This window comes from Dendropsophus ebraccatus, chromosome 7, assembly GCF_027789765.1.
Source record: "Dendropsophus ebraccatus isolate aDenEbr1 chromosome 7, aDenEbr1.pat, whole genome shotgun sequence".
NCBI lineage: Eukaryota > Metazoa > Chordata > Amphibia > Anura > Hylidae > Dendropsophus > Dendropsophus ebraccatus.
In genome coordinates this window covers 128,202,257-128,346,435 of record NC_091460.1, presented here as the reverse complement: position 1 = coordinate 128,346,435, position 144,179 = coordinate 128,202,257, and the positions used below count along the sequence as shown (strand labels likewise).

The 144,179-nt window shown below is 42.2% G+C and overlaps 1 protein-coding gene across 1 annotated transcript; it reads left to right on the top strand.

Moving 5' to 3' along the window:
* Window positions 1-60,393: 60,393 nt before the first annotated feature.
* On the top strand, window positions 60,394-141,307 carry DKK2 (dickkopf WNT signaling pathway inhibitor 2). Its single transcript, XM_069978442.1, has 4 exons — window positions 60,394-61,189; window positions 132,226-132,376; window positions 137,614-137,760; window positions 139,823-141,307. The coding sequence occupies exons 1-4, from the start codon at window positions 60,971-60,973 to the stop codon at window positions 140,071-140,073; spliced, it is 768 nt and encodes a 255-aa protein (XP_069834543.1). The 5' UTR covers window positions 60,394-60,970; the 3' UTR covers window positions 140,074-141,307.
* Window positions 141,308-144,179: the final 2,872 nt, after the last annotated feature.

Here is a 144,179-nt window from a genome sequence, read left to right as displayed (position 1 = left end):
AATGAATACTGCTCAACCTGTAGTAACCCAAGACCTCACTGCAGAAATACATACTGCTCCACCCGTCAGAAATTAAAGCCCCAGTGCATAAATACATATCTGTATTTATCTGTAGTAAATATTAAGCTGTATTAAACTAACACCACAATGCAGAAATACATACTGTACCCAACACCACACTGTGTTACTGCAGTGAAAATAACAAGGGGAAAATATTGTCTTGTATCCTCTTCTCCACCTCCAAACCAACAACACAGTGCAGAAATACATACTGCTCCACTTGTAAACCAGCAACACAGTGTAGCAGCCCTTCCCTGGTATTTTCAAATCTTTCTACCCCTCCCCCCCTCGTAATAGTACTAACCACCTTCTTCAGATCCACTACCAATGACAGCTACCTTCCTACCCTCCCCAATTTCTCCCCCAAACCACTTTCCAAATTCACAGATATTTTGTATAGAACAGAAGAACTTTAGGAGTTCTTAGCTCTGTTTCTCATCTCTTCTGTTCCAGCTCCTCTGACTGCCCCTTGTGTACTTGGGAGATCATGGTAACCTACTGTAAGTATGGAAATGCAGGGCTGTCATTATCACTATTGTCTCTGTTTTGGAGTTCCTGCTGTCTGGCACAGCAGGGACCCTGCACCTCACCACACTTTTAGCCAGTTTGAGAACCTGTAAATAGTGGCAATGCAGACTATAGATTGGGGTCTATATATACTCTCTTCTAGGTTGATGTCTGCAAGGAGAATCTGCCCCTTCTCAGAGACTAGGACTCTGTACCCACAATGTGACCCCCCCAAACCGCTTGTACCGTCATATAGCTGCTTTTAATCCAAGATCTGTCCTGGGGTCCGTTCGGCAGGGGATGCAGTTATTATTCTAAAAAGCAACTTTTAAACTTGCAGCCCTGTGTCAAACTGGCGTGGCCTAGAATGTCTGTGCATTAGGCTGGCACAACCTCTCTGTCCCTCCTCCCCACCGTCTTCATCATTAGGAATGCTCCAGGCAGGTATTTTCCTATTCATCAGCTGTGTGAACAGGGCACATGGGCTGGATTGTTAAGGCATGCCAGTGCCAGTGGCATTCCTAATGATAAAGAAGGTGGGGAGGAGGGACGGAGAGACGGTGCAAGGTTAGGGCACAGATACTCTAGGCCACAGCAGTTTGACACAGGGCTGCAAGTTTAAAAGTTGTTTTTTAAGACAATAACTGCTAGGACAGATCTTGGATTAAAAGCAGCTATCGGAAGGTACAAGTCATTTGGGGAGGACAGATTGTGGGTACAGAGTAAAGTTATTTGAGGATGAATACTAAGCAATACAGATATTATTTTCTGTAATTTTTTTTTTATTTTATTTTATTTTTTTTATGCCAAGCACCTGTGTCAAACTGAACAAGCCTAAGGGTGCGAGATGATTTCATATTTTTGCATTATATTTTTCTTGTAGAATATATGTTAATGCTATGTCACATGCACATGTCTCTTTTGCAGATGTGCTGTTATGTTATCTGTTCAGCATCTACACCTAAGTGCGCACATTGGATTACTAGCACAGCTGCCACTATGAAGCCTGAATCATTTTCTATTAACTTGTATATTTAACATTTTTTTCTGATTTCCTAAATGTCTAACCTTTCGTTCTGTATCTATATTAAATCTGATTCTAGAAGTCAGCTGTCCAAACGCATAGTATCTCCGAGCTCATCTAAACTCATTTTCTATTGATGTCATCCACTAACATGGAGAATGTCGTCAAATCTTAATAAACTGGTCCATGTGGAAATGCATCAATAAAGAAAATTACAGCAATTCTTTGTAACAGGCACTACATCTGACATTATCTTTACAAAACAGATGTTTGTACTGTTGTTTTATAACGTACTTTGTATTAGAGGCACAGTAGAAGATGATCCGAAATATTGAAGATGTATTATTTATGCTGAAAGATCAATTCTGTTAGTTTAACCAGCGAATCACATATGATAAAAAGAAAAAAAAGTTTACATTGTATAGTGTGTGAGATGAGCAAAGCGAATCTGGCGAATCAGAATTTGCTGCGAATCGTGACGTCAATTCACTTTGTCGCGAAGCAAATTCTCGTCCATTCGTTAAGGAAATTCTCAAAAATACCTCCCCCTTCTATATGAGGAGGTTCGGTAAAAGAGGTGGCCAGTTGGCTGTGTGTGGAGGAGAGAGCAGGATGGCAGCAGGCAGATAGAGCAGAGGAGGGAGAGACTAAGGGCCCTATTTCACGGAGCGATAATCGGCCGAATCGGCCCGATTCGGCCAAATATCGCTCCGTGGACTAGAGACAACGATCAGCCGATGATCGTTGTCATCGGCTGATCGTTGATATAGGTCCGGACCTATATTTGTCGGGCGCCGACAGCGTAACGCTACATGGAATAGCGGTGTGCGGCCGGCGACTGACGATATACATTACCTATTCATGGTGCAGGGCTCCTCTTCTCCTGCTTCTTCCCGAGTCCCGCGCGCTCCTCCAGCGTCAGGGCGACCTGTGTCAGCTGACAGGCCGCGGCGGTCCCGGACAGTGATTGGCTGAGCGGCTTGTCAGCTGACACAGGCCGCCCTGAAGCTGGAGGAGTGCGCGGGACCCGGGAAGAAGCAGGAGAAGAGGAGCCCTGCACCATGAATAGGTATGTATACTAGTTAAGCAAGAGCTGTAAGGACATCGTAACGATGTCCTTGCAGCCCTTGTTTAATGATAATCGGGGCAGTGGAATAGGCCCAGTAAACGAGGGTTGATCTAGCAGATCGTTGCTCGTTTATCGGGCCCCATCGGCCCGTGGAATACCACCCTAATACAGTGGTACCTCGGTTCTCGAACTTAATTGGTTCTGGAAGGCAGTTTGAGAACCAAGCAGTTTGAAAACCGAGCAGTGTCTTTCCATAGGAAATAATGTAAATGTGATTAATTGGTTCCAGCAGCCACCAATAATTACCTACAATACCCATATATTACACTGATAAGTGCCCAGTATAATCACTACAGTACAGTACAGTATAGCACTATACTGTACAGGACATTAAACATAAGAAATGTTCATCAGAACCAGCAATTATAGTACAGTAGTCACCAACTCCTCACCCATCCTTTACTGTATAGTGTCCCCCCCATCCAAGCACTGTAATGTATGGGAGATGGTGGTGCACTGCCTGTACTACTACTGCACTGTATATGCACTCCAGCAGTCTTATACAGCACTGTACTGTATGTGAAGCCTCACCACTGCTTAACTCGCCAGGTACAACCCACCATCCACTCTCGCAAAAACGTTCGAAAAACGTTTGAAAACCGAGCAAGGTTCGAATTCCAAACACTACTTCTGGGTAAATTTTCGTTCGAATACCAAGCAGTTCGAGTTCCAAAACGTTCGAAAACCGAGGTATTACTGTAGGGGCAGATAGGGACAGGGACAGATAGGATAGGAGGGCTAATTGTGGGTGATTGTTTGTTGTAGCTACTAACCAAGTGTCCAGTTTACCAAGTAACTGGGTGCCTATAGGAATTTACTGGGACCAGACACAGTCCATATTATTCACTCACTGGGCACTGTACACTCCTACTGAGTTATACCAAGTTACTGGGATCAGTGAATGGAGCATGCAACTTACATAATCAGTGCTCACACTCCACTCCTACTGTGTTATACAGTTTTGATTTCATTGCTGAACAAGGTGTGCACTTTACATAATCAGTGGTCCCACTCCATTTCTACTGTGTACAAGTTGGGTTTCATTAGATTGGATGATTGACTGGCTGATTTACTTTTTTTTTTTATTGTGATTTTCCAATTTTTTTTTTACACTTTTACAAAAACATTTACAGCCCACTGTTCTTATAGTGTCTGTACGTGGCCTAAAGGAAATCAGTCAGCCGCTTTAAACCAATTCCATATAGAGAATGGGTTTAAGGAGTTAAAACATACCTAAAGTTCTAGTCATTCCAGTTACATAATGAAAAAAATATCTTGTAGTGTCATGGGCAAGGCCACTGTAGTGCCCAATAGGAACATCAACTGTGCTAATTGTTTAGAGCTTTCACTTCAGTATTTTGTGCCTTTTTGTATATAATATTATGGCCTATCTGCCTATTCTCTGTATCCTACAACAGTCCTATGAGTGTGCAGGTATAACACTAAGCAGCCGCCTCCTTCATGATTATTAGACTTTTCAATGGAGGTTCATCAGTTTTTTGAACCTGTGCAATCTTTTCCATACAGCATTGTGGCTTATTTGCATCTTGATGAATAATTCTTATATCAGTAAAGAATCAAGGGACATATGATCCCATTTTTCTTATTTAATTGCATGTATAAGTCACTTGGTGCTGGTTATTTATTTGCTTGTACTAAATACTATTAATCAATATATGACAGATTTTTATTATTTTTGCCTAGCCAACAATAAGTAGTTTCTCAACTGCATTCTGTACTCTAGCACTAAAGAAGTGCAGTATTTTTGCTCAGTATTTTGCAACCAAAACCAGGAGTGGATTAATAGCACAAAAAGGCTATGTTCTCACACTCTTGAAATTAAATGGATGGCCGTCATTAAATGGCCAATAATGACCATTATTTCAAAACTATTTTTTTTAACCCCTTCCCGTCAGTAACATGTATATATACATTTCTACTGCACATACATTTCTACTTCCCCTTGCAGTAAGAATGTACACTATATATACGTTCCTGCACTGATGGGATTACTGATGTGTGCGGGACCGCTGCAGGGAGGGCAGTCCAGCAAACATCAGTGTGTCCTGGGACGGAGGTAATGAGAGGCAGCTGCGATCCCGCAGCTACGTCTCATTAACCCCTAAATGCCGTGATGTATAGCGATCATGGCGTTTAAGGAACTCAGTGACAGAGCAAGCATCTGTCACTAAGTGATCGGGATCTCCGCAGCTATGTGCCAACAGATGGGGGTAAGTTACTTACTTCTGTCCTGTCGGTTCGGCGATCTATGCATAGAGTCTACTCTCAGGCAGGCTCTATATATAGATCGCCAAAAACACTGATCTATGCTATGCTATGGCATAACATAGATCAGTATATGCAATCTATTGATTGCATGTTTTACAGTAATAAGAAGTATTTAAAAAAAAAAACTGTAATAAAAAAAGTTTTTAAAAGTATTAAAAAACCCTTATAAACCCCCCTCCCAATAAAAGTTTAAAATACTCCCTTGTCCATTATAAAAAATATATAAAAATATTAAAAAATAAATAAACATATTACATCATTATTTATATTATTAAAATATAACATTATTGCTCCCACACGGTGAACGGCGTAACCGGAAAAAAAAAACAAAACACCAGGATTGCTGATTTTAATAAATTATAAATCAGAAAAAAATATTAAAAAGCGATTAAAATTTTTCTGTTACACCAATAGGAAATTAATTAAAACTAGAGATCACGGCGCAAAAAATGGTTTTGGGAGCAAAAATATTGCGTGGGAACATAGCCTTAAAATTATATGACTCTATAGAATCAAACGTTTTAGATATATATATATTTCATTGGGAAGTTCAATAACATTTTTGCTCCATTATTAAGCTTTTACTTTGCAATGACCCGGATACCTCAATAGTTTTTTACCTGCAGTTCTATGTAACAAACACATAACACATTATTATCACTATGATTTGTGCCAAATGACGACTCTACATCTGTGCCTAGGTATTTATGTAATGTTAAAGTCAAGGTTTTTCCACTTCTTTGGAGAACTCTTTTTTTTCTTCTTGAACACATGTCGGACAGATGCATTCTCCAAACTGCATGAGTCACCGTAATGTCTTGATTAATCAGATTTGCCATTGTTACTTCCCATCACCTCATCTTGTCTTATCTTTGGAAAATCTGAAGATGGATTAGCTGTGTTGTCTTCCAAGGCATCATCAGTTATATTTGGATAGTTGTAGCTTAATTCTTTGGATAGGTCCATAAAACCATTAATGATTCAACGAGAATTGAACAATTTGCAGAAATCATGAGTATATAAACCAAATCATTTCAGGAACTACATGCTTGATAACATGAGCTTAATCCAATTGTGGTAAGTGGATATTCCAAACATTTCAAATATCCAGTATAATGTTCATCTTTGAAAGAATTCACATTCTTGAAAGACAGTAAAACTATGCAGCTGTAGTGAAAATCCATCAGCCACTAACCACGTGTAATGTCCTATCTATTCCATGTGTTTATTTTCCAAGGAAAAGTTACCACCAAATAACTATTAGGCACATTCATGGGAACTCACTACAGTTACCAGGAAAATCGAATCACTTCAAGTTACTGGTATAAATACTTAGTGTGGTGCAGGAGGTTTTAGAGATGGTTCTACTTAAGATCACTTTTAAATGAAGTGTTTTATACTGGTGAGAATGTAATGTAGGATTTCAGGTATTGATATATCTCTCCACCCATTTGAACTACTGTTAGCAATCATTAACATGGGCCATGATAGCTGTCCAAGGTGCTGATATTCAGAGATCTAAATTGGAAACGAATGGTGGCAGGTTTATAGACCTACAGCCCACCTTTACTCCGAATTTGACTATATCTTGAAAAGAGCGCTGTATGTATGTAGCTATGTACAACAGCCAAGAAAACTCATACTTTAGCCTATAGGTTGTACCTCTATTGCTGATACATACAACAAAGCTGATTAGATCTGGCCCCTTATTTTATAGACTCTGTATTGCTATGATGTTAACATTATCTCTTTATTAAAGCCTCATTCTCTATAAACCAAAGGCATAGAATATGTGTTCAGTATATGCCTGCTATTTGTTGTTTAACTGCAGAAGTGTAACAGTGCAACCCTCTTCCTATTCTGAACATTAAAGCGAATGAACCACTATGCAAAAAAGAGGTCTGTGGAACCTCAATTGGGAGTCTCAAAACACAGGAATAGCCAAATATCCCGCAAAGGGAAGGAAAAGCTGTTGCCAAGTGGTGCCTCTCAGTGGGGAGATCAATGAACCACCCTGATACAAAGCCCCACTCGGTTGTAAATATTGGATAATAAATAGGGAAATACCAGGGTTGCATCAAAGCCTAACTCTGTTGCGAGTGTTGCAACATGACAAGGTTTACCAAAGCCAGGCATCCAGCCACAGACAGCGGTTTTGGGGTATTTGCCCCTCATCCGTGTGGATCAGGATTCTGGCTAGTGGGGGCAATGAAAAGTAGACCAACAAAAGACAGCAATCACTAAGCTCAGGGAGATCAGTGAAAAAACATCCAATGAAGTACTCACTCAAGAGTTTCCATTGATACATTGCCCCCTACAAATTTAAATATGCCAAAAAGGGGTCCATGGAGCCTCAGTTGCGAGTCTCAAAACACGGGAATAGCTAGATATTCCTCCAGGGAAGAATCCTACTCCACACTGATCCAGCTGTCTCTGGATGGATGCCTGGCTTTGGTAAACCCATGTCATGTTGCAATACTCACAACAGAGTTAGACTTTGGTGCAAAAGAAGCCACCCTGGTATTTACCTATTTATGTTCCAATACTCACAACCGAGAGGGACTTAAGGGGCTACGTATCAGGGTGGTTTCATTATCTGCCCACTGGAAGGCACCCCTTGGCAACAGATTTTTCTTCCCTGGAGGGATATCTGGGTAGTCCTTTTTACATGAACAGACTGAGGCCGGCGCGGGGATTCCAGTGCTGTGGTCCTTTTTTTGAACCATTGCCCTATTCCTATGCATGGCGCCAGTCTATTACCGAGCACTGGCTGGGCATGAAGCACTAGTGGTGCGCCGCCAGCCCCCAGTGTGACAGAACAACCTCATGATCTCCACTCCCCTCTTTGACCCCGCTCCATCGATTCTAATGGAGCTGCGTCACAGAGGGAAAGGGGTTTTGTCCCACTGGGGGGGCTGCGGGCCAGCCCCTAGTGCTTCATGCCTGGCTGGTGCTCGGTATTAGACCGGCGCTGTGCATGGGTACTAGGGGGCGGTTCAAAAAAGGGCTGCAGCACTGGCATCCCCGTGCCGGCTCTGGTGTGTTCATGTAAAAGAAAAAAAAGCCATGTACCTAATAGTACATCCACTTTAAAGTATATCCTAATGTCTCGTGGTTCTTTTGATAATCTGTGAGTTACATATTTGTAATACGCTGCTCCTTGCCTATTAGAGTCTCATACTGAACCTTTATTCTTACCTCCATCCTCGGCGCTGTTTCCATGAAATTAAGATTTGTAATCCATATGCAAATATGTTGTTTTAGTGCACGTGGGACAGGACTACCACCCCAATGCACAGATGCACCCAGCTGGCCCGCCACTCCTAATGAATATCAGCAGAGTGGGTCGGTCTGGGGGTGGTGTGGTTGGGGTGGAATGGGACAGTAGCCATGTTATTCTCACCCCCAGTGCACCAAAACAACATATTTGCATATGGAATAAACCCTTAATATTGTACAAATGACACAGAGGATTGAATTAAGAAACTGACCTTCATCCTCAGCACTCTATACCCTATAGGGAGCTATTAGCAATTTAGATACTTCTTATTGCAGATTGAAGCATCAGCACAAAGACAATTGTGGAAGTTTATTCCTTGTGTTCTTTACAGACATACAGCAATATTATATCCTCTATGTTGTAAGGACGCATGCTAAGCATATAATGGTTGCTGTGTGTCTCTAGTAAAGAACACAATGAATATACTTCTCCAAATGCCTGCATGCTAAAGCTTCTACTTCAGGTAGATTCAATCTGCAACACTTCTAAAGCGCTTATAGTTTTCCTTTAAAATCTAAATTGTACCAGATATTGTACCAGAATTGTACCAGAGAGATATTTCAGGGGCAACTATGGACGTGGGTCAAAAGTAGGGATTTTCCCTCCAAAAGGGACACTTGGTATGTATATTACTATATGGGAGATGAAGGTTTTGGGCATGATCCACTGTAAGGCCAGGTTCTCACTATGTATGACTGTGTCCGTTCTGTGACACTGCAGTACCGGCCGGCTGAACTTAATCTCTTTTGAACCGGAATGTGGGCACATACTGCTGTGTCTGCGTTCCAATTCACCATAGCCGACAATGTAAAGTGCAGCCAGAGCTACACTTTACTCACAGTGAAGACAATGAATAGCGGCTGCACAAAACTGATATGTCAGTTCTGAGTGCGGAAGCAAGGAATCCCGGCCGGAGTGTACACAGAGTGTATACACTCCGGTCGGGATTCCATTGAAATCAATGCAATTATTAAATGAAAAAATACATTGTGTGAACTTGAAATAGGACTTAGAATATTTTTCGGAAAAGTTGATGTTGCTTGTGTCATTATTGCAACTTCCAAAATCTCTCCAATTACTGTTAATCACAATGATTTTTTTTTATTTTTTTATATTAAATAGTTCTTATTTTCCATGCAATTACAGATTTTTTTTACAACACTAAAAATTACAAATTACCTAAACTAAATCAAGTATTTATTATGTTTATTTTATTAAAAAAGTATCTGGGTGGCCCGACTTTAATTCTCACAGCGAAGCCAAGAAAACCAAAGCGCTAATGTCAAATGACTAACAATGACGGGCTAATATCAGTCGAATGGCGTGTCCTAGTTCACTGCATAATGCCCTGGGATTTTAAGACATTCAGCAGATTCCAGGAACTCGTGTGGTCTGAAATGAGAGAAATTAGTATATAAATAGAAGTCAAGTTAGATTGGAATAAGAAGTGTGCAAAACGCCTCACCCAATTTTATAAGAGAAGACTCAAAGCAGCTGAAGCTGAGACTGCTGAATTTAATTATCAAATATTACTGTTTTGTCTCCAAACATGTCCTAGTTTCTCTCAGTTTATTTTACTCGTGTTATTGCAAGACCTTGAAACATTCCACATGAAAGGAAGTATTGAATCCATGAAGCTTGTTTTTTCTATTCTTAAGCAGAAAAAAAAAATTTGGCTATAAAGATTTTACTCTTATAAGGGATTAGACATAGCAAAAGTCATCTATTTGGATGCATATTGAAAACATGAGGGCTTAGCAGAAGAAAGTTTATGGATTTAAATACTGCTATTACACTCCTATGTGGTCGGGATTTCCTTTCTGGGAAACGTCAAGGATTTTGAGCAGGGTTCTAGCGCAATGTTTGATGGAGATAGGAATGATCGTTGCTCTATGTCCTTATATCTATTAGCTGCTCTATGTTTAAGGAAAAATTTTAGAAAATATTAAGAAATGAATATATTGGCTTTCAACATGAATAAAATTATAGTACACAAATGTTATATAGGCGATTCCCGGAATTTTTGCTACATATTTTATTCAGCATAATTTAACTAAGTTCTGTAAAACTGCTTCAATGAAGTAAGGCATTGGAGCAGTGTCAGACTGGGGTATCTGGGGCCCACCAGAGGAAATGATCCTGGGGGCCCACCGATGAAGAACCAGTGAGAAACAATATGTCACTCAGTGTTTGTGCAGGTTCTAAAGCTGGTGGCCCACCGGAGGATACTCCGGTCCACTGGTGCGCCAGTCTGACACTGCATTGGAGGCATTTATATAAAGAATTCTGTTAAAGCAGGGATGGGAAACCTGCAGTCCCTAGTTGTTGCAAAACTACATTTACGGGCATGCTTGACCAGCCAAAGCCATATCTTCAGCTGGTCAGGCATGACAGGAATCGTAGTTTTGCAATAGCTGGAAGGTTGAAGGTTCCTCATCTTTTTGTTAAAGAGATCCTCGGGAGGCAGATATATACATCTCTTATTTATTTTCTTCCCAACCCTGTGCACATTTACTATTCAAACATTTTTTTTTTCAAACATCAAGAGAACCCCTTTAACCCTTTAAGGACATGGCCCATTTTCGTTTTTACGTTTTCGGTTTTTCCTCCTTGTGTTTAAAAGGTCATAGCACTTGCATTTTTCCACCTAGAAACCCACATGACCCCTTATTTTTTGCGTCACTAATTGTACTTTGCAATTACAGGCTGAATTTTTGCATAAAGTACACTGCGAAACCAGAAAAAAATTCGAAGTGTGGTGAAATTGAAAAAAAAAACGCATTTCTTTTATTTGGGGGAAATGTCTTTTTACGCCATTCACCCTGGGGTAAAACTGACTTGTTATGCATGTTCCTCAAGTCGTTACGATTAAAACGATATATAACATGTATAACTTATATTGTATCTGATGGCCTGTAAAAAATTCAAACCGTTGTTAACCAATATACGTTCCTTAAAATCGCTCCATTCCCAGGCTTATAGCGCTTTTATCCTTTGGTCTATGGGGCTGTGCGAGGTGTCATTTTTTGCGCCATGATTTGATCTTTCTATCGGTACCTTGATTGCCCATATACGTCTTTTTGATCGCTTTTTATTAAATTTTTTCTGGATTTGATGCGACCAAAAATGCGCAATTTTGCACTTTGGGATTTTTTTGCGCTGACGCCGTTTACCGTACGAGATCAGGAATGTGATTAATTAATAGTTCGGGCGATTACGCACGCGGCGATAGCAAACATGTTTATTTATTTATTTATTTGTTTACTTTTATTTATAACCTGGGAAAAGGGGGGTGATTCTGACTTTTATTAGGGGAGGGAGCTTTTTACCATTAACAACACTTTTTTTTTTTTTTTTTTACACATATACTAGAAGCCCCCCTAGGGGACTTCTAGTATATACACTGTGATCTCTCATTGAGATCTCTGCAGCATAGATATGCTGCAGAGATCCATGAGATCGGCACTCGTTTGCTTTCGGCTGCTGCAGCCGAAAACGAACGAGTGCCGAGCCGAGGACGGCGCCATCTTGGACGCGTCCCCGGCCGGCATCAGTAACGGAGATCGCTCCTCCGGGACAAGGTCCCGGAGGAGCGATCTCCCCCACTAGACACCAGGGAAACGTTGCCTCCGGTAATCGGAGGCAGCTGTCAACTTTGACAGCTGCCTCCGATTAGCTAATTAGCGGGTACGGCGATCAGACCGTGCCCGCTAATAGCGGCGGTCCCGGGCTACACGCGGCACCCGGGATCGCGGCACTTCAAAGCGGGGCCGCCGCGCGGCCCCGCTTTGAAGTGCAAGTGAGGACATAGGACGTACCGGTACGTCCTATGTCCTTAAGAGGTTAAAGAGTACCTGTCAGAGACCCCCACTACTCAGAATAATGAGACGTGTGTGGCAGGGAATTTCACTCCCTGGCTTGGAGCAATCTCCATTTGGATAGCTCCATTATAACTTCAGGGGGCTTTGATGACAGGTACTCTTTAAAGGGGTTATTCAGCGTTCAAATTCTTTAAATATATTGCTTTTAGAGATGAGTGAACCTGGAGCATGCTCAAGTGGATCCGAACCCGAACTTTCGGCATTTGATTAGCGGTGGCTGCTGAAGTTGGATAAAGCCCTAAGGCTATGTGGAAAACATGGATATAGTCATTGGCTGTATCCATGTTATCCAAGTTGTACATGGTGCAATGGTACAATGGTACAATGATGACGGCTCAGGGGGCCCAGTGTATTGCAGGAGCAGGCCATGGAGCCCCCTGATGTGGCGGGCCCCATAGCAGACGCTATGGCTGCTATAATGGTAGTTACGCCCCTGTGTACATTGGAACCACAGTATATCATTTCTTCTATAGACTTGCCTTAAGAGGTAGTAATGAGAAATTAGTTTAAAATAATAAGGCCACTCATTCGATATACATTGGCGATATAGTCTTACAAATCTTTGTAAAATCTTGGTATTGCAGTGTTTCCACTTATTGTCTATTACCCCTGCAGGCTATCTCTGATTTTCAATTTTTTTATGATAGATTTATTTTAATTCTAATTTTGACTTGAAAGAGTAGCCAGAAAACTTTGGCACAAGTGCATATGAAGGCATGATGTCCATTAATACACAGCATTTGCTTTGTGTATCCATATGCTAATTTACTGTATATAGCTACAGGGGATATCATTAGTAGTTTATGCCAGGAAAAAAAAAAGCCTGTTCGATGCTAAATACCAGTACGGTAATAATTAGAGAGACCTAATAATAGAGCTACAAACAGCATTTAGTTAACAGTATATAGCATTAGAATTTCTTCTACAATGCACATAATAAAAGCCAACAGAAATAAGTTAAAAGAACATATTTGATGATTTTACATGCTAACTGACTATATGACCTGTTGTTTTTTTTTTAATTATTATTTTTTTTTTTTAAGTGGAACTTGCAGGTAGTGATGAGCAAACATCCCAATGTTCGGATGACACAAACATAAAAAAAATTGTCGTGATTGGTTTGGTTCATGCTCGCCGAACATTCACAAACAAAAAATGCAAAGTGTAAAATATGTAATATCAGAGCAATTACGAAGTGCGTAGCATTGGAGTATCTTTTATTCACCCGTGCGTATATACGCAATTACGTACATCAATGTATCACGCAGTACGTGCGAGGAATGCTAGCCCGCAGCGTACAGTCAGCTCAGCAAGTCAAGATGTCCCAGCGAGCCTCCCTTTTTGGCCACGGAGAACTCAAACACATTGTGAAGATAATAGACAGGATAGACTGTGTTGGACGCCAGGGCAATACAGGCTTAAAGTGTCACTGTCGTTTTTTTTTTTTTTTTGCAGAAATCAATAGTCCAGGCGATTTTAAGAAACTTTGTAATTGGGTTTATTAGCCAAATATGCCATTATCTGCATTTGAAAAGCCTTTCCCCACGTCCCCCCCTCTCTCCTCTTTTCCATCCACTGCAAAAAAATCAGGAAATTGTGACTTGTTGCATCAGACGTACCCAGTCTGTTCTATAGAGAGGGGAGGGGGGGAGGAAGGAGGGAGTTAGCTGACAGCAGAAAGCTGAGAACAAAGGATTACAGGCAATATAGTGAACACTATATTCAGAGCTCAGAGAGGTCAGTGCTGACTGTCAGAGGAGATAAAGGGTGAGGTATTTGTAGATTAACTCTTTGTTGTCCTGTTTTGGTGTTTTATTTAGCTCTCTCCATAGGAGAACAATGAAGACAGGGGGGAGAACATCAAACTGCTTTTTCATGATAAAAATTCATTTTTCGGCTAATAAACCCAATTACAAAGTTTCATAAAATCGCCCGGACTATTGATTTCTGCAAAAAAGTTTTTATTACGACAGAGACACTTAAAGAATTGAATCCTTATAGTGCTAAAACGCTGGATTCTGTCACCCTCCCTACAGTGACAATTTCACAACGTTCTAAGCCCTACTCGGTCAGCTCTCCTTCCCTACACTGACAATTTCACTACGTTCCAAGCCCTACTCGGTCAGCTCTCCCTCCCTACACTGACTATCTACCACTTTGAATATTGCTGCCTTACTAAATTCAAATGCTGTCCCTGCTCATGTCACTCTCCCTACTGAACGGCACAGGTGACTGAGCAGAGCATTACCCTCAGCTAAGGTCAAGTGAGGCAGCAAGGACACTGCAGTTCTATATAAGGACAATACAGAGGGAAGTAGATCTTCTTGAGAAAGAGGAACAGATCCCTCAAAATGCACTGAAGAACCTTCTAACCTTCACAATGATCTGTAGGATCTTTCTTGTCGTTACACTGTGCCCAAACAACTGAGACTTATAACTTGGCAAGTGCACACACGCCAGTGGCTGGGGTGCGAGCATTGCCGGAAAAACTCTTTGCCTTAACACCATATTGAAACTGATAGACTGTATATGGATTGAGGACCATAGAGATACTGAAAAGGAAAAGGAACTGATTTAGCACTTTAAATCTAGCAGTAAGCAAAATAGGTGCATGTATAACCAGAGTAAAAAGAGTCTTTAGACAGCACTTCTGTGTCTGTGGGTGATGCACGTAGAAGGAAAAATTCCAGAAATACTGTAGAAATTCAGTCTCGGCACTCATCATAAATGCTTCATAATTTTATTGTAGAAAATTCATATCCATCACCTGCTAAGGAAAGGTGTCACTTACAATACAAATGCAAAATGTCACTGAAGTTTGAGACTTTCAGTACTCTTTCGTCAGTAATTTTGCCCTGAACAGGGTTCTAGTATATATTAAAGTAGATTATCCAGCAAAAATCTATTTCTTTCAAACCAACTGGTTTCAGAAAGTTATATAGATTTGTAATTTACTTCTATTTAGAAATCTCAAGTCTTCCTATACTTCTCAGCTTCTGTATGTCCTGCAGGAAGTGGTAGATTCTTTTCAGTCTGGCACAGTGCTCTCTGCTGCAACCTCTTTCCGAGACAGGAATTGTCCAGAGCAGTAGATGTTTTCTATGAGGATTTGCTCCTGCTCTGGACAGTTCCTGTCTCGGACAGAGGTGGCACCAGAGAGCACTGTGTTAGACTAAAAAGAATACACCATTTCCTGCAGGACATACAGCAGCTGATAAGTATGGGAAAACTTGACATTTTTAAATAGAAGTAAATTACAAATCTATATAATTTTCTGACATCAGTTGATTTGAAAGAAAAAGATTTCCGCTTTAATGTTTAGAACTCAAAGTTAGAGGAAGATATTGAGACGTCCATCTTCAGGCCTCAGACACCACCCACCGTGACAATGCAAATATTAGTTTTTGAACCTACTACTTAGTTGAAATATCCCAGATCATTGAGCTGCATGTGGCTGCCAGCATAACGTAACATGGAGCATGTGGGAACTGGCTTTAATAAGGAAGCACATTGCTTCTCCACCCAGTATTGGATCTTCACTGTTCTGCTTTCAAACCTGCTTTTTTTTTGTCAGCAATTTAATTTTACATGATTCTAAATTACGCCTGAGCCAGAGAAACTTGAGTCATATTGAGTTGGCATGATAGAAATAATAAGAGGCATTTCCAGGTAGACATTGCCAGCCGTGTGATACATTTACTAGACTTTCGGCAGTGTATGCTATAAAGAAAACTTAATATTAGATTTATAATAGGCTGTAAAGATTGTTTGTTTTTGGCATAACTGAATATCTTTGGAGATTGAATTTTTTTCGCTATAACTATAGTTATGCTGTTATGTTATATGGACATGTGATGGAAGTGATCATATAAATACATTTGCATTTGTCAGACGCTTTCTTTGACTGGTATGATGTATGTTAACTAACAGATTATGTCACTTGGATTTGCAACATATTTAATTAAAGGGGTACTCCAGGAGTAGGAGACCAGGGGGGTCCAACCTCTGTACCCCATGCAGATCTAGCCCTAGCTTCTGTATTATGAATTATTGGCTCCAGAAGAATGAATAGAGCCGCGGATCACGGGTCGTACCCCTGGCTCTATTCAAAGTACAGAAGCTGGGGCCTAATATGGAGATTGGCGGGAGGTACAGAGGTCAGACCCCCTGCTGAACTCTCCTACTTTTCCCCTCTCCTGAAGTTATTATTATTTATTATTATTATTTTTTTTGTATAGAGCGCACTTAATTCCAGAGCGCTATACAGGCTACAGGGTAACAAACAAGAACATTACAAGATCAAACACATTACATGAAGGCAGATGGCAGACTGGTACATAGGGAAGAGGACCCTGCCCGCGAGGGCTTACAATCTATAAGTTGATTTTTCCTGGACAACCCCTTAAGTCTGGTTTACATCTTGATTGTGCCCTATGCTTTAGTAATAGATACATAACTTGTCAAAATGGGATGCCAACATATACATATGCTAATGTCACTCCTGTCACTTTACTAGCTCAAAGTTTGGGCCATTTCTCGCATAAATACCTGTATTTTCTGAGACTTAAAAGTGATGAGGCCAAAGATGGACTAACATCCCTTCTCCGAAACGGTAGAAAAGACTAACCTGGTGATTAGAGATGATCGAACAGGGCCGAGGTTCAGGTTCGTACGAACCCCAACCATCGGCTTTTGATTCCCGATGCCTTCCCGTTCCGTGGGGAAGATGGGGACAGCCCAAGTACCGCCTGGAAAACAGGGATACAGACTATTACCTAGGCTGTATCCCTGTTTTCCAGGTGGTACTCGGGCTGTCTCCACCTTCCCCACGGAGCGGGAAGGCAGCAGGAGTCAAATGCTGATGGTTCGGATTCGTACGAACCTGAACCTCACAGTGAACTAACAGTGAATTATTGTTCATGGCAATAAAAAACTATGCCACATATATCATGATGCCACAATAATCAATATACACGCAAAAAACTAAAACAAACATATCGAAGAAGAATGCAGACTATGTTTCTTTTTATTCTAGCTTGATTGTATTTTTATTAAATTTATTTATAGGCAATTGAGTATATATTATTTTCTAAAATAACTGTTTATTTTACCCACTTAACAAAATGTAATAAGCCAAGTGGGAATTATGATTGATGATGTGTGTATGTTATTTGAACTGTACATGAAGTATGCTTCTAACATGTTATCCAAGTAATTTGACATTGTTTATACTTTGAAGCTGTGCAAAATGAATAAAATCATGCTATTTTGAGTGTCTTGCTGCCTTGAATTTAAAGAGTGCAATTCAAGGTAGATGACTTTTTAGCACCAAATTAACATAGATTTATTAAAAAAAAGAAAGAAAAGAAAAGAAATTTCCAGGTTCATATGTATGAAGAATTCTCAAAATGTACCAACTTATACTCAAGATCAATGCACCTATGTCCATACACCTTAATGCCGCTATTATATTATTATTATTGTATACAACCTTTCTATTATTCTTGAAAGAAATAATGCTGCTGCACCTTGCTCTGCTGCTGAAAATAGAATGGGATGTTAGGTGCATATTGAAGAGGCTGCCACGCACACATGACATTACCTGTTCAAAGCCAAACTGACTGTCAGGTATGGCACTAAAGGACAAGACAGACGAGGCCTGCCCTGCTGACCCTGTTAGATTACCGCAACTGCTCTAAGTGGCAGCAAATAACTGGGTGATAGTCCCTAGCCTGAGCAGGTGAGAACACAAAACATGGACAAGACGGACAAACACAATAAATCAAGGTCAGCTAGTAGGGTCGCTATCAGTCAGTCTTTGCGGTGCAAAATAGGGAGTTGGGGGGAAGTCGGGAAGCCAAAACCAGAATCAGGAAACCTAGGAATACAATTAGGATTAACGCTAGTTTAGTCACTCTCACAAGGTAGCTCTATCGCAGGCAAGGAAGATGATGAGGGGAGTCGTTTTATAAAGGCTAGAGTCCCAGCCCCAGGACATAATTGGGGACTGAGACTTCAGCCCTCCAGCACACTGTAAAGCTGACTGGTGGTGCAAGCCGCCAGTCAGCACATAATCATGGAAGGCAGCTGCGCCAGCCAGCCGGGGGCGGAAAAGTCCCAGCCAGGGCGCATGGTAACTACTGATGCTGCCATCGCCAGGAGCTGTGCGCGCAGCCTGGTACATTGGCAAAACCGGATAATCTCTTTATTTTTTATTGTTGTCCACTTTTAATGCCTCTTAAAAAACAAAAATCATGACAAGGGATGTAGACAGGAAGAATGTTTTGGCTTATAATAAGTTTTACGTAAGGCATAACAATTTGCTCAAGGTTTATTTGTGCTACTTTTGAGCAGTTTGCCCCAGCTGTGCCTTTTTTTTCCCCCCCCAAAACATTGTAATAGAAAATTGTGAAGTAATAGAGGAGGAACCCTTTTTAGGACCATTGTCCATTACCTAAAAGAAACCACTGTTACAAGGTTCTCTCTCTATAGAGGACCAGGCATGACAATGCATTACACAGAGAGACCATCAATTTCAATGTTAACTGTATAATGCGTAATGTCACCTGTGATGGTGCAGTGTCCCACTGGGATCGCTGTGGGGCCTGTTGGTATGGGTTGATTAGTTGTGCCTTCCCTTAAACATAAGAATATCCAGAATGAAAAAATGACCATATGCATATGGAAGTTTTTATTCAAATTCAATTCATTACTAACGCGTTTTAAGACTACTGGATTCTCTTCCTCAGACCTCAAGAAACATCCCTTAAACATGGTTAATATTATGAAAAAGAAAAATATATAAAGATAATATAGAGAGAGGAAATAGAATTACACAGCCTGTGGGGTGTACATGTGCCCAATAACTGCAACCTAGGACCTTCAAGGGCTTCATGTCAGAACTAGGAACCCAATCGCTGCCAAGATACAATTCATCATGGAACATGGAACCTGAGGTGGGAAACTCAGCTATAAGGCCGGGTTCACACTACGTGAAACACCAGCCGTTCTGTGACTGGGTGGGGTCACAGTATGGCCAATGTTAGTGAAGATCATCCTGGCCGGTACTGTGGTACTGATGATTTTCATTTGTGCTGAATTGGGATGCCTGCGCATCTGTGTGGGCCCACATTCCAAATTAACATTGAACACAATGGGGAGTGCATCCGGAGCCGCACTCTCCATTGTGTGACCTGTCAGGGTTGTGCGGCCACTATTCAATGAATATCGTCCACACAAAACTGACATGTCAGTTTTTTGTGCGGTCGATAGCGATCCCAGATGGAGTGTATACTATATGGTCGGGATTCCATAGATGGCAACACAATATAAGTTTTCTATTAATCACGGCCATTGTTGCAAATCAGCGCCAACGGCGGTGATTAATAGGAAACTTGCGTTGTGTGAACATAGCCTAAAAGTGTATAAAGTTTGGACAAACTGGGAACCAATCGAATTAAATCAACCCCAGGAGAAAGCAAGGAATGCAGGTTCCAGGAACCCCGTTATGGGTTACCCTAGATCCAGCCAAAGCCTTTTCATCTAGCTGTGAAAAAGACTATGGCCCAGATTTATTAAACTGTGTAAAACTGAAACTGGTGTAAACTGTGAAGAGCAACCAACCAATCATTTTATAGAATACTTTTTAGGCCTACAATGAGACTTTATCACGTTGAAGTGTCTGGCCTTTTTCCATCACCATACACCATCAAGAGCACACCAGACACCATCATCAACACCTACAAAATCACATGTGGGATGTTACATTTAAAAAGCTAAATTCTGATTGGTTACTTAGAGCTACATGGCCAATTTTATACGAGATAGATTACTTTGATGTTATCACAATATAGTTATCGTTTGCAGAAAGTCTCAGGTTAAAATAAAGTCTAGAGTAAAAAAAAAAAAAAAAGGAAAAGTCTCATAAATAAGAAAGTGCTGAGTGTTTATTGCAACATAATCTTCTAGACATAATTCACTCAGATCATATTGTCTGAACTAAATATTTTCAAGTGTCCAATTCAGCCATGGCATCTATTCATGTCCAAATCCTCAAGAGTGTGCTTTCTTTTGCCAGGTATCTTGATGGAATATTGGCTTGATCTACAGCATATGCAATCCTACTTGGAAGATTTTACAGTTTTTGCAGTCAGCTAAGGTAAGAATGTCCATTTAATTTGCTCTCCCATCTCCAATGTTCCTTGTTCTATTACTGGGAATAATTCCATCAACACTATTCCAGTGTGTAATATTCACAAATCCTATAATTTTCCAAATATCTGTTTTGTTTTCATTGTTTTTCATAGTTACATTTACATATTATTACTGTTCTGTTGATGAATCTTGTGTTTGCTTTTTCCTCAATGAATGAACCCTGTGGACATAGGTGGATCACTGGATTACAATGACTTATTGTGCGTCAGTGATCCATCGCTGTTCACAGCTCTCCTGGGTGAAATTAAACCTGTGAAGCACCTGCCAGGTTATGTCAGGTGGCTTGTCCTAAAACTGTGTCTGGCAGCAGAATGAGTGTCATTGTCGTTTTACAACAACCCACCTGACGTAATCTTGCAGGTTCTTCAAAGGGTTAACATCACCTAGGAGAGCTGTGGATAGCGGTGGATCACTGAGTTATTGTACGCCAGTGATCCACCTACATCCAAAGCTCCTGGGTGAAATTAACCCTAATATTAAGGAGAAAGTATGTTGAAGCAATAACAAAGTCTTGTCACGGGCCGTTTCCTATAACTCTCTTCTGAGATCTGCCACAGAGGTTGAAGGCTGTCCTAGGTGTTGGGGATTTTGATGAATCTTGTAGTTTCCCTTGGGACCAACTCCCTAATACTGTTTTCTGCTGTGATTACAGGAACAACCTTAGTGTTGGTGAGGTACAGTAGAAATCAGCGAGATGCGGTATTATGGTTCAATAGTGACTTTACGTGAACCTCAGGTACAACAGGCTACCATATTTTATCTGTGCAATACCGTCAAAATGGCCACCAACCACAGATGTGTCACTTAAGATGACCCATCTTTTTTTGTATACAATGAATTAAACATAAATCAACATACACATAAATATGTACAGTAACACAAGTTCCATGCTAGGCCCAACCTTAGGAGCTTACCTTCAGTATACTGCAAGTTCCCCCTCCTGAAATAAGCCATCCTTGGTGATTAGCTGGGATGAGGATGGATACTGGACTAAGTACCAAATTTTCTCTCAAATACAACACTTATACCTCATATGCAATATAATAGCATTATAGGTGAATATTACTTTGAATAAGAGGTCCCTTTGTGTAGATAGAGTTCTTCAAGCACATAGTAAGAAGCATCATCATAAAATAATCACCAAACATCACCCTGTACAAAGACTGCAGTGGCAATCACAGTATTAGTCCATTTTTAACACACTAAACCCCAAGAAAAATCCCGCCCCCATAACAATAGGCGGTTTAATTGCCACATATGTCATCTTATGACCAGACACATTTCTTAAATGTTACATGTTGCCAACATGACTCAACTTAAAAACTTTGTCCAATTGGGCCTACATAACATAAAACAGAACTTCCCAAATAGTGCATACAACTGAGGCTCTATAACAAGCAAGATACTGATGCATGGACAGGATATAGGCTCTGGCCATCTGGACATCCTCTCACCCCTGATGGCACAGACAGTTGGGCACTTGTGGAAGTGACAGTCATAATGGTGGAAGATACCCCCCTCTAAATCCAGGGGAACAACTGCCATTATGGGAGAAGGTGATAACGTGTCGGCTGCTTGAGGGACTCCATGTCTTGTAGGAGAAGCTGGTGAGGTGGAACTTCGGGGAAGGTTCCTGCTCCTGGGAGTTGGCTTCCTTGTAGTGGTCTCAGGGGCAAGCCCTCAGGCGTGTCAACCAGGACTTGAAATGGGTGCTTGGGATCTTCTTCCCACTTCTCCGACTCCATAGAGAAAGAGGAAGGCCTGGTGGAAACATACTCAGCCAGGTGATTGCAGCAGCCCACCATCCATGCAGGCCTTGGCATAGGCATGTACTCTACCTCCTTACCAGGTTATAGGTTATGCATGAACAGTGGGAGGAAGTCTGGGAGCTCTTGCCAACAAATTGTTTACAGCCATGATGGAGATTCCTTAGAAAACCATACCCCTTGTAGTTGTTAAACTCCTGGAAAGTGGCTAGCTTACGCTCATGACACACTTCACCCAGGTCCTACTCCTGCTGCCTTCCTAGCCCAACTGAGAATCTGCATCTAAGTTCTTGGAGGGGGGGGGGAGCCTCAGTGGGACTGCTGTAAGCTCAGAGCATGACGGCCTAAGTGGGAAAGCTGCACGCTTCCCACCCTGGTTGCATGGAGCATCACTTATATTAGTGTCCGTGCTCCACGTTGCCTCCCACTTTGATCATTTGCAACTGGCTCCTCACTACAGCTGGACTCTATAGCCACCCTGTAGCTAAGTGGTGTTGACGAGGATGCCACTTGCCATGACTTTCTCTTCTCCTCAGGCCCTGCCAGAGGCATCAGTGGAAGGCTGGACTCTGGTTAAGCAGCTTACAAAGGAACACCTGCACCACACCTCACATTGCTTACCATTGCTTAGGGGCAGAAACACAGGGACAGAGATGCACCTCCCTATTTTCTGATGGAAATTAACCTATAGTCTCACTATAACAGCTGCAATCCTGTAGCTACTTTAGTGCGGTTCCTTTAAGGTTAGGTTAAAATGCACCCAAGCTTTTCCTCAAAGTTCAGCAAACCTGTTGAGCCAAACTTATGAAAAGTAAGCTCATCTCTAAAAATGAGTGATGTAGTGTCTAAGTAGGTTACTGGGGTTTGTTTGCCAGAACTTCATTTTAGTCTCCATCTGCCCTAGTTTGCAATCTATTAATTGGAAACCAACATCTAATAGAATATTACACAGTTTTATTTGAAGCTTGTATGGAGCGAAGTCTCGGTTCACATGGTATTTTTGTTTCAGTTTAATGTATAGGTTAAAAAGTAAAAAAAAAAACAGATGTAATAATGGATGGTAGAAAAGTTTCTTTTAGTACAAGAATACACTAAAGTACTATACAATAAATGGCAGTAAGGTAGGTGCTTAAATCTACAGTATGTCATCGCTAGGTACATCACTTTTTTTTACATGAATAGACCGGCGCCGGGATGCCAGTACAGTGTTTTGTTTTTTTAACTGCCTCCCGGTTCCCGTGCACCACACTGGTCTTTTACCGAGCACCGGCTGGGCATAAGGCACAGGGGGCGGGCCCGCAGCTTCAGGTATGACAAAACCCCCTCCCCTCTGTGACATATATGTCACAGAGGGGAGATCATCATACAGGGGGCCTGGCGGACCTGACCCTAGTGCTTCATGCTCGGCTGCTGCTCAGCACTAGACCGATGCAGGGCACGGGAATCAGGCGGCGGTTCAAAAAAAGGACTGCCACCCGCGCTGTTCATGTAAAAAAAGAAAATGATGTACAGTACTTAGTGGTAAATTTGCTTTCAATTGTATCATAGATCATATAAGTATACTTCTTACCTATAGTAACCAAACAAATGTTATATTTTCAGTGCTAATATATAAAAGAAAAAAGCAATAAGCGCTGCATGTGCAGGAGAATTAACTCTGAGGGAGCCACAAAAGTACACAGTATGCACGCTCACCCGGTGTGGTCGTACTGAATTAGGCACGACACTATTCAGAGCTTGAAATTGCCGTGGGATTGCAGCCCGCCACCTCCCGGTAACTGAGCCAGGAGTTCCGTCAGCAAAATTAGCACAAAGAAAAAGGGATAAAAGCGGTGGCTTCCTTGGCGCAATCCGTCTGGACCAGGGGTCTGATGTCTGGATCACTGGGTCTCCTCAATGTTACCGGACACTGACTCCATGTTCTGGTGAAAGAAGTTCTTTATTTACATTCAGCTACACGTTTCGGGGAGGCCACCCTCCTCTTCATCAGGCATCGTTGTGCTAATATTTTCAGTACTGTGTTTTCTATAAACAGCTAAACCTCTTTTTTCTGTATGAAAGTTTTGATACATGAGGCCTCACTTTTTTTTACATTTTTTTTACTGTAAATTATTTTCCAGTTACGTAGATACTGTAAGAGAAATGGATGTGAAAACATTTATCATTATTTCTCATCGGGATGTCTAGATACTTTTTAAGCTAAACATCTTGGTTTATGATATCAGCACAACCTTTTGTTTGATTTACTGCTTGTGTTTTGTGCATAGGGAAAAAACACATCGAGTATCTAACGTTTACGTTCGGCACAAAGGCTTTGATTGGCTGATCATGATGTCATATTCACATTTGCTTGTCACAATCCTTAGGAAATGCCAGATTAGGCCACTTTTGTCTATTTGCTTTATGGCTTACATTTCATTATTGTCATAAGACTCACCAGGAAATGTATTTCTAGGGGATTATTGAGGTTCTCCTGAGATTGGAATCACCTGGCCTTGGTCTCAATCCCTGACAATATGTCTCAGGCATGCAAACCAATTTAAATGATCTTCCCATATTGTGTTGTTACGGAATATGACTGATAGTAACTTCTGCTATACAATTTGATGTGAATTATTTCTATTTCCAGCAGAGCGATGCTTTACAGGAATGGTAAGAATTAAGAGGACAGATTTTATTCTTACATATGCCTCGTTCTGGATATCTGCCTGGGGGCAAATCATTAAGGAAAGATTTAAGACAATGAATTATATTCAAGGCAGTATGTCCATAATGCTGTGTAATGGATACAATGGATGTAAGGATTTTGTATTACACTGAACAAATAGAGGGTTTTTGCTCAATGCTATATTGCTCATATTATATGCCTTGCTACCTGGCATAATTTGGCATAGGCAAACTGGAGGACGTTTGTAATGGTCTCTATTCCTCAGCATACAGGCTGCTGGTATAATCTTTAAGTATATGGGCCCTTGCACACTACGGAAATCACATGGATAACTTGCTGCGGATTCCGTGAGCGTTCCTGCTTGACTTTCTGCCAGTCTCATAGACTCCATTCTATGCTCCAGTGGTTTCAGCCATCCGCTCAAAGAATTGACATGTCAATGGAATCCGCCTGACCATAGAATGGAGCCTATGGGAATGGTGGAACTTCAAGTGGGAGCACGGGACAGGGTGAGGTGGGCGAGCGAGCGACGGAATCCACGGCAAGTTATCCACGTGATTTCCTTAGTGTGCGAGGGCCCTTTATCTCAGATTTGCTTTAAAGCACATGCCTTACCTCCATATTAGACAGCCCAATCACTATAGTAATAAGCGTTTACTATTACACGGTTTGATTATTGTGCAGCAAGGCTATATATATTGTTAGCGATGTCTGTACAGCCCTTGCTTTAAAAGTGAAGTTCATACATTACCTCTCCACACTCCCCAGTGTTCTCTTCACTCCTGCCCCCAGTTTCCAGCCTCCGGTGGAACTTTAGAGCCGGTTCTTTGAAGTGACAGGCTACTCAGTCAATCACATCCCGTCCCGGCCAGTGATTGACTGAGCAGACTGTCACTTCAGAGACCAGCTTTGAAGTTGCACTGGTGACGGTGGGGATCAGGGAGAAGCCAGGAAGACACCAGGGAGAGAGGGAGACAACGTAGAGAGGTAATGTATGAACTTTATTATTTTATTTACAGATTAATCAGCTGCCGATCCTGCATACACGTAGCAATGCGCGGTCAGAGGCCGATGATTTTAGGTCAGGACCAAAAGACACGATCAGCCAATCATCATTGTGATCGGTTGATTGTTTTTATTACACGGAGCGATAATCTGCCCAATCGGCCTGATTCTGCAGATTATTGCTCTGTGTAATAAGGCCCTTAAAGGGGTTAGAAATTGTTTTATATAGTGCTGCCCTGTTGGAAACATCTTATGCTGACCTCTCCATGCTCCCCTTGTGTCCTATTGTGGTATCCCCAGTGTCCCTGCCACTTTCAAGGTGAACTTGACTCAGGAGCAACAACCTGATCAATCAATCACTGGCCCCGGCACTGTCTGATCAGTGGTTGGCTGATCAGGCTGTCACTTCCGAGACGCATGGTGGCTGTAGTCAGCAGGGACACCGGAGATGCTTCAACAGGACCCTGGGGGAGTGCAGAGAGGTAAGCATATGGGGGAGATTTATCAAACTGGTGTAAAGTAGAACTGGCTCAGTTGCCCCTAGCAACCAATCAGTTTCCACCTTTCACTTTCTGTGTCTGTGAGTCTGTGAAGAATGAAAGGTGGAATCTGATTGGTTGCTAGGGGCAACTGAGCCAGTTTTACTTTATACCATGTTTGATAAATCTCCCCCATGATGTTTATTATGTTTTTGAGCAGGGCAACATTACATAAAATCAAAATCTAAGGCCCTATTAGAATTGAATATGGTGTAAAACCTTGTTTACACTGTTGCGCAATATTTAAACAATATATTGAAGATTTTTTACTTTCTACAACATCTTTGCCGCGACTGTATAAAGGGCAGAGCAAGCTGCTTGTGTCCAGGGTATGGAAAAAGAGATCCGGTAGAGCGACACACCTCTTTAACCCGTCTGGCCTGCTCTTACCCCTACCAATATTACTGTACCTTCCGCTCTGCCTCCCAGATCCCGCACATGTGTGCCTGCGCCGCTTCCCTGCAGTCCTCAGTTGTGAGGGAGGTACAGTAATACCGGGAGGATACAAGGGCAGGACAGACAGGTGAAAGAGGTGTATTTTACTGGGCACAGTGCCACTCTACCATATCTCGCCTGCAGCTTGCTCTGCTGTAATACGGTCGCTGCATATAGCAGGGATGCGGTCGCATTTGTGCTCCCTCCCACCGTATGTGGTGACTGCAGATTCTCCAGTCCAGTTCCGAAGTTTTTCAGCACTCGACCTATAAGACCCCCTTATTTTTTAGACGATTTTCCTGGGTAGAAGTCATATATGCCGGAAAATACAATAGTTATATTTTCTATAGAGAAAGGAGTGCTTACTCACCAAGGGGCTGTGGGTACCCTCTATGGGTCACTGCCGCTATGCTTGAGAAGTTTGGAACAGGTTCTCTAATTCAAGACAAGGGACTAGAGATGAGCGAACTGGGTTCGGATTCGAGTCAATCTGAACCCGAACGTTCGGCATTTGATTAGCTGGGGCTGCTGAACTTGGATAAAGCTCTAAGGTTGTCTGGAAAACATGGATACAGCCAATGACTATATCCATGTTTTCCACATAGCCTTAGGGCTTTATCCAAGTTCAGCAGCCACCGCTAATCAAATGCCGAAAGTTCGGGTTCGGATCGACTCGAGCATGCTCCAGGTTCGCTCATCTCTACAAGGGACACCTATGTAAGTTCATTCTAAATGTTTAAAGACTGATACTTTTCCTGCCAAAGACTTATGTAAATGATACTACTGATACATGACCCCGCTATGTATGATTTCGTTGTTTGCATGCTTCAGCAGTAATGCCACCTCTATTTTTGTAACAGTGTCATTTCTGAGCTGACTTTGCTTACACGTTTATTCTTGCTCTGCCACTTCCAATCAAAACTTTTTCTTTTGTTTAAACCCTCTGTCTAATTAATCTCAGCCTCGAGACCGTCCAAATAAACATCCCGATAATGAGAGACGTTAAACCTGCTGTCCGTATTGTTACTTTCCGCCCCTAACGTGTTTAAATCTCAGTTGACGTAATTATACAAAAACATAAAATACACATCTGAGCGATGTGTAAAGTAAATAAAATACAATTAGCATTAACAGTGTAGCTAATATTCTACTTTTGTGGCAGTTATCAAAGGTACTAAAGTTGACCTCAACTGAGTTGAACCCGTACCAGACACTTGTTGCTCCTCGGGGAGGAAGTGTGAGACACTAAGGGATATGTAGGTTAATTATACAGTGCACTGATAATAAACACTATGGTGTTGTAATTAATAAAATATGGGCAATTCTACAAACCATTTCCATGCCACTTTTGACTGTTATTTTAGGGCATGTTAACTTTTTTTTTTTTAACAAAACGTAATTGTTAAAGGGGATCAGAGCCTTGACATGTGTTAGCGTATTCAAATTATTTGGTCTTTAAACAATATCACGTCAATTTACTTTTGAAGAAGAGCATAGTGTTTCTAGAAAAATAAACACGTGTGTTATAGAGGTCAACTAATACAAACATACAACAACAACATGCTGACTTTAAAAGAAATACTATGGAGGGGTTATAAATCATTGTATTTTCCGTAAATGGCTTTTTAATTCATTACAACGAACAAAGCAAATTTTCAACAGTTGTAATCCAAATATTACCCCTATACCATGGTGAAAACAATTAAAAAAAGAAATATTTTGAAGCAATTTTAATGTGTCTATGTTTTAATAAATATATTGAAACAAGATCTCACATTCAGATCTTAACCCTTTAACGACGCATGCCGGGTACACCTGTCATGCAGCCATTAAGGGTAAGCCCTCTCTGCAACCTGCGGTTGCTATGTGCAGCTGGGGACCACGGGTATTAGCCTGCGCGGCGAATCACCGCTGCCAGCTAATTAACTATTTAAATGCAGCTGTCAAAGCTGACAGCTGCATTTAAATAGTATCTGTGCCACTCTCCCTGGTATTTAGTGGGGGGAATCTCTCCCCCCACGCATGGCACCGGTCTATTACCTAGCACAGGGCTGAAGCACTGGAGCAGCGTCATAGAGGGGCGGGGTTTCCTCCCATTTGGAGTGGGCCGGCCCCCTCCAGTGCTTAAAGGGGTTATCCAGTGTGGGGGCACTTTTTTGGGGGGGGATCGGGGAGGAGGTGGCTGAAATAAAAGACGTCCACTCACCTCTCCGTTTCCAGCGGCGGGTCACTCATCACGGCGCTCCGGTGCCCGTTTCCCGGCCGCTTCCTGGTGTCTGACGACGCCCAAGAAGCTACGTCTCAGGGCCGCTCAGTGAAGGAGACGGGATCCGTTTGAAGTCCTCTCGGATCCCGCCTCCTTCACTGAGTGGCTGAGCGGCCCTGAGACGTAGCGTCTCGGGTGGCGTCATACACCAGGAAGCGGCCAGGAACCAGGTACTGGAGCGCCGCGATGCGGGACCCGCCGCTGGAACCGTGGAGGTAAGTGGACATCTTTTATTTCAGCCACCTCCTCCCTGGTCCCCCCCAGAAAGTGTCCCCATGCTGGAGCACCCCTTTAAACCAGAACAGCACCATGCCTGGGAACTGGGCTGCAGGTAAAAAAAAGGACTGCGCCATCGGCTTCCCCGCGCCGGCGTTGTTCTATTCATGTGCAACACTCAAAGAGCCTAATGGTACATTCCCTTTAACTAGAGTTCAACAAACCCCAAGCACACTTGGGTTTATTTTTTCCAAACTTGAATGTGCAGCATTTGATTACCTGTGGTTGAAGAAGTTGGATGCAGTCCTAAGGCTGCCTAGAAAACATGGATACAGCCATAGGCTGTATCCATGTTTTCCAGGACTCCCTAAGGCTACATCCAACTTCTTTAAATGCTGCACCCTAGGTTTGTATGCTCTCTCTATGTTTCTGTGGGTTTCTTTTGGGTACTCCTCCAAAGCATAAAAATAAGTGATGGGGGCAGGGACTGATTTGGGCAACGATCAATGCTGATCAATACGAATCAATGTAAATGTTGTAGAATAAGTTGTTGCTATATATACAGTATATATATATATATATTTATATATATATATATATATATATATATATATATATATATATATACATATATATATATATATATAAAACAAATTATTACTAAGTTATGTTAATATTTTTAATGTTTAATGTGCATCTATTGCAGGAAAGCTACAGTACATATGTAGTTGACAACTTATTCTTTATTCATAACTTATACAATTCTAAACCAAATTGTGAGCATAAGCAGTTCTAAAATGCTGAGCTACTCATCCCTTGGTCTGAAAATTCCACTTTTCAAGCCAGTTACTCTAAAGCAAATATTAACTGATGTCAAACGGTACATAAATGATGATGTCTCCCTACCTGCTGACTAGCAAAAAATAAAAGATACTTAATGGTTGGCACCAATGCCCTTGGATATATTGGTCCTTACATTCCAGTATAGACAGCTTATGTGAATAGAGTAAAAATTCTATATGTATATATTATTTTTTTTTATTACAGTTGAATTGAGTTTTTTGGTTAAAATCCAAAAGGCCAAATCTTGAGAAATCTATAACACCGCTGCAGTGTTTGCTGCTTAAGCTTTTTCAGTAGAGCATAATGTTACAGTTGGAGCCACTTGACAGAGTTGTTCCGATATGTTGGGTAACATTGAACCAAAACAAACAGGACAGAGAGCTTTGTTCCCGGTTGTGTCCATTCTGTGCCCATTAAATCATCATGTTCCTTTACAGTCTTGGTGGGCGTACAGAGCATCAAGCTCCCAGGATTACTACATTGTGGCACTTAACTAAGCAGCTGCTAGGATGGAAACATAATATACTCATAATATACTGCAATATGTTTGTTTGTTTTCTTTTAAAGGATTGCGTTGCCAATAAACACCCTATTGTTTAAATTAACTATGTTAAATTTATTTTTTTCTTAGATCTTTTTTTTTTTTTAATTTCTATTAATTACTATCTATATTATAAAATAATCCTGAAATCTTGCACTTTTTATTCTGCCCACTATGCTTAAAGGAGAAGTCCGGTGACATTTTTTATTAAAGTATTGTATTGCCCCCCAAAAGTTATACAAATCCCCAATATACACTTATTACAGGAAATGCTTATAAAGTGCTTTTTTCCCTGCACTTACTACTGCATCAAGGCTTCACTTCCTGGATAACATGGTGATGTCACTTCCTGGATAACACGGTGATGTCACTTCCTGGATAACATGGTGATGTCACAACCCGACTCCCAGAGCTGTGCGGGCTGTGGCTGCTGGAGAGGATGATGGCAGGAGGATTCTTTGGGACACAGGGCACTGGAGGGACACTGAGCATTCCTCTGCCATCATCCTCTCCAGCAGCCACAGTCGCACAGCTCTGAGAGTCGGGTCGTGACATCACCATTTTATCCAGGAAGTGACATCACCATGTTATCCAGGAAGTGACATCACCATGTTATTCAGGAAGTGAAGCCTTGATGCAGTAGTAAGTGCAGGGAAAAAAGCACTTCATAAGCATTTCCTGTAATAAGTGTTTATTGATGATATGTATAACTTTTGGGGGGTAATACTATAATTTAATAAAAATTGTCGCCGGACTTCTCCTTTAATAATAAGCTTCCTGTCCCATCAGCATTCTCCTCACTACCATCACAGTCAGGATCACAATGAAAGGGGACACCGTATTATAGAGAACACAGATGTGAAATAAAGCGTTTGTAATATACATAAAAGTTTTTTTTTAATCATGCTGTAAAACAAAGCTATACTTACTTATATCCAGGTCCAGTCTCCTGAAGGCAGCCTTTTTAGTCTTGTGCTGGTTGAAATAAAGAGACTAAACATATGACTCAATGTGTCCATCAGTCACATTACTGCCTTCACTGTGAGAGGAGATGACCTGGGAAACCACAGGACTTCCTGTGTTTAGACTCTTAAAAAAAAAAAAAAATCTAAACATAGGAAGTGTTGTGTTTTCTATGATAACTAAAGAAAACAAAAAAAACATTATGAATGTAAATTGCAAACTTGCCTTCTACTGCTGATTTAGGTTTTAAAAGTTATAACGACGGGTATACTTTAAGCTGCATGCAAGATCTACTCCTCTGAGCGTGCAGACACCACAGACATCACACCAGCTTCCGGAACACAGATGTGAAATGCCTGTAACAGAAGGGGGAACAGAAGGGGGAACAGCAGCAGATAGCTTATTAACATTCACTACAAAATTATATAACTTTGTAATGTGTGTTAAATAGAGATGAGCGAACCTTGAGCATGCTCGAGTCGATCCGAACCCGAACTTTCGGCATTTGATTAGCGGTGGCTGCTGAAGTTGGATAAAGCCCTAAGTGGAAAACATGGATATAGTCATTGGCTGTATCCATGTTTTCCAGACAACTTTAGAGCTTTATCCAAATTCAGCAGCCACCGCTAATCAAATGCCGAACGATCGGGTTCGGATGGACTCGAACCCGAACCCGGTTCGCTCATCTCTAGTGTTAAATAAGCTAAAAACACAAATCGCCGGAGTTGTCTTTTAACAAAAGTTTTTTAAATTTATTATACGTGCCTAAAAATAGTACTAAAAAACATTGAACTTATTCAACAAAAGAAAGCCGTCATATGTCTATAAAAATTTTTTAAAGTTATGGGGGATGAAAATGCGAAAAAATGTCAGGGTCCAGAAGGACCAAAATACATCATTGAATCGGGCCAGTGAATGATCATTTTAGCGTAATGTTTGCCGAAGCATACACTCTGAAAAAGTGCATTTACATAGACAAATTCCTAATATAATTTTTTTAAAATAGAGGGTTATATTCATAGGGTGTATGTCTCCAGTGGCACAAGCTGCGCACAGAATATTGGGCACTGAAATAAGAGGGATGAGTATATTTACAGTAGGAACAAAGTGCAGCACTTTGTTCCTATCTGTATTCTGCTTATCGGGCTGCGGGGGTTTGAAGGATACTCTATGCCGCTCCTCCCCAGGTGCTGAAAAAAAAGATGGATCCAGTCCTGGGAAACTGGGAGAAGTTTCCCAGGATGGGTTCCATCTTTTCCCAGGCAGGAGAGGAGCGGCACGGAGCGGACCACACTTCAGAGCACCGCAGACTGATGAGCATAATGCCGGTAGGAACAAAGCGAAGCACCTCATTCCTACTGTAGATTTGTTCATCCCCAGTCAAAATGCTTACATTTCAGTAGTTTCCGAAATGGGTAAGTTCCCACTGTAAAAATACCACATGGGTTATCCAAACACGACATGGTGCACAGAAACCATTCCAACAAAATCTGTGCTGAAATGCAAAATGGTGTTTCTTCTCTTCTAAACCCCATTGTGTGCCTAAAAAGTAGTTTACAACCACATATGAAGTATTGCTGTACTTGAGAACTCCATGTGAAAAAGAACATTTATGACTGAAAATTTCATATAATTGGGGGAAAAAAACAATCTTAGCATTTTTTCTGCTAATGATAAAAGCATCATTGAAGCATTTGTTAAACTTCTCACTACAGCACTAGATAAATGATTCAAGGAGAGTGGTTTCCAAACTGCAAAAATTCCAATGAAGTACTCAATCAAGAGTCTACATTGATGCCCCCTAAAAATTTTAATATGCCAAAAAGGAGTCTGTGGAGCATCCAAATTCACTGTAATTTTTTCACTGATCTCACTGAGCTCAGTGATTGCTGTGTTTTGTTGGTCGATTTGTCATTGCCCCCGCTAGCCAGAATCCTGCTCCACACTGACGAGGGGCAAATACCCAGAAACAGGTGTCTGTGGATGGATGCCTGCCTTGGCAAGCCCTTGTCATGTCGCAATACTTGCAACCGAGTGTTTTCCTATTTATGTTTCAATAATCACAACCAAGTGGGACTTAAGGGGCTACCTATCAGGCTGGTTTGGTGCTCTCCCCATCTGGAGGCCCTCCTTGGCAACAGGCTAAGCATATCTGGCTATTCTCTATGTTTTAAGACTCGCAACCAAGGCTTCACGGACTCCTTTTTTGCATATTTAAATTTTTAGGGGGCATCAATGGACACTCTTGAGTGAGTACTTCATTGGAATTTTTTCACTGATCTCCCTGAGCTCAGTGATTGCTGTGTTTTGGTAATAAAATAACTAATTCTTTGATGATACATTCCCTTTATTATACTGTATATTCTAAGGGACACTATGAAAGGGGAAGCCCTGTAGTGGAGTCTTTGCCCACCTGGCATGATGTATCAATATGATGCCGGGAGCGGGGAAAGTTTTTGAATTTTCGTGGCACTGTAATGACACATGATGACGTGGTGAGAAGCAGCAACCCGCACCACACCAGTATACACCACTATGCCGGGAACTCTAGAGGTACAGCTAACAAATCCTTGCCGTGGGTCTGAGAGCACTGTGCAGGGGTGCAGACAAAAGAGCAAAGAACTATTGTTCTTTGTACAAAAAGTAGCAGTCATCCGTAATCTTTGGCTGAACGTCTTTATTACAACCACGGATAGCATCTGCACCTAGCTCCTTCCCCTCCCCGCTATCCATGGTTGTAATAAAGATGTTCACCTGAAGATTACGGGTGACTGCTACTTTTTGTATCTCACACTACACAACTGTAATGACACAGCTGCTGCTTCATTACAGTGTCGTGAAGAGTCAAACACTTACCCCATTCCCGGCATCATATTAAAGCATCATGGCAGGGAAAGACCCCACTACAGGGCTTCCCCTTTTGTAGTGTCTGTAAAATAAGGGACATGGGAATAAGCTCTTACTCCTTTTTTTCTTTTCTTTATATATTTATATGAGAGATTTTCTACCAATTTGTGCTATAAGTACCTGAAGATCTCTAAGAAAATGTCATTGTATCATAAGTTATGAATTCTTTACTTAGGGAGAAAAAGCCAGAAAACTGACCACAGTGAACTCCATGAATCTTTTATCCTGAGTAGGGAACCAATATAACCATCATGAAGAGCTAAATAACATCAATAGCATTTCTCGCAGTATATGTAATGTGGTAGAGTTTCCATGAAATTAAAGGTGGTATTGATATGTGTAAGTCTACCTTGGCACCCAAAAGCAATACATATTTCATGAATCTTATGATTTACGGCTTCACATTCTAGAAATAAGTCTAGCGCCAGGAGATAACTTTCTATAATTTGCGAGATTCTGAAATATAAGCACTATGTTAGTATTTGAATGAAGTTAAGCAGAACAGCCAATCCAATTAAGAAAAAAAAACTAGAATAATTGGTAAATCCAAACAATATCAGTTTTAAGTGTACACATCACGGAATTCATTCCTCAGAAATGATCTAAAAGCCTTTCTCTCCTGTGTGTAGCACTGATCTCTGGAGGGAGGGGATCCAATGAGAACAGCAGGGTAAGAGTGATGCTTTCACCTGCGGGATGGCTGGGCCTCATGGGGCACCACAGCCTTAGGGTCCTATTACACGTAGAGATGATCGAACATCGGGAAATGTTAGGTTCAATCGAACACGAACCTTCCGCATTTGATTCCCGATGCCTTCCCGTTACGTGGGGAAGGTGGAGACTGCCCGATTACCACCTGGAAAACAGGGATACAGCTGGATTTCGCAGCTTGCAGCCGTGCACATTTCTGCCCATGCCATAGACTCCATTCTATGGTCGATCAGATTCCGCCATCTGTTCAAAGAATGAACATGTTTAAATCCACCCTGCCCTAGAATGGAGTCTATGGCATGAGCGGAAATGCGCGTTGCCGCGAGCTGCGAAATCCACCGCGGGTGATCCGCGTGGATTCCGAAGTGTGCACATACCCTTAGCTAGAAAAATCTATGTGGTGGTAACAAAAAAATGTTAGAATTGTGAGCATTTCGCTTCAATCCACATGGATTTTTCAGGCTAACAGGGTAATATACAATTTTTTTCAAACGAATAGGGAAATATAAAATACAATACCTACAATATGTTTTAGGATCCCCCCCCCCCCTCATTTTTGGTATTTTTTGGTCAGTGGCAGGTTTATAAAAATAAGCATGTAGGTGCCGTTTTTTCAACCATTTTTTGGTATTTTTCTTCTACAGACCTCTATAGTTTTTCCCTGCTTAAAAAAAAAAAGTTTCTTGTAAAGTCGGCTGAAGAAGGGATCTTTTTAATCCCAAAAACTCACAATTATAAAGATTTTTTGTTTGCCAGTCAAGGTATCACTTCTACTTTGGTCAAAAGTATTTGCCACCACATATATTTCCCTTTTAAGGCTATGTTCACACTACGTATCTTTTCGGCCGAAGTGCGAACCGCGAATATACGCACGTAGTTTTGAGGTTGATGCGTTCGCTTGAAAGTATACGATATACGGCCGCACAGTGCACACTACGTATGAGCTTACAGCCGGATCGTATGCGGCGCCGTGAAAAATGAACAAGACCATTGTTTTAAGACGGAAATGTTTCAACTCACGGCCGTGGATTTCCATGCGGTCCCTTACGGAGTACTTATTTCAGCCAAATTGAACTAGATTTTTAGATCCCAAAGGTTCTGTGTGTTTTATTGGGCTGGGCGAAGATTTCCAAGTAAATGACCTGTTTTAGATTGCTTCGAATCAAGCTAGGGAAGCATAACTGTATTACGGGCGTATGTTCGTGGTTCGCCCGCATGTTCGCAATCCGGCCGCATGTCTATTTTTCGTATTTTTCGTACGGCATGTCTATTTTTCGTATTTTTAGTACGGCGCGTACGAACTACGGCCGGACTCATACGTAGTATGAGCATAGCCTAAAATTGTGTATGGCATGTTGTTTTGTATCATGTGTGAAATCACCCTAAAAGCAACCGGCAGGAAATCTGTCACTTACTTCAGGCTGCCCCCTTTTAGGTAGGTGTGGAGTTTGACCGGCTGCACCCCGCCGACCAGTTTATTGACAGCATTTTCTCTATGCACAGTATTTTTTTCTGCTGCATGCGAATGCAGTTTTTTCTGTTCTTCATACATATTAGTCTCATTATCCCCAATAGTAGCTATAATACAATATATAAAATGGGACGTAACAGCGCCACCAAGTGGTGGTTGTCAACAAAAAATTTAGCCATCCTATGTTTGCAGTAACCTGACAAAGAATTCACTACAGTCTCTTTCAATTACTGATTACTCTGGTTTTTGTTTTTCTTTGTTTGTGTATAAAACAGTAAACTTTTTTGATAAGCATGCATGCATGCATGTAGTCACAGACAGCTGGTCAGAGCCTTATTATATGGGATGATTACCTTGTGAAAAATTGTTATACAGGTCAAATTTAAACAATAATCATTCTGCTTTGTTTCTGAAAAATCCTTAGTGTGTCATTGACTGCATCTTTTAAAATGAGCATAAAATAATCTTTAATTGTTCGCTAAACGTTCACTAATTTTTTGTTTTTTTGTTCCCAAAAGTGCTCATTTGCAAGCATTTGATTTGTGAATTCCCACAGACCATTCAGATTTATAGTGCAGAGCAGTAATGCAGCATTTCCCTGGCCATGGTCATTGGGCACTTACAGGCTTTGGAGGAATCCCAGGGACCAGTCTAAGCAATCTCATACTGGGTCCACTCAAACTATTCCTCCAATTGCTGTGACCGCCTGGAGCTTTTGGCAGAAGACGCCAATTGCAATATTTGTGCAATTTGTGTTGGAAATTTTCAGCATTTACTGAACTGGCAAATAGTGAATGTGTGAGTGGCCTTGCATTGGTTTTAACTTCGGTCCATTTGCTGGCCGAGTGCTCTCCCACTTGGCCCAGGGAATGTGTAAGGGGTAGTATTTTTTCTCCTTTACTTCTTGTGAAAATGTGTCCATGTGTTTGCCAATATATGATAACTGTCCATATATAGACAATGACATCATCAGAGCTTCTCCGGGGAGTCCGGCTGTGTGGTAAGTCTTCTTCCCCTCTTTCTGAGTTCCCTGCAGAGATATGGCTGACAGCCAACTGACACAAATTTCCGACATGTTTTTCTTTGGAAATCACAGCATGCTCAAGGTTTGCTGTTTTTTTTCCAGGCAGTTTGATGTTTTTCTTACATGTGTAAATGTGTGTTGTGTGGTTTTTTTTGTGGTGTTTTTTTTTCTTTAAAGATAAATCCTTGATTTACATGATCATTACATTACTTGAATTATGATGAGCAAATGCCACACACAAAAACACAACCAATCACTTATACTATACAAAACTGATACAAAAATGGCATAAAAAACACATGAAAGCATAAAAAAAGCATAAAAAAAACATGAGTTCACAAAAGGGAGCATTTTCTAAGCTACGAAAACTGTAAAAAGTATGGTTGAAGGAGGCCTTAATGTATTATGTCTCTACATTTATATGTACTCAGTAAACTGTTTTTATTTTAGTTCTTGATCAAAAATTACCTCCTCTGAATCTCCCATCTTGAAAGGGGAATATCTGCGGTAAAACATTTTTTTTTTAGGCTGACATGTGATACTGTTCACTCTGCCAATGAGTGGGGGAGGTGAGACACCACAGACACGGCTAAAGTGGCTCCCTCGCCAGAACCTGTGAGGGAGTGAGAAAGGTATTTATACCACCTCTCTGAACACCACTTTCATAAAGTTACTTACCCTTTAAGCAATGAAACAGAAAGATTTGCTGAAAATTTGCATTCTTGTGTCTGCGCATTAGGTGTCTGTATGTCTACCTATGTCCTACATATACATAAAACCCTGTCACATCCCCAGCTCTGCTGCACGTGTGCATACTCAGCTGTACCTACCTACAGACAAAGCTCTGCTGCACATACAGTATACATATACACCGTTCTGCGCACGTATACACATAGCTGAGCTGTTCCTATGTACCTACCTACATGCACAGCTCTCCTGCACATACAGTATGCATACACAGTACATGGCTCTGCTGCCAATATACAGTACACATAGCTCAGCAGTATATACCTACCTACATACACAGCTCTACTGCACATACCCACACAACCTTGCATGCCATACACACAGCTACTGTATTTTCAGGAGTATAAGATAACTTTTTAACCCTGAAAAATCTTCTTAGAAGTCGGGGGTCGTTTTATACGCTGGGTATGGTCGCCCCATACGGTGGGGGAGCTAAAAAATGGCCGCATCCCTACCTAATGCGGCGACCACTCCAAAAAAAACGTTAACTCATTTGGGGCCCGTTCCTGGCCTCCAGGTTGGGAGAGCTTCGGAGGAATGACAGAGGCTCCGGAAGTACCCGAAGCCTCTGTCATTCTTCCGAAGCTCTCCCAGTAGCCGATCGTCTCTGAGCTTCTCCGATGAGACGCTCGGCTGTTCGGGAGGGCATCAAGGACAGGGATCCCCGGTGCAGTAAGTGTACATCACACTGCCTGCACCAGGAACGGGACAGGAGGCGCGCGGAGGCCAGGAACGCGCCCCAGGTGAGTTAACTGTTTGTTTTTAAATCTAGCTGCAGTTAACCCAGGGATGGGCAGGGCTGTGGTCAGGCAGAGGTTAACAATTTTCAGCGTATAAGGCGAACCCCTGACAATGTTCTTGAAAGTAAGGGGTCGTCTTATACGCCCAGTAGCCTTATACGCCGGAAAATACGGTATTCTTTAGTCCTGTTTTCCCTGGCTTCTCCAAGGCACTGATTACATGCTTGTGACATCAAGGGTCCTGCAGATGTCTAAGGGCCCTATTCCATGAGCCTGATCAACAGTGTAAACGAGCGCCGATCTGCTAGATCGGCACTCGTTTACTGGGCCTATTCCACGGCCCAATGATCGTTAAGCGAGGGCTGCAGGAACATGGTTACCGATGTCCTTGCAGCCCTTACAACATATATTACCTAGCAGGGCTTCTCCTCCGCTCCATCTTCCTCCCTGGTTACCACAACGCAGCATCAGCTGATGCTGCACCGCGGGATCCAGACAGAAAGACAGAGCGGAGGAGAAGCCCTGCTAGGTAATGTATGCTGCTTCTTTAATCGTCGGTCGCCCGCCGCGCACCGCTATTCCACGAATCGATGCGCAATGGATGACTGATGATTTTAGGTCTGAGCCTAAATAAACGATCAGCCAATGACACGATCATCGGCTGATCGTTTTCTCTATTCCACCGAGCGACAATTGGCCGAATCAGGCCGATTCAGCCAATTATCGCTCCGTGGAATAGGCCCCTTAGACCTACACTCCTGTGCTGGTAAGTAGGGATGGTCCGAACCTGCTTCGTTTCGGGTTCATACGAACCTGAACTCTCGGAAATGATTCCCGCTGTCTGCCCTCTCTGTGGAGAGGGTGGATACGGCGGGAGGACCGCCTGGAAAATTGGGATACAGCCATAACCATAGGCTGTATCCCAGTTTTCCAGGCGGTCCTCCCGCTGTATCCACCCGCTGCACGGAGCGAGCAGACAGCGGGAATCTGATGCCGAGCGTTCGGGTTCATACAAACCCAAACCTCAGCAGGTTCGGACCATCCCTACTGGTATGCAATTTTTCTTGTAGTAGGAAGCTGAATGTGATGCTCACACAACATCCAGCTTCCTTCACTGCCCTTTCCCTATGAAACAGATCAGTGCCAAGCAGAAAGAGGGAGAGAGTGATGATGACTGTGCTAGCACTTTGTACAATCATCTGGCACTGTTGGATCACCCTGAATGCGAACTATAGGTTGCAGTATATATTTGTTGCACTAGAAGACACAGCAACGTACAGTAGATATGTAAAAAAATGTGGTAGTTTGCTTTGTATGTGATCCATAATCCATAATAACGGAAGGTAGCAAATATGAAATACATTGTTTAAATAACCACACGCACCCCTGTCCACTGATTGTCACACAGCGCAGAGTCTCTATTACAGCTTTGTCGTCATTTATTGTGACTTTTTTAGACAAAAGTTGTGTCTGTCGGAAACCTAAAGCCATCATCCAAGAAAGTGAATTAACAGAGAATTCTCCGCGCAAATATTAAACTAGCAAGGGATACTAGGATATTTGAGCTATGAAGCCTATAAAATAGAATTTAAAGGTGAACCTGTGCCTTAAGGCATTGTAAATGTGCACGTTCATGGCTGATCCTGGGTTTACGACTCCACAGAGGGGCTAAATTGAAGCAATCAGAGAAAAAATTGTAAACTAATGTATGCCTTTTTTCTTCTGCATTTCTTAACGCTATCAAAAAGGAATATGTATGCCAGTTGGCTATATAAATTGCTCCTAATGCCACCCATTTACTTTTAGGAAGAATGTTCTGAGCTGTAGGTACTGCCATTGGTTCCCCTGGTGGGGCACTATTCTACAGAGTCTCTTATTGAAGCAATACCTCTGTAATATGTTGTCTATTAGAGTATGCCACATGCATGCACAAAGCCTTTTCTTACACTCAATATATTTTTTTATTGCATTCTTTTTACCAATTTTTAAAATTCTATAGTTCTGCCTAAGGCCAGTTTCACACAAGGTATGACAGCGACCGTTTATGTGCCATGTCACATAACGGCCGCTGTCTGCGAAGTTCATCCCAGCCAACACTGCCGTAGCGGCCAGATGAACTTCATTTCTTTTTAATTGGAATGCAGGCGTATTCGAATTTTCCCGCATTCCAATTACCCATAGCAGACAATGTAAAGTGCGGCCAGAGCTGTACTTTATTTTGTCTGTACTGTAAGTTTTGTTTTTTCATCCATTTTTTTTTTGCAAAAACTGATTATAAAAACGTAGTGTGAACCCAGCCTACCACAACAGTACTGTTTCAATTTTTGTAGGTAGCACCAAGCTTTGCAGTACAGTCTATGGTAGATGCTACAAGCTGACTTAGACACACTGAGTGTTTGGGCGTCCACTTGGCAAATGAGGTTCAATGTGGATAAATGTAAAGTTATACACCTGGGCACAAATAACCCATATGCATCATGTGTTCTTGGGGCAGTTACTCTGGGAGAGTCGCTGATAGAGAAGGATCTGGGTGGTCTTCTGGAATATAGACTACAGAAGAGCATACAACTTCACCAAGCTCTTTAAACTTAGTAGATGTCTTTTTTTCAACCTCACTTTATCTGAATGCCCTTTTCATTTCTTTAATCACACATTCCCATAGAAAGATGCTGGATAGGTTATTCTACAATATGAAGCTCTGCTGCCCTTAGACAGAAGAGCATTTCTGATGTTGACCGTCAATTGCCTGACTGACATCATTAGAGGACAAGACTCCAGCGCTCTATCATCTCAGCCATTGGCACCATAATGTACCTCTTAAAGATTATTACTTGGACAATATTATTCCAAAAGACTGAATTACATCCATTGTTTTATATCCTTATCTTAGTGATTTGGGCATGAGCTTTGGCAAATATCTCCCCTTTTGATTCATATAACAGCCACCCTGGCCAGAATTAGTCACTAAGGAGAATAAAAACAAGTCCATTTTATGGAAGGCTTCAGTTGTCTGTGTACACAGGAACCGATCACAAATTTCCATGCAGCTTTTCTTATTTATTTAATATCAGTAAAAATAAAATCTCTTCTACTAAAGTTAAACCACATAGAAAATTTGTTGATCGTCACATTTTGCCAAAGAACTACAAGATCAAAAATACTTGTGTTGGAAAACCAATATCACTGAGTTGATCAACTTTCCTGGCTAAAAGTATAATCCATCATAAAAATATCACCAATGCTTCAGATAAACAGCTGGAGTAAAGAAAACTCTGGCAGTAAATCTTAATTTTGCTCAGATTTTTTGGAACAATCTATCACAGAGTATCTATATAGAACTATATACTGTATCTGACTGTATATGCTATATGTGTGATGCTTTCACTCTGTGGGTTGTCTAGATGGTGGGTTACAATATGTTCTGCGGTAGCTAGCTAAAGGAATGATAGTCTTCTTGGCAGAATGACCAGAGCCAGACCCCAAGCCAATGAGTAGGGGGGTAAACAGGGCCCCTTAGATGATGGAAGGCATAATAAGTGGTTCCCATAGGGACTAAACATACCCAGACTTGGGTCTGGCAGAAGTTGTGCCTCACCTGCAGTCCCTCCCCTGGATCCTGTTTGGGTGTCCCTCTGTCCCTCTGCCCTGCCCTGGGACAGGGTGACCAGTGTGAAACGAGGACACCCCCAGGGGGTTGGGTCATAGGGGGAGCTGGGCTGACGGTATCCATCCTGACTGAAAAGGAGACGATAGGTGACCAAGTTAGGTTGAAGAAGAGGGTAAAAGTTGAAGTTTACATCTTTTTTGGGGGGCCATTGGGGGCACACCTGAAGCAGGAGGTGAAAAAGAGAATGTAGCAGGATGAATATGTTAAAAGGTTTACTCTTCCCCCTCTTGAGAACTTTAATTTGGACAAAGAGAAGAAGGAGGATGGGATAAAAGGAGGAGGATTAAAAAGAATGTTGGTGGCTCCAGACATTTACTATTTTGCGAGCATCATCAGGGGAAAAGCACCTGAGCATTGCACAGACGCCATTGGGGAGGTAAATGCAATTGGGGAGGTTTATTGGGGGGCAAATGTGGTTGTGCTATGCTTTAGACAGTGTAAGGTGGTTTGCCTAACTTTGGGACCACAAAGATATAGGATTGTGTCTTTGGGTTATGGTGCATGTTGCCTTTTCAGGGGAGGAGGGGTGGCTACACCAGTAATCCCATTAGCCAGGGCTCTTTCACCTCCAGAGCCTCAGGCGTTGATCTGTGATCTCCTATCCCAGGGAACAGGTATGAAGATGTGACATAGTTTCGACAGGAGGACCAGTTCAAGTACCAGGCAAAAAGCTATGGGTCCTTGTGAAGCCTGACCTTAAAGGGAATCAGTCACTAGGTTTAGGCTGCCTTATGATGGCAGCATAAACTAGAGACAGAAATGTTGAACAAATCAGTGTATTACTTACATCATTCTGTTCAGCTGTTCTCCTAATATGCAGGAGAATAGGATTCTTACCACACCCCTCCCCCATCCTCCAGCTGCTGATTGACAGTTGACTGCCAATACACAGCATGGTTAGTTAAAATGCCAATCAGCAGCTGGTGGGTGGAGTTTTCTGCTTCTCATGAATATCCAGGACTACTGGGCTCATGCACATAATGGAGATGACTTCTTATTATACATGTTTTTCCAGAGGATATCTCCGAATCAGCAGCACAGAACAATGTAAGGGATATACCATTGTGTTCAGCTTCTCTGTCACTAGTTTGTGCTACCCTTATATAGGGCAGCTTAAACCTACTGACCGATTCTCTTTAAAGTTTGAGATTTGGTTGTAGAATGGATCCTTCAGACAGGGGTAAGGTGGCAACTTGGATTTCTTACTTCATAAGAACCTTAACTGCAAGTTACAAACTGTCTAACTGTCTAAGCCATGAGGTAGGAAAAAAAGATGGCTTTTTATAGGCTAATGTTACTCCTAACTCCTCCTTTTCACTAGAAACTTCTATAGACTTCTACAATGTTCTGGAACACGTTACCCATCATGACCACTAGATGGCAGCAAAGTGTACTTTAAGCAAAATGCTGTGTGTACGCTTGTGATGCGAATGGGATTAAAGTCTCAGCACGTGCCAAGCACATGGCGCAAGGTTACAGTACAATTCAAATATTATTAGAAACAGCTCCTTTTTACATTTTGTAGCATGGCAGTACAGTAGTTTGGCTCGGGCTGTACTGTACCTAGTCAAAATGAAAAGGTCTGTGAACAGGTTATACAAGTGTTATTGTTACAATACTTTGAACAATGTTTAAGCATCAGTGCTATCTCATATAACTCATGTAAGAGCTTAGACTCTGGGATAACCATTCTGTTTCTTGAAATGCATGTTTTAATGCTGGCCTATTAGCAGCTAAAGTGGGGGTACAGGTAAGTCTATGAGGAGAGTGCTGCCCCTACCAGCCATCTCAGCCTCCCTCGGGGCAATGACTGGCCTTGTATTGGTATAATTGTATTCTATTGGTATGGCTACCTTCATGATTATTCCTAAGGGTGTCTGTGCCAAAAATAGCCCAGAAAAATATAGGACATATAGGATTCTGTCTGGAATTCCAGATGCATTGCATGGTGGCATGGGCAAGCACCGGCACCTGGGCAAGTGCCGCCAGGTGCTGATGCTGCCCCTTTAACTGTACACACTCCTAATTAGGAGCACATACAATCAAATGCAGCACTGTGATTGACCGGGCCGGGAGCCATTGGCTCCCCACCCTGTTTTTCAATCTTGTGGCTGGAGGCAGCATTATACCTCCAGCCACAAGAGGCCGCTAAAAACCCCCCCAGAGCCAGAAGAGCAAAATAAAAACTGGAGGAGGACACCACTGCAGTCTGCAGCAGGTGAGTATGATTTCTTTCTTTTTTTTTTTTTTTTTTTTGAGAATTAAATTCTGCAAAGTAAGAATAGTTTCATGAATAGCATTAATATTAACTATTAAAATGCAAAGTAGATAAATATTTGGTGCCATTTGAACAGCATCAGATACTTACACACAGTTTGTAAAGGAACTCGGTAAGTAGGTTGTTCCGAACATCTTGGGGAACTAACCACAGATTTTTGTCACGGCCGCGGCGGCTTCCCGCATCCCGGGTTGCCGCCGCGACCGCCTCCTGTCCCGTGCAGCCGCCGGGGTCCTTGTGTTGGGACCCGGCGCTGCTGCTGCTTCGGCCCCTAGGGCGCCTCACCTCTCCTCCGTGCATGTCGCGGTCTGTGCCGGCCGGCGCGCGCGTCCCCGCCTCCTAGGGCGCGCGCGCGCCGGCTGTCTCAGATTTAAAGGGGCAGTGCGCTCCCAATTGGTTAGTGGCACCAATCACTCCCCTATAAATCCCAGCATGCCCTGTCCTTAGGGTTGGAGCCACTACATGCTTCCCATAGCGTTGGCCCAGCCCCCTGTTGTTCCTGTGTCCTATTCCGCTACCTGGTCCTAGTCCCTGTTCCTGAGTCCTATCCGTTACCTGGTCCCTAGTCCCTGTTCCTGGTTCCTGTTCCCCTGTCACTCCATCTGTTCCCGTGTTCAGCCTGTCACATGCGCTCTCACCTGCAGACCATTGCCTGTGCCATCTCCTGCCACGCCTCGCCTGCCGACACCAGCAACCAAGCCAGGGGTAGCGACCTGGGGGTCGCCTGCCGCAGCTAGTCCATCCCGCCTTGCGGCGGGCTCTGGTGAAAACCAGCGGCCCCTTAGACTCTGCCCCCTGGTGAGGTTAGTGCCATCGCTGGTGTCGGTCCAGTGGATCCACTACTCCAGGCGTTACAGTAGGCTCCAACCATGGATCCCGGCGAGGTGCCTGATCTCCGTGATGTCGCCAGAGTGGTCACTCAGCAGGCGCAACAAATCCAGAGACAGTCGCAGCAGATCCAGCAACTCACTACCGCCTTACAGCAGCAGACTACTGCCCAGCACACACCACCTCCTGACGCTTCTTCTTCACTCCGACTGGCTCTCCCAAGCAAGTACTCTGGGGACTCTAAGTTGTGCAGAGGATTCTTGACTCAGTGCACCATGCACATTGAACTTTTGAGTAGTCAGTTTTCCACCGAGCGCTCTAAAGTGGCTTTCATCATCAGCCTATTGGAAGGTAGAGCTCTGGCCTGGGCCACGCCACTGTGGGACCGTGATGATCCTGTTGCTGCCAATCTCCGGGCCTTCCTATTCGAGTTTCGCTCCGTCTTTGAGGAACCTGCCCGTGCTTCTTCAGCCGAGACTGCTCTCCTCAACCTCTCTCAAGGCAGCTCCTCTGTTGGTGACTACGCCATCCAGTTCCGCACCCTGGCAGCTGAATTGGACTGGAACGAGGCCGCCCTATTGGCCACCTTCAAGAAGGGTCTGTCTAGTCGAGTGAGAGACGTGCTCGCTGCCCGAGACCTGCCTACCTCCCTGAATGAACTCATTCTACTGGCCACCCGAGTTGATACTCGTTTTTCGGAGAGGGAGGAGGAGGTTCGGCATGAACATTTACTAAGCCGTTCCCGTCGCCATCCCCAGCTGGCGCCGGTTTTCCAGAATCCTGACCTTTCGATGTCCCAGCCCTCTCCTGAGATTCCTATGCAGGTGGAACGGGCTCACCTGACGCCTGATGAAAGAATCCGGCGCCTGGAGCGGAATCTCTGTCTCTATTGCGGTGGTTCCGATCACTTCCGGCTGGGATGTCCCCTACGTCCCCAAACATCCGGAAAATGCTCGCACCTAGGTCCGGTGGGACAGGTGTCCCTAGGTGTGAATGCCACCTTTCCAAGTCTATCTATGCCAGTTTCCATCCGGACTCCCTCAGGACAAAATCATCAGACTACTGCCTTCCTCGATTCTGGGTCAGCAGGCAGTTTTATTGCGGCAACATTGGTCCAAAGATGGCGGCTACCCGTGACCCGACTAGCCAGGCCCCTGACTATCTCCTCGGTCATGGGCGAAATTCTTACCGACCGTGTGTACTACCAGACCGCACCTTTAGTCCTCCAGGTGGGTCCTTTACATCAAGAAGAGATATCCTTCTACGTCCTGCCCCATTCTTCCCCCGCGGTCCTCCTGGGACTCTAGTGGCTGCAAGAACATGCCCCTCAGCTGGACTGGAGAACCGGGGAGATTCTCAGTTGGGGTCAGGACTGTTCCAACCAGTGTCTCAAGTCACCTCAGACGAAGTGTACTATGTCGTTTCCTGTCCCTGCCAAGCCTCTATCCGGCCTACCGGCAGAAGACCAAGACTCGGCGGATGCCTTCTCTGCCGAGGTGTACCCTCTCTCCGTACCCAAGACTGAGGTCATGTCCTCTCACCACCGGGAGAACTTACAGAAGGACCTCGTCCACAGACCCACATTCCCTTGCCACGTTTTACCGCCTGATCGCCTAGTACCAGTCGTCACCTCCACTCTTCGGAGAGTACCCCCCGGAAAGACTCATGTTCACCCTGCGCTTCGAAGAGGTATTTTGAAGTGGGGACATTCCTCGTTGGAGGCCGGGCACCCTGGAGTCCGTAAGACCGGCCAACGGATCTCTCGCCACTACTGGTGGCCCAGTCTATCCCAAGATGTCAAAGACTTTGTGGCTTCCTGTGCCATTTGCAGGCAAGAAAGAGGGGGAGGCCAAAGGGGGGGGGGTACTGTCACGGCCGCGGCGGCTTCCCGCGTCCCGGGTTGCCGCCGCGACCGCCTCCTGTCCCGTGCAGCCGCCGGGGTCCTTGTGTTGGGACCCGGCGCTGCTGCTGCTTCGGCCCCTGGGGCGCCTCACCTCTCCTCCGTGCATGTCGCGGTCTGTGCCGGCCGGCGCGCGCGTCCCCGCCTCCTAGGGCGCGCGCGCGCCGGCTGTCTCAGATTTAAAGGGGCAGTGCGCTCCCAATTGGTTAGTGGCACCAATCACTCCCCTATAAATCCCAGCATGCCCTGTCCTTAGGGTTGGAGCCACTACATGCTTCCCATAGCGTTGGCCCAGCCCCCTGTTGTTCCTGTGTCCTATTCCGCTACCTGGTCCTAGTCCCTGTTCCTGAGTCCTATCCGTTACCTGGTCCCTAGTCCCTGTTCCTGGTTCCTGTTCCCCTGTCACTTCATCTGTTCCCGTGTTCAGCCTGTCACGTGCGCTCTCACCTGCAGACCATTGCCTGTGCCATCTCCTGCCACGCCTCGCCTGCCGACACCAGCAACCAAGCCAGGGGTAGCGACCTGGGGGTCGCCTGCCGCAGCAAGTCCATCCCGCCTTGCGGCGAGCTCTGATGAAAACCAGCGGCCCCTTAGACTCCGCCCCCTGGTGAGGTTAGTGCCATCGCTGGTGTCGGTCCAGTGGATCCACTACTCCAGGCGTTACAATTTTTTGTGAATGTCGGCTTCTCATCATGTAATCCCAGACTTACTAAATGATGTTAAGATCAGGACTTTGTGGGGGCCATAATATCACTTCCAGGACTCCATTGATCCATTGTAACAATCTAGGATCAGGATCAAAGCCTAGTAACATTAAAAACACTGGATACAGGCAGTGTACAGGAAATAAGCCATAGCGGGTTCTCATCAGAGGCAGTATACAGATATCAACATTACAGTGGAGACAACTGTGGTCACTAGTCAGCCAGGGGTCAGTACACAGGTACCAGCAATATGAATTAATGGTAAACCAGTAAAGGTGTGTTTACACGAAACGATAATTGGTCCGATCGTACGATTAACGATGTCAGAGTAACGATTTTTTTTTTCATAACAATCAGCCTTTAGACAGTACATTATATCGTATGGAAAATCATTTTGCGATCGTTTTGCGATCGCTTAAGCCTATCTCACACATTGGTTAAATCGACGAACGACTGTTTACACGGAACGATCTGCAAATTTTTTGTGAACGACGATTTAAGAACATGTTGAAAGATCAAAATGAACGATTTCTCGTTCGTCGTTTGATCATTCGCTGCGTTTACACGTACGATTATCGTTCGAATTCGATCGTTATCGCCCAAATTCGCACGATAATCGTTATGTGTAAACGCACCTTAAGCCAGCACAATTATCTGACAAAGAAGAAATGGAAAGCAAGCCTAGAAAGAAAGAGACAAGGACCTAGTTAAAGGGGTTGTCCAGCGAAAATCTTTTTCTTTCAATTCAACTGATATCAGAAAGTTATATAGATTTGTAATTTACTTCTATTAAAAAATCTCAAGTCTTCCCATACTTTTCAGCTGCTGTATGTCCTGCAGGAAGTGTTTTATTTTCAGTCTGACACTCTGCTGTGATCTCTGGCCGAGACAGGAACTCTGTCTTGGTTTTCTATGAGTCTCCATAGAAAACCTCTCTTGCTCTGCACAGTTCCTGTCTCGGCCAGAGATGTCAGCAGAGAGCACTGTGTCTGAATGTAAATAAAACAACACTTCCTGCAGGATATACAGCAGCTGATAAGTATAGGAAGACTTGAGATTTTTTAATAGAAGTAAATTACAAATCTATATAACTTTCCGACACCAGTTGATTTGAAAGAAAAAGATTTTCACTGGACAACCCCTTGATGAATTCAGAACTGGAACTATCCAGCAACCTCAGTTGATAATTGAGAAAAGCTACTGTCTAAGGCCTCATTCACACGTTCAGTAAATTTTCTGGACCACAAAACCTCCCACTATTTTTACTCCATGGTCCGTATAAATTAATTCATATTCGCATCCGTAATTGCATCCGTATTCGTTTCCGTAAAATTTGTATAGTATTAGTTTTCATAGATTTGATCTGTGTTTTTTGACATCTGTGACATCCGTAAAAAATACAGATCCCATAGACTCCTATTACCAATCCGTAACGCAATCACAATCCGCACTAGGACATTTCCTGTTTTTTTTACGGAACGGATCAAAATTATAACGGACCAATATAAATCAATGTGCTCTAAGTTGAACCGTGATTATGGATCCGCAATTACAGACAACTTTACTGAATGTGTCAATAAGGCTTAGAATAGTATTTGGGTTTGTATCCTGACACCCATGTCAATGTCAATGTTAAGCCATTATTCTGTTGTTTGTGTCTACTTTTTTAGATTCAAATGTAAGGCTATGTTCACACTACAAAAGTACGGCCATTGTTGCGCCGCATGTTGCGCCGCATGTTCTTTTATGGAATCCCGACTGGAGCGTATACAAATCATATACGCTCCGGACAGGATGCCTCGGGGTGCCGAGCGTATACGGCGCATTAAGTACCGGCCGGGATGATCTTTGCAGTCACGGAACGGCGGGTCTAGTGTGAACATAGCCTAAATCTGAAAGTTTTTTTAAAGGAAAAAACTAAAACCTAAAACCATGCCGCCACAGTAGAAGTGGCTGATTTTTAGAATAGAAAACCCACTAAAAAATTGACGGTTTGCATAACCCCTTAAGGACAGAGCCCGAAATATCACCTTAAGGACTGCGCCAATTTTCAATTTTGCATTTTTGTTTTTTCCTCCTCGCCTTCTAAGACCCATAACTCTTTTATTGTTCCATCTACAGGGTTATGTGAGGGCTTGTTTTTTTCAGGAATAGGTGTAAATTGTAAAGGTGTCTTTCATTCCCATAACATGTACGATGGAACCCCCAAAATATCATATATGGGGTGAAATTGGGAAAAAAACACAATTCTGCACATTTTTGTGGGGTTCCGTGTTTACGTAATGCACTCTAAATTAAAACTGACATATCTTTATTTCATAGGTCAGTCTGGGTTACATAGTGCGTGGTATAATTAATTGAAATAAGAGATGTGATTATATATTTTTCCGCATTATTGGAACAATTTTTTGTATTAATAAATACAGCGATATGCAGTTTACAAGGCTTTTTTTAATGTTTTACTATTTTTATTAACAGTAAAACTTATTTTTTGTGCAAATAGGTGTGATTACAATGGCCCTATTGTGACTCTTATAGCGCTTTTGTTTTTTCATGTATGGGGCGTCATTTTTTGCTCCATGATCTCTCGTTTTTATTAGTACCATATTTGTGTAGATGAGACCTATTGATCAATTTTTATATATTTTAAAAAAAAAATAAAATGTAATAAAAAGCATGAATCTTGGCTTTTTTTTTTACGTTGTTCACCGTGCGGGACAAAAATTACGGGTTTGTCGGGTTTTTGGAAAAATTGTGTCACATACCTTTGGTAAATATGTCAGAACACCTAACCGACAGGTTAAATGGACAAAAAGCCATCAATTTTCTGGCGGGAACACTTTAGTAAATTATCCCCAATGTGTCACGAGAAAACAGTCTCAGAATCATGAGCATACGTTAAAGCATTGCAGAGTTGTAATGAAAGAGAAACAGATCAGTGAGACTATAGGCAGTGTCGGACTGGGGTACAGTATATGGGGCCCACCAGAGGAAATGATCCTGGGGGCCCACCAACATAGAACCAGTGAGAAACAACATGTCAGTCAGTGAAAGTGCAGGTTCTATAGCTGGGGGCCCACAGGAGGATCCTCCAGTCCTCTGGTGGGCCAGTCCGACACTTGCTTTAAGGCCCTATTCCATGGAACTTTTTCAAACGATTATCATTCATAAACTCGTTCAAACGACCGCTCGTTAACAATAATCGTTCTGTGGAATAGCTATAAACGAGCGTACGACAACAGCGAAATCGTTGTTGAGTCGTTCACTATTTTTTTTCAACATTTTTAAAAAAAATCGTTGGTCTTTCAACAATAATTCGCTAATCTTTTAGTTGAATAAAAAATCTTTCAGTCGTTCTTGAAATGTCTACCTACATTTCCCCACATTTTAAATGACCATGTAACGATGTAACGACCGCAAAAAAATCGTTACACTACAGATATCATTCACGTTCCCACACGTATTATGTGTTATCGTTCGCTTAAAAAAATCGTTAAGTGCTCGTTAACGAGTGGTCGTTGGAGCTAGTCTATGAGCAATAATCGTTCCGTGAAATAGGGCTATTAGACCACTTCTGCAGCTATAGGCCTTCAATTATCTCTTTGTGGCTGCCGAAGTGTCTCTGCTAATATCCAGACTATGCTAACAGTGCATCAATCTAACTAATCCATGCAATGATATATAGCGCTGCATGAAACAGTTTTAGTAATCTAATTTTTGCTTATAAAAGTTCCCCAGGGAGACCTAAAAAGTGTACAAATAAATAAATAAATATAATTTTTTTAGAAGTTCAACTTAACTCTCCCTTTTTCCATTTTTCACCCCAAAAAAGTAAACAGAAAAAAGTAAACACATTTTGTATCCACACGTACAGAATGTCTAAAAATAAATTTAAATATATTAATCCCGCATTGTGAATATCGTAAACAGCAACAATTTTTTATTTTTTATTTGTCATATCACATCTCAGCAAAAAACGAATGCAAAAGAGCATCATGGCGCAAAAAAACAAACAAACCTCCAGTCAACTGTGTAGACAAAAAAAAAAATATAAATGTTATAGAGCATCAGAATATGGCAAATTAAAGCAATATATTTTATTGTAAAAAGTTTTTCATTTTTTAAATGTAGTAAAAAATAATAAAAGCTATACAAAATTGGCTTTTTATGCAATTGTTTTGACCTGAGAAATACTTATAACACGTCAGTCTTACCACTCCGAGAACGGCGTAAAAAACAACAAACACAACATTGCCACGTCCATTCAGTCTTTATGCCGAACCCTATACATTTTTTTTTTCTGGTAATGATATCACACCTCCCGACGACACGTTAAATCATCTTAATTGCTAGTTACAAAGATGAACTTATTAACAGACATCCATAGCCGAGGGAACTCAGACTCATTGATGTAAAACAAACCAAATAAACAGACATCAGACTTTCTCTACAGGCAACAGAACAATAAATACAATATGTTGTCATAGAAGAAACTTTTTTTTATTCCCTAATGCTGTGGTTTTGGTAATAGAAAGCATTCTTAAACCAGAGCTATTGTGTGTGTGCTCCACATCTGCAGATTTTCTCCGACAGATCTGGTTATAACATTAGTTCTGGTTATAAGTTTGAGAGCATGGAAATGATGCATGCATATTTTTGTGAAACAAATGAATCCTATGGTGAGCTTTACAATTCTTCAGGAATCTGATCCAATCTAATGAAATCCAACTTGTATAACACAATAGGAGTGGAGTGCGAGTACTGATAATGTAAGGCACACGCTCCATTCACTGATCCCAGTAAATTGGTATAACCCAATAGGAGTGTACAGTGCCCAGGGAGTGAATAATATGGACTGTGTCTTGACTGGTCCCAGTGAATTCCTATAGGCACCCAGTTACTAGGTAAAAAGGACACTTGGTTGGCAGATTCAAGAAAAAATCCCCCACATTCAGCCCTCCTATTCTATCCTCTCCTCTCCAGTCCCTATATCACCCTGTTAGTTTCTCCCTGCTCTGCTCTTAACGAACCTCCTTATATAGAGGGAGAGGAGCTGATTGGACCAGTGCTAAGGATTATGGTTAATCCTTTTCTCTCACCCAGTGACACTCCAGACAGGAGGTGCGGCCGCCATTTTTATTCTTTTTCCGAATTTTCTTAACAAATCGGCTGGAATTCGCTTCGCAGAACGCAGCAAATTGACAGCCCAATTCGCAACAAATTTTGATTCTAGTATGTATATTTCCAATGCAATCCTGGCTTCTGATGCTAAGCATTATATTCTGTGCCTTATATGTATTGCACAGAGCAAGTAGGGGTATGTCCCGCTTTGTTACAATATTCTATCCCCAATGCATAAAGTATTTTTTTTTAAATAGTCTCTAATAGTCTCTAATGTACATGACTACAATATGTGTCGCCATGACTGCAGACAAACACTGTGCAATCAAATATTCCTCTTCCATCTGACCCATCTGTATGTAGGTTATCAGGTGGCAGAGGTTTAGCTGCATTTGACATCTATTATGTAAGATAGCTGGGGGATCTTCTCATAGTGGTTATATGTTATTAGGAAAATCCAGTTAGTGCCCCATGGCGTATATGTATGTCTTGGAATGTGTATAGTTCTATGCTGTACATGTATGTCAAAGTGATTGCATGGGCCCAGAAGCTGACTGGGATTCCAATGTAATAGCTGCAATCAGAGAGACCTCTCATCCTGGCTTTTAACCTATTGGATGAAACTGTTGACAAAGGAAAGTAAAAAGTAAAATGAAAGAGAAACGGCAAAAAACAAAACAAAACAATAATATGGTTCCCTGAACCACTGTATACAGCTCCTGCAGCACGTACCGGGCGTGGCTGCAGCAGTAGCTGTACACCTGAAAAAAGCCCCCGGGCACGTGACAGGCAGCGGCGGGGAGGGAGTCATCTGGGTGGCTCCCTGCCTGTATCTAGTCACCACTCGGAGGGGATGATTGACAGGCAGAGAGGTCCCTTACTGACTAGATAGGGGCGTGGAGCCGCCCAGATGACTAACTCCCCGCCGCTGCCTGTCACGCGCCTGGGGGATTAAACTGCTTTTTTCGGGTTATACAGCTCCTGCTGCAGCCGTGCCGCGGCTGCTGCAGGAGCTGTATACAGCGTTTCAGGGAACCATATCAGCCTGATTGGGCTGATTGGATACCGGTAAGGAACTACTTAGAAGGGGTAAACCAACCAAAAACATGCTGAAGCCAGTACAATTTATAATATCGCTATAATAGAAAGTATGTATGTTGGAACATGACAATAAAAGAAAGGATTAAGTCTCAAAAAAGGCCAATTCTTTAGAGATGAAAGTAATTCTGTCACCCCCCCCCCCCCTTGCCCTATGTGTGGTTCTCAGCATCATCTGTAAGCTTAATTACTGCACATTTGATACACATACTTGTATAAACCTTGTCTGTGTCTTCTTTATGTTCTAAAATCGCTTCATCGGTGGACAGTGTCACCTAGGCGGGGCTTCAAGGCAGTTGGGCCGCCTCTCCCCTGGGGAAAGGGGGCCCAACCGGCATGAAGTCCCGCCTAGGTGACACTATTCACTGATGAAATGAAGTTTTCCTAAACATCTTTGGTATAAAACTTTGCAGTTATTGTACGTCCTCTTGTTGGTGACAGTTGAGTTGTGTAGCTAGGCTAGAAGCTATGGAAATCCTCGAATGTAAATTTGTCTGTCATCAACTCCCTTAAACACTGCAAAGCATAGCGATCACAGCGTTTAAAGAAGTCAGTGACAGAACAAGCACTTGGCTTCGGGGTTCCCCATCACTTGTACAGGCAGGCGGGGGTAAGCTACTTACCTCAGTCCTGTCAGATCGGCGATCTGTAGACAGAGTCTGCTCTCAGGCAGACTCTATGTACAGATCGCCGATAATACTGATGAATGATATGCTATGGCATCAGAGCAGAGCAGACCTCTAAGGGACTTATATATGCAATAGCAAATGTGTAACAAAAAAAAGTTTTAAAGCATATATTAAAAAAAACACAATAAAAATGCCCCAAAAATTATTTATATTACCCCCTTTCCCATTATACAAATACAAATATTAAAAACAACTAAAACATAAAAATATTACATTTCGTAATGTGTGGAATTGTCCGATCTATTAAAATATAACAATATTATTCTCACACGGTGAACAGCGTACATGAAAAGCAAATCAAACCCAACAAGATTGTAGATTTTTTTTAATTTATATATTGGAAAAAAACAATAAAAAACCATTATAATTTTTCTCTTACACATATATAAAAAGTAGAGATCACGGCGCAAAAAACTACACTCCAACCAGCCTTGTAGGTGGTAAAATAAAAGCGCTATGGCTCTTAGAAGGCAGGGAGGGACTTTGCTTCAGGGTGCCTTCACACCTACCGGATCCGGTGTGGATCTCACGCTGCGGATTGGCAGCGAGAACCGCTGCGGATCCAGTATCATTAACCCCAATGATAGCACATACTCGCAGCGGGATTGACATCCCACTGTATGTGCTTTAACCCCCTGCCGCCCGCAACCCCGTCTCCCGCATCTCCCATCGTCGCCCTCATCAGCCCCGGGGAGGAGGTAGCTGAAATAAAAGACGTCCACTTACCTCCCCGGTTCCAGCGGCGGGTCCCGCATCACGGCGCCCCGGTCCCCGGTTCCAGGCCGCTTCTGGGTGTCTGACGTGGGCCCGAGACGTGACGTCTCAGGTCCGCTTAGCCACTCAGTGAAGGAGGCGGGATCCGTTTGAAGTCCACTCGGATCCCGCCTCCTTCACTGTGTGGCTGAGCGGCCCTGAGACGTAGCGTCTCGGGTGGCGTCAGACACCCGGAAGCGGCCGGGAACCGGGGACCGGAGCGCCGCGATGAGTGACCCGCCGCTGGAACCGGGGAGGTAAGTGGACGTCTTTTATTTCAGCCACCTCCTCCCCGGTCCCCCCAAAAAAGTGCCCCCACGCTAGAGCACCCCTTTAATGAAAGAAAAGTTTCTTAATGTTAGAAAAATTTAAAATTCTAATCCAAGTGCCCTTCGAGTTAAACTTCATTAGTTGAGATAAGAATACCCCTTTAATTCAAGTCTTCTAAGGTACACAATTTATAAATAGCAAGAAATGAAGAACTGTTAAGTTTAACATAATTTATGTTACGGTATTAAAAAAGTCAACTTTTACTGTAAAGTTACCCTGGAAAAAGTAATGCTGATGATGAAGATTCGAGAACATATGTTAGAGAACATGTGCTTCTTGTTCCCACGCGTAAAGTTGAGTGAATCCAAACAATTATTATAAACTGCTTCCCACATATGATTATAAATTGATTTATATCTTGAATTTCGGTGATACCAAGGGGGAGATTTATCAAACATGGTGTAAAGTAAAACTGGCTCAGTTGCCCCTAGCAACCAATCAGATTCCACCTTTCAATTTCCAAAGAGTCTGTGAGGAATGAAAGGTGGAATCTGATTGGTTGCTAGGGGCAACTGAGCCAGTTTCACTTTACACCATGTTTGATAAATCTCCCCTCAAGTGTTTAGTCATAAGTAATAGAACTATTGTTAAAAAAAACCAACACATCATATCATATGGTATATTCTTAGGCTGTAGCCTTATGATGTTGTTTAGTATGTGCATATAATGTGGCAAACGTACGGCACAATCATTGACTTACTAGAAGTGTAGTCCGTCACTGAATTGAAGATACAGGAACTGGCCCCAAGTATTTAAAGGAGAAGTCCAGGCAAGGCCATTTTTTTTCACAACTACTAAAGAGGAGATGGGTGAACAAAACAACATGCACCTACCTTCCCTGCTCCAGCCCTGGGGTCCAGTGTCCTCAGCTCCAGTCCCAGGCCACTTCTAAAAGTGGGATCGGGGACATGACGAGTCGGGACCAAGCTATGACCACTGTCTTGCTGATGAGGCTTGGTACATTATTTCCCAAATCCCCCCTCTAGACCAGGAAGCAACCGGACAACCAAAGCAGAGGACAGCAGGGAGCCGGGGAGGTAAGTGCATGTTGTTTTGTTCTCCCACCTCCTCCCCAGCAGTTTTAAAAAGAAAAATTCCATGCCCGGACTTTTCCTTTAAAGAGAAGGAAAACGCAATATGAGGTGCATCACGGGCCAATTTATGAACCCTATCTATAAGAAAAACTGTCTTTGTTGCTGATAGTAACCAATCAAAGCTCAGATTTACCTGTCTTACTCCCTGCACCCTGCTACCTACCTGTCTCACTCCCTGCATCCTGCTCCTTACCTGTCTCACTCCCTGCACCCTGCTACTTACCTGTCTCACTCCCTGCATCCTGCTCCTTACCTATCTAGTTTGCAGGTACAACTGGTGGGCGGCTCCGGTTGCATGTTGCTCCTTCTGACATGCCTCCCCACCAGCCAATTGTTGGTGCCCACTCACCTTCCTCATCCTAGGGGCGCATTCTCATGGTGCTGGGCCCTTAAAGGGCCAGCATGTGTATGTCAAAAGCCATCCCTGGCCAATTATTGCCAAAGCCACCTATAGGAGGATGTCGCTTTCTCCTCTGCTATTCCTAAACATTGTTGTGTTTCCCTCCATTGTGAAGGTATGATGAATTGTTTCTGATATCCATGTATTGACCACACCTGTCTTCTGGATTCTGTCTCTGCTTGAGTCCTCCTGTATCATTCTAATTTTACTGTTACCGACCCAGACTGTTTACCTAGAACCTGTGGCACCGGCCTCAACCATCTTACTTGTTACTAGCTTTGCCTTCTGGGCTGCACTCAGACTGCTTACTAAGGACCTCAAATAACTCGTCCAAAATGTGTGTTTTTTCCTGAATACCAACCGACATAGGACCCTATTCCCAACAATACCTGTATGTGCTTTCACAAGATGACTGCTTGAGATCCTTTTACTCAGTGGTGTAGCTACCATAGAGGCAGGGTAGGCAGTTGCTATGGGGTCCATGCAGGAGGATGGCCCAGGGGAGAAGGTAAAAGCGAGTGTCCTTCTGCTTAAACCCTTATGTACTGCAGTGTGTAAGTGACTCAATGTTTACTTACATGCTGCAACACATAAAAAAGGTTTAACAAGCAGAAGACAGAGATCTTTGCTTCACTGCACTGATAACCTCTGACCTCTGTTCTCCACCTGCACAATCAAGGACTAAAGGAAAATGTGCAGAGCTCCTTGCAGAGGTCAGGGGTTATCAGAGCACCAGCAGTAAACATATATATATATATATATATATATATATATATATATATATATATATTTACATATGTATTGCTTTGTGTTGTGCAAAGGGGAGGGGGGGCCCTTACAAATTTCTGCAATGGGGCCCCGTGAATACTAGCTACGCCCCTGCTTTTACTGCTGACTATGCTTCCTTGCCTAATTCCCCCGGATGCCATGCACAAGTACCATGTAGTCTACTGTGCCAGCCAATACCCACTCCACAACCACTTTTGTGAAGCAACCTGGTACAGTCTAGTGGCAATAGTCCAATGGCTGCATAATGGAGTGGGATAAAGGGTGAGCAATTACACGGGCCAACTATCGGACAGCAAGGGATACACGGATATCATTAACGATATCCGTGCAACCCTTGCATTTAGTGTAATTTACAGCAATAAGGTTTTTTATTTTTATTTTTTAAATGTTAAGAAATAAAAACACAAAGTACATTAGAAAGTCATATAAACTTTTTTTCCCTAACATAAACCAGAGAAAGTTATATAGATTTGTAATTTACTTCTGTCTAAAAATCTCAAGTCTTCCCATACTTATCAGCTGCTGTATGTCCTGCATGAAATGTTGTTTTCTTTTCAGTCTGACACACTGCTCTCTGCTGCCACCTCTGTCCGTGTCAGGAACTGTCCTGGGCAGGAGAGGTTTTCTATAGGGATTTGCTATTACTCTGGACAGTTCCTGTCTCGGACAAAGATATCAGCAGAGAGCACTGTGTCAGACTGAAAAGAAAACAACATTTCCTGCAGAACATATAGTAGCTGATAAGTATGGGAAGACTCGAAATTTTTAAATAGAAGTAAATTACAAATCTATAAAACTTTCTGACACCAGTTGATTTGAAATAAAAAGATTTTCTTTGGAGTTTCCCTTTAAGATCCCCAGCCGTACAGCTCAGAGGAAGCTGATGTGATTTTTAACACTCATGTAAAACAGACCTGCATTACATAGCAAGAATTCAGAAAGGAGAGCGCTCACATAAATGTCTGTATATACCTGTACCCAACTACCAATCTACGCCAGCTGGGTCCTGCCCGTATGTTTAGCGCAGCCTGGTAACTATATGGTAAAATATATTAACCATACCACTATTAGGGTACGTTCACACTTACCGGATCTGCAGCAGATTTCATTTAAATAACTGAACACAGCATCAAATCTGCACCATCAAATCTGCTGCGGATCCTGTAGGTGTGAACGCACCCTTAGACATCATTCTATATTGGAAACAGCATACAGCGTCAAGATCTGGGCATGGCACATGCTTGTCTATGAGGGATGTCTGACATTTAGGGAAAAAAAGGAAATATTTCCTGTGGAACAGCTGCACAGTAATTGTTTGTCGGGCAGGAAAGACGGAACAATAGGACGTGTCTGAGCGTAATGTGGATCTGCTAATGTCTGCAAGGACTGAGAGGTGTCCATGTAACCTCAGAGCAGATACACTTCTCAGGAGGGCATCTCTCCCTCTCTCTTCCTTCTTCCAAATGTTAGAAGTAGCTGGAGGGGGGGATCAGTTTCATGCTTTGTCACTCCTGGATGTGGGCGGGGGGAAAGAGAAATCCATTGTGGAAACCTATAAAAGAAAGGAGCTGAGGTCATTAAAGACCAAAGAGAAAGGGGAAGCCAGAAAGAGTCGGAAACCCATGGAATGTTTATATGTGTCTTATTACACAGGGATCGGGTGGTGTGCATGACTGCTAACTCTGCTGACTGTGTGAATGGGACTGGAGAAGTGTTCCTGCAGCATCCTAGCTGCACAGCTGCTCACCTGGATCTAAGGATGCTGCTGGACCCAACATTCATGATCTAAATTGGAGCATTATAAGCGAATACAAGCGAAGGCATAACCAGTGTATAACCGACTATAAATCCTGATTCTAGGGAATCTTACGGGAGGTTATTCCATGCTAATGACTTTCAGTGCATGCGTTGCATTTTCCACTCCCATGTATTCCAACGACCAGATGTGCAGTTCCTCCAGTAACTGTTTAAAGTTATTGGGTGTGATTGTAAACTAGAGAAGAACAGATCCTGTAGTGCCTTCTGTTTCAGACATTTGGAGAATTGTGTCATACATAGCTCTTTACTCCTTCACTTCCACTCAGTGCTGAAGGATGAACATGGTTTTCCTGGGGTGGAATGGAGAGTGCTGCTGTCTTCTACCTCTACTGGCTGTAGTGCTGATGGTGGAGAGTACCCAACTAGATGCTTCCAGATCCAAGGTCAACTCCATCAAGTCCATTGTAGTGGTACAGACTCCCACTCTGGCCACCAACAGGTCTATAAGCTTCCAGCATGGGGTTTCCCACAAGAAAGGGAAGAACCTCGGCCAGGTAACATTTCATGTATTTTATGATAGGACTGCAGTATACTGGACCTTGTATTGTATTGCATATGGTCACTTATATTTCAAAGTATGAACCATGTAGAATCTATCTGATATATATATATATATATATATATATATATATATATATATATATATATATATAGTGTTTTGCAGAATTGACTTGATATATGTTTCATTGAAAACAGTATTAAAGATGAATAGTGGAGGAGAAATAAACTTTCATGGTAATGAATATCCTTACAGAGGCTGAAGACAATCTATGCTTGTAAATTATATATATATATATATATATATATATATATATATATATATATATATTTCAGAAACGTTGCACTGGCTGAAATTGTTACTATGAAATAGAGACCATAAGTTTTTTTCACTATATGGAAGTGCTGCGACTTCTTGGGTATATATATATATATATATATATATATATATTTATTCCAGTTCTAATTATACACGTCATTTTCCATCCCTAAAGACTAGTATAGGTTACACTAGGGACTCTGACTGTATCATAACATTGAGGCTAGGTTCACACTATGTAAAAACAACGGCCATTGTTATGAAATACGGCCGTTTTTTTTTTACATAGTGCGAACCTAGCCTAAAAACGTGTAAAGTTATATCTCACTAGAGTTATAATCTTAGCAATGTTACTGCCCATGTACAAGATGACATAAGAAATTCTCATAATCCTAGCATAGATAATCAGTATAGGCAAGAACAGAAGGTATTTTACTTAAGTGAAGATGATGGATGCTTTTGCTGAAGTTACGTTTTCTCCTATCCTGTCCTATCCCATATTATCGGCTGTTGAGTATCATTGTGATATATACAGGTTCTCCAGAGCTGTGTGGTACTAAGGTGCTACATAGACATGCACGTTCTAGACAGGGATTACTGTGTGTTTTTGGTTTAAGGGATGCTGGTATTACAGTATTAGAAGTCAAGGACAATGTCTTCTAGTGTTTATGGTGTAAAATGTTCGTCTTGTCCTATCCCGAATAACAGTCTTGTTGAATCGACCCCATAAAGACTATATGGATGTGATTTATTTAAAGGGCAACTCCAGCGAAAAAAAAGGTTCTCTTTCAAATCAACCGGTGTCGGAAAGTGCCGGAGATTTGTAATTTACTTCTATTAAAAAATCTCCAGTCTTCTACTACTTATCAGCTTCTGTGTGTCATAGACAGATATGCAGGACATACAGCAGATGATAAGTACTGGAGAAAGGGAGATTTTTTAATAGAAGGAAATTACAAATCTCTGGCACTTGATTTGAAAGAGAAAAAAAAATCACTGGAGTTGCCCTTTAAGGGTTATAATTCTGGTATATAATGTAGTGGATGCATTTATAATGTGTGATATTGATTTATACAGATTGATACATCACAGATGGTTATGACTTTTACTATGCAGATAACCTGCAGTCCTATGTAAAACGCAGGCACTAGACAATCTATCCTATAATTTAAAAAAAAAATACTTATCAGATTGGCAGTCACCAATTACCGATCATGATGTCATTGATACCCAGAATGTTATAGACTGACGTGAGTTTACTGAGCTAGTCTACTAAGGTATGTTCAGGTTATTACTGTGTTTTAATACCCGACATTAAAGCAAGTCTTAAAAAATCCCATCTGGTGAGCAGGTCCAGGATTTCCATAAAAGATCGATTTCTTCTTTATGTTCTTTTTATTGTTCATGTATTTTCAATATTATTGCCATGTGATCTACCCACAAAAAGTTAAAAAAAATGTAATTACCAGTACAGATGTAGCAGAGCTGAATTTGTCATTCGTAACTGATTCTCTTTTAGGCTATATTCACACAACGTTTTTTCAGCTCCGTTTAAAATGACGTCCGTTAGTTGGAGTCCAAAATAACGGACGTTATTTAGCTGTCTGGCAATGACTGGTGTTTGCACGTTATTTTAGTTTGGGATTACTAATTGGCCTTTGGATGCTGCTTAATTGAAAAGTCCATTGAATTCAATAGTAAAAACGGAGAATGAACGGTGACAAAAGAAAAACTGCGCGTGAACAACTAATAAAAAACGGCCGCTGTTTTCAAAAGACGTCCGGAAATAATGATCATGGTCATTATTTTGACGTCCGCAGTAAAAACGTCCGTTATTCAATGCAGTGGATATCCGTCTTCCCATTGATTTCAATGCATTGTCATTGCAGTCAGTTAAATTGCAGCAAAAACGGAAGTTTTTTTCAATATCAAAATCGGACGCCTTTTCTCTATTTTTGACATTGTGTGAACATAGCCTTACAGGATGGTAAAGCAAAAGAAAAAAAAATGACATCATTATGAGTTGTACTACATTACAAACTTAGCTCTGCTACATGTTTAAATCCTTGCTACACTGACTCCATTGCTGAATCCATGCTGCACAGCTGTGCCGTGGCTGTTGTCATACTCACCCTCACTTGTGTGGTTGCCTTCGCAGTCTCATTGCCTGTCCTCATTGCTGTCCTCTGTTCTTCTATAAGAAGTGTAGACAGGGAATTCATCCCTTCAGGTCTGGCCATTCTAGACAGATATTCCCAGCACCCCATCTTATCACAGCGGCCATCTGGCTTCTATTAACATGCCTCTTACACGTTTTTTTTTTTTTTTCTCCCCCCCCCCCCCCCTTCAAAATGAGCTAACATGAACTACACATCATAAGATAAGTGACATATAATATGTCACAGAAAAGAGAACATTATAATTTCAACTGAAATAACATGTTGGACAGGTTACCTGATATGGCAGTTCCAGATAAACATATGTTATTTATCCAAATAAATCAACACTAATTCCATGCATGTGTCTGCGAATGGGGAAAAAATATCTATCGCATGGCCAGAGTCTTCACTTATTGTATATAGGCGTGTTACTGGAACACATGGATGTGTACGATTTGTTCTGTGCATCATTAAAGGCTAATTTGTAACTTTTACTACCTCTACTATAAGCAATAGCTTTACAGGAACTTTCCCTTCTTCATCCCTAAGGCAAAGACTTTCACATGCACTGATACTTGACTCCTAATGGCTGCGACAAAGATTTAGAATTTTTTTCTTCTTGTGAATATACAAGATAAAAAAATGATCATATAAAAAAAACATCATCCTAATGTTTCAAAATCTTGCTAAAATTGTATTAAAGAAGCGTAGATAGGAGAGAGATAGATAGATAGATAGATAGATGATAGATAGATAGATAGATAGATAGATAGATAGATAGATAGATAGATGATAGATAGATAGGAGATAGATAGATAGAAGATAGATAGATAGAAGATAGATAGATAGATAGATAGATAGATAGATAGGAGATAGATAGATAGGAGATAGATAGATAGATAGATAGATAGATAGATAGATAGGAGATAGATAGATAGATAGATAGATAGATAGATAGATAGATAGGAGATAGATAGATAGATAGATAGATAGGGAGATAGATAGATAGATAGATAGATAGATAGAGATATTTGAGATGGGTAGATAGATCAATGGATGATGTAAGATAGATAGATATATATATATTAAAAGATAGATAGATAGATAGATAGATAGATAGATAGATAGATAGATAGATAGATAGAAGATAGATAGATAAATAGATAGATAGATAGGAGATAGATAGATAGATAGATAGATAGGAGATAAATAGACAGGAGATAGATAGATAGATAGATAGATAGATAGATAGATAGATAGATAGATAGATAGGAGATAGATAGATAGATAGATAGATAGATAGATAGATAGGAGATAGATAGATAGATAGATAGATAGATAGATAATAGATAGATAGATAGATAGATAGATAGGTAGATAGGTAGATAGGTAGATAGATAGATAGATAGGAGATAGATAGATAGATAGATAGATAGATAGATAGATAGATAGATAGAAAGATATGAAATAGTTATAGACAACAGATAGACAGTTATGCAATTGATAAATGTTTGATAGATCCATAGATATGCAATAGATAGATCTGAAGATTTGTGATAGATGGACAGGAAGATCAGATATGGATAGATAGATAGATAGATAGATAGAGATATTTGAGATGGGTAGATAGATCAATGGATGATGTAAGATATATATATATATATTAATTAAAAGATAGATAGATAGATAGATAGATAGATAGATAGATAGATAGTAGAGATGAGCAAACCGGGTTCGGGTTTGAGTCGATCAGAACCCGAAAGCTCGGCATTTGATTAGCTGGGGCTGCTGAACTTGGATAAAGCTCTAAGGTTGTCTGGAAAACATGGATACAGCCAATGACTATATCCATGATTTCCACATAGCCTTAGGGCTTTATCCAACTTCAGCAGCCAACGCTAATCAAATGGCGAAAGTTCAGGTTCGGAAGGACTCGAGCATGCTCTAGGTTCGCTCATCTCTAATAGATAGATAGATAGATAGATAGACAACAGACACATAAAGAACCAATATGCAATGGATATACAAATAAAACCCAGAACAAATATGTAATATTCTAATAGTAAATTAGAAAGAACATACAAATAGGAGCCTTTTAAGTTGCCATTTAGAGCTTGTTGTGTTATTGTTCCTGTTTGTTTATTATTCCTAATTTGGTGATTTGTTTAATGGACGGCATCAGCCTTAATTGCATAAAACAAATATAAAAAATCTGCAACAAGAACTTTAATCCAGAAAATCCAAACAGATGGGGATAGTTACAATGTATGAAAAGCTAAAACATCCTGCGTTAATCAGGATTCTGTAAGATGTGAAATTCTGAATTATGATTTATTCATGGTAAATATGCACCTCCTGGATTTTCATTTTACAGTCAGAATAAGTATTTTCTAGAAATCTGTTCCTTTTTATATCGTGGGTCTGTCCTTTATAAGATTACGTATGAATTGTATGGAGTTCCTGGAGTCATGCATGAGCTATGATTAAACCTTCACTGTTAATTCATCTAGAGGGTGACTGGTGCTATGTTGTAATGCTTGTAATTTTAAGGATTTTTTTTTTTTTTTTACTTGTGCGTATGTCATATTACATATAATGTCTGCTGGAAGGCTACTTTGGATTGGAGCCAAAATTATGGTACTTCAACTCATTATTGTAAGACTTTAAAAGGAATCTGACAGCAGAATTGTGAGACTGTGTATTTGAACCTTCTGCAGCTCAGCTACATATGTTAGTATTCATTGTGCAGAAGGTAGAGATATTCATTTACAAACATACATCTACAGATGGAGCAGGACTCGTGTCTTTTGTCGAATGTAATGACTTAATATGGAATATTTATCTGCAATCCTATGGAAAACCATAAATAACATTTACATATTGTACATTTTGTGAACTTTGTCAAATTCCGCAATTGGGAGCTGAGCAACTCATCTCTACTGCGTCTATATCTGCGAAATCGTTGCGTTTTGGCAGACTGGTAAACTGATGATTTTCATGATAGACTATATATATATATATATATATATATATATATATATATATATATATGAGAAATCATGATTGAAAGGGGTTCAGTGTTGTGCAGATTAGATTTGTTTAACCCACTAAAATAAGGATTTATTCCCATGTTAATTTTTTTTTTTTATGCAGTTTGCGATCATACCTGGAGAATGTTTATTAAGACTGAGAGTTCTGCGCTTTTCAAATCAGTGTCTTAGAACCTGAACATGTGAACATGGACAAGTGATAAATATATGCACAATATTTTTTGGCGTAGAAAACGACTGGGCGTATAAGACGACCCCAAACTTTTCCAGTTAAAATATAGAGTTTCGGATATATTCGCCCTATAGGACTACCCCTCTTCCAACGCACAGCAAATAAAAATTTATTAAAAATAATCAGCAGTGAGATCTGAGAGGCAGAGAAGGAGGTACAGTAATACCGGTAGGATGGGTGAAAGAGGTGTGTTTTTTTGGGCACAGCGCCACTCTACCATTTCACTTTTTTCCATACACCGGATGCCTGCAGCTTGCTCTGCCCTTCATACGGTTGCAGCACATGGCGGAGATGCAGACGTTTTTTAGCTCCCCCCACCGTAAGCGGCGACCGCAGATTCTCCAGTCCGGTTTCGAAGTTTTTCAGCACCCGCCCTATAAGACGACACCCAACGTATAAGACTACCCCTGACTTTTGAGAAGATTTTCCTGGGTTAAAAAGTAGCGTTATACGCAGGAAAATACTGTTTCTGCATTGTTTACTGACAGACTAACCCAAAATATACAAACTCAAGGCAAATATTTCTGTACTTCAACAAGTCATTTGGTGCATGGTCGCTGTAAGGGAGCACCTCCCCTCCCCTCCAGTTCATATTACGGACCTGTGGGCACTCTATCTCTTAACTTTGAATCGTTGCTTTGGTTTTTTATATCACTAATACTAATTGGCGAGTGACATTTAAGAAAACATTTACTTTACTCCCTCTATAAATGTACAACGTGGGTTTAGATTGGACCAAAATTTATACTGATTGTTCGGTCCGCACTTTACATTGTTGCCCCTAGCAACCAATCAGATTCCACCTTTCATTTTCCACAGAGTCTGTGAGGAATGAAAGGTGGAATCTGATTGGTTGCTAGAGGCAACTGAGCCAGTTTTACTTTACACCATGTTTGATAAATCTCCACCCTGTCCCCATTAGGACTCACAATCTGTATGTTTTGGGAGAAAACCCATGCAAACACGTAGAGAACATAAAAACTCTTTGCAGATGTTGCCCTTGGGATATATACCCAGGACCCCAGCCCGGCAAAGGGTACAGTGCTAACCACTGAGCCGCCATGCTAACAGAATTTTCTATAATATCATATATTAGAAGCTCCTTCAGTCCAAATGTTGTAAAATATTATGGATTTACAAAGAAGAATGTTGGCTCTATAGCAAAAATCACAACAGGGCTTCTTTTCTTTTCAAACTCATTTTATGGAATAGTGCATAGAGTATGATAGAGGCAATGTAAAGTTATAAGGTTACAAGTCATTTAAGTAGGCAAGCAATAGCAGGTACATTAAGTAGAGGATATAAAACATAAAATCCAATGCTAATGCGCGCCTTTGTTGTTTAGGTGTTGTAGAGATGTCAATGTCAAGTTATGTTTTAACTGTTAAACTAGAAAATAGGGGTGTGGGGTGGGTCCAGGATACAGCCTATTACCTAGGTTGAATCCTGGAATTCCAGGTGGTACCCTGGCAGTCTCCTCCTTCCCCACGTACCGGGAAGGCATCGGGAATCAAATCTGGAAGGTTCAACAAGGTTTGAGTTCTATAGAACCTAAGACAGCAATATACAGTATTTAAATGGCTGCTCGAATGATACAGACTAAAAAGGACGTATCAATCCTGCCTTAAAGCCGGGATAAAACCTGAATTGGAGGTTTAGTTGGGTTGAGGGTTCCATCCAAAATACGGGATAAAATAGTAAAACATGCTGTGCTAGTTTGTCTGGTAAAATGCTGTATACCAAGACAGAAACCCAAAGGACTCAATTAACAGTAGTTGGGGAGGTGGTGGGGGGGGGGGGGGGGGGGGGTTCAGGGCAGGGAGTGGGAGGATTTTTTTTTTAAAAATGCTCACCTGTCCTCATGCCCTCATTGTTCCGCATCACCGGGCTCCCATACTCTGCCAGGTGTCCGCATCTCCATCACGATCTGGGTTGAACATCACAAGTGGGTGGGATTTAGCATGCCCAACCAATCAGTGACTGCTGCGGTGTCCGGCACCAATAACTGGTTGGCTGAGCAGGAGAGATACCCAACTTGATCATGATGTAGCCGGAGGGGAGCTAAGAAGACAGCCGTGGGGGCAAGAGCTGGATGTGGTATTGAGCGGGCACTAGGACAGATTTTTTATGTTGCCCCACCCCCAGCCCGGAATAATTTTTTTGCCCAGCGCTGGACTTTCCCTTTTAAGTCAATGGAGTCAAATTAGAGGTGTTAGTGTCTGTCGTGGAACAGACCTGCTACCATAACTGCACTTAACAACACCATTACTACTATAAGAACCCCCAACTTGTGTAGACAGAAAGGCAACAAGATCCTTAGATTAGAGTCAGGAAGTCAATACAAGACCCCCCCCCCCGCCCCCAACATTAGCCAGACCTTGTTGGGGGGCAGCTTACTTTTAGTAAACAGCCTGCTTAACAATAATTACAAAAAGAAATTAAAAAATCTAGACTCTAACACCACCGACCGACTCTCTATTTATTCACTGAAATATTGTCGGAGTAGGATTACGTATTTCATTGACGAAGGGAAAACTTCCATTATGAGGAAGAGAATAAATAGAATGACAAAGTCAGATTACAAGTTTTGTCTCTTTGTCTGGGTTAGAGCTACTGCCTATTATTAGGCGAAAAAAAAAGAAATACTATATTAACCATTTTCCTTCTCGAACCATCTCAGACGCATTCCCAGGAGACACTCCTCCAGTAAACAGTACACCGTCATTCTCCTTGATAGAAATATATCAGTGAGAACCAAGTGGAGACGTGACATTTAAAACTATCAGGATCAGGTATTTTGCTTCAGGGCTAATAGGAAGAAAAGAGGGTTTGGGGGAAAAAAAGAGGAAATCTAAGAGGTGTTCAGGTCTAAAACATGATTTTGCCAATGATGAATAGGCAAACGGATAGATTACGTCCAGGCAGACATTATTAGCACCTTCAATGCATTCTTCTCCTGAGAACTATAAACACTGGGACACATTGCATCTGTTTCAATAGGAGACCTTGATTGGCACTCAGCAGGCACTGGGAAGCTGCCTGGACCAGGCGTCTTAAGGTGCACACCTATTAGAACACAATGCATTGTCAGATGTGACAAAGAGAACAATACCCAGGCAGATCTCTTTACAAATCAATTAAATAAATATACTTATTAGAAAATGATTCATTTGTAACGCACCAATTTACGCAAGAATCTGCATATTTAAAGGGATTCTTCTATCCTATAAAGTGATATCATGTATGCAGTTACTTCATCATAGGCTGAAAATTGAGTGGTATAAAATAAAACAGCACGGGGCCCTACTATAGATTGACCACCCATATTAGCAAGTAACATTAAAGGGGTACTCCGGCGAAAACCTTTTTCTTTCAAATCAGCTGGTTTAAGAAAGTTATACAGATTTGTAATTTACTTCTATTTAAAAATCTCAAGTCTTCCCATACTTATCAGCTGCTGTATTCCATGCAGGAAGTGGTGTTTTCTTTTCAGTCTGACACAGTGCTCTTTGCTCCCATCTCTGTCCAGAGCAGGAGAGGTTTTCTATGGGGCAGCAGAGAGCACTGTGTCAGACTGAAAAGAAAATACCATTTCCTGTGTGACATACAGCAGCTGATAAGTACTGAAAGACTTGAGATGTTTAAATAGAAGTAAATTACAAATCTATATAACTTTCTGAAACCAGTTGATTTAAAAGAAAAAGATTTTCGCCAGAGTACCCCTTTAACAACATGATTATTTGCTTATACATCTTTGCCTACTCCCATAGTCTTCCTGGGATCTGCATCCACCACTAGAGCTGACTGTAGCTGCTGGGCCCCCTAAACTGTGCTACTCGTGAGTTACGTCTATGCCTTGCAAACAGGCCATGAATCAAACATCCTGGGGGAGATTTATCAAACATGGTGTAAAGTGAAACTGGCTCAGTTTCCCCTAGCAGTGGCGGATTATAATGTGGGCGGTTTGGGCAGCCGCCCGGGGCCCGAGGCTCCGGGGGGCCCATGCCACGCCGCCCACATTATAATGCTGCTGCCGCCCGGCCCCCCCTCGCCACTGCAGGCTCTTGTGACCCCAAGCATTGTTTTGCTTGCGGTCACAAGAGTCCTGCTCTTACTGTCCCCGGCTGATGTTTGGCTGCCGGAGGTGTCCCGTCCTATCCCTGGCAGCGCGCGCATCAGACAGCTCCCCGTGCGCTTGCTGCTGTGACTTATGGCGCACAGGGAGCTCTGTGATGCGCGCGCTGCCGGGGGATAGGACGGAGCCTGCAGGACAGGAGAGGATCGACGGGGGAACGGGTTGTAAGGTGAGTTTTCTTTGTTTTGTTTGTTTTTTTAAATCTGCCTCACGGAGGGAGGAGGGGGGGGGGACCATCTATAAGAGGGGGGGAGGGGGACCATCTATGGGAGGGGGACCATCTATAAGAGGGGGGAGGGGGACCATCTATAAGAGGGGGGGACGGGGACCATCTATGAGGGGGGGGAGGGGGACCATCTATAAGAGGGGGGGAGGGGGACCATCTATAAGAGGGGGGGAGGGGGACCATCTATAAGAGGAGGAAGACCATCTATAAGAGTGGGGGGGGAGGGGACCATCTATAAGAGGGGGGGGAGAGGGGGACCATATATAAGGGGGGAAAAGAGAGGGACCATCTATAAGAGGGGGGGAGAGGGGAACCATCTATAAGGGGGAAGAGGGGGACCATCTATAAGGGTATAAGGGGGGGAAGAGGGGGACCATCTATACGGGGGAAGAGGGGGACCATCTATAAGGGGGGAAAGGGGGACCATCTATAAGGGGGGGAAGAGGGGTACCATCTATAAGGGGGGGAAGAGGGGGACCATCTAGAAGGGGGGGGGAAGGGGTACCATCTATAAGTTGGGGTGGAGAGGGATACCATCTATAAGGGGGGGGAGAGGGGTACCATCTATAAGGGGGGAAGAGGGGGACCATCTATAAGGAGGGAAGAGGGTGACCATCTATAAGGGGGGAAGAGGGTGACCATCTATAAGGGGGGAAGAGGGGGACCATCTCCTATAGGATTAGCACCCTCCTCTCCTGACATCCTCTGTGCTGCTGTGACCTCCCCTATAAGATCAGCACCCTCCTCTCCTGACATCCTCTGTGCTGCTGGGACCTCTCCTATAGGATTAGCACCCTCCTCTCCTGACATCCTCTGTGTTGCTGGGACCTCTCCTATAGGATTAGCACCCTCCTCTCCTGACATCCTCTGTGCTGCTGTGACCTCCCCTATAAGATCAGCACCCTCCTCTCCTGACATCCTCTGTGCTGCTGTGACCTCCCCTATAAGATCAGCACCCTCCTCTCCTGATATCCTCTGTGCTGCTGTGACCTCCCCTATAAAATCAGCACCCTCCACTCATGACATCCTTTGTGCTGCTGTGACCCTGCGACCTCCCCTATAAGATCAGCTCCCTCCTCCCCTGAAACCAGGTGGCAGTATGTTTATTGGGGGCAGTGGAGGTGGGGTGGACAATGCTTACTGGGAGCAGCAAGGGACCAAACATTATGTTTATTGGGGCCAGCAGGGAGGGGAGGCAGGCAGTGTTTATTGGGGACAGCGTGGGGGCAGGGGCGCCGCAATCATGAGGCGACCTGAATCGTCTGCCTCAGGCGGCGCCACTAGCTGTCACCATGGGGGCGGCATTCAGTGGCAGATTATAATATGAGCGGTTCGGCGGCCGCCCACATTATAATCCGCCACTGACTGTACCATGTACTGGAGCCCCCCCGCCCCCGGGCAGTATCTGTAATGAGATGCTGTGAGCGGGGGGGACTGTATTCATAAGCGCCGCGCTGTACTAAATCAGCCGCGCCGTGCTGATACTACAGCGCGGCGCTTATGAATACAGTCCCCCCCCGCTCACAGCATCTCATTACAGATACTGCCCGGGGGCGGGGGGGCTCCAGTACATGCATTCCACGTCCGTGATCCGTCAGGATCACGGAACGTGGGAATGCAGCCTTTAGTCCCCCGGGTGATGCGCGGCTGCCGGAGGTGTCCCGTCCTGTCCCCGGCAGCGCGCGCATCAGAGAGCTCCCCGTGCGCCGGAAGTCACAGCCGCAGGCGCATGGGGAGATCTGTGATGCGCGCGCTGCCGGGGACAGGACGGGACACCTCCGGCAGCCGCGCATCACCCGGGACCAGACCAGAGAGGCTCGACGGGGGAACGGAGGGCAGGTGAGTTGTGTGCTGTTTTTTGTTTTATCTGCTGTGCAGGGGGGGGGGGGGGGAGAGGGGGACCATCTATAAGGGAGGGGGGAAAGAGGGGGACGATCTATAAGGGAGGGGGGAAAGAGGGGGACGATCTATAAGGGAGGGGGGGAAGAGGGGGACGATCTATAAGGGGAAACCATCTATAAGGGAGGGGGAGAGGGAAGAGGGGGACTATCTATAGGGGGGAGAAGGGGACCATCTATAAGGGAGGGGGGAAAGAGGGGGACCATCTATAAGGGGGGGGACGATCTATAAGGGAGGGGGAGAGGGAAGAGGGGGACTATCTATAGGGGGGGGGAAGGGGACCATCTATAAGGGAGGGGGGAAAGAGGGGGACCATCTATAAGGGAGGGGGACGATCTATAAGGGGGGGGACCATCTATAAGGGAGAGGGAAGAGGGGGACCATCTATAAGGGAGGGGGGAAAGAGGGGGACCATCTATAAGGGGGGGGCCATCTATAAGTGAGGGGGGAAAGAGGGGGACCATCTATAAGGGGGGGCCATCTATAAGGGGGGGGGGCATCTATAAGGGAGGGGGAGAGGGAAGAGGGGGACTATCTATAGGGGGGGAAGGGGACCATCTATAAGGGAGGGGGGAAAGAGGGGGACCATCTATAAGGGAGGGGGACGATCTATAAGGGGGGGGACCATCTATAAGGGAGGGGGAGAGGGAAGAGGGGGACCATCTATAGGGGGGGGGGAAGGGGACCATCTATAAGGGAGGGGGGAAAGAGGGGGACCATCTATAAGGGGGGGCCATCTATAAGGGAGGGGGGAAAGAGGGGGACCATCTATAAGGGGGGACCATCTATAAGGGAGGGGGACCGTCTATAAGGGGGGGGAAGAGGGGGACTATCTATAGGGGGGAGGGTGACCATCTATAAGGGAGGGGGAGAGGGAAGAGGGGGACCATCTATAAGGGAGGGGGGAGAGGGGGACCATGTATAAGGGGGGGAGGGGGACCATCTATAAGGGGGGGAAGAGGGGGACCATCTATAAGGGGGGAAGAGGGGGACCATCTCCTAAAAGATCAGCACCCTCCTCTCCTGACATCCTCTGTGCTGCTGGGACTTCTCCTATAGGATTAGCACCCTCCTCTCCTGACATCCTCTGTGCTGCTGGGACCTCTCCTATAGGATTAGCACCCTCATCTCCTGACATCCTCTGTGCTGCTGGGACCTCTCCTATAGGATTAGCCCCCTCCTCTCCTGACATCCTCTGTGCTGCTGGGACCTCTCCTATAAAGTCAGCCCCCTCCTCTCCTGACATCCTCTGTGCAGCAAGGGACCAAACATTATGTTTATTGGGGACAGCAGTGGGGGAGGCAGTAGTGGATTATAATGTGGGCGGATTGACGGGGGGGGGGGGGGGCGTCATTCTATAGTTCGCCTCGGGCAGCAGAGAGGCTAGAATCACCCCTGCGTGGGGGGCAGTAGCGGAGTATAATGTGGGCGGATTGACGGGGGGGGCCCAGGTTGGGTGGACAGCCCGGGGACCAGGGTACATTTAATCCGCCACTGGCCCCTAGCAACCAATCAGATTCCACCTTTCATTCCTCGCAGACTCTTTGGAAAATGAAAGGTGAAATCTGATTGGTTGCTAGGGGCAACTGAGCCAGTTTCACTGTACACCATGTTTGATAAATCTCCCCCACAGTTTTGAGATTATGGAGGAGATTTATCAAACATGGTGTAAAGTAAAACTGTCTCAGTTGCCCCTAGCAACCAATCAGATTTCACCTTTCATTTACCAAAGGATCTGTGAGGAATTAAAAGTGGAATCTGATTGGTTGCTAGGGGCAACAGAGCCAGTTTCCCTTTACACCAAGTTTGATAAATCTCCCCCTATCTCTTTAAATGTACATGATGTGGTATAGACTGGAAAAAGTCACAGAATTCTTGGCAGCTGAGGACGCTACTGGGGTGTCTGGTCCATATGCAGCTGTATACTTCCTATTAACCTACATAGGAACTGTATACAGCTGTATATGGGTTGGACCCCCTAGTGATGCCAAGATTTTACACATGATGTATAAAATCTTGGCACCACAAAAGGTCCGACCCATGTAAACTATGTACAGCGACTTTTCAGGTGACATAATAATATTGCAAGGGAAGGGAGGATGAGTTCTCTGTACTAAAGAAAAGGAGCACCGACTACTGATTTTCAGAAAACCTCTTCATTAATAAAACTTTATTTGCAAATCGACCATAAGTCCTTGAAAAGGCTTCATTTTTGGCTTTATATTTCTATTAGCTCTATTAGCCGCCTGTGAGAGTCCGCCATTGAAATACGCTGTGTTCTAACAACTGTAGAAGTCTGCTATTGTTGACATACAGAATTTGGGGAAACCATGAACACCTGTTTGACGTGTGCAGCTGAACTTATGGAAGATTTATTATCCCCTCAATTGCTCATAAGATCATAAAACAAAAATTGTGTAACAATCACACATCTGTTAGGAAGCAAAGGAGGGGACGCAGCAGAAGGGATTTCAGATACTAGACTATAGTCAGAGTTGATTCATTGCTTTTCAGGCCTGTGGATAAGGACAGTCGGTAGGAAAAACTGAGTTTTCAATACCTGTAGATGAGCCCTAATTAAATAACCAGTGATATATACAACCCCACCAACACGGGGGATGCATTCTGCTTGTATACAACTGAAGGAGACCAGCACTTTATACATTACCATGAGAGATGAGCAAAGCGAAGATGGCGAATCAAGATTTGCTGCGAATCTTGCTGTCAATTTATTTACTTGTGCCAAGCGAATTCCCGTCAATTTGTTAAGGAAGTTCACAAAAACAAAATGGCGGTTGCATCTGCTGTCTGGGGCGTCACTGGGCAGGAGAAAGGGATTAAAGGGAACCTGTCGCCCCAGCTGCTGGGGTGAAGCCCGCCCGACCCCCCGGTGGAGCCCCTTATATTTACACCTTCCTCAAAGTCCCGGACGCCGTCCCGTCGCAGAGAAATCCCCATCTGAAGCCACGTGGGCTCATCAGAGCTGAGTCCAGCGCCCATAGAGAATGACTGGAGCAGAATGACTGGGCATCGGACTCGTCTCTGGTGAGCCGCCCGCGCCTTCTGCTGGACCTTTCACATAGGCTGATCATTGTTCTCTGCAAAATGGTCTTCGGAGGTACAACAGGGAATGAAATGCCTCCTAGTAAATGTTTTATTACTTATAGAGCCATTATAAGCCTTTTATTTTTATGCCCCCAAAGACAAAAAATTCTTTGCCTTAGTCTTAGTCTTGTCTTAGTCTTATACATTCACTTAGGGTCCTATTAGATGACTGATGGCAGCCTGATCAATAATGTAAACGAGTGCGATCTGCTAGATCAACGTTCATTTACTGAGCCTATTACACAGCTTGATGATCGTTTGGCAAGGGCTGCGCAGACATCATTAGCGATGTCCGTGCAGCCCTTGCTCTAAACTGTTATACATTACCTCTCTACAGTTCCCGGTCTTCTCCTGCCCTCTGCTGGTTTCCTGGAGCCATCGTTCTGTAGCTTAAAAGCAGAGACCACTTTAAAGCTATAGGGCGATGGCTCCGGGAAGCGATGCGTGGTCGACGGCTGATGATTTTAGGTCTGAACCCAAATAATAACCAATAATGTTTGTCATCGGCTGATCGTTGTCTCTATTAAACAGAACGATAATCAGCCCAATATCTCCACACAGGAGATGCTGGAGAAGAGAAGAATCAGGACTGTTGTATTCCAACTACCTGAGCCTTTTGACATTAGAGAGGTAAGCCGCCACCAGAGGACAACAGCACCGGCATCCCTGCAGCGTTGTTGCCAGTCTATTCATGTAAAAAATAAAACAGCAATTTGCTGGTGGTACATTCCGATAAGTTCCATAAAACCCTACATAAGACTTTCTATTGTATAGACATTAGAGATGAGCGAAACGGGTTTGGGTTCGAGTCCATCCGAACCTGAACGTTCGGTATTTGATTAGTTGGGGCTGCTGAAGTTGGATAAAGCTCTAAGGTTTTCTGGAAAACATGGATACAGCCATTGACTATATCCATGTTTTCCACATAGCCTTAGGGCTTTATCCAAGTTCAGCAGCCACCGCTAATCAAATGCCGAAAGTTCAGGTTCGGATGGACTCCAGCATGCTCGAGGTTCGCTCTCCTCTCTAATAGACATATATTGTGCTTCTGTGCGCTTCTTATTTTGCCTAGTAGCACACAAAGTCCTCCCCCCTCCTTTTCAGCTCTGACAGAGGTGCAAATGGTGATCACTCCTATACCCTCTGCAAGAGCGGCAAAGAAAGAAAGGTAGGTGAGTATGGTAAGGGGGAACCTGGCTACTAGGTATACTACCTACAAGGAGGGACCTAGATACCAAGGAGACTACCTACAGGCAGGGCTGTATTAACAGCTGCTGCTGCCCTAGGCACTAAACCTGAAGACGCCCCATCTACACGCACCTATTGGCGATACCAGACCTGACCAATACCACCATACCCCCCACCCCCCTGGAAAAGACACCAGATTTACTGGCAAGTCTGAACGGGAGGAGGGAAACTAAAAAAAATAAAAACAAAAAAATTAGTTTTTTCTGTCCCCCTGCTCCCTGGTGCTGCCCCTCTGCAAGGTGCTGCCTTAGGCACCGGACCACGGGTGCCTAGTGGTAAATACGGCCCTGCCTACAGGAAGAACCTGGCAACTCGAGAGATCAACGACAGGGGGAACTAGCTACTGGGGATACTGCTTACAGGAGGGGACCTGGCTACTGGGGAGACTATCTACAGGGGGACCTGACTACTGGAGATACAACCTATGGGAGAAGGTGACTACTGGAGATGCTATTTACAAGGGGGCTTACTACTGGGAATACCATCTACAAGGGGGACCTGGCTAGTTGGGAGACTGCCTACAAGGGGTACTTGGCTAATAAAGGAAATGTCCTACAGAGAGTACCTGGCTACTGGGGAAAATTACATATCGGGGAGACCTGGCTAATAGAGGAAATTATATACAGGAGACCTACTTCATTAAGGAAACTACCTACAGGAGGCGTCTACCAAATTGGAAAACTAACTGCTACCTACCTAATGGGGATAGGGGCTACCACAGTGGGAGAGGGGCTACTTCTCCTCTCAACTCACTTACCTATCCACTTTACTGTGCGAGACATCAAAGCAGGCTTTATTACCATTTGGCACAATATATGTGCGGAAAGGTAGGGAGTGAGCTGAAGAAAGGGAAATTAAGATGTTTGTCTGAGAGGTTCTGCAGATGTGTCATTGCTGGAAAACATTGTCTGGTCAAAATGGAGCAGAAAAGGGAAAGTGAATGACTCCAACCAGGGAAGACGCCCTCAATGAGTCACTGGATGTAACTGTACTGTAATCTTTTTTAGGGTCTATATGATCTGTGGTGGTAAAGATAATGACAATGGTTTGGTAGTATAATTTAGGCATCTTTAGTAATATTATTCTGTGTATAGGGAGTTTTGTTCAATAGCTGTATGGAGGCAATACCTCCCCACTGTGAGTGCTCAGGTGAGTAGTGCACCCTCTTCATTATTTATGTAGGGTTTTATCCTGTCTTGTATTTGCACACACTTTTCTTTTCACAGCAGCTGTGCTTAAATACTGCAGCATTATCCCATTGGGGAACAGATGGAGAACATTCACTATCACTGCAAAAAGTAAAGTGTGTGTTATAATGAAAAACAAGGGGCCCAGCCTATACTATGATACATTTCAAGCGGCCCAATCTATATTATGTTTCAGTGTGTGGTTTATAATATAATTAGTTTAAAGTGTTGGTAGGTATTATAAAGAATTCCAGGGTGTATGGTGTGTATAATTATGAATTTTAGGGTGTTTGGGGTGTATTATAATGCATTTTTGGGTGTACAGTGTGTATTATAATGAATTTCTGGGTGTACAGTGTGTATTATAATACATTTTAGGGAAACTTTGTGTATTATAAAGAATTTTAGGGTGTGGGTGTGTAATATAATGGATTTATGGGGGTAGCGTATAATATAAAATTCAGGAGGTAGTGCGTGTATTATATTGAATTTCAGGTGATACGGTGTGTAATATAACAAAATTTTGGATGACATTCACTGTTTAAATAATTCAGCCAGACGGTAAAGTGATACCAAACTTACTTATGTATTTTTGCATAATTTTTGTTTACTACTTGGATTTTGTGTTGCCGTATTCTAAAAGCTAATCACAGTAATTTTTTCTGTCAATGAAACTGTGTAAGGCTATGTTCACACTGCGTATGTTTCCGTCCATAGTGCGAACCGCGAATATACGCACGTAGTTTTGAGGTCGATGCGTTCGCTGGAAAGTATACGATATACGCCCGCACAGTGCACACTACGTATGAGCTTACGGCTGGATCACATACGGCGCCGTGAAAAATGAACAAGACCATTGTTTGAGGACGGAAATGTTGAAACTCACGGCCGTAGATTTCCATGCAGTCCCGTACAAAGTACTTATTCCAGCCAAATTAACACTTGATTTTTCGATCCAAAAGGTCCTGTGAGTTTTATTGGGCTGGGCGAAGATTTCCAAGTAAATGACCTGTTTCAGATCGCTACGAAAAAAGCTAGGGAAGCATAACTGTACTACGGGCGTATGTTCGCGGTTCGTACCCATCCGGCTGCATGTCGCTTATTCCCACGCCAGTAGTTTCAGCCGCACATGTACGGCGGCGTACGAACTACGGCCGGACTCATACGCAGTGTGAACATAGCCTAAAGGCGTGTTTTTACAATATGAGCTGTTATTGTTATAACATAAATTCTACTTTTTATTCCTTTTTTTCCCAGGGTTTGGGGATGATGAATAAAAATGGCAATTGTGGCATTGTTTTTACACTATTGTTCTGATGTTTGCTTTACATAGATGGAGAATATAAATAAAAAAAAAAATTAACTTGCCTCTTTAAGAAGCATAAAGACCAGGTGCGGGCTGCAATTATTGGGAAATCTCGAGCGCTCGCTAACCACTAGCATTTTAGATTCCCAGATATTTGCAGCTGGCACCTGGACTTCATGCTTCTTAAAGTAGCGACTCTAGGTGCTGGTTGCAATGACCATCCCATGTGGCAGCCATAGCCTATTACCAACACGTGTGACCTATGAATGACTTGATTCTAAGTGCTTTAAAAGGGCAAATAAAACTGCCTTTGCTGTACATAATTTATGTCATATAACAAATAACCATTTTTACATTTCATTACAGAGGAGCCAGGTTACATTTACAGGAAGTTATTACATGCTGTTCCTACCTTTTATTATTCTAGGTGCTCGATATTAGAAGTTTTGTTCGTCTGGTAGTGATATTTTTCATAATCCCCACTAGAGGGCGCACAATAAGTGACATAGAACATGTGGACCATAATGTGCGTATGTCTGGATTCTTCTGTTATCAGGTTTCTAAAGAAGAAAGGAGCTGTACTGTGATTCGGGAATAATTGGCATGTAATCCAGAATCAGGCTCTTGTAGCTTTCTTTTTGGTGTTTGATATTACATGAACCACCTCACAGACGATTCAATTCCATCTCCTAAGTAAAGACCATATATTGGTGTCTGAGGAGAGACTGAAAAGAGACAACATTTGTCTGAAGTCTGAAGTATTCTGCTATAAGGAGCCCACTTTAGCTGGGCTCTCATGTAGGATGCACAATTTGACACGTAGGACATCGGGCTTTTCAAACTGACCTTAGATACAAGCAGCAGTGATGAGCGAATAGTGAAATATTCGAATATTCGATATTCGTACGAATATCTCCCAAATATAGGAATATTCGATCGAATATTCGATCCCATTAAAGTCTATGGGAACAAGTATTCGGTTATTGAAAAATATCTATTCGATCTATTCGAGGTAAGAACCGGAAGCTGGGGAATATTCTGCGAACTATTTGACAATATTCGATCGAATACCTTACTATTCGATCGAACATCTATTCGATAGAACAGTATTCGCTCATCACTAACAAACAGCTTATTGTTCAAGGCCATCCTGTAACATGCTGTTTGAAATTGGGGTGTATATATATATATATATATATATATATATATATATATATATATATACACACACACTCATATATATAAGGCAGTTTTGTTAGGTATTTGGTGAGTTTTGTTGTTTCTTTCTTTCTTTCTTTTTTTTTTTTAGCCAAAACCAGAAGTAGAACCAACACAGAGAAAAACTTTTTTTTCCTGTTTTCTGGACTCACTTCTGGTTTTTGTCTAAAAATACTGACCAAATAAAAAGTTTGAATGCCCCCACAATCATCTGCGACTATGCTACCGGATGTGCTTATGTATGCCGCAATGGTTAGCTAATGGTTCTTGCCACATCTGCTACTGCTAAGTGTTGTTTTTCTGGGGGGAAAAAAAAAGAATTAAGGGCAATTCCTTAAATTCTTAGAACTGAGAACTATACTATGGCCGTCATAGATTCTTCAATCCTTAAAGTAACCTTTTGCCCTAATAACAGATTGGCACAGGTGACCACCAGGGATGCTGTTTCAAGAGTCTTCAAAGATTTTCCATGTACACTTAGCACTATCCAGATGCTTCTCAGAGACAACTCATCCAGAGACAGCTCTAATGTGTTTAGGTCAAAGAAGCTTGAAGGCCAGGGCATAAGTACTTTATCACTCTGCTTTTTTTTTTTAATCACATAGCTTGGTGTTTTTTGGGCCACTTTGCTATGGTAAGACAAATAATACCTACTAGTGCATGCCAGAAGCCTGAATGATGTCTTGCTGCAGAATGCTATGGTAGCCTTGTTAGTTGGTAAGTTGCTTCACTGTGGAAACCTCATGTCCAGACATCATCTATTCATAATGGTTTGTTTCTCTGTCTACCAAAGACACAACAAATGTATTTTAAAAAAAATCTCAAATTTGGACCACCATAGTTTCCACTGGTGTCATGTCCACTACCTATTTTCCTTGGCATAGACATTTGGCAGTGGTTTGGTTGAAGCATTCAATTGAACTCTAATATGAGGAATTGTAAATTTCTGGGGCTTCTGACTGTAATGTAGTTCTCATGTGCAAAAGAGCTAGTTGTCGGTCTGTCTGTCCTGTGGTGACCCTCAGGACCTGTTTTATCATAGCGTGTTATGGGTTTTCCACTGCACTTTTGTCATATTGACTGATCTACATTTCATTGATTGTAATTTTTCTCTATTTCTTGGCTTAGTTTAACTGTTCTAGCCATAATATGGATTTCCACAGGTAGATCCAAGACCCAAGCTGGGTTTGACCTGAAAATATTTATAGTTCCCACAACAAGATTTTGTTTCATTACAATATACTGCCATATTAATGTATGGCAGTATATTGTGGGCATGCATAGAAGTGTGCCTGCCCTTTAACTGGTCAAAGCAGTCTCGTTGGTGGAGCTACATCAGTATGGAGAATGAGTTAGTAGTAGAGATGAGCGAACCTGGAGCATGCTGGAGTCCATCCGAACCCGAACTTTCGGCATTTGATTAGCGGTGGCTGCTGAAGTTGGATAAAGCCCTAAGGCTATGTGGAAATCATGGATATAGTCATTGGCTGTATCCATGTTTTCCAGACAACCTTTATTCAAGTTCAGCAGCCCTAGCTAATCAAATGCCGAACGTTCGGGTTCGGATCGACTCAAACCCGATTCGCTCATCTCTAGTTAGTAGCCAACACATTACTTATGTGTTAGTGTCTCTTTTACTTACTTAATACAGTTAGGAAAACATCGATTAAAGGTGGCCAAACCCTTTAAGACACCGGTCTTTAGTACAGATGAACGCAAGTCAAGCATGCTCAAGACCAATTGTTTGGCCTTTGACTCCCCTCGGCTGCAAAAGTTTCGTGCAGCTCTAGGGAGTACTGGAAAACATGGAAATAGCCTACAGCTCTATGCATGTTTTCTTGGACCCCATAGGGCTGCATTCACTGATATTCAAATGACGAACAATTGGAATCGACCATACTTATGTTGTGGTCATCTCTAGTCTTTAGCACAAAATGTCTTGAGAATCCAACATTCTGTCAGACATGGTCAAACTTTTTACACGTACTATATATACTACAAAAATCACGGAATAAGCCATAAAAAAAATCCTTAGTATTTTCAAGATCTAATGACAGTGGTAAGAATATGAACAGCTTCTTCACTATGGAGCCATATAGAGCAGTGCAGTCTCCATGCATTACTGTGTCGGCTCTGTCAGACTCCCTCCGTACAGAGAGATTTCACTCCAGAAGCATTTATATGACCACAGAAGCATTTATTTGACCACAATACAAAACGATGATCATAAAAGAGCAAATGTTTAGGGGTAAATAAAGGAGAGGAACAGTTCTATTAATGATCTACTACACCCAAGTAATAGTTTCTATCATATGTCATGTTTGGCTTCAGGCCAAAGTAAAAGTTTGATTGAAAAAAAAAAAGGAAGGTTGATGAATCCAACACCTGCTCGATCCTAAATTCCACCCTGAAAATATCAACTTCTCACATAACTGTAATCAAAGTCAGCTGGAAGCCTATAATGTTCTTGGGATACCATCTCTCATGTCCACCTGCTAAAATTTGACAGCATACACATTGAAGGAAGCTTTTTATTAACGGGATATGGGAATTTCCTACAAGACTTGGGAATGGTGTTGTACTCATATGGCCAATTTATTTTTTTTCTGTGATGTTTTCTAAGTCTCTTGCAGTCCATAGGACAGTTATGACACTACAATTTGTTATATTTTTTATTTTTACATCTTTATTGTCTACCAACCTCGTAAAGAAAAAAAAAAATCGACAGCCCACTAGGAAATTAGAATTGTGTGACATGTGACCATTTCATGAAAGAATCCCTATACCATTAATGAAACGGGTGGTTTCACGCCAAATTTAGTTGTTATTCTGATCCACTTTCAAGTGTGAAAACAAAATGTAAAGTGACAGTTGTGTTTCTGGCCTGTGAACAGGGAACAGGGGAAAGGGTGAACAAGGAAGTCAACAAACAGTTCGACAGCACTTTGAGCACTTGTTGTGACCACCTGGGGCAGCAAAGCTGGTGTAGTGCAGAGCTGGCTGGGTGCAGTAAAGTGCATGTTTTCCATTAAGGTCAATAAGACTAGCAGGTTAACTGAAGAATATGGCTTCAAGGCACTTTACATAGTTATATAGTGTGGTTGAAAAAAGACACATGTTCATCAAGTTCAACCATGGAGGGGATGGATAGAGGGAAGGGGGATGGATAAATTCTACATTCTATAAATATGCATTTATGTTATTTTGGTCTAAGAACTTGTCTAGGCCTGTTTTGAAGCCCTTCACTGTTTTTTTGCTGTGACCAGATCCTGGGGTAGCCTGTTCCACAGATTCATCATTCTCATGGTAAAGAAGGCTTGTCGCCTCCGGAGTATTGAACCTCTTTTTCTCCAGGCGCAGGTAGTTCCCCCTTGTCTTTTGACTTGAGTAGGGATATATAGCTTAGTTGCTATCAGTTATGGATTTACAAAGGAGTTCTCAGTCCAACTAGACTAGACTCTGCTTACAAGAATCTTCACAATTTGGTTGGCTGTGGTATAGAAGATGCATTGAAATGTCTATCTGGAGCACGTAATCACTTATCCATATATCATAGCAGAAACCAGAGATTGACACACAGTTCTGTTGTCTTCATATTTAGTTTATTGATCATGCACTCAGTACATCGGGATGACTAATAGGGCTTTCATGGTGTGCGTTCACCAGAGCTGGAGTTTCTCCCCTCTGCCGCGCAGTGTTTTGGGGACGGGACCTCCCCTACACATGCATGCTGACGGGGTGGACGCTGCTCCTTTTTGTCCATGCTGGCCCAGCCCTACAGGTTGACATCCAAAATCACATGATGACCTTTACATGCATTATTCAGCTTAAGTTTTCACATTATTTTGTTGTATTATAGTGCTGGGGAGGATAAAAGAAATAAAGTGTTCTTACCCCCCCTGTTCCAACACTGGTGGCTACATACCGCTGCTCTGGTCCCTGGACACTTCCTAGTCTGAGCGGGGACCCGGGATGTGACGTGTGAGACCCGCTTAGCCAGTCAGCGTCCGTAGTGGGGTCCCAACTCAGCCGCTGACTGACTGAGCGGACCTCACAAGTCACGACCCACGTCCCTAATCAGACCAGGAAATGACCAGGGACCCGAGGACCTGAACAGCGGTATGCAGACACCAATGCTGGAGGGGGGGAAGGTAAGAGCAGGTTATTTATCCTCCTCCGCACTTGCTAAAAAAATGAATCTTCCCCCCCCAGACTTCCCCTTTAAGTACCCCCTAGTATTTGGCGTCACAGATTAAAGAATAATTATACAAAAGATATAGTTTTTCATTGCATCAACTTTTTGACAACTTTAAGCTACACTCTGACTCCATCTCTTGTAAAAATGTTTGATTTGCTGTTCCAACTTCAGTTCAAATTTTAGGCTTCACTTTTTCTTAGCAAGTCATAAAAAACAATATTAAATGGTGCTAATACAGACAAAATGCCAACAGTAGAAGCCAATTTTAACATTTGATGTTGTGGTTTCAAGCTCTAAAGATTGCATATAAAGCAGTCATTGGGCAGGACATCAGATAGCATGGTCAACAGATATTAGAAGGCGTCATTGAGGGCAATTTCAATTGTTATGCACTAATGCTAGAATTTGATAAAGATCCCGTCCACTAAATCCTTCATCCTAGCCATCATCTTTTCCATGACGAAATGCATATTATGTTCATTTGCCAACATTTCCGTACAATGAAGGCGTAGTAAGGAAATTAAAAGTAGTTATTTCCTTTAGAAGTCACGAGCTATACAATTCATATGGGAGCGGCAGGAACACACACATTCAATAAGTATGCTTCATGGGGACATATTCGTGAACGTATTATTGTCTTTTTCATAGATATGTCTAAATTAAGATATTAGTTCATTCTAGTATATTGTGAAGTCACACTACCACACCCTCAGAGCCTTTGGGAAATGCTTGGGGAGAGGGTAAGAAAAAGAACTTATATAATTTCCAACTAAATTTGTAGAGGTGGCCGGCATTGCCCACATTCGAAAAGAAGAAATATTCTGATAAAGCAACAAATTTATAAGTTGCTCCAGACATAATTTCTACTTGTTGGTTTCTTACAAGCACCTGCCATTCTTAAACTCTACTTCACTTCAGTGATTCATATCCAGCTCTGAATTTCTATAGACAGTGGAGCAATCTGATAACACCTATGTCCTTAGCTTAAAGGGGTTGTCCGGCGAAAAAAAATTATTCACAGAATAACACACATTACAAAGTTATACAACTTTGTAATGTATGTTATGTCTGTGAATGGCCCCCTTCCCCGTGTTTCCCCCCACCCACGCTAGACCCGGAAGTGTGGTGCATTATACTCACCGCATCGCGGCTGAGCGGCTGATGACGCGGCCACGTCATCAGCTGCTCAGCCGCGATTGGCTGAGCACAGTTATGCTCAGCCAATCGCGGCTGAGCTTCGGATGACGCTGCAGAGGGCGGCCGGCACTCGGGAAGATCCGCCAAGCTCCCGAAGAAGACGTCACTGCTGACGATCGGAGACCGTGGTCGGCACGCGACAGGTAATGTATAGCGCACCACACTTCCGGGTACACGGGTGGGGGTGGTGGGACACGGGGAAGGGGGCCATTCACAGACATAACATACATTACAAAGTTGTATAACTTTGTAATGTGTGTTATTCTGTGAATAATTTTTTTTCGCCGGACAACCCCTTTAAATTATATGGCGGTAGATTAACCCTTTCACGACCTGGGTCATTGATGCCTCAATGCCCAGGTCGTGATTGGACATCAGCTTATGGGATCATAATGATCCCATAAGCTGATGTCCATATGTCTGCCCCCTCTCCTCTGTCCCCTGCCGCTGTTAAAATCTTTTATCAGTGACAGGGGCGAGAGGGGAGGGGATAGAGCCCAGCCTTCCCTCCTGACCCCCGCTGGCCTGGGGCTTCCGGTTTCCATTGCTACCATCGGGGCTCTGCGAACTGATCGCAAAGCCCCGATGGTAGCAATGGAAACCGGAAGCCCCAGGCCAGCGGGGGTCAGGAGGGAAGGCTGGGCTCTATCCCCTCCCCTCTCGCCCCTGTCACTGATAAAAGATTTTAACAGCGGCAGGGGACACCGGAGAGAGAATTATCCCTCTGTGGAGGGAGAATTCTCTCTCTGGAGCCCTATATATGCTGTAGTCTTGCTGACAGCAGTATCTATAGGGTTAATCTATAGAGTTGCGGCCGGTCCCCGGCTATCACTGATAGCTGGAACCTGCCGGGGATGACACAGGCGCAGCTTCTACGCCTGTGTCATCCTAGAGCGTTAATTAACGTTGCTGCAGCATCGGGCATAGGCTGCAGTGACGTTAATTAACAGTGGGGCGGCGGGAGGGCGTTAAACAATCTTTAGTACTTAGTATCATTTACCGGTACATTTGTTAGTGTTCTTTTGTAAAAATAAATAGATATTATTATTTTTTTATTATTTATTTATCTGTCTACAGGGTGGTCCAAAAGTAGGTGGACAGTATGTGTAATCTGGGGAGATTTACCTAACATGGTGTATAGTGAAGCTGGCTCAGCTGCCCCTAGCAACCAATCAGATTCTTCCTTTCATTCCTCACAGACTCTTTGGAAAATGAAAGGTGGAATCTGGTTGGTTGTTAGGGGCTACTATAGGGCATATAAAATATAACTTTTAATAATTTATTAAAAACACGGTCCATATACAACATAAACAGACATAGACACCCTATCGTGTGCTATATATACAGTGTACTTTCCTCATGGGCACCAATAGATGGGGGAAACATATAGCCAAATGGCATACAACCAGAGATGCTGGTATAATGCAATGTGGAGGTAAGGAGAAGGGGGGGAGGGGTGATGGTGCACCCTACTCTAGACCCAGATACCCTCTTTCCCTGCCTTTTGGGGTGCCCACCTCCTTAACAGGGTGGCCGCAACCACGATGACGGTCCCTCTCCTGTTGCAGGTGCCCAGGAGAAAATAACAAATGAAGAGACAGAAGACAGAAAAGTGTGCAAAAAAGTGACAACTCAAACCACCTACAACACAATAAAATGCAGCAGTAGGATATACGCATGTGACTATTAGGAGTACGTATTGGGTAAACCGCACTTGTTCCATGGAACAATGTAAGTTATACACCGCATTTCTCTCATTAGATGCTGCACTGATTTAAGGTGGAATAAACCTAGTGAGAGATCCCCTTAAAAAAAGAGGGAAATTCCTTAGACTCCATGTCCCAGTCAGCCAAACCATTTGTGGCTTAGAGAATCCACATGACTGGTGAGAAACATAAGAACTTGATGTATTTAATGGTAATGGAAGGCAAATATAGAAATAGCAAGAGGTCTGTCTGTCTAATAACTGAATTGAATATGTAATTAGCCCTATGTAATATGGTGCTCAGCATGTGGGGGATTCATTGTACTTTCATGGTAACATTTAGAAACATGAATGGCAGCCAGTTAATTTGGATGTCTTAGTGACAATGGATTACTCAGCTCTGACTAACAGAACAGTGGGCTTCCCGCTGTCTACTAAGACTTTTAAAATGGAGAATTAACCAGAAATATCTATGTGGTATATTCCTTGTAGGGGAGATCTCTTTTGAGGAACCTAAGACATTATTTTTTGTCATATAAAGTCTATCTTAGGATCTTAAAACTGTAGTCTGGCGTATATTTGGAGTTCAGGCTGCTCTAGGCACACTGAGTGTTGACACCAGGAGGACACCGGGGAACCTAAAGAGTTAAGTATACATCTTTATTATCACCTATATACTTTCATTAGCCATCAGCCGCACATCACGGAGTGATTCGCGGTCCACCAGTGCCTAGTGGAAAATGCGGCACTGACTGTAGTTACAGAATTTATGCAAAACATACGCTGTATTTAAATAAATTAAATCCCAGCCATAGCGTATACACATAGTATACGCTCCGGCCAGGATTTCATTTATTCAGATTGCAAATTCCAACCGGCAACTTTTCATTGAATAGCGGCCACACAGACATGTCAGTTCACACAATGGAGAGGATGGCTCCGGCCGCACTCTCCATTGTGTGCAATGTGAATTGGGATGCGGGCGCACACAAAACGCATCCGAATTCAAAAGAAATGAAGATCATCCGGCCATCCGAACTAGCACCAACCGTTCTGTGACCCTGTCGGGTCCCTTGTAAGCCGTGGGTGCCGCAGGTGAGCCGACGGGGGGCATGCAGGTGGCCGTGGGTAACCGGGGGGGGAGATGTTGAGCCGAGGGTGCCGCAGGTGAGCCGCCGGGGGGGTTGTGCGGGTGCAGGCTGCAGATCATCTCCCCTAACAAACATTACTCTGACCTCTGGCATCCCCCCTGCACTCTGCATGGGGGGGGGGGTGCGGGTGCAGGCTGCAGATCATCTTCCCTAACCATCATCACTCCGGGGGATTGGGTGCCGACAGCCGGGGTGAGGATGCTTAGGGGAGATGCTCTGCAGCCTGTCAGTTGTGTCCTGATGCTGGTGGAGGGAGTTGGGGCAAGATGGTACTCCAGTGACTCTAGTGGCTGTAGAACATCTCCCTAATGATCCCTATCCCGACCGTTGGCAGCCCCACCCCCAGACATATGTCACAGGTGACAGGCTGCAAAGCATCTTCCCTACCACTTGTGTCCAAGGGGGAGGGGGGGCAGGTTGCCGAAGCTCGGGGTGAGGATCGGTAGGCAGATGCTCTGCAGCCTGTCAGTTGTATCCTGATGCTGGTGCTGGTGGGGGGAGTCAGTGCAAGATGGTACTCAAGTGACAGGCTGCAGAGCATCTCCCTAACCATCCTCATCCCGACGGTTGGCAGCCCCCCCTTCGGACACAAGTGACAGGAGAGATGCTCTGCAGCCTGTCACCTGTCATATATGTTGTGTGTGGGGGGGGCTGCCGACCATCGGGATAAGGATGGTTAGGGAGATGCTCTGCAGTCTATCAGTGGTTCCCAGAGGGGTCGGGGGCTGCCGACGGTCAGGGTGAGGATGGTTAGGGGAGATGGACCAGGACAGAAGCTGATTTCATCATCTGAGAGGAAGACTCTGCTTGGCAAGCTGAGGAACGGTGCAAGAACAAAAACAGAAGTATATTACAGAATGTAGGTAAGTATACTTGTACATTTTACTAACTAATAAAAGTTTTGCGGGTTCTACCCCTTTAAGAGGTTAAACAGATTATTTTTAAAAAGTTTAAAGTGAGAGATCAGCTGACAGACAAGCATTTTCCCGTCCATCAGCTGATCGCAAGTTATATTACATGGGGGGTAGCTACCCGATTTGGCAGATAATATCTTTGTGAAATAGAGACTTTACTTTTTCAATTCAGTGTATGCAATGACTGCAGTGTAATTACGACAGTTTCACTAGTAAACTTACAGTGCCCCATACAGGTCAGATAGTAGCTGGAATACAAGTACATAGACACTACATATGCAATTTCCAGTTTGTGAACAGGGCTTTTTAAAAATCTAATTCACTGCAATGGAACATCTGGCAAGCCAATGAAATAATAACGGAAAAAAAACAAAAAAAAAAACACAATTTCCACGCAAGTCTCGGGATTCACACACTCAGGTCCAGATGAATAATTGTAAATAAACAGAAATTTTATAAAAACATAAAACAGACATGACACGTTTCGAAGCTGGAGAAAGAAGCTGGTTCGGTTTCAAAATATGCTGTACCTCTTCTATGTAATCTTTTAAAATTTTGCTTTTTAAATTCGATTTGTTCTGCTAATTAAATTCCTAGCGATTTGTTAAGGAAATTTGCAGAAAAACAAAATGGCGGCTGCACATGCTGTCTAGAGCATCACTTGGTGGGAGAAAGGGATTAACCATAATCCCTAGCACCCGTACAATCAGCTGCAGGCCCCTCTGTGATGTCAGCACCTCCATCTATATAAGGCGGTTCGGTAGTGGAGGTGGCCAGTCGGCTGTGTGTGGAGGAGAGAGCAGGATGGCAGCAGGCAGTTACAGCAGAGCAGGGAGAGACTAACAGAGCGATATAGGGACAGAGAGGAGAGGAATGGCAGAAATTGGATGACTTACTGGCTGATTTAAAAAAAATTTTAATTAAGATTTTCAGATTTTTGACACTTTAACAACAACATGCTTTAACAAATTCTCCCTTCTGTAATAGTCCCAGTATTGTAGCTACTATAGTTTTGGCTGTTTTAATGGAATTCTTAAGACTCGAATCGAAAACCTTAACGAGTTTGACCGAAAACTCGCAAAGCTCGCTAAACAAATTTCCAGCTGCTTTGCTCATCTCTACTTATGAGCGCTATCTCCTTCTCTTTGATGAAATAATTACGTTCTATCTGGTTCATAAACAGAATACTACAACTTTAACGACGATTGGCTATCATTACCACTAACCTATTTTTCTTTCACTCTTTTATCATTTCTCTGCATTCTTTCAAAGAATGTATATTTTCTTTCTGTTCACTTGCTGAGAGTATGGGCTCTTGCTAGCAGTGAGCTACTGCTGTTCCCAGAAGTCAGAGCCAACCAGACACCATTCCCCTGCTGCTTCGTTCCACACCCATGCTGTTTCATTGAAAGATTGGTTTCACTGAAACACAGTGAAAAGCTGGAAACTCCAGCTGCATGTCCTTTCTCCTCCTCACTTCCTGTTTTCTTTAGGCTAGAGGTACATGACCACTTATGGCTCCATGTTATAAAATCACAATATTCTGCTGCAAACACCTCAAGTAATCATAGAGAATTTGGTTTGGAGGTTTGGACGTTCAATGACTATTGTGTAGCGGATTACACACATACACTATTAATAGTACAATGTAGCAGTGGATCATTGCAATATTTGACCCTGTGGCTACAAGTGCCATGTAGTTCTAGCCTTACTGTTGATAACATTTTAGGAATGCGAACATTTTCACTAACCTTGAAAATAACAAAAGGGGAACTGGGGGACTTCTTGAACAAAGTTTTAACGTATTCACTACTGATAGCAAGAACTACCAATAATTTTGAAATAATAAAGAAAAGAACAGCGCTCCATAGCATAGGTGTCAGTGTTAGGGAACTGGACGACAATAGACAGGTGCTGCCCTGGCACTTGCACCTGCACTGCTGTCCATGCCCAATTGCCTCAACTGCCCTAGCCCGCAGCGAACAACTGGTTGACAGTCCCTAGCCTGTATAAGTGAACACCAAATACAAGACAGACAAAAACAGAAAAGCTCAAAGTCAGAGGTCTGGGTCAGTAACTAGCGGTCTGCGCAGTACAAAAACGAAGTACAAGGGCATAGTCTCAAGCCAGAAAGTCTGTTTACCAGAATAACAATCAGAAACAAGTGCTAGGTCAAGAGGGTACTCAGGGTATGAGGCTCTATCGCAGGCAATTGCGGAGTCCAAGCCCCAGGCGGTGATTGGGGGCTGAGATTTAATCCCCAAACAGTTTAATCAGCTGACTGGAGATGTATGCTGCCAGTCAGTAAAAACACACAGGCAGCACCTGAGCCGATCAGCTCGGGGTGGTGAAGCTGCGGCAAGATTAATAAATGAGCCAATGTGCCCCTTAGCAACCCGGTTGGCCTGTAGATAAGGGCAGCGTAGGCGTGCTCCCTGAACCCAGCTAGGCTGGTTTCCATGGACGCCATCAGCATTTACAGGGAACCGGCCACGCGATCCTGCAGCACAGGGGGCGGTGCGCGCCGGCAGGCCCCTGACAACAGGTCAGACTGTACAAAAATAAGGTGAGAATAGCGGTTGAGAACTCTTACCTGATCATGTTGTACGATTAGGAGGCACAACACTCAAACAAGCATACAATGTAGACTACAGCCACTTCCCAGACAACTCCACAAAGGGATCCACAATTGACAAAGCTCCTCCACTCCACACTGGGATACTTGGGCATAGGTCTAGGCAATATCAACGTGAATTTTAAAAACTTTTATTAAAAATAGACACAACACTTTACAAGGCCAGTCTCTTCCTCAAGTGTCATCTGATTACACATGACAAAGAAACCGGCACGGTCTCGAAATTTGTCTATTTTAAAAGAAAGTCTTTAAAATTCCCGTTGATATTGCCTATACCTGGCCCTGCGCCCCAGTATCCCAGTGTGGAATGGAGGAGCTTCGTCAATAATTTTGAAAAGGCAGTAACTGTAAATTGATGTAATTGACTAAATATACAGCGGATCAATTCTGGACATGGCTTTCAGCAATGTGAAGAAGTTATATCTAACATCGGCTCATTAATCAAAGTAACACTAGGCTGAAGAGTCTTCTCCAATCGATAGGCTTGACATACCGTACGTAGATAAGTGCAGAGAAATGCAAAGAAAGTCGGGGAAAGGAAACATTGCGTGCGTTTGGGACCGGCATAAATGAATTCAATTATAAAGACATTTATCTCCCCTTTGTAAGCTGTCAGTAATGTCTTCATCCAAGACACGTTGCAAATGCATTACTCTCTGTGGGTGTTAATATTTTCTTGAACAAGTTTTCATCGCTGATAATGAACCTCAGAGATGAACCTCATGACTTGTAAACATGTGTATTCCAGGTGCTACGTGATGAGCGCCATATCTCCGACACTAATTCCTTGGCCTAGTGAATTGGGAGCTGAAAAGTCGTTGTAATACCATTAACGATAGCTCTCCTGCCTCAAATTCCAATCATTCTATCGGAAACTAAACTTTTCCCAGACCAGTTCACCAGCCATTATTTCATTTCACTTAACGTTCTATAAAATAATATTACGTAAAGTAAGGTCTGTAGAATAAGTGGGAAATAAAAGAGTCCTTTAAAGTCAGACATCTGGTTCTGGTCTAGTTTTCATTCTGTAGCTGTTTCTAATTGAGATTAACAAAAAAATGCTCATTGCCATAAATTACCCATGAGCAGGAAGCATACTGTCATTAAGATAGGAAATGTTCCTTTCTTCTGTGTATTCTCATATCATATCTGCAAGAAAATTAGTGTTATTATGGAATATATGTTATGCAAGATTACATTAGCGTCATAGTGATTGCCCATGTAGGCCTGAAGCTGAGCTATAGAAAGGAAGCATAGTGAACTCCACAAAGTACTATTAACCCCCTCCCGCTGCTGCACAGTAAATTAACGTTGCTGCAGCCTATGCCTGATGCTGCAGCGACATTAATTAACGCTGCAGGATGACACAGGCATAGAAGCTGCGCCTGTGTCATCCGCAATGGGTCCCGGCTATTAGTGATAGCTGGGGACCCGCCGCAACTCTCCTATGCCTGAGGCTGCAGCTAAGTTCATTTATGATCCCCCATGGCACAGGCACAGAAGATGTGCCTGTGTCATCCGGTGCTGAGAGTAAACCCTATAGATACTGCGGTCAGCATTACCGCAGCATCTATAGGGCTCCTGAGGGAGAATCCTCCTTCTACAGAGGGAGAATTCTTTGTCCAGTGTCCATCGGGGCTCTGCGAAGTGATCGCAAAGCCCCGATAGTAGCCATGAAAAACGAAATCCCATAAGCTAATGTCCAAAAACCACCTGGGCATTGAGGAATCAATGACCCATGGTCGTGAAAGGGTTAAACTCATTTTAGTAACATTCCTGGATTTATAGTGTAAAGATTAATGGGGTTGTCCAGGATTAGAAAAGCATGGCTGAATATATCTAAAAACCAATCCATACCTGTCTATAAGATGTGCATACACAAAACGTGGGAAATCAAATTGGATTTTATTTAAACTTTAAATGTCAGATACAAAAAACTCTTGCACTGTCTAAGGCATCACCACTGCTTAAAGGGGTTGGTGCTACTGGAGATGGGGACAATCTCTGGTGGTCCTATTCCTTTTGCTGCTGGTAGGAAACTGTGAAGGTCTTTTAGGGTCGTGGGAACCAATGAGAAATATGGAGTCCCCTTTCTTTTATATATGTCAATGCAGCTGCCCCTTGTGTTCTTACTATTGTATGTACACAGAGCTGCCTCCTGAATGTAATAAATCTTTTTCTTCCTTTGGTTTGTTATCATTAAAGGGGTAGTCCCCCCAAGAGCTAAAAAAAACCCTCTCCCCTTTGTGACACTGCTCCATTAGAATCAATGAAGCCACATTACAGAGGGGCGGGGAGATTGTCACACTGGGGGCAGGCAGGCTCGGCTCCAGTGCTTCAGGCTGGGCTGGTGCCTGGGAATAGACTGGCGCTGTGTGCGGGAATCGGGGCGCAGTATACAGCACTGTCATACCCGTGTCGGCGCTGGTCTATTGACGTTAAAATCTTGTGGTACATTCAATTTAAAGATTTTAGCAGTTTAAGGCTGGGTTCACACTACGTATATTTCAGTCAGTATTGTGGTCCTCATATTGCAACCAAAACCAGGAGTGGATTGAAAACACAGAAAGGCTCTGTTCACACAATGTTGAAATTGAGTGGATGGCCGCCATATAACAGTAAATAACTGCCATTATTTCAATATAACAGCCATTGTTTTAAAATAACAGCAAATATTTGCCATTATATGGCGGCCATCCACTCAATTTCAACATTGTGTGAACAGAGCCTTTCTGTGTTTTTAATCCACTCCTGGTTTTGGTTGCAATATGAGGACCACAATAATGACTGAAATATACGTAGTGTGAACCCAGCCTTAAAGTGTTCAAGTACTTTGCCTTTAACATCCTGAACTGTTTCTATTATATAAATATTTATTGCTTGACATTCTTTTTTTTAGTAATTCAATACAGAGTAAGGCCATGTTTACACGGTGTATGAGACCGGTTGTCACAGAACAGGCGGTGTCAGTAAGGATCATCCTGGCCGGTACTGCAGATCTTCATGTCTGTTGAATTGGGATGTGGCCGCATCCCAATTAGCCGTTACACACAATGGAGTGTGCGGCCAGAGCCACACATTCCATTGTGTGAACTGACATGTCTGTGCGGCCGCTATTCAATGTCAGATTCTAGTGCGGCCAGTTAGAATCCCAGCTGGAGCGTATACTATGTGTATAAGCTCTGTCTGGGATTCCATTCATTCACACAAATGAATTGCAAATTGCAATTTGCAACAACGGCCGTGATTTATGCAAAAGATACGTTGTGTGAACATGGCCTAATGTCCTATTCCTTTTGCTGCTGGTAGGAAACTGTGAAGGACTTTTAGGGTCGTGGGAACCAATGAGAAATATGGAGTCCCCTTTCTTTTATATATGTCAATGCAGCTGCCCCTTGTGTTCTTACTATTGTATGTACACAGAGCTGCCTCCTGAATGTAATCAATCTTCCTCTTCCTTTGGTTTGTTATCATTAAAGGGGTATTCCCCCCAAGAGCTAAAAAACCCTTTTACCTTAATGTTTTTACTTTATTGCTGTGTTACTGGCAGGTGGCACATTACTTTTACTCAGCATCCCCTAGTATCTGTATTCTATTGCATTTCTACAATCTTTCTATGTTGTTTTACTTCCACAAATATGGATTTAAAAAAAAAAAGTTAAAATACATTTTCTTTTACGGAACATGGGAAAGTCATTACAGTGAGTGAAAAATAAATTGTAAATGTAACTATCTGAAATCAGACGTGAAATTTCCGAAATCTATAAAACCACTGGAGCAACCTCACACTGTGTTAGGTCTGGCTGGTAAGCTTCAGCGTGAATTATTCATTCCTAATTTTTGTCAGAATTTCCAGAAAGATGAAAATTTCTTGGTTTTATACTGTTACTATTACTTCTTTTCTTGAGTATAGGGAATCTTCCAATGATCTACCCAATAGCTATACAGGACATTAACCTTTAGGCTATGTTCACACATTGCATTAAATGCGTGTTTTATTAGCATCAATTTGTGCTATTTTGCCACAAATCCGCAATTTCGCTGAAAAATTTACATTTTTTGCGGCGAATTACATAATTGCAGCAAAATTTTTTTTATTGCGAATTCCGCAATTTACAGCAAAATGGCACTAGTTAACACTAATTAAGCACACATGAAATGCTATATGTGTCAACGTAGCCTTACTCTTGACACAGCCAATGTTTGCATTGTCAAACCACGGCTGCTTTTTAACATGTTTCTTCGGCCCGTAACTGCCATATCGGTCGCAGGAACATCATTTTATTTTGTTTGGATTGCGGTCCCATTTGGGTGTGCCTGCAATGCAAATAATCGTAGAACTCTATGCAATGTATGGCCATCAGAACGGCCATATATTGTGTGAACAAAGTGTAAACAATGGCTGGTGTTTACATTCTAACGTCCGGATATAATTGATATGTTTATTTTATTCCACAGCCGTACTGAACAATAGTGGTTATATATATATATAGTGTGTGAATATAGTGTGCGTCCTAGGTGTACATCAGGGAGAAGGTGCAGAATCGCCCCTTCTCCTTGACGTATGTCTGTCATATTCCCCATTCCCCTGATGAGTTGGCAGGGGGGATTGTTCTGCCAGGTGGGAAGGCAAAAGGCTGGAAGCAGGTCTAGATTTATTGCGCAGGCTCGTCCGGGTGTACAAAGAGACGTGCAACTCTGAGAAAATCCGGACGGGAAAAATGGGGTGAGGATTTATTTAAGATTGGCGTCTTCATAAATGCACCCCAGTTTCTGAGTTTACATTTCTACCTTAATAGATTTATTTAAAAACAATATCTTTTGACTATATTCACACATAACACGGAATTTGCAATTTTTCTGTAAATTAACAATATTTTTTCCACAATTTTGACAAAAATTGCAGCAAGAATATCGAGATTTTATCCAGAAATTGTGCAAAATCTTAACTACTAATACTAGTACTCGGGGATCTAAGTTTATGATTGGTTGTACCCATGGGAACCAAGCCTGTTAGGGACTATAGGAGGTCGTCCTTTTCTCGATAGCAAGTTCTTCCATTCTTTTATTCAAATTCACTTCATGGACCCATTCTACTATTGTGGGGGTTTTAGTCTCCCTCCAATGTCTTGGGATAACTGTCCTTGCAGCAGCTAAAAGGTGTCGCAAAAGGCCTTTCTTACCAGAGAAAATAGATCCTGGTATAATAGACAATAAAGCAATTTAAAAAATAGAAGTTCTTTCAAAACATTTGGAGAACCAGACACTGTATATGATGTTGTTTATAGGCTTTTTATATTGTCTATATAGGTGAGGATAGGTTATGTGTCGAGGTTAGCGAACCTTGAGCATGCTCGAGTCCATCCGAATCCGATCGTTTGGCATTTGATTAGCGGTGGCTGCTAAAGTTGGATAAAGCCCTAAGGCTATGTGGAAAACATGGATATAGTCATTGGCTGTATCCATGTTTTCCAGACAACCTTAGAGCTTTATCCAAGTTCAGCAGCCCCAGCTAATCAAATACCGAACGTTCGGGTTCGGATCGACTAGAACCCGAACCCGGTTCGCTCATCTCTAGTTATGTGCTTTTTTCTTTCTTTCTTTTTTTTTTGTTGAACCTCATCGTGGAATGTATACGATGTAATGTTATATAGTGTAAAACCGCGGCAAAACCGCGGCCAAATATCTCTCATTAACACTGATGTGTGAACATAGACTTTCAGAGAAATGTTTAGTTCCAAGCTAAGTCCCATCAAGCTGGAAAAGTCTTTATTGTGTTAATAGATTTGCAGAATATTTTGATTCATCCCGAAAGTGGAAAGACAAATGGAAGCTTCTTGTACAAGTGATAAGAACAATAATTTAACAGAGGCCCCTTGTTTGCTTTGGAAGAACGAGAGTATATTCGTTTTCTGAGGGCTATCCAACTAGGGTGCTTTGAAGTGGTTTGATAGCTGCCGTCTTTTGTGACGATGGGTTAAAGGGCATTCAGATCTTCGGCAGACTATTTCCTGTAAGACGTTTTGCACAATCGTGGATCCAAGTTTGCTTCAGTGGAAAGGCTTATGTGATATTTATTAGGAAATATCATCCAGCTTGGTCCGAGCCATTAATATCACCTTCTCATATGTTAGAGTGTTTTATGTGATAGGTCTATAATGGATTTTGAATGTTGTGGATCACACCTTCGCTTTCACACTTCTAACACTGTCAAGAATTCTCATTGTTAGTTTTCTTCCCCCCCCCCCAGATGACTATTAAGCAGTAGATAGATAGCATGTATTACGCCCGTCCCTTTTATCTGAATCATTTTAGGAGATTTCCAATAGTGCAGACACGTTGTGGTATATAAGGGGTAAAAAGGTTGCAGCCATCTAACAGGGTTATCTGGTGAAAACCTTTTTCTTTCCAAACAACTGTTTTCAAAACGCTATATAAATTTATAATTTACTTGTATTTAAAATTCTCTAATTTTCGTATACTTATCAGGTGCTGCATGTCCTGTAGGAAGTGGTGCTTTTTTTTCAGTCTGACACAGTGCTCTCTGCTGCCACCTCTGTCCCAGACAGGAACTGTCCAGAGCAGGAGAGGTTTTCTACAGGGATTTGCTACTGCTCTGGACAGTTCCTGTCTCGGACAGAGATGTCAGCAGAGAGCACTGTGTCAAACTTAAAAGAAAACATTTCCTGCAGGACATACAGCAGCTGGTAAGTACTGGAAGAATTGAGATTTTTAAATAGAAGTAAATTAGAAATCTATATAACATTCTGAAACCAGTTGATTTGAAAGAAAAAGATTGGAGTTCCCCTTTAAATATTTTCTAAGATCAAAGATCACACACGGCGACCCCGCTCTGAACCGACGCAATCCTGGGTGCTATCTGCAGCCTGGGACCGCGGCAAATAGTGGACACGGTCCGATCGCTGTGCCCGCTAATTACCTATTTAAATGCAGCTGTCAAAGTTGACAGCTGCATTTAATTGGCCTCTTTCCCCCATCGGTGGTAATCTAGTGGGAGGATTGCCCCCCCCCCCCCCCCCCCCCTGCAATGCGATGGCAGTGATCCTGGCTCGGCAATCTACTGCTCTCGGCTGCAGCAGCCGAGTACAATAGAACATAGATCTCATTGATCTATGCAGTACATCTAAATTGCATAGATCTCAAGGAGAGATCAGAGCGGTGATACTAGAAGTCCCCCTGGGGACTTCTAGTTAGTTAGTTAGTTTGTTCGTTATTACAATTTCTTTGGATGAGATGTGACCAAAAATTTTGGTGGGTTTTTACGCTTATGCAGTTTTCTGTGGGAGATCAGGAATGCAATAATTTAATGGTTTGGGCGACTCTGCATGCAGCGATAGCAAATATGTTTATTTATTTTTATTTACAAAGGGTGGTAGGGTGATTTCAACTTTTATTATGTGATGGGATTCTTTATTTATTGTAATTTGAAGTCCCCTTGAGGGAATTCTATGCTAACTATACTGATATCTCATAGAGATCAATTCAGTACATATGTACTGCATTGATCTATGAGATAAGTGTTTGATTACTAATCAAGCGCCGAGCCGGGATCAGTGCCATTGTGGTGCTGAGGCCTGGCCTGAGCATAAGCAGGAATCCCCCCTCAAGGATCGCATTGGAGGGGGTGAACTTGCCTCTAGACATCAGGTAAGGCTTTTCTTTTGCCTATTAACCCCTTAGGGACCAAGCCTATTTGAGCCTTAATGACCAGGCTCATTTTTCAAAATCTGACCTGTCTCTTTTTATGCGCTTATAGCTTAGTGATGCTTTAACATATGCTAGCGATTCTGAGATTTTACTTTACTTAGGTGTTACGGGGCTTAGAAATGTATCAGCAAATTATCAATTTTTCATGAAATTTCCAAAACTAATTTTTTTAGGGACCAGTTCTTTTTTTAAGTGTGTTTAGGAGGCTTGTATACTTGAAACCCCCATAAATGACCCCATTTTGGAAACTACACACCCTAAGGAATTAATCTAGGGGTATAATGAGCATTTTAACCCTACAGGGGCTGGAGGAAAGTATTCAAAATTAGACAGTGAAAATGAAAAACTAGAATTTTTCCAATAATATGTATGTTTAGTTTGAAATTTCTCAATTTAACAAGGAACAGGACAGAAAAGGCACACCAAAATCTGTAATGCAGGTTCTTCCAAGTAGAAAGGTACCCCATATGTGGGCATAAACCACTGTATGGGCACACAGCAGGCCTCAGAAGGAAGGGAGCGCCAATTATCATTTTCAGTTCAGATTTTGCTGTAGAAGTTTCTGTGCGCCGGGTGAGTTTGCAGTGCCCCTGTAGTGCCAGCAGAAAGAAACCCCCCATAAGTCACCCCATTTTGGAAAGTGCACCCCTCAAAGAATACGTCTTGGGGTGCAGTGAGCATTTTGACCCCACAGGTATTAGAGGAAAGTATTCAAAATTAGAAGTAAAAATGAAAAACTAGAATTTTTCCAATAATATGTTTGTTTAGTTTGAAATTTCTCAACTTCACAAGGAAAGGGAGAGAAAATGCACCCCAAAATCTGTAAAGCAGGTTCTCCTGAGTACAATGGTACCCCAGATGTGGGCATAAACCACTGTATGGGCACACAGCGGGGCTCAGAAGGAAGGGAGTGCCAATTAGCATTTTCAGTGCAGATTTTGCTGAACGAGTTTCCGAGTGCCAGGTGCGTTTGCAGAGCCCCTGTAGTGTCCGCAGAAGAGAAACCCCCCAAAAGTCACCCCATTTTGGAAAGTGCACCCCTCAAAAAAGTCATCTTGGGGTGCAGTGAGCATTTTGACCACACAGGTATTAGAGGAAAGTATTCAAAATTAGACAGTAAAAATGAAAAAATAGAATTTTTCCAATAATATGTTTGTTCAGTTTAAAATTTCTCAACTTCACAAGGAAAGGGAGAGAAAGCGCACCCCAAGATCTGTAACGCAGGTTCTCCTGAGTACAACGGTACCCCATATGTGGGCATAAACCACTGTATGGGCACATAGCAGGGCTCAGAAGGGAACGGGTGGGTATGGCCAATCTGAGGTGGTTACGGGTAATCTGTAGTGGTTATGGGTAGCCTGTGGCAATCTGGGGTGGTTACAGGCAATCTGGGGGTGTTTACTGGCTATCTGGGGTAGTTACGGGTAATCTGAGCGGTTACAGGTAAACTGAAGTGGTTATGAATAATCTGGGGTGGTTACAGGTAATGTGGGGTGGTTACAGGTAATGCGGAATGGTTACAGGTAATCTGGGGTGGTTACAGGTAATGTGGAGTGGTTACAGGTAATGTGGGGTGGTTACAGGTAATGTGGGGTGGTTACAGGTAATGCGGGGTGGTTACAGGTAATGCGGGGTGGTTACAGGTAATCTGGGGTGGTTACAGGTAATGCGAGGTGGTTACAGGTAATGCGGGGTGGTTACAGGTAATGCAAGGTGGTTACAGGTAATGCAGGGTGGTTACAGGTAATGCGGGGTGGTTACAGGTAATGCGAGGTGGTTACAGGTAATCTGGGGTGGTTACAGGTAATGCGAGGTGGTTACAGGTAATCCGGGGCACTTGACTTTTTATCCTGTTACCAATGATTTTTGGTGACAGGGGACAAAAAGTGTCGGCAGCATTTGGAACAAGTGATCAGTGGTATATAGTATATACCACTGATCACTTGTACCAGGACCACATCGGCTAGTCCCTGATCATTGCCCCATGCTCTCCGCCACCTCTGGTAGTGGAGAGAATGAGAGTTTGATCTTTTTGTAAGGGTACAAACACAGTTGCTGTATCGCAGCGAGACTCGCTGAGGATCCTGGCCATGTATACTCAATGGCAGACAAACTCGCCCCGTTAACTCCCCTGCCGCCGGAGACTATACACCAGCTAATCCCGGCTACGGGGCTCCCGACGTCTTCACGGCCCGTTCAGCCAATCAGTGCTGTGGTGGGGCAGCGCACTGATTGGCTGAGCGGGACGTGTCGGGAATCAGCGAAGGACCAGATGATGTATAGTTGGGACCAGGTGATGTATAGTCTCTGGCGGCCGGGGGGTTAACGGGTCGGCCTTTGGACAAACTCGCAGCAGGGATGTACAACCCTGCTGCGAGTTTTTCTGCCATTGAGTACACAGGGCCGGGATCCTCAGCGAGTCTTGCTGCGAATACGCAGTGACAAAACTCGCTGCCTATGCGGCAAGTGTGTTTGTACCCTAAGGAATTAATCACTGTGAACACTAAGGTTATTCAGGGGGGGACAGGGGGGGACATGTATTCATCTCCTCTCACTGTGGATTAACGGTGAGAGGAGATGAAAGCATGCAGTGCCCGTTACCGGTGGGCGCCGTTATACTGGTAATAACGGCGATCGTCAGTGCGGGGACTGGCCGGGACTGAGCCCACACTCTGCCCCAACTTCTCAGGGACCTCCGGTTGCTGAGAGGGGGGGGCTGCGGGCATTACCGGCGCTGCTGCACTATTCTGCGCCATCGCCATAAAGAGCTGATGGCAGCAGAATAGAGCCCATTAGTGATCTCCGTAAAAATTCATATCGGCGGTCACTAATAACATAATACATGTATTCTCTGGGTCACTACGGTTACGGCGATACCACATTTGTGTAGGTTTTTTTTTAACTATTATCACTTTGGCGCAATAGAAACTATCTTCCTAGCAAAAACCCATATTGCAAGATCCATAGCGTTCTTATCTTTTGCGTGACAGAGCTGGTTTAGGGCTTATTTTATGCAGGAAGATCTGTAGTTTCTATTGATACCAAGTTTTATATGTATATGACTTTTTGATCTCTTTTATGACGTATTTTCTAAAGCAGATTGATAAAATAAAGCTATTCTGGTACTGTTTTTTTATTTATTTTTTTACAGCGTGTGTCGTGCGATATAATTATTGATATCGTTTTATAGATTGGGTCGTTATGGACGTAGTGATACCAAATATGTATAGGATTTGGGGTTTTGATCACTTTTATGTAATGTTTTATAGTGTATGGGGAATATAATGCATTTTTATTATGGGGGCTGGGGGGATTGTGTTTGGTGCACTTTTTTTTACTTCTTTACACTAGTGTACATTACTGTACACTAGTGTAACGCTTAGATCACAGTATACAATACACTGTACTGCTTCTGCAGTACAGTGTATTGTATTATGGGACCATCCTGCTGACAGGCAGTAGCACAGCCACCCCTGTCAGCAGGATGGCTTATCCATGGTAAGCCCGGGGGCCTTCATTAGGCCCCCGGAGTTACCATGGAGACGTCGGGGGGACCGGACAGCGCAGTGGGACCTCCGATCACATAAGTGGACCTGCGGCGTCGTCCGGTACACACCGGAACCCGTTAGATGCCGCTGTCATGCTTTGACAGCGGCATTTAACGGGTTAAACTGTCCGGAGCGGAGAATCCTCCGCTCCGGGCAGTTACAGGAGGGGGTCAGCGGTCACACTGACCGCTGATCCCCCGCACTGCCGCCGGGCGGTAATTTATTCCGATGCGTCCGCCATTAAAAGGCGTACGCATCGGAATAAAGCCCATTAGTGACCGCTGTGAAAAGGCAGCACGGCGGTCACTAAGGGGTTAAATGCCACTGTCAGTTTTGACAGTGGCATTTAAATGGTTAATTAGCCAGGTGCATCGTTCAACCGTGCCATCTAATAGCCGTGGTCCCTGGGTGCTGATAGCATTGATTGATTTAGAGTGGGGTCCCTCTTTCAACCCAACCCACCCCAGGACATACAGGTATGTGATATAAGACAAAAAGAATCAGAAATTTAGGGTCTGAGTTTTCAGACTGTGATTGATCAGAACAAGAGAACGATCATGAGAACAGAAGTATGTGTTTGCCATATGTTCGGCTCTATGTCATGCGACTGCAAAGGGCATATAATCTCCCAATCGGTATGGGAGACCCAGACCAATCAAAAATTTACATGTCAAAAGTTTTGTGAAACGACATTGACACTTTAAAGTCCTATCTATCTTGCTATCGCTGAATTTTACACTTGATCTGGATGGTAATTTACAGCATAGCCATTATATATGAACTCATACTAGAAGGACAGTGCCATACATTGAACAAAACCTTGAACTATATGGAGTTTCCACTTGTTTTTTTTAATGAAATTTCCATTTTATACTTGATCTCTTTGAAGGTATCTGTTGATATTCATGGTACATTTACTTAGAGTGTTCATAGAAGGCAGAGTAATTGGAAGCTTTTTATTCTGTTTAGTCTTTACTTCAAATAAGTCAACATAAAACTGCTGAGCAAGTCTGTAAACGTCCTGATTACAGAAGTTACGGCCAGACACAAGATCTATGAGCAGAAAATTGTGATATGGCTGAATGTGAAGGAAGTGGACCATATTGTCAAAGAGAAACGAGCTATGGAAGAGAAGAGTCCACTGTATGACATACTATATAACTCATGTATTGATTAGTACAGATCTACTCTCATTACCTGGACGATAACACTATGTTACTCTTCCGATTTTGATAAATGTATTTATGTCATAGAAAAAAGCCATTAATACCTCCAAATGGCACAACAGTATATTCATTAAAATACAAATATATGAAAGAAAAAAGCATTAAGCGCGGCATGTGCAGGAAAATTAACTCTGAGGGAGCCACAAACACAAGTACAAAGTATGCATGATCTCTAGTTTTTATTGATATCATACTGGCGTAAACAATAACGTTATCTTTAAAAGATCGGCCAATTCTGCACGCTATGATATATATGTTTATTTATTTTTTACATATTTTTATTTTTTTTAATGGGAAAGGAGGTAATTTAATTATTTTTTTTGGGGGGGGGGTATTTTATAAAGGGTTTTTAAAAAATATTTTTAAAACCTTTTTTTTACCCTTTTTTTTAATTGAATATGCAGTCATTAGATGGCATATACTGATGAATGCTATGCCATAGTATAGTATTCATCAATACTATCGGTGATCTGTACATGACAAGGCGGACAAGTCCTATTTTTTAAGTCCACCTTGCTTCAATTAACTGTCTCTGTCCTAATTAATCGATTGAATACCGGCCGCCAGGAGGCTGCATCAGAGACTTGATACAAAGGACTCCTGAACACAAAAACTGTGTATACTTCTGCTTTTATTAAAATATCCTGTCTCTTTTATACATTCTGATAAAGGTGTGGTTATAAAATCACATGAATATATTTGACATAACATGATTGGGTACACTTGATCTTGATATATGGTATATTAAAAGTGCGTAGGTTATATTGTTGCATAGATAATGTGTATACAGCACGGCTTCTTTGGCAGGCTTTCAATACTCTCTTCTTCATCCAAACAGGAAAACAATGTAACTGTATGGAGGCCTTAAAGGGGTTATCCAGCGCTACAAAAACATGGCCACTTTTCGCCCTACTCTTGTCTCCAGTTCAGGTGTGGTTTGCAATTAAGCTCCATTTACTTCAATGGAACTGAGTTTTAAAACCCCACCCAAACTGGAGACAACAGTAGGGGGAAGGTGGCCATGTTTTTGTAGCGTTGGATAACCCCTTTAACTTGCATAAGCTGTTTCAAGCAAAGAGCATATCTGATAAATTCATTAAGGATTATATACAATCATGGCACATTGAGATGTTTTTATCTTAATCTATAATACCACCTTGACATACATAGAGTCTGCCTGATAGCACAAATTGCCCATCCGACAGTACAGAGGTAAGCGATTTACCCCTGCCTGTCAGTTTTGCTGCTGGGGTTCCAATCAGTCAGACAGCAGCTTATCTTGTCAAACACCACGATCACTATACATTGTGTCATTTAAGGGGTTAATGACAGTCATCTGCATGACCCTGGCTGTCTGTCATTATGTGCGGGTTCAGGGACACTGATGTGTGCGGCGCTGATCCCTTTGAAGCAGCACTGCACACATTAGAACCCCTTCATGGCCACAAACATTTATAAACGTTCCTGCCGCACGGGGTATACAGTAGCTGTATTGTGGACATGTCAGCTGGGCCACCCACTATAGCGTGTGGTGACCATTATAAAAAACATGGCTTTTATGTGTTCACTATTTACTTCAATGGCCACAAAGAAAGTGTCTGCAGCCTTATGTGTTGCCAGGCATAGGGGATTAAGCTTTTAGAGACGGTTGCTAAATATATCGAGAATATTGCATTCAGCTTAGATCAAAACGTTGATCAAAAGAACGGGAAAGGGGTTAAGTGAGTCAAAAAGTAAAATGTATCTAACAATTGTATCTAATGAATAAGAAGATATTTTGCTGGGCTCACACTGCGTTTTTGCAGTCCGTTTAACATATACGTTCAATGGAAAAAAAAAAAGCATGCAAAAACGGATGCAATTGTGTGCAGTCTGTTTGGATCCATTCATCCATTGATTTCCATTATAAAAAAACACACTTTTTTTTCTTTTTTAGGGTACACAAAAATGTTGTCAACCACGTTATTAAAAAAGTAACCATTTAAAAATGGATACGTTAAAGGAGTACTCCGGCACGCCCCCCCCCCCCCCAAAAAAAAACAAACAAACAAAAAAAAACACCAGTGACGATCGCCGTTCTAATTTCCTGCCGGCTACATCCCCGCCATCCTCACTTCCAGATCCGGGTGCAGTGAATGGGACAGAAAAAAACGCTGGTGCGTATACGCACTGGCTGGCTTTTCATTGGCTGTAGCGCATCACATGGCTTCCAGCAAACTCAGCCAAAAAGGGCTGAGCAAGCTTGAAACCATGTGATGCGCTCCAGCCAGTGAAAAGGCAGCCAGTGCGCATACGCACCAGCAGCTTTTTCCTCACTCATTCTCTACTGTGGAAGACAACAAAGAGGAAGGAGACCATCCCCTGCTGTGAAAACATCGACCCAAGATGGCACCCGGGAGAAGAGGACAGGGTTGACAGTGATTTGGTATGTATACTTTATTTAACTTCTGGGGAGGGAGGAAAGGGGGGGGGGGGGGACAAGGCCAGACAGCTTATTAACACACATTACAAAGTTATATAACTTTGTAATGTGTGTTAATTAAGCAGAAAATGAAAAATGCCGTACTACTCCTTTAAACGGACTGCAAAGGCAGTGTGGACCCAGCCTAAGGCTATGTTCACACTACGTATATGTCTGGCCACATATTTTCGCGGCCAGACATATACGTGTGAAACTCCGGCCGGGGATTTACGTAAGTTGCGGCCGGCTACGTACGGTCCGCGAACTTACGCCCATAGTATACTTACGCTTCCTGAGCGCCGTATGTAGCGATCTGACAGCGGTCTTTTACTTGGAAATCTTCGCCTAGCCCCGGACACCCCACAGAACCTTTTGGATCGGCAAATCAAAGTGCAAAATTGAAGAAATCACCACTCCGTACGGGACCGCATGTTACGCTACGGGCGTAAGTTACAGCATTTTCGTCCTCAAACAATGGTCTGGTTCTTTTTTTACGGCGCCGCGTACGATCCGGGCGTAAGTTCTTACGTAGTGTGAACTGTGCAGCCGTAGATCGTATACTTTCCATTGTACGCAAACTACGTAAATCTCCGGCCGCTTATTCACGGAACGCGCTACGGCCGGAAACTTACGTAGTGTGAACATAGCCTAATAGTGCGTTTACACAGACAGATTTATCTGACAGATTTTTGAAGCCAAAGCCAGGCACACACCATAAACATAGAGGAAAGAGTAAGATTTCTCCTCTTTTCAAATCCATTCCTGGTTTTGGCTTCCAAAATCTGTCAGATTAATCTGCCTGTGTAAGTGCACCATTAGTTCTCTTTGTGTAATCTTGGGGAAACAAACATTTACATTTACATTACATTTAACCCCTTGCCTCTTCAGCCTGTTTTGGCCTTAATGCCCGGGGCCTATTTTTCAAATCTGACCTGTCTATCTTTATATAGTGATAACTGATGCTTTCAACGGTTATTGAGATTTTTTTTTTGTGACATATTCCTTTTTTATGTTTGTGGTTTACTTTGGTTGATACACTCAATAGTTTTTGTAAAAAAAACAAAACAAAACACATTTGCGCAAAAATTTAATTTTAAAATTAAATAAAATAAAATTTAACATTTCTTTATATTCAAAATTCTCTTTTCCGAAGAAAGATAGTCATGCCACATGAACTAATTATTCAACATGCCTGCTTTATGGTAACATCATTTGGTGAACCAAGAGCAGCTGTGAAACAGCAACTGTAGTCAGCTCACCAAACGGACAATGTGCACTTTGTCCTATTTTGAAGCACCCGAGAAAAAGCAAGCCATGTTTGAAACGCGTCGGATATTTTTCTTGTGAACATTGATGTTTTTTTAAGAATATTTTTTAGCATGTTCTAATAACCTTGGAGCTGGAGAATATCCTTCATTACATTGTCATTTGGTGAACGTCCTTTTACTTTTTAGGATGTTAGAGGACTTCGAAATTTTGTAGTGATTTTTAAAATTTTCATGAAAATTTCAAATTCCGATTTTATTAGGGACCAGTTCAGTTCTGAAGTGGATTTGTGGTGCCTGTATGTTAGTTATCACCATAAATCTCTCCACTGTAAAAACTGCACCCCTCAAAGTATTCTAAGTAACGTTTCATAAGTTTATTATTAACCCTTTAGGTGTTTCGCTGAACTTTAATCAAGTTGGAGGGGAAATAAAAAAAAAAATTTTTGGACAGATATTCCATTTTAATCCATTTTTTCCTCTAACACAGCAGATACTAACTGAGAAATACCAATGTTTCTAGAAATCCCTCACATGTGGCCGCAGTGCGTCACCTGACGCAACCACAGGCCGAAGACATGACAGAGACCTGGGGAATTTTGGGGCTTTTTTTATTTAAATTTTTTTTAAGCCATTATGCCATATCACAGAGGCCTTGCTGTGCCAAAATATTTGTGTAAGACAAGTTGACGTTTCCATCTGTACCAATCGGGGGGACATAAGACACCCTAATCATTTTTTATTTAATTTTTTTATGAGGTGGTATGAATAAAAAACACAATTTAGCAGCTGTTTTTCATCATTTTTTGGAGGTCTTTCACCAAACTTTACATATGACATGTTATTGTTATTCGTCGGGTGGGTAGATTACAGTGATATCAATGTTATATAGCTTTCGTTATAGTTTATGGCATTTATACTATAAAAACTGTCTGTGTCTTGCATATTGTAAGAGCAGTGATATTTTTATTTTTTTGCCAATGGAGTTGTGTGAGGGCTTTTTGTTTTGCGGCATAAGCTGACGTTTTTAGTGGTACATCTTTTGGGTACATGTGTCGTTTTTTTTTCTATATTTTGTAGGGAGTGGGATAAACAAAAAATTTTTATTTTGGCTAGTTTATTTTTATTTGTCGCGGCTCCCTTAGAATGAGCCGTGACATACAGGGGAGGGAATTCCCTCCCACTGGGGGCGGGCGGGCCGGCCTCCAGTGCTTGAGCACCGGCCGGTTCCCGTGCATAGAACGGCGCCGTGCACGGGAACGGTGCCTCAGTCCAAAAAACGGACCGCGGCACCGGCTTCCCCGTGACGGCACCGTTCGATTGGTGGGTTCTGGTTAAAGAGGATATACCAGGTGGTACATCCTCTTTAAACAGATATATGATAATCACAAAATGCATCATTATTTGAACTTAAAAACATAAGAAGTTGCAGCACTCACCACTGTAGTATGAATAATAGTGCTTTTTTTCACAACTATCCATGTCGATACCGCAATAGAGCTGCGGGAACAGACGCCAGGATCACAGCTGTGATCCTGGCGTCTGTTCCTGCAGCTCTATCACAGTATTGACATGGATACTGTACGTGTGAATTTTTAGTTCCTTGTGTTTTTAACCCCTTAACGACCGGGCCTGAAATGACCTTAAGGACTGGGCCAATTGTCACTTTTTTGTTTTTACCTCCTCGCCTTCTAAGACCCATAATTCTTTCATTTTTCCTTGTACAGGGCCATATGAGGGCTTGTTTTTTTTTCAGGAATACTGTATGTGGACTTTGTAATGGCATCTTTCAATCTGCTATTTAATAAAGCTTTTATAAAAAATTTTTTACACTTTTTAAGTCCCCTTAGGGGACTTTTACATTATTACATTAGATTACATTCACTGATCACTGCTATGCAATAGCATGGCAGGGATCAGTGTAATCTGTGATCTTCTGAAGACTGAGAAGACTGCAGACCTGAATGCACAGAGGAAGGTAAGGGACTTCCGGCAGCCAGGAAATGCGATCGGGACCCCTGCAGACACACTGCAGGGGTCCCGATCGCTGAGTGACCTGAGATGCTCCAGTCACTTATACTTAAACGCTACGGTCGCTGCATGATCACAGCGTTTAAGGGGTTAATGGCGGGCAGCCACGCGATCGCGGCAGCCCGCCATTGAGGGTGAGCGCCTGGCTGCAGACAGCAGCTGGTCCTCACCCGCTATGGGGCGAGCTCAGCTCGTGATCCCGCTCCATAGCACGGTACCCATGAAGGGCAGTGGGAGCGTAAATGTAAGGGGTTAAGTTACTATGGACTGTTGAAAATTTCTAAGGTTGAGCGCACTACTAGAAGTTAAAGGGGTTATCCAGCGCTACAAAAACATGGCCACTTTTCCCCCTCTCTTGTCTCCAGTTCAGGTGTGGTTTGCAATCAAGCTCCATTTACTTCAATGGAACTGAGTTCCAAATCCCACCCAAGCTGGAGACAAGAGAGGGGGAAAAGTGGCCATGTTTTTGTAGCGCTGGATAACCCCTTTAATAGCCCTCAATAACCTGCACAGGTGGATCTCTCACATGCTGTTGAGAGCAAGGTATATTTCTGGGACGATTACTGTGTTTTACTTGATGTTTCATATAATTATTGGAAATTCTGTATCAGTTAAATAAAACAATCCTGGCTTCCATTGCTAGTGTATAGAATAGTGAATAGAATATAAAAAGGTGGAATTAATACCCACTGAAACGCGTTGCCGTTTATATTTGGAATAAACCATTGCTTGGAATATATGCCTGCTATATGCTTTCTGATGCCATTTGATGTCAAGCGTCCTGGGGGGGGGGTTAGGTCAGTGGAAACGATCTTTCCCCCACAGTGAAGTAAGTGGATTATATCGTTTTTGAAAAGTTTTTCTTCATACTATACATTGACGAGTGTCTACCTCTGAGCGCTATCGTTTTTCTTTTTTGTTTTACTCTGTTACTCCACCGGTGTGGTTCCACCCCGGGTATTTGATTGAGCGCCCTCCATGTTTGGATGATCCCATTGGGACGGAGAGTGATACCCCTATTACTACGACTCTGGATATAGGTGGAGTGGGTGGGGAATTCTTTCCCATACCCACATACACCGGGTGACTTTGACTACCATTGTGTTTATTTTATATTGAATGGGCGCTATCCCCCATCGCTATACTCATTGCTAGTGTATAGAATGATTGAGTACATGAGAGAAACATTTTTTGGCAGTCGCCAGTCTCCAACCTAGATAGAACAGAGGAGGATCACAAAAAGTATACTACATGCTAAAAATCTAAAATGCCTATAAATATTCCTTATATTACAGGTCACTAGAAATGAGTTTAGAAGTACAAATTGTAAAATTTTAGAGGATTTTCTATTACAATATGTTACAGTCATTGATAATAAATTGTTATTTCATTCCAATTCGTTCTTTTTATTTCGGCTATTTTTTTTTCCATCGACATAGCTATAGAAGGACAAGTTTTTTTTTTTACTTGTACCAGTTTGGAATATATATGACTTTATTTTATTTTATTCTTTGGAGGAGGAGGGGGGGGGGGGGGGGTATGAAATACAGGAATGTTTTTTTTTTTTTTTTTGGGGGGGGGGTGATTTTCTTACCATGTTTATTGTGCGGGATAGAAAAAAGAAAAACCATAGTAATGTTATTGTTCAGGTTGTAATGGATGCAGCAATACTTAATATGTGTATTTTTACTTTGAGATTTTATTTAGAAAAAGGGAAAAGAAAGGAAAAAAGTATTGTTTATTTTATTTTTTTACTTTTTTTTTAATGTCTCACAACTGTGCAAATCTTTCCATTATAATTTTACCCTTCAGTTCCACTCCTGTGTTTTCGGAAATACTATGTGTGAACATAGCCTTATAGTGATCCTTTGGTCCATACTGCAATACATTGCATTGATCACCTAGTGCAGGGTATTACAGGCTTGAGATATACTGACAGGCACTGTACCTGCTTGTGCTGCAGACACAGCACGGAGACACAGGCATCCATAGTAGCCCTGGAGGCACACACACTCATCGGAAAAAAATACTTTTTGTGCACTTTTTCGGTTTTAAATCGGGGTGTATGAAAAGAAATTCATAACTTCGCTCCAGCACTGAGAAATTAAAGTGTCACTGTCATTAAATTATTTTTTTTTGCATAAATCAATAGTCCAGGCGATTTTAAGAAACTTTGTAATTGGGTTTATTTAGGCAAATATGCCATTATCTGCATTTAAAAAGACTTTCCCCAGGTCCCCCCTCCTCTCCTTTCTGTCATCCACTGCTCATTATCAGGAAATCTCGACTGTTTTACATCAGCCGGATCCTGTCTGTGCTATAGAGAGGGGAGGGGGGAGGAGGGAGGAGGGAAATTAGTGGCCAGCAGAGAGCAGAGAACAAAGGATTACACAGTGAGGAGCTGCTGAAAGCCAGTATTCAGAGGTCAAAGAGGCCAGTGCTGACATCAGAGGAGAGAGCCTGGTGATGTAGCTATAAATTAACTCTTTTTTGTCCTGTTTTGGTGCCTCATCTCCTCCAAACCTCCCCTCTTCATAGAGAACAATGAAGACAGGGGGGGGAGAGCTTCAAACTGCTTTTTCATGATAAAAATGCATTTTTCGGCTAATAAACCCAATTACAAAGTTTCTTAAAATCGCCTGTACTCAGTTTGGCTATCCTATTTCAAAATGTAATATGTATATATACTTTTTTTAATAGTTGCATTTGTGCTAACAAAAACGTGTTCTGATGGTGGTTATGTTGTAGAGCAGCTACATCAGATGAACTCAATTGCCCATGTCATAACTAAGAAAAAACTAAACTGAATAAACCAGTCTTGTGGTTAGACATGTTTTGTAGGTTATAATTATGGCGAGCGAGCATTGGGCAAGTAACCACACCGCAGAATTCACATGAAAGTTTGGCCAGTGAGATAGAGAACAAATATATAGAAAATATATTTGACTTTACTATCTTTATTTAAAGAGCGCACACTTTTTTTGTTTTTTTTTTTTGTTTTTGTTTTTCATCTCAGTTAACATATCAGTTTTTTAGTTTTTGCCACCAACCCCCTCCTCCCCAAAAATGTATAACTTTTGTGCCTATAATTAGGTCCTAGAGAAACCTAATAATACCAGAAAACGAGAAACAGATATTTACACCTTACATATTACCATTATACCCTTACTGACCAAATTGAGTATACCAAACCCAAAATTACTAAAACTACCAGGTTACCAGAGATAAATAATACCTCCACACCATGACCACTACCATTACCATCATACAGTCCTGCTGCGTTCCTGCTGCCTGTGGTTCCAGCCTGCCTGCCTATGTGTCTCCAGCTGCACCTTGCCGACTGCTTCTAGCAAGCCAAGCCAGGGTAAACAACCTGGGGGTCGCCTGCCGCAGTAAGTCCATCCCACCTTGCAGGGCACCAGTGAAGACCTGCAGCCCCTTGGACTCTGCTCCGTGGTGCGGCTTACGCCATTGCCAGCGGTGGTACAGCTGATCCATGACTCCTGTCGTAACACCCACTACATGTTCTTGACTGTAACCCCACCCACATAATGAGAGGGAGATAGAGCTGGCTTGCCGTATTTTACGGCGTAATAGGCAACTCGGAACAGGACAGGAGGCGCGTGGAGGATGGGAACATGCCCCAGGTGAGTTATCTTTTTGTTTTTTTTGTAGTGGTCTCCCCATATGGTGGCGATGGGGCCATTTTTTTTAACTCCCCCACTGTGTGGGGCGACCATACCCGGTGTATAAGACTACCCCCTGACTTTTAAGAAGATTTTTTTTTTTTTGTACGGTAATTTTTGTTTTACGGTAATTCCCAGCTATAGTGTTCTGGACACAGTAACGGGAAACCTGTTACAGAATGTACATAGCACAGAAAGGATGAAATGTGGTAAAATAATCTTATTTACCAATACATGTCATTATTTGACGGTTAAAAATAGTTTTTTTCAGACAACCCCTTCAAGAATCCTTCATGGCAAATGTTGGGAAAAGTAGACATTGGCCATTTAGTATTTAAACATTCCACAGTCATTTGTTTCCTGGGAGACAAGGCAACCTGGACTGCTGGACTGTATAGCGTAGAGGTATAATCAGTAGAAAGAGGGAGATACAGCTCTAGTGAGACCACATCTGGAATACTCTGTCCAGTTCTGGGGACCTCCCCTACAAACAGATTATTGATAAAATAGAACGGGTCAAAAGACGGGCTACAAAAAGGGTGGAGGGTGTGAGGCATAAAACATATCAGGAAAGACTTAAAGATTTGAAGTCTGGAGTACAGAAGAAAAAGGGGCAACATAATCGGAACCTTTAAGTATGTTATAGGACTAAATAAGGTTCAGGAGGGAAGTGTTTTTAGGAAAAAAAACTGAACTCAAGAACAAGAGGACACAGTGAGAGGTTAGTTGGGGGAAATATCAAAAGCAACCTGAGAAAATATTACTTTACTATAAGAGTGGTAGATGCTTGGAACAAACTTCCAGCAGTGGTTGGTAAGTTTACAATAATAGAATGAAAACCTGCCTGGTATATACATATATCTATCCTAAGATACTAAGAAGGGAATTACTAAAATGGCAGACTAGATGGACCCAGTGGTCTTTTTCTGCTGACAAACTTCTATCTTTTTAAGTTTTGCAACATACTGTAATTATTTGAAGATAAATAATCTTTTTAACTGGATGCCAGAGGGTGTAGCACATGTGAACATTGTCTATATTGGGTATTCCCATAGTCAACACTATATTGGATACATTTTTGTGCAGTAAGCTTACTCTTCGAGGTATGTCCTTTGGATACACCAAATGTTGAAGGTTTTTTATAGGCGGTTATGTCTGCTGTGGTTGGTATGAAGATGGTGGAGTAAACAATGTGAGATGTATATCCATCTGGCTACATTGTGACCTTTGTATTTGAATGTAGGATTGAATAAACCATATTTCGTTCTGAAACCAAGGACTGAGTCACTTCAAGGTGTTCTGAAAAGATTAGTCAGAGAGAAATGTTGAATGTGGCGGCATTTTTGTGATTTGTGATCATCACATGTGACCATTCAATCACCACAAGAGACATCATCTTAGAAAAAAAATATTTCATCCTCAAATCGTATTTTTCTTGTCGTCCAATTTCCTCCCTTTCAGTTTCACAGCATGAGAAATATTGGTTTTCTTTTCATTTCCTTTGAGGTTAAAACCTGGGCCTTGTCTTTACTTTGAAGATTGCCCTTTACCAGTGCCATTTTATGTAGCAAAAGCAATGACTTTTGGTTGGTCTAGATTTGTCGTAAATAATTCCGCTAAAGGATTTCCGAGGTAAAATTGTGATTTCTGCACCACATGTGCAGCTGTATATAATGTGTTGCCTTTGCCGTGTTTCCGTTTCCCATATCCTGAAATAATATGATTCAGAGGTAGAATAATGACCAACTATTTTATATCGCTGTAGAGTATTGAAAGTAAGTAGCAAGTGTCAAAATCATAAACCTAAATAACAGAAGTTTTCCGACACAGAAGTGTATGGCATAGTTATCAGATGGCTCATAAAAGTCAGTTTACTAGGGGGTCTGGCAACTGGGTTCCTTAATTTCACCTTAGAGGTGGTCCCCATCAGAAGCTGCAACTCCCAATGATCCCATTTTGTATGTTGCTTCTTGTGGAAAAACGTTTTAACAATACAAAAAAATGGGAGGTTTATTCCCATTCATATATTTTCAATGTTTTATTTTGCTAAGTAAAAGTAGTATAGAAGAATTTGCTAAATGTAATAATAATAATAATAATAATAATAATTATTATTATTATTATTAATATTATTATTATTATTATCATCCTTAAAGGGAATCTGTTAGCTGCAATTCCCATTTCAAACTGCTTTGTTTTAGATGCAATTCACATATCTGACACTGTTAGATAGCTGTTAAATTAGGGAAACACCTGGTACCTTTCATGTATCTGTCTCGACCTCCTGAAGTCCAGCAAGCTGTAACACCTTCTTACTCCCCCCTCCCATACCTGAGCCTGCTTGGGACCCCTGGTGTCAATCAAGCAAGTAGGGGGAGAAGCTTGGAGAAGCCTCTTCAACTCTTTGTACCAAAGAATAATAGCATTTTTCTACAGCCTGGAAGCACAGATGCATATATGAAAGGTATCATGTGTCTCCCTGATTTAACAGAAACTAACAGTGTCAGCAGTTTGGAACATGAATTACAGCTGACAGATTCCCTTTAATAATATTACTAGTACTAACATAATATTTATTTTATAGGGGAACTATCTAGACGAATCTAGATGAAACTAACTAGACAGATCTAACCTGCTGATAGCCCTCTATAGCACTGGAGAGACTGTGGAGGATGGTATGTGTGTTGCCTTCCTTCTCGGTGCCGGTCCTGCGCTGTTAGTCGAAGTAATATTTGCTCCGGTGCACCGCCATATTGAATATCATTAGAAAAAGAGGGGCAATTACGCTCCTAACAGTGCACCGGAGCGAAGTTTACTCTGACTAACAGCTCAGGACCCGTCTAGGCACTATAAGGGGCTATCAGCAGGTTAGATTTGTCTAATCTGCTAATAGTTCCCCTTTTTAAAAATAAGTCCTCCTACTGCTTGGCTCATTCAATGTACAGTAGCCAATGTGGCTACTGATCAGTCCATTGAAATTACTAGCAGAGCATGAGATGGACTATATAACCCAACAGTCATATTAAAGCTATAAAGGGATAAACACTTGGGCCTTCTTTTCTGGGTATTATGAGAAGAAGCACATTTTGATCTTTGCTACGGGTACACCTGTGTTCTATTTAATCTTCTATGTCTATGTAACGCATCTTGGATGGATCTTTTTAGTTCTTTGTTAGTAAAATACATTTGTTTTAGATGCAATTTACATATTTATATGCATAAGGCACATAGATTAAGGTGGGAACTTATAATGAGCAAGACCCCCAAGACACCAGTGTTTTTTTTTTTTTGTTTCTATAGGCTCATGACATAGAAATACAAATCTGTAAATAGATATGTGTTTAGATTTGGCTTATGGCTCCTAAATAAGCATTTTTATTTTTTATTAAAAATGTCAATAAAATAAAAACATTTCCATTTACAGTTTCTGTTCATAGTTCTTAATGTATTACCACCATTCAAAAAAACTCTTCACATGTCATAGAGACAGACATTTCAAACGTTTTAGGTTTTGATGAGAAGGGGGGGGGGGGCAGATCCCCACTAATCCCTAGAATGGGTGGAGAATGAAGACTCAACTAAGCGCTTATCTTCCTGTTTCTCTCCTCAGAGTGGGATAACATTACGGAATCTGTGCAAATAAATTCCGCTGTAGCTGACGAAGGCTATATGCCGAAACATGTCCTCCTGTACCCTATGATATTTTTGCACTGAATTAACAGTCATAATTTAACTTGGTGAGTGCCAGGGCTCTTTCTACTGCTATACTTGGGATGATGTCCTACCACGAGCACCACCTCCACCATTTTACAAGATTCTATAGTGTGAACATACCCTAAGACAAGCTCCATAGGTTTTCTACAGTCTCCTGCAGGTAAAGATGCACTTGAGTTATTCTCTCCATTCGTTCTAGAGATTGGTAGAGATCTGAACACCCAAACCTTGACCAATTAAAACTTTTTTTTTTTTTTTTTTTGAATGATAGTAATACTTAAAGGTGTAATAATATATATATATCGCAGGCACATTTGTAAGCCTTTTTTTTTTTTTCTAATAACATTTTTGATAACAGGCCAAACAGGAACTGTCGTAGTACTAAAACAGTGAAGCAATGTAATTCATGTGATGGTGTGGTGGAGTGAGCCTGATACATGTTAATAGAATTCAGATTATACCACTGCAAGACGTGCTCCACCTGTAAATTCTATTGATTTAATTAGGTTTTGTTTTGTTGTGTATTTGTGTATCTTTTTTTTTTTCTTTTGGAGTATAAATGGTCATTTTATAGTGCTGACCATCTCTACTACCCTCTGACCAGAAGCAAAAGCCAATTGGGACGTTTCCCGGGAGTGTGGTTATTTATGGACTGAGTGGATAGTTGGAAAAGAATGGTGTAGAAAAGGTCAAAACATTTCTTTTAGTAAAAATTAGAAAAATATTATTGTTTTTGCAGAGGCTCTAAAGAACTTGGCCTTTTTAAAATGCATGGTCACACCCAAACTAGAGAAATAGTTCATGAAGTTCTGGACTCTTTTAGGCAATGGCTGAATAAAGTTAAAGGGAATGTGTCATCAAAAAAATGACCTTTTGTTTTAATCACATTTTTAAGTTAAACATGTCTCTTTTTTTCCACGTTTGGTAATTTTTAAAAATTTTAAAAATTTGACTATATAATAAAATAATCCTGAAATTCTTGCGCAGTTCATATTTTGGCAAGTAGGCATAGTAATAGCTGACATTTTCTTTTCAGTAAAGACTACAGCTAGAGATGAGCGCAACTCGAGTCTGATCATTTGGCATTTGAATACCAGTGGCTGAAGAAGTAGGATACAGCCCTAGAGAGGCTGGGAAAACATGGATAAAGGCTAAGACCTATGGCTGTATGCATGTTTTCCAGAACTCCCAAGGGCTGCATCCAACTTCTTTAGCTACCGGTAATCAAATGCCAAAAAATCGGACTTGAGCTTGCTTGGGTTGTGCTCATCTCTATTTACAGCAGTGTCCTATTACTGTTATTACCATCACAGTGAGTGGTAGCACCATTATGTAGATAAGACAGGATCACAATATAAATTATGGTTGAAGGTCAGTGTCACCCCTCCTTGCACAATGACATGGGTACAGGTCACAGAGCATGCCTAGAAATGTTTCTCATAGAAATGAATAGGGACAGCTTTAGTCTGTTATCCCTATGTCCCTAAAGCTTGTTGTAAAGTATATTTTTAAATGCTGTTAAAAACAGACCAGACAATTAAATGAAAAATTACAATCAGAAAATAGACAAATTATGAAAAAATTATGTTTCAATATCTAGATTTATTCATTAACAAAAAAATTCTGTTCTGTGATCTGGCTGTGTCACAGAATGGCCGGTGTCAGTGAAGTTTGTGCAGTACCGGGCGGGGGATAAACTTCAATACTATTGAATTGGGATGCGGGCGCATCTATGTGCGCCCACATCCCAATTCCCCATTGAACGCAAAGGAGAGTGCGTCCGGAGCCGCACACTCCATTGTGTGACCTGTCAGGCTTGTGCAGCCGCTATTCGATGAATAGCAGCCGCCCAAAACCGACATGTCAGTTTTTCGTGCAGCCACTAGTGATCGTGAGTGTATACTATGTGCACAAAGTTCGGCCCAGATCCCATAGACTGCAGTACAACATAAGTTTTGTCAAATCGGCAACAATGGCCGGGATTAATACAAAACTTATGTTGTGTGAACATAGCCTAAAGGGGAACTATCAGCAAGTTAGCCTAATCTAACCTGTTGATAGCCCCCTAATGCCCATGCTGCGCCAAGGAGGAAGGTATGTCTCTTACCTTCCTCATCTTTGTTGTTCCCATGCAGTCAGTAGTTGAATGCAAAGGCGGGAGCACAGTTAGGAGCACTGTCCTGCGTCCATCACGCCAATCCAGCCCACCTGCTCAGTTGATTTTCATTAGAAGGAGCGGGCCAACTTTGCATAATGGGGGTGGTGCAGTGCTCCCAACGGTGCTCCAGGCCGTCGATTCAACTACTAACTGCACGGCAACGGCGCTGAGGAGGAAGGTAAGAGACATACTTTTCTCCTCGGTGCCCTGTGCACATTAGGGGACTATCAGCAGGTTAGATTAGTCTAACCTGCTGATAGTTTCCCTTTAAGTATTGAGAGTGATGCCTAAACATTGTGAGTGACAGACAAGCTGCTTATTATTCAATCTATTGACGTTTAAGAAATGTTATTTAAATGTTGTCACGTTTCCTTTGAAGCTATGAATGCAATGTGCTGCATCTCATTATCATATATTTCTCTTCTTGAGTTAAGACCAAGAAAGCCTCAATCCAGAGCTATATTTGCCATTAGTCACTTGTGGTCCTGTGCCTAGGGCAGCAATGTTGGGGAGGAGGGATGGAGGGCAGCAATGTTGGGGAGGAGGGATGGAGGGCAGCAATGTTGAGGGGATAGAGGGCATCAATGTTGGGGGGGATAGAGAGCAGCAATATTGTGGGGATAAAGGGCAGCAATTTTGGAAGCATGAAGGGCAGCAATGTTGGGCAGGGATGGAGGGCAGCAATGTTGGGGGGTGGGGGTGGAGGGCAGCAATGTGTGGAGGGATGGAGGGCAGCAATTTTGGGGGAGATAAAGGGCAGCAATGTTGGGGATGAAGGGCAGCAATGTTGGGAAGGGATGGAGGGCAGCAATGTTGGGGGGTGGAGGGCAGCAATTTTGGGGGGATAAAGGGCAGCAATGTGTGGGAGGGATGGAGGCCAGCAATGTTGGGGGGATAAAGGGCAGCAATGTTGGGGGATGAAGGGCAGCAATGTTGGGGAGGGATGGAGGGCAGCAATGTTGGGGGATAAAGGGCAGCAATGTTGGAGGAGTGAAGGGCAGCAATGTTGGGGGGTGGGGGGCAGCAATGTGTTGGAAGGGATGGAGGGCAGCAATGTTGGGGGATAAAGGGCACAAAAAAGCTTTCGCTTTACAGCTCTCAGAATAGACTTTGAATTTCTAGAAAGTGATCTTGCCATCAATAACACAAAACCACTTGTGACCTGAATTATATCCAGTTCTTTCCCTCGTGCTGTCCTCAAGTTCCCCTTTTCTCATCGAATCTACCCTCCTTCAGCAATAAGTCTTGTCCATCGTCTACCTGTTTTGTACTATTTGACTTGTTTGCAGTTATATAAACCTGATATATTAGTCCTTTTATGCCTCTATGTATTTTTAGATGCAATAAACAATTCCTGGAAAGAATGCGAGTAGAAGGAAACAACAATCTAAAATGCTATTATCTTTGCTGGGTTCAGCTATCCTTAAACATATGACTAAGCTGCATTTTTTGGAGGTTATGGCCTAATACCAAGTATGCAAAACCACATTCTAGCTCATTGTTGGTTAAGGGGGACATACATATTTATACTTGTATCCAATGGCTATGGAATCCTTTCATATCGATGAAAACCTGCTTATCTTTTCTAATCCACAGCTTTTATGGTGCTTAGCTAAAACAAACACACCAAGATTCCAAATCTTTTTGTTATGCTTATACGGAACCTAGCACAGTACTTTAGATTTTCTACACTTTCTACACCTAATTTTTAGCCCTGGAATTGTTTCTCATATGTCATAAACGGTTTAATAAAACCTCATAGTTTGTGCCATAAATCACATTAGAAACCGGGAGCAACAGCTGTACCACTTAAAACACCTGAAAAAACATTAAAATCTTGCTCTATTTTCAAATATATTGTGTTAATGAACAAAATACAGACCCCACACATACTGTGATCAGGGCTAGAACTATTTAATGCTTTTCATCTATTTAATCCTATACTTTAAAGGGAACTTGTCACCCGGGGTAGAACCCACCTGACCCCCAATAGAGCGCCCAATACTTACCTCCTCCTGCCATTCCCACTTCTGATGCCACACCTGCCACAGAGAAATCAACGCCAACTCGGCCTGAAGGGTGTCCTTTCTTGAAAAATAGGTCAGGGTGCCCCCATAGAAGTCTATGGGAGCTTCTGGGGTTGGGCAGGTGATCACTGCTTTAGGTCCAACACTGGGGAGGGAGACAGTAGCACAGTACACAAGGAGCCATGTGGGTACATGTAGGGTACATGGGATGTATGTGAAATGTATGTTTGCATACTAGATCATATTAAAAACACTTTTTTTTCCTGATCAGGAAATCCTGAAGGCATTTCCTGATGGTTTCCCGAAGGTAAAAACTGATTACTGCCAGGAAATCCTGATGGTTTCCTGAAGCCTTTGAAGGCCTCCTGATTAGGATTTTCTGACAGTAAAAAGTTACATGGCCATGTGAAAGGGGGCTAAGGCTGTGGTTAAACAGTCAGTGTTTTAATTGCAATTATTGAAGCCATAGTTCAGAACAGATTATAAGTGAAGAACAGGTCATAAAGGAAAGAGATTTCAGTTTTTGTTTTATTGTTTTTTCAAATCTATTCCTTGGTTAGTTTTTATTAATTGCAATTAAAAACCTAAATGTGTGAGCACACGAAGAGAGCTAATGTGTGTAGGAACAAGATTAGATATGTGAGTGTTAAAGGGATTGTTCAACTATCAGCAAAAAAAAATAAAAAATGGCTGGTGTTGTGTCTAACTCTTATCTAAGTATCCCTGCCAAGTTTTGCTGCTATATGATCTTTTTTGTGGCTGCTGTGGAGCTGTTCCCTACCATCCATATTCTCTTCACTGTCTGTTTCATATTGTGTTTGCCTGTGAGATCTAAAACTACTGAGGCCAGCATTTCATGTGTGCAAGCCAGCCCCCTCAGTAATGCCCACTGCTGCTAAGCCAGCCCCCTCAGTAACGCACACTGCTGCTAAGCCAGCCCCCTCAGTAACGCCCACTGCTGCTAAGCCAGCCCCCTCAGTAATGCCCACTGCTGCTAAGCCAGCCCCCTCAGTAATGCCCACTGCTGCTAAGCCAGCCCCCTCAGTAACGCACACTGCTGCTAAGCCAGCTTCCTCAGTAACGCCCACTGCTGGTAAGCCAGCCCCCTCAGTACCGCTCACTGCTGCTTAGCTAGGCCCCTTAGTAACGCACACTGCTGCTAAGCCAGCCCCCTCAGTAACACCCACTGTTGCTAAGCCAGCCCCCTCAGTACCGCCCACTACTGCTAAGCCAGCCCCCTCAGTAACACCCACTGCTGCTAAGCTATCCCCCTTAGTAACGCCCACTACTGCTAAGCCAGCCCCCTTAGTAATGCCCACTGCTGCTAAAACAGCCCAATTGCCACCTCCTAACCTCAATGAGGCCAATAAGATCAGCCCAGGATATGACATTACACAACCCAACAGACACCCACAACCCCTCCTGCCTCAGCCTGCAGAGGGAATGTAACCATCACACAGTGAATTATCAGCCCCTGTGTAAATCAAACTGAAGGGCATATGTTTATGTTATTCCTGCACAGGCTTTCATCACAGCTGGATAATTGGGATCTTATAACACCACAGAGACAAAGAGAGAGCGAGAGGGATGCAAATAAACAGAGAGAGAGAGAGAGAGAGAGAGAGAGATAATAATGCACTTCTTGATAACAACCACCCAACTTTCCCAGGTGCAGATAAACCAAGCTTAGAAAGTAGTTAGAACTACAGCCATTAGGATGAGTTAAAGACATGTCTTTAGGGTGCCTTCACGCATACCCGATCCACAGCGGATTTCACCCATGGACGGAGACGTGCTCGCCCGCCACAGTCCGCCAGCGGGTACGAGCTGCGGAATGTGCGATGGGGTATCCGTCGCCATTCCGCAGTGTGCATGTACCCTAAGACAGAGAGGGACTGTGATTGTGCTAGGCTTTGTTAGCTCAAATACCCCACCAAGTTGAATTTCTGCTTACTTTGCTTAATATTTACCATATGAAGGGACTGCTTCAGCTACTTAGCAGGGAACTATAGAAACTCTTCATGCGTGTGTGTATGAGACATTATCAAATCAATTATATGTTCTAGAAACTTGGCTATCATGGATTCATGGATGTAATTATATGTAGCTTTTTTCCCCTATTATCCTATTTGGCTTGACCAATGGTGCTGATTAGAGATGATCGAAGCAGCCAGAAATTTGTTTCTCAAGCTATGCATATTTTTGGTCAAACTCGTTAATATTCGCAAATTGAATCTTAACGAATTCCATTAAAACAACCAAAACTATAGTAGCTACAATACTGGGACTATTACAGCATGTTAAAGCATGTTGTTGTAAAATTGTCAAAATGACAACAACAAAAAAAAAGTCAATCACCCAATCAATTGTAACCTGGGTGGCATCCGTATTTAAAAAAAAAAAAATATATATATATATATATATATATATATATATATATATATGAATGACTCATAGGTCATAAGGTTGGGATTCTAAGCAACTACAACCAGGAAGAAGGAACTGCAGAACTGTCTCACAGTAAGGCAAACCAGAAACGGCAAAGTAAAATGGCTGACAAGCGATCATGTGATTTTTTTTTAAGGGGTTGGGCATACAGGTGCTAGTTGTTTTTTTTTTACCTACTCAACTTTATTAACTAGTATGGTGCAGTCAGTAAAAAAAACGGATTTACGTAAATATGGATGCAATACAGATGCCCAATCCGTAATTCTTAGCGGATTGTACGGGTGGATAGCGGGAGGACTCTACGGACTTGAAAACAATACTGAACATGGGAATAAGGTCTTAGTCTCACCCTGCTCTGCTCTAGCTGCCTGTTGCCATCTTGCTCTCTCCTCCACACACAGCTGACTGGCCACCTCCATTTACAAACCGCCTTATATAGAGGGGAGGGGGAGGAGCTGACATCACAGAAAGGCCTGCAGATGATTGGACGGGTGCTAGGGATTATGGTTAATCCCTTTCTCCTGTCCAGTGACGCTCCAGACAGCATGTGCAGAACGAAGCAAATTGACAGCTCGATTTTCAGCCCCAGATTTCCTATGCGCATCTCTAAAAACTGATAGAGATGAGCGCAACTTGAGCATGCTTGAGTCTGATTGTTCAGCATTTGACTACCGGTGACTGAAGAAGTGTGATGCATCCCTAGGTAGTCTGGGAAAACCTTGATACAGCTAGTATGCTTACTGGAAAAAAATCCTTGTAGACATGTATTCTAAACTTAATCTGTCAAATGTATATTAAAAGGGCACTCTTTTATAATTTGTTTGGCCCTCAGAAACCAAAGAAGATTAGAGATGAGCGAACCAGGTTCGGGTTCGAGTCGATCCGAACCCGAATGTTCAGCATTTGATTAGCTGGGGCTGCTGAACTTGGATAAAGCTCTAAGGTTGTCTGGAAAACATGGATACAGCCAATGACTATATCCATGATTTCCACATATCCTTAGGGCTTTATCCAAGTTCAGCAGCCACCGCTAATCAAATGCTGAAAGTCTGGGTTCGGACCGACTCGAGCATGCTCCAGGTTCGCTTATCTCTAGTTTGGATATATTATTTTTGGTATCTAAATGTGTTCTTGTTATATAGTCAATAGACTTGATATCAAAGTGGTCTACAAATTGAATTGAATTGAAGTTTATAAAACAAACTAATGGTGCGTTTACATGAAGCAATAATTTGCCCAATCGATTTCGAAGTAACGATGTGTTTTTTTTATAACAATCAGCATTTAGACGGAACGATATATCGTTTGGAAAAATCGTTATTGCGATCGTTTTAAGATCGCTTAAGCCTATGTCACAAATAGGGTGAATCGATGAAAGACTGTTTACACAAAGCGATCTGCGAATTTTTAGCGAACGACCAACGACGATTTGAGAACATGTTAAAAAATCACAATGGACGTTTTCTTGCTCGTCGCTTGATCCATCGCTGTGTTTACACGAGCCGATTATCGCTCAAATGTGATCGTTAAATTCAAACTATAATTTTTCTGTGTAAACGCAGCATAAGTCTATGGTCACACAATATTTATTTTGCGTCCTTCTTTTTTGATGGCCATTATTTTGATGCCATAAGACATTCGTCTTTTGATAGTTAAGGGGCGCAAAAAATGATCATGGTCATTATTTACGTCCGTAATTAATGAAAGACGGATGACATTGTGTAACAAATAGACAAAATTACATTGTTTGAACATAGCCTAAGAGATTTTCTGAATTTCTGAAAAAATTACAGTAATTGCGGGTGGGTACTAATAAAAAAAAAAAAAGCTACCTTTACAGTCGTAGTCTCATAATATAGGATTGTTTTCTCTAAACCTTAAATAGGGACCTGCTACAGCATATGGCTATATTCACACATAGTATTTCTGTTTGTCGTGATGCAATTATTGTCCTAAAAAACAACTTTTAAACTTGCAGCCCTGTGCTAAACTGGCGTGGCCTAGAGTGTGTGTGGCCAAGGTTTGTGCCTCTCTGTCCCTCCTCCCTGTCCTCTTCACCATTAGGAGGGCCCCTGGGCAGGATTTCTCCTATTCACCACTTTTATGAACACTGCACATGGGCCTTAATGATTGAGCCCATGTGCAGTGTTCAGACAAGTGATGATTAGGAGAAATCCTGCCTGGGGCATTCCTGGTGAAGAGGGTGAGGAGAATGGACAGAGAGGCATTGCAGGCCTAGGGCATATACACTCTAGGCCACGCCAATTTGACACAGGGCTGCAAGTTTAAAAGTTGGTTTTTGGACAATAACTGCATCATCTGCCGAACGGACCCCAGGACAGATCTTGGATTAAAAGCAGCTATCTGACGGTATAAGCTGTTTGGGGTTGGTGGGGCAGATTGTGGTTACAGAGTCGCTTTAAAGTGAAAAAGTTGACAGATCTTTGCTGTATCAACCCAGAGCTGCATTCAGATTTTTTTGGCTTGCTCTGTCTTTCATGGTAACAGAGTTCATCTACTCTGCTCCTTGATAACATTATATAACAAAATTCAACATATGTGCAGTCCATACCATTGTAATCAGTGGGTTTCTCGAAACCATTGTAAGCGCACAGTCCTTTAGGATTCTGGTAGTAAATAATTGGCTACAGGTCAAGGTCTTCTTTTCATATATAGTTTTTTTGTTAGTAAAGCTGAAGTGTCAGAGCTTATTTAAGGTTTTACTTTATGTATTGTTATAGATTACAATGGAATAGTTTCCATATGTTGCATGCACATTTTCCCATTGTTAAACGACTATATCCTAACAATGTTTAGACAATCTGACATCGTTTCACTGCCATCGAGTGCATCTCTGTACTCTACTAGCCAATAATGTCCAGAAAATGAGTTAAATACAAGAAGACATGCAAAGTCTGAGCCATTCCTTAGCACTTTCTTAACATTCCTTGACACCGATCATCCTTCACTATACTACCATATCACTCTGTAACTGTTTGCAGCTGTAAAGTGATTGATCTGTGCTCAGCTGCCAGTAATGTGTGAAGAAACAGGTACAGTATATGCTTGAAGAATGTGCGAGGAGTGAACTAAAAGCGGCATTAGGAACAGAACCTATAGACATAACCAGAGTCTAGTTAAATATTTAAAGGAGAGGTCCAGCAAAATTTTTTCTTAAAGTATTGTATTGCCTCCCAAAAGTAATACAAATTACCAATATACACTTATTATGGAAAATGCTTATGAAGTGCTTTTTTCCCCTGCACTTACTACTTCATCGAGGCTTCACTTCCTGGATAAAATGGTGATGTCACTTCCTGGATAAAATGGTGATGTCACGACCCGACTCCCAAAGCTGTGTGGGCTTTGGCTGCTGGAGAGGATGATGGCAGAGGGATGCTCAGTGTCCCCCCAGTGTCCTGTGTCCCTCAGTGTCCCCCTGCCATCATCCCCTCCAGCAGCCACAGCCCGCACCTTTTTAGGAGTTGGGTCGTGACATCACCATGTTATCCAGGAAGTGACATCACTATGTTATCCAGGAAGTAAAGCCTTGATGCAGTAGTAAGTTCAGGGAAAAAAATACTTTATAAGCATTTCTCGTAATAAGTGTATATTGGTGATTTGTACTTTAATAAAATTTTTCACCGGACTTCTCCTTTAAGACCTTTGGATAGCACTCAAAAAATACAGAAAATTATTACAGCTCTTCTGTATGTTTAGAAAGGTATAAAAGTTACAAAAAAACTAGGCAGGATATAATGCCCACCTCTATAGGTTGGGTGAATGTTTTCAGTATCATATCATGACTTAAAGCGAATGTATCATCAGGTACATCACTTTTTATTTTTTTATTTTACTACAGTACCCAGTCTGTGCCAGTGCATGGATCCTGAGGGTGTGGGCCTTTTTACAAAAAACGCAGTTTGGTTCCCATGCTTGCTGCCGTTCTCTTCTGTGCACTGGTTTGGCTCTATGCACTGGAGGTGGGCCATATCCCCTCTCCTCTTTTATGCACATCAATAAAAATCAATGGAGGCACATGACAGAGGGGAGGGGATATCGTTACACTGGGGGGGGGGGGGAGTTACTGTAACTGGGTCATCTGATCACTAGCCTGACCCACAAGAAAATCCCAATGTTTAATGTCTCAGTGGGAAGGGGTCTGTCCTGGGTCAGCTGACTTCCTGTGAACTACACACTGACATCAGATTTTCTACTCCAGGGATAAAGAACCTTCGGCCCTCCAGCTGTTGCTAAACTACAATTCCCATCATGCCTGGACAGCCAAAGCGAAGGATATACAATATTAGTCAGTTGTACCTTTCTTCACGCATTGGAGCGAAATGTAGTAAAATTCTGTAAAAACTGTATCTCAGATCTTCATAAAACATATCTAAAAAATGCAACTCTACATTATTCTCATATTTTTTTTAACCTACACAAAAATAAGGTCAGCTACGTTTTTGTGTACATTAAAAAAAAGGATGTGTTTTGATCCATTTTTTTTTTTTTTATAATGGAAGTCAAGGGAAAAACGGATGCAAAATGCATCTGTTTTTCATCCTGTTTTATTTTTGGAAATATGGATGAAAAAAACGTAGTGTGAACCCAGCCTAAGATAGATGCTGTTCATAAAAAGTCAGGTCACTGACCTTCCCCACACAAGATATCAATCACTTTTAACGTCTATGGGTTGCATGTACTTTTCTTGAACTGGGTTTCGGGAAATATTTCCAATTGGTCCCATGTTGCTGAAATATAGAATATACAATCATAGCTCTCTGAAAGGCCACAATGTCAAAAGCGCAGAAAACCAGGTAACACTAATACTTAAGGCAAAATCAATCTTACAGACCTTATGTAGACAAGTACAGGAACTAATGAATGTCTGCTTCTGCCGTGCCCAATTGGCACCATTCCTTACGCTTTACAGCCCAATCTACGTCAATGTTAGTCCTGATACTTTCCAGCCAAACTGGCATAGAAGTTAGGTTCCTTGGCAAACAAAGACACTTTTTTACTAATGTAATATACAACCTTTGGGAGCCAACAAAAACCATACGAAATTATTATTCCGTGTAAAAAGTAAAAAGAAACTGGAGAAGAAAGCTGCAGTGCAAAGGATTTAGAGCAGACGATCACTACTGTAGTAATAAATACCCGCTGGTACTGTCAATGAAACCGCTTTATAACTAGCCGCAACGATAGCAAGCTGGATAAACTGTGTGCATTTTCCCGGAATAATAATGACATAGTACTTTTATGGACCTTACTAAAAATATACACTACAGGGATTCAGCAATGTACTGATGCCGTGAATACATTGAGAAATGTGGCGTTCGGTGTCATGCCGAGCGTGACTTATTTATCTCAATTTTCTGACACTTTGGGTTTAAAAATCAGTTTGTCATGAATTATTATTAAAGGGTTTCTATGGTTTCAAACATTATTTTCATCATTTAACAATTCTAATGTGTAGCTTATAATGACTGATCCCGATATCCACAGCTGGGATAGGAGGAGATGCTGTTTACAAAACTTTCTATGTAGGCAATTCTATAGGGTGCATTAACCCTTTGTCCTCCCTACGGCCTCTGAGTACCTCTGGATTGTGTGAGGCCCAGCCATCATTAACACTGTGTTGTCTGTATACATGTATGTTTTCTTATGAGTAGTCGAATCCATTAATTTTAAGTGAAGAAATAAAGGTTATATATTAACCCTTTCATGGCGATGGGTCATTGATCCCCCAGACATCAGCTTATGGTATCCTAATGATCCCATAAACTAAAGTCCCTAGCTCTGCCCCCTTTCCTTTGTCCCCTGTCGCTGTTATAATCTTGTAACAGTGGCAGGGGAGAGAGGGGAAGGGGCAGGGCTCACAGCGCGTGCTGGCCTTACCTGCCTTCCTTCTCAGCTGGCCTCCAAAGCTAGACAACAGAAGCCGGAGGCTTTCGGTTTCCATGGCTACCATTGAGGAGTTGCAATCACATCACAGAGCCCTGATGGTTACTGGACAGAGAACTCTCCCTCTGTAGAGGGAGGATTCTCTGTCTGAAACCCTATAGATGCTGCGGTCATGCTGACCACAGTATCGATAAGGTTAACTCTCAGCACCGGAGCGCGGCTTCAGTGCTGAGAGTTGTGTTGGGTCCCCGGCAATCACTGATAGCTGGGACTTACCGCGGATGACACAGGCACAGTTTCTGTGCCTGTGTCATGAGGAATCATAAATTAACATTGCTGCAGCCTCAGGCATAGGCCGCAGTGACGTTAATTTACAGTGCAGCGGTGGGAGGGGGTTTAGAATTGTCCTACGGTGGTCTACGGATTTTGGCAACTGTATATAGCCATATGAAAATTTCTAAAATGTTTAAATAATGAATGTTATAGTTAAAGGGGTTGTCCAGTGGTCGACCTTTCTTAATATACTGCTGTCCATTCATATAAAACTATAAATGTGTGACCCTTACCTTTTGTACTCCTCTGCTGTCGCTGGTGTCGCCTGCTGACTGCAGAGCCTCCACTTACAAAACTGACTCATGCCTGGAGTGACATCCCACTCAGCCAATCACTGGCTACGGGGTTGCCCAGTCTCAGTCAGTGATTGGCTGAGCAGGCTGACACTTCCAAGACAAGTTTGTCTCTGAAGTGGAGGCTCCATAGTCGGTGGGGGACAAAGGCAACAAAGAGGGAACATGGACAGGTATGGATAATATGTTTATTGTTTTATATGAATGAGCAGCAGTATATTTACAAAAAGGCTGACAGCTTTAAAGAGCCATACAAACTCTAAAGGCCATGGGCCCCTTTAAATTAAAATGTCTGCTAATTATTTTCTTTTTGGATTTTTTAGGCCTATCCCTGCATTAGTGACAAAGAATGTGAGGTTGGAAGATATTGCTACAGCCCTCACCAGGCTCCTTCCTCGTGCATGGTCTGCCGAAGAAAGAAGAAACGCTGTCATAGAGATGGCATGTGCTGTGCTGGGAATCGATGCAACAATGGTAAGTAGTAAGATGGACAACTCCCGGCATTATATAATATTTGCTGATTATTGCTGCCATTCTGATAATGTGCCAGCCTAAATACAATAAATTTGAATTTAAACTTTCTAAATTCTTGAATATTGGAAGACTTCTGTGTATAATGATTGTATGACAAAAGTTTTTTAGCCTTTATGTATCAGGCACATTGCTGCCTTATTATTTTGCAATATATATATATATATATATATATATATATATATATATATATAGTTATACTGTCAATAAAGACAATGAGAAAACTGGTAGATATATGATGGTATGAGATAGAAACCATCTAATGTAACTAATACTATGTTAAAAAAAATAATAATTAAAAAAAAATTGAAAAAGTAGGTAGACTTAATGAATGGTAAAATTATATAACTAAAATAAAATTTTAATAATTCATATATGTACTCCAAGTTGCCAACAGTCCCAGATTAACCCGGACTGTGCCAATTTTGGGGAGACAGTCCTGGCAAAACCATGTCTTGGGAGCTCCGCCCCCCACAGCAGGAAGCCACACCCCCACACCTTTAGTGAAAAGCACTAATGAGTGCTTATAGCTAACAGTGTACTGACACAGCAGGGAACCATAAACAACTGCTGTGACAGCATCTCTTGTGGCTGCAGGCAGTAGAGGAGTCGCTCTGTGCGCGCCTGCGTCCGAATTCCCCACTGCTCACAATGGAGCGTGTGGCTGGAGTCGTATGCTCCATTGTGTGAACTGACAGGTTTAGTTTCTTGTAGCACTGCTAGGGATCCCAGCCAGGATTCTATGCTTTCACATACAACGTGTTGTGCTGAATAAATCTCTACATTTCTCTATAAATTTCTACAACACATACGTTGTGTGAACATAGCCATAGGCTGTATCCATGTTTTCCAGGACTTCCTAGGGCTGTGTCTTAGTTCTGCAGCCAGCAGTCATCAAATGATGCATGCTCGGGTTCAGACAAACCCAAGTGTGCTCGAGATTCGCTCATCTCTACTCATTACCCATTAAAATGGGGAAGAGTCCACCCTGGAATAAACACCCACTCTCCTGGAAGCCAATAGGTGCTATGTAATCTGCCTTTATATTATGTATTCCTATATGTGAGGCATTTGGTAGTTTGGGGCTAAGCAGTCACTCAGTTGTGAGCTCTGCTGCCTTACTTCATTACAGTCCTCAGGTAAAATCTGGCAACATCTACATGAAGGTCATATGGGTTTTGTTCTACACTCCAAAAAATTGTGAAAGGATAAGTCTCTTTAAAGAAAAGATGACCCTATCCTGTGTTTGTCTTAATAAGGCTGGGTTCACACTACCTTTTTGCAATCCGTTTTTCTCAACCGTTTTCTTTGCGAAAAATGGATGGAGAAAGCGGATGCATGTGTGTGCATCCCTTTGGATCTGTTTTTCCATTGAATTCCATTATTAAAAAAAGGGATCAGTTTTTTTTTAATGTGCACAAAAACGTACTCAACCTCATTTTTGTGTCTGTTAAAAAAAAAACTAATGAATTATTTTTTTTAACGGAAATCATACCTATGCATCCGTTTTTTCCATCTGTTTTTCCTCCGTTTTTTGCAAAAAACAGATTGCAAAAAATGTAGTGTGAATCCCATTTAGATTGCGAGCCCCATTGGAGACAGGGATAGGTGTGAATGGTGACAATACTGTGCAGTGCTACAAAATATGTAAGTAGCAGAAATAAAGCAATACACATAACCAACAGAGATCGTGACAAATTTTCTAGGCCAAAACTTGGGGCGGCATTCTGAAAAGTCAAAGCTTTTAACTCCTTTGTTTCTATAAATTACTCGAAAGGAGTCAGGACTAGTGATTTTAAAGGAATAACAGTGGAAAAAGATTTATTATAGCTAACAGAGCAATAGGTCCCTGTTCTAAATTTCCATCCAAGTCTTCATATTTCACATAATTAATTGGCTTTAAGTGTTCCAAAAAGCCAAACCCCAAGATAACAAAATGAGTACACAATGCCATAGATTCCTATTATATACTTCTATAAAAATCTAGAATTATTTTGGCAATATTGTAAAATAACTTTGCCAAAGGATATCCCTTTTGGTGGTATAGGTTAACCGATACTGTTTCCACTCAAAAAGTAATGCCAGTGGTTTATTGCTGCTGAATACTACAATGAAAGGGACACATACATATTTCAGTGGAAATTGGGCTGGTCTTTCTAATGTGTGTTCTGGCAATGTCAAATCTAATATGGTTGATGATACATATTCACAACTTCTTATTCCCTTTAACACATAAAAGGTTTTGTGTTCTTGTAGGTAAAACTTACGTTATCACATCATGCAGATGCATAGCTATTGAGATTGTAGAGGTCATGATATTAGTAGTGTTAAGCAAACTTGCCGAATGTTCTGGTTTGGCCTCAACCCCAACGCTCAGCATTTGACTGCCAGTGGCTGGAATATTTGGGTGCAAACCTATAAAATCATGGATACAGTCACTGATTGGCTGAGCAGGAAGTCACTCTCATCTCTGGACTGACCGCCCGCTCAGCCAATCAGTGACTGACTAAGAGGGGACAGCGCTGTAGCCAGTGATTGGCTGAGCGAGCAGTCTTTTACACTGGTCTGAATAGTGACAACCCACTCAGCCAATCACTTGCCACAGTGCTGTCCCGTCTCAGTTAGTAATTGGCTGAGCACTCTGTAGGCAGCTGAGGACACCAGAGACAAAGAGGAGGACATCAGGGGAGCGTGGACAGGTAAGTCTTGCACCAAAATAGCTAAACAATTGTTAGGCTGTTTTATTGTGGTTTGTTTTCAAATCAACTGATGTCAGAAAGTGGCAGAGATTTGTAATTTACTTCTATTAAAAAAGAAATCTCAAGTCTTCCAGTACTTTTCAGCTGCTGTATGTCATAGACATAGATATGTAGTACATACAGTACTGGAAGACCTGAGATTTTTTAATAGAAGTAAATTACAAATCTGTGTCACTTTCTGACATCAGTTGATTTGAAAACAAACCACAATAAAACAGCTTAACAATTTTTGGTGCAATACTTACCTGTCCACGCTTCCCTGATGTCCTCCTCTTTGTCTCTGGTGTCCTCAACTGCCTCCAGACTGCTCAGCCAATTACTGAGACGGCACTCAGTTAGTGTCCACTTTCTGACACCATCTGATTTTAATTTTAATTATTTTTTTTTGTGTGTGTGTGTGTGGGGGGGGGGGGGTGCCCTTAAAGGTTTGGTTCTCGAGTTTGCAAATATTTTGACAAAAATTCACGTTCCTGGCAAACCGAAAACTTTGCTCATCTTTAGTCATGTTACTTTATAAATTTATTACAATAAATGTAATATATATATATATATATATATGCACCAACGTTCTTGTTGGGAATTACTGGACTGTCGAAGATACCACAGGACTTCATGAAAGAGCTTGTAGAGTCCATGCCTCCATAGTTTGGAGCTGCATAGGAAGGGGGGTGGGCGCATGACATTGAGGACAGACAGGACTTTTTGATGATAAAACGAGCACTGATGCTTTCTAATCAAAACTAAACATTCAGTGTGGAGGGCTGGGCCCATTGGCACAAATTCTATAATAAGAACGTGTGACGTAGTAAATAAATAACATAGTAGAGAATAACAACAAGTACACTGTGAAGGTAATCAAAAGCTGATGGTATGCCTAAAAGATTCTAAAATATATCCATATGTTTCTTCAAATGAAGGAACATTTTTAGACATCTTCATGTTTCATGAGCAGGAGAAATGCTTTTAATTTTAAATATCTGGGTGGTCACCCTTGCCATTAAACATGCTGCAATGGAGATTTCTATGTATCATTTGCAAAGAATTGAACTGTTTAATTGGGATGATTGTGGGGAAATTGTGGGTTTTCATCCAATGTATAATATTTTTTTTTAAAAAAAAGGAAATCTGTGGGCAATTCTCTATCCTCTCTCAAAAACAGATTTCCTCAAATTTCCTCTAATCCATGTCTTTCTCTGGAAAAAAAATGTTTTTGAATCAGCTGGCATCAGAAAGTTATTCAAATTTGTAATTTACTTAAAAAAAAAAATTTCAAGTACTTATCAGCTGTTGTATACTCTGCAGGAAGTGGTGTATTCTTTCAAGTCTGACACAGTACTCTCTGCTGCCACCTCTGTCCGTGACAGAAACTGTCCAGAGCAGTAGCAAATCCACATAGAAATCCTCTCCAGCTCTAGACAGTTCCTGTCACGGACAGAGGTGTCAGACTGGAAAGAATGCACCACTTCCCACAGGGCATACAGCAGCTAATAAGTACTAGAAGACTGAAGATTTTTAAATTGAAGTAATATACAAATCTGTATAACTTTCTGATACCAGCTCCCCTTTAACAAATTCTTGACCATTCCTCGTGTATCACCACACAGGTATTGTTTATTATTTTTTTTTATTGTCGAAAGCATTTTTACCTTTACCTATACTATATCGGAGCTCAAAAATTATAATTATATTATACTATTGTGTTCCATTAAAGTCTATAAAAAACAGCTATAAGTGCCCGCATTGTATAAAAAAAATCACCATAATTTTAGTGTTGGAACTATGGGGGAGATTTATCAAAGAAGACAGTGGACAAAAACAATGGCTTAAAGGGGTTGTCCAGGAAAAAAAATTATTTAAAATTAACTGGTGTCAGAAACCTATATAGATTTGTAATTTACTTCTATTTAAAAATCTCAAGTCTTCCCATACTTATTAGCTACTATATATCCTGCAGGAAGTGTTGTTTATTTACATTTAGAAACAGTGCTCTGTGCTGACATCTCTGGCCGAGTCAGGAACTGTCCAGAGCAGTAGCAAATCCCCATAGAAAACCTCTCCTGCTCTGGACAGTTCCTGACTCGGCCAGAGATGTCAGCAGAGAGCACTGTTTCTAAATGTAAATAAACAACATTTCCTGCAGGACATACAGCAGCTGATAAGTATGGGAAGACTTAAATCTATAACAAATCTATATGAGTTTCTGACACCAGTTGATTTGAAAGAAATATTTTTTTTTTTCCTGGACAACACCTTTAAGCAATAGTAGATATAAACAATGGCTCAACCAATGTCAAATGATATATTGTAAACAAAATGGCTGACCTCATATAAGTATCTGGCCTAAAATGTCCGTGAAGTATGTAATATTGTATAGAGAATGTGAGAGAAAACCATAACCAGGTGTTTTTTTTTTCTTAACAGGAATCTGTATCCCAGTAGCTGAGACCATCCTGACCCCTCATATTCCAGAACTTGAAGGACGTCCTAAGAAGAATAGTCACATGTCTAATAAGGATATGGGTTGGCATAATATTGGAAGGCATCATTCCAAAATGCCGCATATAAAAGGTAAAGTTCTTTATTTTAAAGACATTTTCTGCTTAAAGTTAAATTGACAAAAATAGAGATAATGCAACAGCAATTGACAGAGGGAGAATAAAGTCCTGCCATTTCACCTGAACCCTTCCCTGCCCTCTGTTTAGTAGTAATCCTGCCATGAACTGGAGAGTTCAGTTATTTAAGCAGGTTTCTAGGGCCAGGCTTCTATAGGTTTTTCTATTGGAGCCTCACCCAAAAGAGACAAGTGATGTCTGGACCTCACCCAACAGAAACAAGTGAAGCGTTGACCTCAACCGACAGAGCAAGGTGTTGCCTAGACTTTACCCAACAAAACTAAAGGTTGCCTGGACCTCACCCAACCGAGTAAGGGAGGTTTCTTGGATTGTGCTCCCCACAGTTATGATATATTTATGGATTATGCTGAAGATGTTGTTAAAGGGAAAGTAACAGCAGGTTAGACAACCATAGTGCACAGAACGCTAGAGATGATCGAACAGCGCAAATTTTTAGGTTTGTTAGAACTCGAACCATCGCAATTGACTCCCGCTGCCTTCACGTTCCGTGGGGAAGGCGGAGACAGCCCGAGTACCGACTGGAAAACAGGGATACAGCCTATTGCCTAGGCTGCATCCCGGTTTTCCAGGCGGTACTCGGGCTGTCTCCACCTTCCCCACGGAATGTGAAGGCAGCGGGAGTCAAATGCGATGGTTTGAGTTCTAACGAACCTGAAAATTTGTGCTGTTGGATCATCTCTACAGAACGCTAAAGATGAAGGTAGTTTGCTTACTTCCATCCTCAGCGCAATCTTGACTTTAATCAATTTGTAAATTTGGTTATTTGGTAGAACTACCGCCCTCAGTGCACCCATCTGCGCCACCGGTCAGCCCTTCTTCATGAATATTCATCCAGCACTCTGCGGTTATGAACGCCGTTGTGACGTCACTGCAGAGTGTGACCTCTATATTCATGTAAGGGGAGGGGCCGATAGGGCAGATCAGCGCAATGAGGGTGGTAGTCCTCCCTCAAACAGCTTAATTACATATTCATTTAAAAGTACCTGCCATCAAAAATAACATGTGGCATGTCATTAGACTGTGGACACCCGCTCTGCTCAGGCAATACAGCCGTAGAAAGACTGCAGCAGCCAGCTCTCACTCTTGAACCGAATCTCTGAAACAGCTGTGTCCATCAATGGAAGTCTGAGATTATTTTGACAGTAAGAGCCAAGGAGTGGATAGTGCTGCTGCCACATTCTCTCTCCGACTATACTTCCTGATCCCAGTGGGTTTCAGCACTGAGACAAGGTTTGAGCAGTACCTGTCAAAAATAGAGAGGAGCGAACTTTCAAAAAGTTTGGTTCAGCAGGTTCACTGAACTTTGATGTAAAGTTCGGGTTTGTGCTGAACCGAACTTTAACAAACCGCAATAAAACAGCTAAATGCTTGCAAGCGCTTAGCTGTTTTACTGCTGCTTGTGAAGGCCGCTATTTTACTTACCTTTCCTCACTCCCCCAAAGTCCGTCTTCTACAGTCTCTTTTTCGGTGAAAGTCCGCCCAGCAAATCAATGGCCGCAAGTGCTGTCCGTCCCAATCAGCCAGTGTCTCTAAAGTGACAGCCAGCTCAACCAATCAGTGGCTAACTTGAACAGGACAGCACCACAGCCAATGATTGGCTGAGTGGGCTGTCACTCTAGATACAAGAGTGACAGACCACTCAGCCTAGCACTGGCTGCGACGCTGTTCCGTGCCAGTCATTGTTTGACTGAATGGGCTGAAGCCTCAGAAGACCAGAGGAGGACACCGGGGGAGGGTGGCCAGGTGAGAAAACTCTTGTTTTTTTTTCTATGAGCGGCCGCCATCTTGCCAAACTTGTTCCGAACTTTACAAAACTTTACAAAAAAATACAAAAGGTAAGAAAATTACCCTCATTCTCATCGTTCTGTGAACATAACAGCAAGTGTCTTCTAACCTGCTGTTAGTTTCTCTTTAATGAAGGAATCATTGTGTAACTGCTTAGTACTGGGCATTTTCTGTAACCAAATTGGAATTAACTGGTTTATATTTGTTGGCAGGGCATGAAGGAGATCCCTGTCTGCGCTCAACTGACTGCATCGAAGGCTTTTGCTGTGCTCGACATTTCTGGACCAAAATTTGTAAACCTGTATTACGTCAAGGGGAGGTTTGCACAAAACTAAGGAAAAAGGGCTCTCACGGCTTGGAGATTTTTCAGAGATGTGACTGTGCTAAAGGGCTATCTTGTAAAGTATGGAAAGATGCCACATATTCTTCAAAATCCAGACTACACATTTGCCAGAAAATATAAGCACGCAGCAAAGAGCCACTGTTCTAACAGACTGAGTTTGACCTTGGTACATGATGGGGACGTTGTTGTTGTTTTAGCGTCATCGGTACTGGAGAAAATAAAACACTGACATGAATGGAAATCTATATATTTGAACTGGATCTATCGGAGCTTTTCTGTGTAAATAAACATTCTGCGACAGTGACATTTCTTAACGAAAACTGACATTTACTATTGTAACAGTGCATGCCCACTGATTTTACAAAAATGTATGAAATTTATCTAACGTAGAAATAATCTGTTTGTGTATTCTGCTTTAACAAAATCCAAACCTATTTCTTGAGTTTCCTGTGCATTGGCATAGGGTTTTTTTTCCATAGAAAGCAATGCAGATCATGTCCAGGGAATACAGCTATAATAGTGATGAGCGAATAGTGAAATATTCGAATATTCGATATTCGTATGAATATCTCCCAGATATTCAAATATTTGATCCCATTAAAGTCTATGGGAACAAGTATTTGTTTATTGAAAAACATTTATTCGACCGCTTGGAGGAAACAAACGGAAGTAGGGGGATTTGAACGCTTATCGAATATTTATCGAATATTCGGCAAACTATTCGATAATATTCGATAGATTGAATACCTTACTATTCGATCGAATAGATATTCGATCGAACAGTATTCGCTCATCACTAAGCTATAACATTTTCTTATGATGATCAATTGTAATGGATCAGAATTACACTATATTCTGTTTTTTGTCAAGAATTTTTTTTTTTTTTTTCCAGAACACAGAAATTTGGCTCAACCAATTACTGGCAAGTTCCATATACATCTGAGAGCTCACTTATGAACAGCAGATCTATAGAGCTTAGAGAGTGCTCAGACTGTGCAGAGGAGATCAGTATTATTAAATTAGACCAATTAGGAAGGACGCATGCCTGCCTAACACACAGTCCATTGTAATGGTTAGTGTCCATGTGTCTGCTGTCCAGCATGAAATACTACAGTAATTCCTTGTGGCTTACACAATGAGAACATGGTATTAAAATGATGGTGATATCGTAGTATGAAGATTACTATAGTGCAATGAGGGGGGAAAAAACAAAAATACCAGATGCCACTTTATCACCAAAGTGTCTGTCTGAATTATAATTGCCTTTGTTACTTTTTGCAGATATATACAGTATACTGTCCCATATAGAAGCACATTTCTTTACAGTTTCTGACCATTGGCTTTCAAACAGAATAAAATATATGTACATTTTACTGCATTCTATTGTGTCTCATTGTATGGACTTTACTTATCATATGTATGTACTGTCAGTGTACAGTGAAAAACTGTTCAGTGTACAGTATTAGTGAGTGTACTCACTGTATATACTGACAGCAGCTCCCTGTGTACCGAATAGAGCTAAAAGAGAAACAGATCGCTGATCTGTTTCTCTTATGGCTCTACTAGGCATTGCTCCCACCTAGCCAGAATCCTGCTCCACACTGATGAGGGGCAACAACCCAAAACAGCTGTATGTGGATGGATACCTGGCCTTGGTTTTTCCCTTGTCATTACATAGGGATAGGGCCACTTAATATGGTGCTTTTGGTGGTTTCCATACAGGAGCCACCCCTTGGCTGGGTCTTTCCCGGAGGGATATCTGGCTAGTCCTGTGTTTTGACACTCTTCAATGAGACTCCACAGGCTCTTCTTTTGCATATTCATAGAGCTAAAATCAGACTCCTCCAGGCTGTGATGCCTTGCTCTCTGGTAATAGTGGTAGTTAGCCCACGTAACTCTTAAATCATGCAAATGTAAATATTTATTGTACAGTGAATAGATACAAGTTTTTACTCCAACTGTTGTAGTAAGTACAGAAGAGACCATAAGAGCAATGTTTCGGTCCAGACAGAACCTTCCTCAGGCCATGCGGTCTCTGTCATGCAATAAGGAAAGAAGAGAAGAGCCAGTGGAGTGTGCTCTCTGGTAAGTCTGTCTATAAGATGGCCGACATGGAGGAGCATGTGACCATGCCCCGCCCCCCAGTGTCCACCACTGAGCCTGTATATGCCTATGGTTGACACTTGGGGTGGCGCATGATCACATGCTTCTCCATGTCGGCCATCTTATGGACAGACTCACCATAGAGCAGGGCAGCACAGCCTGGAGGAGGGGGGTCTGATTTTAGCTCTATGAGGTGCACAGGGAGCTGCTGTCAGTAAGTAATGTGAATACACTTACTTATACTAAACACAAGGCAATTTTACTATAAAGTGGCCATTCTCTTTAATGGGAAAATTCCAAGTTGCAAGTATTCACAGGATAAGGAAACACTTACAGATTAGTGGGGGTCTAAAAAAGCTTTTACATGGGACGATTATCGTTCAGAAGCTTTTCTAGAAATTCATACAATTTTATAGCATTCTTAGGATCAGCGGGGGCCGTTATGGTTAGAGCCCCACAAATCCACAATTTATCTTCTATCTTGTGGACTTGCTCAAATGAGACTGCCCATTTAATTGATATTGTACAAGAGGACTTGTCAACATTCCTGGCTTGTTTTCTTTAGTAACTTTTAGCATTTACCATAAGTTCTTTAGTGTCTTTTCTTTAAGAGGCACATTTGTAGATTTCAATTATTATTATTACTTTTTTTTTTTTAAGAAATAAACATTATATGTTTAAATTATGTTTTAATTAATGCATATGGCCACTAGGTGTCTCCCTTCCTGTGAAACTGTGGTCCAGGCCCCCCCCCCCCATGCCAATATGTGGTCTTTCCTCTGTTCAAAATAAGACACCAAACACAGGAAGTCCCAGTCCTTTGCACTTTACCGCAGACATGGCTTAGTATAGATTGACAGCCATTCCTGAGCGCACATGGAGCGGGAAAAGTCTTCACTGTGCATATGTACAGCTGCTGTGCTTCCACATTGAGTAGCAGAAAATCCCGGGGGTACTTGCATTGTATGGTCAGCTCTCCTGTCACACAACACCAAAACCTCTGTAACCGCTCAGTGACATTATACTAACTGAATTGTTGCATAACAAAGAGCATTGTCTTCTGGTAAGCTGCAGAGCTGATAATATAATTAGCAAAAGTTATTCGAATAATTAGCCCGTTAATTTAATTGCCCGCAGTTGATATACAACCTGCATAATGAACAGGTGTCTTTGTGTGAGCGCACAAAAGACTGGGACTTCCTGTGTTTGGTCTCTATTTTTGAACAGAGAAAAGACCAAATATTGGCACAAGGGGAACATGGAGCACAATTTGGCCATATGTACAATGTTGATTAAAACATAGAAAATTATTTAAAAAAAGAAAAAGCGAGGATATAGCAAAACTGCTTGTGATTACAACCCCTGTTGATTTCTAAAAAAAAATAATTGTGACAGGTACACTGCTGCTCTTCTGTTACTCCTCCATGAATGTATAGATAAATCGACAGCTTGGTTTTACCATTTTCTTTGTCTATAGGGGATGCCCCTGCACCATCTCCAAAAGCAGTGAGGGTCTATAGTTAGTAGCAAACTAGATGGTGACATTGATAACGGTAAGATCTACATCTGGAATACAGACTGAAAATTATAATAAAATAGCAACAATAGTAACAACTATAGTTTAGCTACATAGTCATATTATATATGGTGTCAAATATTTAAAGTGTCACTGTAGTTTAAATTCAAGTTTTTATCATGAAAAAGCAGTTTGAAGCTCTCCCCCTGTCTTCATTATTTTCTATCAAGAGGGGAGGGGTGGAGGGAGATGAGGCACCAAAACAGGACAACAAAGAGTTAATTTACAGCTACATCACCGGCTATCTCCTCTGACAATCAGCACTAACCTCTCTGACCTCTGAATACTTTCATGCAGCTCCCACTATGTAATATTTTGTTCTCTGCTGGCGACTTATCTCCCTTCTCCCCCCTCCCCTCTCCATAGGTTACACAGGGCTCGACTGATGTAAAAGAGTCGAGATTTCCTGATAATGAGCAGTGAATGAGAGAGAGGAGGTAGGGGGGACCTGGGGAAAGTCTTTTTGAATGCAGATAATGGCATATTTGCCTAATAAACCCAATTACAAAGTTTCTTAAAACCACCTGTACTATTGATTTCTGCAAAT

Bases quoted from the DNA above. Each gene is read 5' to 3' on its own strand.
- DKK2 (XM_069978442.1), top strand. From the start codon at position 60,971: ATGAACATGGTTTTCCTGGGGTGGAATGGAGAGTGCTGCTGTCTTCTA. The intron at 61,190-132,225 runs GTAACATTTCAT...TGGATTTTTTAG, and splicing joins AAGGGAAGAACCTCGGCCAG to GCCTATCCCTGCATTAGTGA. The intron at 137,761-139,822 runs GTAAAGTTCTTT...ATTTGTTGGCAG, and splicing joins CAAAATGCCGCATATAAAAG to GGCATGAAGGAGATCCCTGT.